Consider the following 121,896-nt stretch of genomic DNA (forward strand, 5'->3'; position numbering starts at 1 on the left):
TCTTCCCTCAGGCTAGGTATGTGCATTAGAGACCATAAAGGGCTTTTGGTGTTTGCAAAATCAGATTGGGTTCAAGCTATGGATATCGGCGAGGGCGAAGCATTAGCGATCTTAAGTGTACTCAGTCTAGGATCAACAAGAGGTCATTTACTAACCGATTGGTCCGATTTTGGGCTTTAACTAATGTATTCTGATCAGGTCTACTAGTGCAAGCCAACTTTTGACATCCTTAGGCTCAAGATACTCTCCAAGAGATTAGCAGTATCGACCGATTCATATCGGCATCAACAATTACCAATACCGACATGTATTGTTGGTTTCATTGAAAAAGGTGATGATTTTTTAATTGTTCATCGATTCATACCAATACGTATCGGTATCACCGGTAAACTAAAACCCTTGGTCTAGCTCGGTCCAAACCGGATTGGCAGGTCACAACATTGCATCGACAATGCCATAAAGCACACCTGATACCTCAACGCGAGCAAGTATTAATGCCTAACATAGGGAACCATGCTAAGGCCCGTTTGGTAACACTCTAGGAGAATACTTCTTCTGTTCTGTAGGAATACATATAGAATAGAAACGTGTTTGGTACATCAGGTACCTAAGGGTCTCTTTGGTATCACTTTTCATTTTCATTTTCTGACACATAAACATTTTTACTTGTGTTTGGTACAATTTATGGACCCTATTTCTATCTACAAAACATCAAAATAATTGAAAACACCCCCAAATGATAATGGACTCAAGAGTCCATTATGGATTATGGGCAAAAACCATTTTTTGTCATTTTTTCGGTGAACTTAAGTGGGAGGTGCTTGTAACGGTACTTTTTTAGGGTAAAATGGTAAAGTGGTCTTTATTTTAGAAAACCTACTTGTTACTTCCCTCATACCATAGCATTTTGCCTCTCTAAGCTCATTCCGCCTCTCTACTCACAAACCCTCTTCCTGCGGCTCTCTCCTTCTCGTGTTCCCTCATTTCCGTGATCTCACTACAACAAGCTCAACAAATCTGCCACTCCCTTCAGGTATCTCTCTCTCTCTCTCATTATCTGCTTCGGTTGTAGAAGGAAAAACTCACGGACGTCCCAAATGTTGTTTGTAACTGTTTTATTTTTTATATACTTTTTGTGTTTGTGCTCTCTCTCTCTCATTATTTCCTTCGGCTATAGAAGGGAAAACACAGTAAAATATGGTTAAAGTAAGATTATGCAAAACCCGCTCTGAACGTGTAGTTGTAGCCTTTAGAAACTATGGTAAGAACTATATAGGTAGCCTCACTGGGTAGTCTTTCACCTGTATCTCCTATAAAACTATGGGTGATGATGGTTGTACACTAGCACTCAATAAGAGGGTTATTATCAATTTTATTCGATCTATGGAGAGTGATTACCAACTTATAATTAGGAATGGACACTCTGCTTTTATGTCCCTTTCCTTATTGCAAGGACACAAAACTAGAGAACTAAGTGTGAACTTAGAAAGGGATTTTTGGAAAGGGGAAAAAGAAAATCTACGAGTTTACCTATTGTTTGAGATAGAATTAATATTATAATCTATGAGTTTCCCAGTTCAGTCCTTTACCTCTGCTTGGATCTATCTTGTTGTCAAACAAAATAAAACTCTATTCAGATGTTGCAAATTTGTTGAAAACTATAAATAGAGCCACACATTCACTTTGTTGCAAAACTGTTAAAATAGGCCAATTGCAAATCTAGGCCTGTAGTTTCAATAGCTTAGCAATTAGTGGTCATTCAGTCAGTTTATGCAGCTCAAGATGCTGGTCCTTTTTTCTGTAAATTTAATATGTGCTTGTTCTCCAAGACATGTACATGGCTGCAAATAAGAAATGCTTCTCTGTAAATTTGAGTTTTACTTGTAAGATTAGGTTGTTTTAGTTTTAGAGGATACTATGGTATTAATTATACATTTTGAGATAGGCTAATCTAATTAATCTGAATGTTATATAGATATCTGCAGAATTGGAAACACACCTGGAAATTAAATGCATAAGTTAGTGTCAAATGCTAATAAATCAGTTTGCATGAGTGGGCTTTTTAGTATTTGATGAAAAATATAAGTAAGCAATTCTGATATGCATGAGTGGGCATTTATTTATGTTGACTGGCTATACCTTCAAAGTTACAACTATAAAATGTGATAAAGTTCTCTAGTTTTCTTTTAAAGGTATTTTGATTTAATGGGCATGGAGTATTCATATATACCTTGAATGCTTAACTTATCTTGGCGTTATGAATGAACTTGTTGAATAAAGTTGGTTTTCACTAAACACTTGTTGTAGAGGACCTAGACTCACTTCTTTGTATAGGTCCAACATTTAATTTTTAATTCTCTATTTTATTAGAATCGGAATTTATTTCAGGTGGAACGTGGAAAGGGAGTTGAAGTAGGTATGATGGGTGATGCAAAGGGTCTAAGAGAGTCATATTGTTGGACTGATGAGAGGACCAAACTATTAATTGATATTGGTCTCGAATGTACGCACAAAGGGCAAAAGTTGAATACAAATTTCACGAAAGAAGGTTGGACTTGGATATTGGAAGAATATAACAAAAAATGTGGGAAGAAAGTAAACATGTTGCAACTCAAGAATAAATGGATGGTTTTAAAACAAATTTGGAATGCATGGATGTATTTGAAAAATAAGACAAGCTGGTGGGGGTGGAATATGGATATAAGAATTGTTGATCCACCTACTAAAGAGCATTGGGATGACTATGTAAAGGTAAACCCCTCATATAGAAAATTCAACTTTAATTTGCAGTTTAGAATCCATAATAATTTTGGATAATTATTTATATCAATAAAATTGCAGAAACATCCCCAAGGAAAGCACTTCAAGAATGCCCCCTTGCAATATGAAGAAGAACTACAAGAATTATTCCAAGGTTTTGTTGCTGATGGGGAAGGTACAATTTGCACCAGTGAAATTGAGCCACGACCAATAACACCAAAGGTGATATCTGCTTCCAATATATAGTGCAATAAACTTGGATCTCGATGACTAAAGTGATGATGACTTGTCGATTGAGTTGTCAGATATGAAGAAGAATAAGAAGCAGAAGAGAAGGAGTTCTGTGGGTTCATCTAAGAGATCAAAGATTAGTGATGATTCCAATATAGGAGAAGCTCTTAAGAGAGTGATTGTTCTAGAAGAGCATAGAAGAGCAGATATGGCTGCTCTGTTAGAGATGAAAAAAGTTGATATAAGTGAAGCAAAGATAGACACGACATTTGACAAAGCTGATCAGATTCTTGACTCTTTCGATGGGATTGAGGTTGGTAGTAACCACTATGTAGTGGGTTTGGAGGTGTTGGAGAGTCGAAACAAAAGACAAGCATTCATTTCGATGAATGAGGCAGCTTGCTTACCATGGCTTTTGAGGGCAATTGAGAGGAAAATGAGAGACGAGTCTGGGTCCTCTATTTGATATATGATAGATACTTCAACTGCCGATTGTGTTTGGACCCTTTTAAATATTTTGTAGCTTTTTTTTCTTGTGAGACTCTTAATGTGTATGGATGTATTTCATCAGCTATGTTTTAATTTTAGACTTATATGTGTGGATGTTTTTTATTTGCTATGTTTTAATTCTATACTTATGTATGTGTGGATGATTTTCATTTCATATTTTTAAAGGTAGACTTACATGTATGTAGTATGGAAGTACTTTGGTTTTAATAGAATGTGTGTGGGTTTTTCTTGTATCATTTTGAATTTTAAAAGTTGAATTTATATGTGATTAATATGAGTTATTATGTATGATCAGTTGCTATGGATATTGATGACGAAATAATATTTCTCAATGAGGGCTCATTGTTGCCACTTATCACTGGTTGTGTACATCACCATTTGAAGCATAAGAAGATAATTCATGACGACATTGATGACGACAATGATGATGAGATCAGTTCCTAAATTACAAAACAACCAATGCACACACGACAACTCACAGGACATGCCTAGATATTTGAAATGCTAAGCCAGGTGTAAGTACCGTGGTCCCTCGGGACGAGGGTTCCCCCTGGCCCTTATGGTATATGGCGACATAGGGTTTTGGGAGATGTATGGTGTGTGTGTACATGGCTATGGATAATATTGTCAATATATAATATTGATAAATAGGGGATTGGGATCATGCATTAAAGTATGCTAATGTAATGTGAAGTCGCCACCTAGGGTTAGGGCCTAGGACCCATTAAGTGTAGCTCTACCCGTGGTGAGCGGAATCGGGCTACGTGACTCCATATGGTCCGACCAAAGGTTCGGGTAAGGGGTTAGGTTACGAGTGTGGGAAGGTGTTAGGCACCCACCTCGTCCGGTCGAAACCGGTCTATCTGTGTTAGATGCTGCATAAGGACGAATGTTCTCTCTCTTTTATTACGAGGATGGGGCATATTATGAACTACATTTAGATGCTATGAATTGAACTAAAGCATAATAAACTACATTACATATATGAAAAATACGGACTAAAACGATGAAATATAAAAGGACTACATTGAATCAACAAAAATGCAGTAATTATACCTGTATGGTTGTATTCCCCTGGCTCAGGGGAGATAGACGAATGGACTGACGCCGATTCTTTCTCGGCAGAGTAACGACTCTTTCAAGTGATTTGGAGAGGGGTAAACAGGCAGAATAACGTCCGTAATAAAGGAGTTTTGATGGTTATCCGTGCACAGACGAGATAACAATGTCAAGGAGCAAAAACGCTCTATACTCAGAGGGACAATCGAAGGATCTGTCCACCATAAGAAAACTTCAAGCACTCACACTCTCGTGAGAGAAGGAGGAGAAATGAGGGTGAAAAGGGAGGAAAAGAGGCTAGGAATCACTTGGGGAGGGTCTCTCCATCCAAAATTCCTTGGGAAATGTGGGAGGGGACCCTCCTATTTATAGGGAGGGACCCCTTCTCTCTCCTGGCCGGATAAGTCCTCCACGACGCCGTGGGTGACGTCAGCAGGCTGATGTCACACCCCCTCATGGCACCGTAGAAATTCAGTACACATCCCCACGGTGTCGTGGGAAGGCGTTCACGGTGCCGTGGGAAGAGTCCATGGCGCGTGGGAGCGCAGTGCCATTTTCCCTTGTTTTTGGGCTTAAAATGGGCCTTTTTGTGTTCAGCATGGTTCTTGGTCTTATGGGTCAAGTATCTTGGGTCTAAAAAGAGGGAGAGTGCGTCGTCCATTGTCCATGTCCCGTTGTCATCATCGCCAATTAGGGGGTGATAAAAAATCAGTATCTACAGTTTGCCCCTTTTTGGCCGAGGCTTGTGCCAACAGCCGAAGGGTAAAGACAAAAGACCAACTAATTTTGTTACCAAGAGCATGTACTGCTGACGCTTTGCTCAAAGGCGGCAGAGTTGCTAAAAACAGGCGGTTAATCGCGATGAAATCTTTCGATAATCCTCAAAAGAAAAACTCGGAAGAACCAAATCTTTATCTTGTGAGCATTGCTCAAACAATTTTTTAGGGTGATAAGGTACCGCTCGACCAAAGACCTAGATAAGGCACCACTTGGCCCACAAGATCGAATATGAGGGACTCCACTGGGATAGAATTTTGAGGGTGATAAGGTACCACTCAACCGAAGATCTAAATAAGGCACCACTCGGCCCGAAGATCAAATTTGAGGGTGATAAGGTACCACTCAACCGAAAGTCAAACTTGGATGGTTATAAGGTGCCATTCAACCGAAACCATCAAGTTTGGAGGGTTATAAGGTACCACTCGACCGAAGATCTAGATAAGGCACCACTCGGCCCGAAGATCAAATTTGAGGGTGATAAAGCACCACTCAACCGAAAATCAAACTTGGATGGTTATAAGGTACCACTCGACCGAAACCATCAAGTTTGGAGGGTGATAAGGCACCACTCGACCGAAGATCTAGATAAGGCACCATTCGGCCTGAAGATCAAATTTGAGGGTGATAAGGCACCACTCAACCAAAAGTCAAACTTGGATGGTCATAAGGTGCCACTCGACCGAAACCATCAAGTTTGGAGGGTGATAAGGCACCATTCAACCAAAAGTCAAACTTGGATGGTTATAAGGTGCCACTCGACCGAAACCATCAAGTTTGGAGGGTGATAAGGCACCACTCGACCGAAAGTCAGTATTGAGGGATTTCACTGGGGATTTTTTTTTTATTTTTTTATTTATGTTCTTTTCTTCTTTCTTCTTCTTCTTTTTTTTTTCTTCTTTTTCTTTTTTCTTTTCTTCCCCCCGCCTTTTTTTTTTTTCTTTTTTCTTGGTCCACGGCGCCGTGTGGGGGTCCGCACGGCCCCATGTATGGGCGGCACCGTGCTTGCACGGCTCCATGGGCAAACCTCCATGGCGCCGTGGGCCGCTGTCCCACGGGACCGTGGAGAATTCCACGGCGCCGTGGGCGCGATGGAGAGTTTATAAATAGAGGGCTCCCTCCCTCATTTCTTCACTCTCATTTCTGGTGCGAAGCTCTGCTGTTTTTGTTTTTTTACTTCACTCCCTTTTTATTCACTCACATCATGTCTTTCCGCCGACGAGGACGCCAGTCTCACCGGGAGCCACTACTCGGTACTACTGCTCGCGATGCACGAGCTGCATGGTATCTTTCAGGGGTTACCTTAGCCGACACTGCCCGCCATGGTTGCCGCTCCATATGGGGCCAGGTCAGTACTCTTACTCTTTCCCTTTCAATTTATGCATTTTATTTATATTAGCTTCATACCTCCCCGCATAGATTCGAGGTAACGTCCCTAGATTCTGCCCCAAGCACCTAATGACACGCAAATCTAGGTAACGCCTCTAGATACCATCTTAGGCACCTAGTGGCACGCAAATCAAAGCGAGGTCATCAGACACTACCCTAAGTGTCTTTTGGCCTGCGAATCTAGGTCATGCCTCTAGATACCCTCGTAGGCACCTTAGTGGCACGTAAATCAAAGCGAGGCCATCAGACACTACCCTAAGTGTCTTTTGGCACACAAATTTAGGTAACGCCTCTAGATACCCTCCTACGTACCTTAGTGGCACGCAAATCAAAGCAAGGCCATCAAACATTACCCTAAGTGTCTTTTGGCACACAAATCTAGGTAACGCCTCTAGATACCCTCTTAGGCACCTAGTGGCACGCAAATCAAAGCGAGGCTATCAGACACTACCCTAAGTGTCTTTTGGCATACAAATCTAGGTAACGCCTCTAGATACCATCCTAGGCACCTAGTGGCACGCAAATCAAAGCGAGTCCATCAGACACTACCCTAAGTGTCTTTTGGCATGCAAATCTAGGTAACGCCTCTAGATACCTTCCTAGGCACCTAGTGGCATGCAAATCAAAGCGAGGCCATCAGACACTACCCTAAGTGTCTTTTGGCACGCAAACGCCTCTAGATACCCTCCTAGGTATCTAATGACCCGTAAATCAAAGCGAGGCCACCAGACACTACCCTAAGTGTCTTTTGGCATGCAAATCTAGGTAACGCCTCTAGATACCCTCCTACGCACCTAGTGGCACGCAAATCAAAGCAAAGCCATCGGACACTACCTTAAGTGTCTTTTGGCATGCAAATCTAGGTAACGCCTCTAGATACCATCTTAGGTACCTAGTGGCACGTAAATCAAAGCGAGGCCATCAGACACTACCCTAAGTATCTTTTGGCATGCAAATCTAGGTAACACCTCTAGAGACCCTCCTAGGAACTTAGTGGCACGTAAATCAAAGCGAGACCATCAGACACTATCCTAAGTGTCTTTTGGCACATAAATCTAGGTAATGCCTCTAGATACCCTCCTAGGCACCTAGTGGCACGCAAATTAAAGCAAAGCCATCAGACACTGCCCTAAGTGTCTTTTGGGATGCAAATCTATGTAACGCCTCTAGAATACCCTCCTAGGCACCTAGTGGCACGTAAATCAAAGCGAGGCCATCAGACACTACCCTAAGTGTCTTTTGGCACGTAAATCTAGGTAACGCCTCTAGATACCATCTTAGGCACCTAGTGGCATGCAAATCAAAGTGAGGCCATTAGACACTACCCTAAGTATCTTTTGGCACATAACTCGAGGTAATGCCCCCTTTTTACAGTCTCTCCCTCTCTCTCTCTCTCTCTCTCTCTCTTTTTTTTTTTTTACTATTTATTTAATTGTTGTCCTAATTATTTTGTCTAACCATTTGCCTTATTTTTCTTTGCAGGGCAGCCCCCTTCCTTCGCCCAAGAAGTATTGTGGGTTGGAGGCTGTTTTAGAGTGGTACCGCACACTCTGCCCGGTGGTACAGTCGCAGGTAGTTCGGACCGGGCTGGGACACATCGCCTCGTCTCTAGCTTGCGAGTTGGACAGTCCGACTGCGAGGGCTCTGATAGAGAGGTGGTGGCCGAGCACCCATACGTTTCACCTTCCCTTTGGTGAGGTGACGGTCACCCCCCTAGATTTCTACATGATTACGGGATTACCCTTTGGTGGGTTACCCGTGACACTGACTCCGGAGGAGAGGATTATAGCCTCGGCAGAGCCATCAGAGCGCCTAGAGTATTACAGGTAGCAATTGGGGATTGTCGTTACAGGGAGAGAGATCCCCGCGTCGGTCCTGAGGGGTACCTGGGATGAGAGGGTCGTTACAGACCAGTCACCGTCCGTCCTTTAGGATCAGCAGGCTCGATGCTTCCTCCTCTTCTTGCTGGCGGAGGTGATCTTTAGCGATATGACGGGTACGGTGATAGCCGATGCCGCATATGTTCGCTTCTTTGAGCACTTTGACGTGGCCGCGGGCTACGATTGGGGGGGCTCGGCGTACGCCTACTTCCTGGATATGTTAGACTATTTGGTTGTGGGGTCGCCGAACCTGATCGGATGCTGCTACGTCCTATGGGTTAGTTCTCTCAACTTTGCCTTTTTCTCTTTCCTTTTTTATTTTTATCTTATTCTTATTTATTTGAGCTCATTTATGATTGTCTATTACAGACGTGGAGCTATGAGATCCTTCGGTTCCGGGTCCCTACTTTCAGACCTGGGGATGACCCCGGAACCACCTTTCCTCGGACTACGCGATGGCGTAAGTCCCATTTGCTCAGGAGCGGTCGCCATAAGGACCTTGGGTCCATTTGCGGCCTCCTGAACGAGCTGCAGCCTATCGAGGTAAATTTAAAGTGGTTGTTTATCTTATTTTCTCTTTTCTTCTCTTTTTTTTTTTTTTTTTGCATTGATCTTGACTCTTACTTGACAGGTTTCTTTCCGTCCTTATTTGTGGGAGATGATTTTAGAGCTGGACATGTTTGACAGGGCCTCAACTCTCTCTACTCGCAGGGTCCTTTTTGAGGGCCCATGGGGGTTTGCCTTTTACTTGGGAGAGCGAGTATCCCTGCAGTGGTCTGAGGCTCGCTTGGTGCCCTGCCCTCCTCCTGCTCGGGTCCATTAGCCAGCCTTGATGGATCGGGCACTGGTGGGTTGGTGAGCCTGCGACTGGGCTGGTGCTAGCCGAGACGGACTATGCCGACTTCCTTCTCCGAGAGATAGTCTGCGTCCCTCACCCGCGAGGGACCTCAGGTAAGATCTTCTCCATTTTTCCCTCTTCTGCTCAGATTGTTAATCTAGCTTTTATTCTGATGTGTTTCTTTTCTTGACAGTTTCCAGGTCGCCCCATGATTCCAGGGGTCTATGGTGGTGGGAGCTCTTCTCGCACCTCCCGAGTAGGGGAGGTGGAGTCAGGCGTTGGGCCTTCTGGAGAGGTTCCAGCCATGCGGATTGCTGGTCCAGATGACCACATTCCAGGGTATCGTTCGTGGTTTATTCGCCACCACGAGCCTGGGATGGTTGAGGTCATCTTACCACCTCCTCGGGCTGCAGACACGGACCTAGGCCTCCCTCTTCCTTATGATGGGGTAAGCACATCCAACTTTCCTAACTTCATCCGTTATTTTTCAAATTCTTGACATCTTGGATGATTATCATGTTTAGGTGGATGCGAGTCGATACGCCGACATGAGGCGCATGATGACGAGCATGGTTGAGACGATCATCTCGCATGTGGACGCAAGCCATAGGATGGTAATGCTTCGTCTCTTTCCCCCCCCCCCCCCCTTTTCTTTTTTCTTTTTTTTTATTTCATTTTTTTATTATTATTATTTTTTTCTTGCTTTTATTTTGATTTTCCTCTCTCTCTCCCCTTTTTTTTTTTTAGAGGGTTGAGCTCGACCATTGTCGGAGAGAGATTGAGAGACTTAGGCTTGCAAATGATCAGCTGCAGTTCAACCTTACACGGGTTGAGGTCGAGAGAGATGCCCTGATAGAGTCCCAAAGCGGAGAGGGGGAAGGTTTGGATGTTGATGATTACTCCCCTGAGTCATGACCGTTCCTCTTTTTTTTTTTTTTTGTTCCTTTTTTTTTTATTTGGAAGTATTGTTACAACTATGTACATTTACTCTCCTTCCCCTCTTCTTTTTTGTTTATACATTTTGGTATGGATACTGGTGCAATTTTTATGTACACTTTTCTTCTTCCTTTTTTGTACACATAAACGTATTGTTTATGAATTCATTGGATACTTCTTTCTTTGCACATGAGACTCCATCCTTTTCCTTAGAAACACAAATTCCATTGGTAAATGGTTTCATTACATGAGAAAGGACAGACAAACAAGTAAAGATAGGAACATCAAATTGATATCACTTATTTGTAACATTTTTCGGATAATAGAATCACCACTTCTTGTGTCACATCTCTAGGGTTCTGAAATTCTCCATCTTAAGTTGTTCCTGCCTCGGAGATACTAAGGAAGGGATATAAAAACTGGTGTGAGTTAAACCCATGAATCTCACATAATTGTACCCTGATGTTTCTGATTTTTCTATCTTGGGCTTCATCCAAGGGCAGTTCCATTGGATTTCTTGGACATCTCTCTCCTCCAAATATTTCTTCCAGTCTTGGAGCTTGTGGAATTCTGACTTTTCCCTTTGTATTTGATAATGCATAGGGCGGAGGTGAGGACATGGAATTGGTGTGACCAATTTTAGTTTTTCCATCAACCACATTTGAAACACCACCGGAGATCCATGAAGGAAGTCTGTTCCGTATTTCTGAGACTGACTCATGGTATCAAACCCTTTGAATGTTTCTGCTAAAATGGTAGGAGCGATGTCGCATACTTCTTCAATTTGCCTAATCACTTCTGTAATTATTGGAGACATGCCTTTTCTCGGAGATGCTAACAAGTACCTCCCAATCATACAGAATAAGTACGCCCACTTTTTGCGTTGGATTTGTCTTTCTTCTTCAAATCCATTGTTGTTGAAAATCTTCACAACTTTCAACGCATCCACCTTGTCATAATTGAAAACTTGCTTAAACTCCTTATTCATGGCAAAGAAATCTCCCAAATTTTTGAAAAGCTGTTCTTTCTTCATAGTTGGGAGGAACAACTTTCCTCGAGGGGGTGACATCATGCAAGCCCGAAATTCTTCAATGGTCGGAGCCAGCCAGACTTTTTCGAAGCAAAACGCATGCAATTGGGGGGTCCAGCACTTCGACACTTCCCTTAGTAAATCATGATGGAGCTTGAAGCAACTGATCCTTCCCAATACTATCAGATGGTGATCCTCTAGAAGTGTAGGCTCATCCACATTCATCCGGATAGTCCACTGACGCAATTGTTTATCGAGTCCTTCTTTCTTTGGTCCCCTCATACTACCTGCATCAAGGATTGGGTTAGCATTTTGCGACACAGAATGAATAAATCCTTTGTTAATAACCAGCTCTAGATGACTTTACTCCTAAGCTAGGTCAAGGAATAGAAGGCCAAATGACGAGATTTACTCATATGTGCAAGGGATGCTGACTGGCGAAATTTATGGGAGGAAACCAATACAATACCCTCTCTCTTTTTATTTTTTATTTTTTTTGAGACCGTACCTGAATACATCGAGTTGCCTACGTATCCCTTCGAAGGAATCAGGTCGAACGAAGTTCAAATTGCTTCACATATCTTAGACAAAATACTTCTTTAGCTGGTCCATATTGACCAGACCCCGAAGATCTTCTTCGTCAAGATCAGAGAGTTGGACCGCCTGTCCTAGCAATATGGTATTGACTTTGTAGGGTCCACTCCAATTGGGTCGGAACTTTCCTCTTGGGTCGTGGATTGGAGCTCGCTGCTCTCTAAGGACCAAATCTCCTTCTTCAATGCTTCAAGTGCAGACACCCTTATTGAATGCCCTAGCCATTCTTTGCTGATATTTCTTGAGATTGTACATGGCCTTCATCCTTTTCTCATCCAGGAGATTGAGCTCTTCATATCTGGCCCTTACCCATTCCCCTTCTGTCAATTGACTATCGAGTAAGACTCGAAGAGAAGGGACCTGAATTTCTACCGGCAATATGGCTTCCATCCCATATACCAGAGAATATGGGGTAGCTCCGGTAGAGGTTCGGATGGATGTCCGATAAGCCCATAAGGCTAGTGGAAGTTTCTCCGCCCAGTCATTGTGTGTATCTGCCATCTTTTGCAATATGACCTTCATATTCTTGTTGGCTGCTTCTACTGCTCCATTAGTCTGTGGCCGGTAAGTAGTAGACTTATGCCTCTTAATGCCAAATTGGTTACAGAGTTTTTCCACTTTTCCCCTGAAATGCAACTGTTGCGGCACACCGTATCTGCAGATGAGATTCTCTTTTATGAACTTTGCCACCTTGGCAGAAGTTAGAACTACATAAGATTGAGCCTCTACCCATTTTGTGAAATAGTCGATGGCAACTAACACGAATCGATGTCCATTTGAAGCCTTTGGAGTTATTTTACCAACTACATCAATTCCCCAGGTAGAAAATGGCCAAGGGCCATTTAATGAGTGCAACTCTGTCGGAGGAATATGAATGATGTTGGCAAATATCTGGCATTTATGACATCGCCTTACTAAGGCAGCACACTCAGCTTCCATAGTGACCCAATAGTATCCCATCCTGAGAATTTTCTTAGCCAACATCCTTGCATTCATGTGTGGTCCACATATTCCTTGATGGATTTCTTCCATAATGATTTGAGTCTGATCCTCATCTACACATAATAGTTGGATACCATCATAAGACCTCTTATACAACAAGTTTCCTTGGAGGATGAATTGAATAGCATATTTTCGCAAATGCCTCTTCTTTCTTTCTGAAAACTCTTCAGGATATCTCCTTTCCTTGATCTAGTCGACCACTGGAGCATACCAAGGCCTTCCATCCTCGGTGAGTGTATTGACTGGTTCTCCATATGCTGGGCGGGTCCTTCTTTCTATTAGGAATGTCTGGATCTTGTCCCGAGTATCACATTCTACCATGGACGCCAAAGTGGCTAAAGCATCGGCAAACCGATTGCTATCCTTGGGTAGATACTCAAAAGAAACTTCCTTGAAGCATTGCGTCAGTTGTTCCAGATAAACTTGGTAGGGATTCAGCTTCTCATCCTTAGTCTTCCACTTTCCTTGTTTTTGACAGATCACAACAGAGGAATCTCCGTAAACTTTAATTTTGTCAACTCCTACAGACAAAGCCATTTCTAACCCAATAGCACAAGCTTCATACTCTGCTATGTTATTGGTACAACTAAATTCCAATCTAAAGGCCATCGGCAAGTAAAAATCCTCTGGAGTTATCAATAACACCCCTGCGCCAAATCCTTTTTGATTGGCGGCTCCATCAAAGTACAATTGCCACCCTCTAGTAGGTTCGGCTTCTATGGAGTGCAAATCTTCATCCGGGAAGAGGTCCTCTGTTGCTCGGGAATCATCCTGAGGGAAATCTTGCTAGATGGTCGAGATTGCTCGCCCTTTCACAGACTTTTGACTGACATAAGTTATGTCGAATTCTGATAATAGCAACAACCACCTAGCCATTCTCCCTGTCAGTGCTGGTTTCTCGAAGAGGTACTTAATTGGATCCATTCGAGAGATCAACCTGACGGGATGTGACACCATGTAGTGCCTCAAGCGCTTAGTTACCCAAATCAGAGATGTACATATCTTTTCTACTGGAGCATATCGAGTTTCATACTCGAGGAATTTCCTGCTTACATAGTAGATTGCATGCTATTCTCCATCCGCCTTGCCAACTTGGGCCATCATTGAGCCGACCGCTGTTTCTCCTACTGACAAATATAGGAGCAAAGGTTCTCCGAACACTGGAGGGACAAGTATAGGTGGAGAAAGTAGATACTCTTTGATTTTTATAAAGGCATCTTGGCATTTCTCGTTCCATTCTTTCGACTCTTTCTTCCTTAGGAGTTTGAAGATAGGTTCACAAGTGGATGTCAACCGAGATATGAATCTGCTGATGTACTGGATGCGGTCCAAAAACCCTCGTACCTCTTTTTCTGTCCGGGGTGATGGCATTTCCATGATGGCTTTTATCTTATCAGGGTCCACTTCTATCCCTCTTTCGCTGACAAGAAATCCCAGTAATTTTCCTGCTTTGGCCCCAAACACACACTTCTGAGGGTTCAGCCTTAGCTTGTATTCTTTGATTCTTTCAAAAAACTTTCTGAGAGCTGTAAAATGGCCTTGTCGGTCAATAGATTTGACTATCATATCATCGACATAGACCTCTACTTCTTTGTGTATCATGTCGTGTAGGATAGCCGTGGCCGCTCTTTGATATGTTGCCCCAACATTTTTCAACCCAGAAGGCATTACTTTGTAACAAAATGTGCCCCAGGGTGTGGTGAAGGCAGTTTTCTCCCTGTCTTTCGGGCACATACTAATTTGGTTATATCCTGAGAAACCATCCATGAAGGACAGTAGAGCATGGCTTGCAGTGTTGTCTACCAAAATGTGAATGTGGGGTAATGAAAAATCATCCTTCGGGCTAACCCTGTTTAGGTCACGGAAATCCACACACATTCTGACCTTCCCATCTTTCTTAGGGACTGGGACAATATTGGATAACCATTGAGGGTACTGGGTTACTTAGAGGAATCCTGCATTCCACTGTTTGATGACTTCTTCCCTGATCTTCTCACTCCATTTCGGCCGCATCCTTTTTAACTTCTGCTTGACTGGGCGAGCCTCCGGATATGTTGGTAGTTCATGTTGCACAATCTTTGGATCGATGCCGGGCATATCCTTGTAGGACCAGGCAAAGACTTCCTCAAATTCCTTGAGGAGAGAGATCATTTGGGATGTTTCATCATTATTGAGAGAAGTGCTAATTTTGATCATTCGAGGGCATTGATTGGTCCCTATATTTACGGGGTGGGTGTCCTCTCGGACGGGTTGAGCTCTTCTTTGTTCTAATTGTTCGAACAGATTACGATGTTCTAAGACATTATCATCATCAGAAGAATAGGAGGAAGAAGAAGAAACATACTCAGAATCAGCAATTTCATTCATGATAAGGGGAAGAGTACAGATGACTCAATGGATCGGACATTTCCACCGGACTCGAGAGACAGACTTAGACAGGACTATGCTAGAGCTGGTTACAACTTCAGACTTATTGATATGAAAATCTTCCAGCATTCTTGCCCAATTTGCTATGGATCCTTGGAGATGTTGTATGAGAAGATGTGGTGCCGGCCCTTCTTCCTCTTCTTCAATGATCACCGCCACTTCGAACAGCTCGCCGATCCCATGATCTCCTTGAGCTTCTTTCTTGCTGGCTTGATCCAATTCCATGGCTATCCAGTCCACTTCATTTTCGAAGAATATTTCGAGGCCTGGCAGACGTTTGCCCTGCTCTTGATCGAACCATGGTTCTTGATTTCCACAGTAAGGGAAGTCTTCTCCCTCTTTCACGAAGTATCCATTTAGAGTCTTGAAGTATGGCTCACCCTTTGCCGCACTATTCTTCTGTCCGGTGGCTTTCTTCCTTGGGTTCTTCAGGTTAAACCCTAATCCACAACGGTTGGCATTGGCTGGTATCTCCGGGAATGCCGGTACCCCCTGTTGGTTCCTTCCCAATCCTAATCCAGGGAAATATTTCATCTTTTTCATAATCTTTACAGAGGCCTCGCTCCACATTGTCAGGAATTTTCCTAGACTCTGGTCTTCTTCACTTGCAGAGGTAGTACAAATGTGGTCGATTTCAAACCCACCTAGCTGCACTTCCTGCGAGGATGAACCGCCTACTTCAATGTTGGCCAAAGTGTGTACCATTTCTGGGTCTCCAAAGATGGTAATTACTTTTTGGTCATATATGAACTTCAGCTTTTGATGAAGACTTGATGCTAGGGCTCCCGTTGAATGCAGTCATGGTCTTCCAAGCAACATATTGAAGGATGCTTGAATGTCGATGACTTGGAAGTCTATGGTAAAGCAGGCTGGTCCAATCTTGACACTGGTGGTAAGAATCCCAATTACCTCCCTTCTGGAATTGTCGTATGCCCTGATGGTTTGACTGGACGACTTCATCTTGTCTAAAGATAAACCCATGCATCTGGTTGCTTTGAGGGGCATTACATTGAGGGCGGACCCATTGTCTATCAGAACCTGGGGGACCTGATTCTTGTTACATTCCACCGTAATGTAAAGCACCCGGTTGTGATTCTTTCCTCCCGGGGGTAAATCCTCTTTTGAGAAAAAGAGTGATTGAATGGCATAAGTGGCCCCTACTATGTGAGATAATTCGTCAGGCCCCATTTCTATGGGCACTTGAACCTTGGTAAGAGCTTTCAAAACAGCTTCTCGGTGGGTTGGAGACGCCATTAACAATCCCCAGATTGAGATATTAGCTTGGGCTTTCTTCAATTGGTCTAGTACTCTGTTTTCTGGCTCAACAACCGCCGTTGATTGGCTAGACCGATATTTTTCCACTGTCAACTCTTTATTCTTGAAGTTTCGGCCACTCCTGGTTTCTGCCACATTTGACTCTCTTTCTTTGATAACCAATCGGACTGGGCAAAAGTCTCCATCTTCTTCGTCACTATCAGTGATGATAAGAGGACCATTGGGACAAATTTGGGTTTTACTTTCTTCACCAGATAGGGCCATAATAGACTTCCGGGCTTGATTTAGGATTCCTGACAGGGTTTCTTACTTTTTAGCAACTTGCTGGACTGTATGGGATTCTTCTGGTATCAATTGGCCAATGGCATGAAAGGCTTCCGAAGCCACTTGGTACATCTTTCTTGCTTCCGCCAATGACTTATAGAAGTTACGATTCTTCTTTTCTCCTTGAGAACTTTCGGACCTCTCTTCCGGGCTTGAAATAACTGGATGGATATTCCCTGTTGGGTCATTTATTGTTCCTCCCTCATTGACATGACACATATAGAAATCGTCATGTGCTCTTGCCCACACATGGTATTCTCTATTACCCTGATATGGAGACGGGGGAGGAGTCCCACATAGGTCTTGTGCCAGAGCTAAAGTTAGCTTTACACAGTTTTCCAAATGACGAATTGCTTGAGGGAGCGCCCACTGTTCTCTAACAGGTTCCAGCTGTTGAAGCTCCTCCTGGTACTTATCATCCAAGACCACCGTTCTTATGAGCATTTCCTGGATTTTATCCATGTCCCGGTGGATCTTGTTCACCTGAAACGATAAGTCCCATGGCGCAGGTCCGCAAATGTTCTCATACTTCTCCAGACGTGTCCTTGGTTGCCAAGGTTCCTCATCCTCCGTTTCTTCTTCTCCTTCGGACACTTCATCATTGGATTCCTCTGATGCAGATTCTTGCTCACTTTCCTCTTCTTCAGATGATTGTTCTTCTTCTAACGGCTCTTCCCCTTCCTCATCGATGTCCATAGGAAAGATACCTTTGGTGGGGTCAATCTGAAATTCCCCGAGGCTAATATCATTGATCCATGCGTCCCATGTTTCACTTCTTCGGGGTAGATCCGGATAGGAGAATGAATTTGAATACAAGACCAGGTCTTCTGGAGGAGTTCCGAATAGATCACATGCCAAAGCATTGACTAACCAAGTCATGTTTTTCAGCTCATGGAGGGTTCGAGCGAGTACATCGCTCTCATTTGGCATCACCAAGCTCTCACAACATGCTGCGAAGTTACTACACACCAGGTCTGGAAATAGAGAAGTAGCCTTGTACATGATCTCTTGAGTATTGGTGGAAACATCGAGTATATCTGCGACCTAGTAGAAGGCGCTCGTGCTCCAATGCTCAAAATCTTCTCTGGACACCGTCCAATCGCCTCCGGGGACCTCTGGAGATGATATCTCCTCATCAGCTCTGCTTTCCTCCTCATCTGATGATATGGGTTGAATAAGGCTGGTAGGATCATTATTATCATTGCTTCCGATGTTATTTACCCAATCCATCGCTTCTACTCCTTCGTCCTCCATCGTTGGACTTTGCTCGGCATATTCTATCCATCCCTCGTGGATTTCTCCGTCGTCTTCCTCATCTAAGCTATTGTCAGTATCCCCCCTTATATGGACAAGAGAGACTTCTTTGGTCAGAGCTTGTTCAATAGCTAGTGCTGAGACTGCTTTAAGGAGCTGAGGTGTGACTCTGGTGATTTTAGTCCCTTCTTCTTCTTCAGGAACCAGGTGACATATTTCGGATGATGAGAAACCATACTTGTATAATGGTGTCATTGTCTCGAGACCCTCTAATCCATACTCCCAGAAGTCCAACTTTCGAAGCCGATTGATGGATGCTATACCTCTGCCTTGGTCACATGGTTGCCTGCCTGTTCGGATATTCCCGTCACAGTTGGTTCGGGCGCAGTAAATGCAAACCTGCATCCTTTTCGCCGTGCTTGCCGTGGATCGCTCATCTCTTCCTAAATACCACGGGATGGGCTGGATCAATGTAGTAGGATCTTGGAATGGTGTCTCTTCCTGCAACATGTTTACTGACCCTGTAGATGATTTTGGGGAATAGGTCCCCTTCACCAGTGGTTGTGAGATTTTTCATGCAGGTATCTGGTTTTCTACCCATGTGGCACCTTCTGACTTTGGATGATAGAAAGGGGAATCGGGTCAATCCACTTCCTGAGACACCTCTTGTCGAATCTGTGGCTCTTTTTCCTCCTTAAGTTTCTTGGTCAACATTGCTATATAGACGTGTGCCTTCATTAGCTTCCTCTTCCCGACTGGATGAATCAAAGTGGTAGGATCTGCTTGCTCGGCATCCTCTTGAAGCATGTTTACTCCATGGTTAGGCAGAGGATTGGTGGTGACATTTGGCGGCTGCTTCTTCTGAAGTTCAATTTTGCCCTCGTCAATCAAGTCCTGGATCGCATGCTTAAGAGCTAGGCATCTATCCGTATGATGGCCTTGTTGGTCGTGGTAATGACAGTACAGATTGGGCTTATACCAGGTAGGTAGATTGTTCAAATCCACAGGCCTAGGAGGAACTGAATTGATCATTCCCTGCTTCTTGAGCTTGGTGAATAACAACGAGGGTGTCATTCCTTCAAAGTTGAAATTCGTCCTAGATGCTTCAGATTCAGTTTGGATCATAAGAGGGGTGGATCCTGTGGCTACCACCTGGACTTCTGCCGCCTGGTTGCTTGTCCCTACAGTATTTCCTCCTTTGGCTCTTGGGCTTTTCCTTGCCGAATAGCCTCCTGATGTCTCACGGGTCATACCCTGATTCTGCCTTTCTTTAAAGATCTTATCTTCAATCTCTTTCCCAATCGTCATAAGAGCATCAAATGTCTTGATATGTTGGTAGTATATCTTCTCACGGTACTCCCCGTACAGATTTTCTAACAATATCTCGACCTGCTCCTCCTCAGTAGGACGGTTCCACATTTTTGCGGCCTTCTCCCTGAACCGCATGATGTAGTTTGAGAACTCTTCACTTGGTTCTTGCCTCAAGGTTTCCAATTCTCTTCGAGTAATATCCATCTTGGTGTTGTACGGATATTGCTTAGTGAAGGCTTTAACCACAAAGGCCCATGACTGGGTTTGAGTGTGATCAAGCTGGGTTAACCACCTCAAAGCAGTCCGGCCAAAGAATACAAGAACGCCTGTCCCATTTGGTTTTCAGAAAGTCCCCATGATCTGGCAATGGTGGCAAAAATCTTGAGATGAGCCCTAGGATCTCCTGATCCGTCGAACTTATCCAGTTTCCACTTGAAATCTTCGGGGATTTTCCCTTCGGGAAAGAACACCAGGTCTTCTTCATCTTTTTCTTTGACTTTGCCCTTGACAACCACTTCCAACTCGGCTACTTTTTCTCTCATTTTCTTCTCCCTTTCAGTCTCAGGAGGGTCCATAGGGTGGCTATCTTCCCCTTCTTCTACTGGTATGATGATTGGAGTCTTGAGGGTTGCGGGGTTGGTTTTCTGGACTTCTTGCTCTGCTGGTCCAGCTATGGATCCGCCCCTAGATAGTTCATTGACCGACTGAACTAGTTGTGCCATGAGTTGTCGCATTTCGGCCATGTCTACTTGCAGCCTATCCACTCGATCTTCGACGTGACTTTCAGACAAGTGATCCTCCGGAGGATTCATGTTACTCACAAGTGATATCTCAGAAGATGAATTAGAAGAATGAGAAGGAATCAGGGATCTTGAGGAGAATGGCGGGCTGGCTCGAGTCAACCTTTCACCGTGTCGGATCCAGATGGATTAGGACGGAATCGTGCTTCTACGAAAGAAAGAAGAATACCTAGTTTAGACCCTAAGAAGGCTAAAAAAGAATTTTATTTTATTTTATTTTTGTCATTTTTTCCTTTTGAGTTTTTTATGATTTTTTTGGTATTTAATAACATTTGTTTCATATTATTTTATTATTTTGTTCAACTCAAGTAATCGGAGTGGTCATCAGAGTTTCAGCAGACTCCTTCTGAGACCAGACTTCGAATGCCATCATTGCCCAAACATTTTCGAACACACAAAAAAAACGAACAAAAGAAAAATCTTAGTTACCGGGTTATTGATGATTATGTCTGGAGTCAAAATGAGATGCCCTCTTTTTTTTTCGAGGAACATGTAAGGTTCCATTATATGGAAGTGGACTTCCATTTTTCTTTGAGGGACCATCGTGGTACTATGGAATTCCTTATCTTTGGTGGCATTTCATATCAAAACCAGGTTAATCGCCAAATGACCCTAAACTCGGTCTTTCTTACAACTAACAAAGGTTAGTTTGTGTCGTACTCTGATCATATGTGGTCTATTTTCCTACATGATGCATGTAATGGGTCAGCTTCCATAGGACAGAACAAGGCCACCCTTGACAGAACCGATATACCTATCGCTTGTGGTTGCAAATTGTAGGCACGTGGTTCTTTTGATATACCTGGAGAATAGGTCACACAAACTCAGAGTAATCGAGCTAGTGCCTTTTTTGAGTGGCAAAGCACTCCACAGCACACTAGTGAATACCCTCGCTGGTGATTCTAAACTCGTACAAGAATATCAAGGGTCAGTAGCCACGCGAATTACCCATGACTACTCATGGGATCCAACGACTAACTACGAGGGTAAGAGGGGTTCCCATGTAGTGTATGTGTGCAAGAAAGTGGTACAGGAAGCGGCTATCATCCGATCTCAGAGTACTTAATATGACGTGCCTCACCTCCCCGAGGGTAAAGGCACGACAAGGAGTACCCTCGCCGTTTGATTTCACTTCGAGCACTATGCATGATGCGGTTAGTACACACAAGGGTTAGCCAGACAAACATATTATGGTATTTATTTATTATTATTATTTTTTTTATTTTGTACATTTTTTTTATTATATTCTTTTATTATAATTTTTTTCTTTTTTTTTTTTATAAAAGTTTAGAGAGAACATTCTGTCATTTATTGATAGCACCTATTTAGAGAGTTTGACCTCGAGTGGACATTGGTCCACCAAGTCCCCAGTGAAGTCGCCACTGTAAGTACCGTGGTCCCTCGAGACGAGGGTTTCCCCCGGCCCTTATGGTATATGGCGACATAGGGTTTTGGGAGATGTATGGTGTGTGTGTACATGGATATGGATAATATTGTCAATGTATAATATTGATAAATAGGGGATTGGGATCATGCATTAAAGTATGCTAATGTAATGTGAAGTCGCCACCTAGGGTTAGGGCCTAGGACCCATTAAGTGTAGCCCTACTCGTGGTGAGCGGAATCGGGCTACGTGACTCCATATGGTCCGACCAAAGGTTCGGGTAAGGGGTCAGGTTATGAGTGTGGGAAGGTGTTAGGCACCCACCTCGTCCGGCCGAAACCGGTCTCTCTGTGTTAGATGCTACATAAGGACGAATGTTTTCTCTCTTTTATTACGGGGATGGGGGATATTATGAACTACATTTAGATGCTATGAATTGAACTAAGCATAATAAACTACATTACATATATGAAAAATACGGACTAAAATGATGAAATATAAAAGGACTACATTGAATCAACAAAAATGCAGTAATTATACCTGTATGGTTGTATTCCCCTGGCTCAGGGGAGATAGACGAATGGACTGACGCCGATTCTTTCTCGGCAGAGTAACAAATCTTTCAAGTGATTTGGAGAGGGATAAATAGACAGAATAATGTCTGTAATAAAGGAGTTTTGATGGTTATTCGTGCACAGACGGGATAACAATGCCAAGGAGCAAAAACGCTCTATACTCAGAGGGACAATCGAAGGATCTGTCCGCCACAAGAAAACTTCAAGCACTCATACTCTTGTGAGAGAAGGAGGAGAAATAAGGGTGAAAAGGGAGGAAAAGAGGCTAGGAATCACTTGGGGAGGGTCTCTCCACCCAAAATTCCTTGGGAAATGTGGGAGGGGACCCTCCTATTTATAAGGAGGGACCCCTTCTCTCTCCTGCCCGGATAAGTCCTCCACGGCGCCATGGGTGACGTCAGCAGGCTGATGTCACACCCCCTCATGGCGCCGTGGAAATCCGGTACACATCCCCACGGTGCCGTGGGAGTGCCGTGCCATTTTTCCTTATTTTTGGGCTTAAAATGGGCCTTTTTGTGTTCAGCATGGTTCTTGGTCTTATGGGTCAGGTATCTTGGGTCTAAAAAGAGGGAGAGTGCGTCGTCCATCGTCCATGTCCCATTGTCATCATCGCCAATTAGGGGGTGACAAAAAATCAGTGTCTACACCAGGATAAACATCCTAAAAGGTTTTGAAGACTATTCCGTAAGTCTAGAGAGCATTTCACTAGGTTGGTAAGTGCATCAAAAGAGAGAGGTTTAATGCCTAACACAAATAACACCATAGTGGAGGAACAACTGTCAATGGCAATATTTGTTATGGCTCACACTGTAAGAAATGATGTCATCCAGGAATCCTTTCAACATTCAGGTAAAACAGTAAGCCGTCACTTCCATAATGTATTGGCAGCACTACGAACATTTTCTAGAGAATTGGTACAACTATCATCATTTGAGGAAACACCACCCCAAATCAAATCCAATCGAAAGTATTATCCATTTTTAGCAAATTACATTGGAGCAATAGATGGAACACACATAAGTGACATTTCATAATTTTTTATTGTGTAGTTGTGATTAAGATATTTAGAATTCTGGGTGATTCGTTAAAATTTTAATTGTTAATCGTATTTTGTAGGAAAATACTATCTTGTTGATTCTAGATACACACATACAACTAGCTATATGGCTCCTATCAAGAATGTTCGATATCATCAACAAGATTTTGAGCGTAGACGACCAAAAGAAGTAGATGAGCTATTTAATTTTACACATTCGTCATTAAGAACCGTTATTGAGAGATCATTTGGCATCTTGAAGAAGCGCTTCCCTATTTTAAAGATGATGCCACCATATAAGTTCAAAACACAAGTTTTGATAGTGATTGCTCATGTAGCTATACACAACTTTATTGGAAAGCAAACAACATCAGATTGGCTTTTTGAAAAAGCAAAGAGGGAAGATTTTGATGATGAAGATAGTGACGATGATGACGTCTTGGACATTGCAAATGTAGACACACAACAACAACAATGGGAAGCATATCAGAAACATATTACAAATCAGTTCAAGGAAGCCTATGAGGATTGAAGATGAGCAGATTGTCTATTGCGTTATTTATTTTTCTTATAACTATTTGGTATGGTTTGTTAAATATTATAATTGATAGACTTGTATTTTTAATTTTTCATGCACTTTTCGGTATGACTTTATTAAAAACTATTATGGCTGGAATGTTTTAGACAATTGTTTGCTCAATTTAACAATCCGTGGGACCTGCTTTGTGTACTTTGGAGTAGGTCCCAATCTATGGTTTGTGTTCATTTCATTAGAAAAATGCTATAGATGGACCTCTTCTAAAAAAAATAATATATATCTGGGAAAGAGATTGCTACAATGCCCTTGTAAAGATTGCTAACATCTCTCTCACCCCATAAACCCTTCTAAAGATGCCATGGTTACTCATTTTATAGGTTTTTTTTAAACCCTTCAATCTTCTTCACACTAGAGTGGAGTAGAGTGGAGTACGTGAAGAGCACTCTTGCACCGCCTTGTGGGTTTAATTGTTGAAAGAGGGTAGAGCAGAAATTGGGAAGAGAGAGAGGCAGAAGGTAAATGAAAGAAATGGCAAAACCGTGAAAGAGAGATTTTAGAGTTGATTTGGGAAACATGATAGGTTATGAGAGAATTTCTTCACCCATTTATTAAAAAATGTAATAAAAGTTATTTACACAAGGCAGTTACCAAACTGATTTTTTCGTTCTATAATTTATTATGTTTACTAGTTCCCAAACAGTTTTTCATTTTTTATCACAATCGATTTTAATAATAATTTTTTATAGAGTAAATTACATGCACCCCCAGATGTTTGTAACAATATCAAACCACCCCCCTTAGTTTTAATATTTCAAAAAACACCCTAATGACTCACGGTGTTAGTAAACTGTTAGTTTCGTAAGTAAAAAGACTATTGTACCCTTTTAATTGAGTATTTGAAATCCCCATTTTACCCTTAGTCTACTTCTTCTCTTCAAAACCCCCCAAAAAAGAGTTAGGGTTTTGAGGAGAGTTGCAGGTTCGGCGGTTTGAAGAGGACAACCCAAGCACGGTGGAGTTCCTCTGGCCCTAGCACCCTCCGACGAAGGTAAGTTCAGGTGAACTTACCCAAATCCTCTCTCTCTCTCTCTCTCTCTCTCTCTCTTCTTATTACTTCTGAGCATCCCAATCGGCCATGTCCGAATGCATTAGATGCAATAAACATACTGCTATGTTTTCCATAATCCCAAATGGCCATGTCCGAATGCATTTTAGGGCTTAACCATATTATTGTGTTTTCCATAATCCCAATCGGCCATGCCCAAATGCATTAGATGCATTATGCTATGTTTTCCCAAATCCCAAATGGCCATGTCCGAATGGTCTTAATGTCAATGGCTTAACCATATTACTGTGTTTTCCATAATCCCAATCGGCCATGCCCAAATGCATTAGATGCATTATGCTGTGTTTTCCCAAATCCCAATTGGCCATGTCCGAATGGTCTTTATGTCAATTTTTCATGTGAGCCTTTTGAAATTTAGCTTATTGAAGACAGAACTAATGTAGGAGCAGAGCATGTATTCATACTAAATAGAATTTTCTAAATATGGTTTCAAAGAGTAGTCTGGCTGATCAAACTGAGTTATCCAGAAACAATCACTTGCTAGTTTCGCTGATCAAACAAGTTTGTTCTTGCAGGTAAAAATGATGTCAACATCGAGTGTGAATGAGAGCAACCAAGGTTCAACATTGTATTTGAACATACAATGTAGATGTCAACGAAGGGCATTAGTGAGGATACCAGAGTCTGCACAAAATAAGAACAAGTTGTACTACTGCTGCAAAGATGCACCTAATGGATGTGGATTCTTCAAATGGTGTGACGCAATAAATGGACCACCACCACCACCACCAGTATTGGCCACACCTAGAGACCATCCACATGAGGTTGTAGGTGAAAGAAGTCTAAAAGATAGACAGAGTGGGGAAGAGATGCGTGGTGTGAAGGAAGGATTGAAGGAATTGGAGAACTCTATTGGAATACTGAAGCTTGTAGTAACAGCTTTGGTTGTGTTGGTCTTTGTGCTATTTGTTAACAAATAGAGTTAGGAAAGCAAGTTTGTGGTGTCTTTGTACCGTTGTTTGTTGTTTAAACTGACAAAATTAAGTTGTAAGGTTTGTACTTTTAATTTGAATGTGACTAAAATGTTGTACTATTGAAATGGTTTTAATTCTTTTAGATTGCGTATATGAACATTTATTTTCAAACGGACAGCATTTCGGCATATATATGACTATAGTACAAACCTGTATAGAGTATCTAATTCCACATGAATATTCTAAGTGTTCAAATGGACAGCATTTACTCATGTGTAAGACAATATTATAGACCTGTATTATACTACCATCATCAACCACATTAATTACCATCAACACAATACAAATTACTTGTTCAAATTCAAACCCATCATGCCTCAACATCTACACAAATAATAGAGTCATAATTCAAACCATTGGTCCTATAAACATCCACACAAATATTACTTGTCATAATTCAAACCCATCAAATACATTCATTGTTTCAAATCCTAAACACCCTCTCAACACCCTCTCAATACCCTCTGAATTCCTAACCAGCTACATCTCTGCACCCATCTCCTCAGCTGCCCATCTTTCTAGCTGTTGCCCTTTGTTCATTCCTGCGTGCATGCTTCTTAGTCAATTTGGCCACAGTCCTTTCCTGTATACTCTCTTGTGACATAGCTTTAGATGTCTGTGACCTGGTAATTCTTTGAGAGTTGTAGGTACTATCTTGGCTTTCATTTACCTTCTTTCTCTACATATGCAAGACATACAACATAAGAAAGAGAGAGTAAGTAATGCATTTCCATGAAACAGTTAAGAAATTACTGAATTAGGCATATAGGTTATATACCTTCATACCACCTCCCTGACTGGTAGAAGTTCCAGTGCCCTTGACTAGAGCTAACTGGCATTTCCTCTTGTTGTGACCTGATTGCTTGCAGTTGCTGCATATCATAGGCTTTGATCTCATATTGGTCACCTCATCACCATCCTTCTTCCTAGTTGTATGTGGTCTTCCTGGTCTCTTCTTAAGAATTGGAGGTTGTACTAGCTTGGTAGGATCAGTTGGTTTCAATTTAGATAGATCAAGAAGTGGCTGGATCATCCCACTATATACATCCATATATGTCTTCACACTGTAGAATGCATGACAATATTGTTCTATTTTTCCATTCAAGAAAGTGATAGCTGTTGTTGCATGTTTACATGGCAGCCCAGTAGAATTCCATATTCTACAGGTACAAGTGTGAGCTACCAAATTAACCACAAACCGACCTTGAAACATATCTTGCACCTCAAAGGTATGTGGACTAGATGGATGAACAATGCATTCCCTTGCCTTTTGTTGCACCATGTCCAACTTTCTCTTCAGATTTGTTGTGACTATACCATTTATGTCATAACCACAGCCTTTCTCATACATTCTATACAATCTCTTCATCATCTTCACTCCTAGTTGGTCAACTAAGGTAAGAATAGACATATGCCTTAAGTCTGCTATCCATTGGTTGAAAGATTCAGACAAGTTATTAGTGACATGGTCACTCTTTGCTCTATCATCAAATGCATGCATTGCCCACATGCTTAAGGGATTCTTAATCAACCACTGATAGGCTTCATTGTTAAGCTCTCTAATCAAATTCATCTCTCTCTCAAACTGGATGGCAGTATAGGCTCTTGATGCTGACAAAAAATACTGCTTCAAAACTGGACCAGGAAAAAGTTTTCTGAATTTTGATATAGATGTTTGCTGCAACATCTCTGATAAGCATATGGGAAGATCATACCAATTGCATCAGATAGTCCCTACACAACATAATCAAATTGTCAATATTACCAAAATATAAATGCTTGTTGACAAATAAACGACATATACAAATAATAGAGTACCTTCTGTTTGTCTGACATGAAAGTCAGAGATTGATCATGACTAGCATTTCCAAGTCCCTCATGTAAACATTCAAGGAAAAAGAGCCAACTGTCTTTGCATTCTACTTCTACTATTCCAAATGCAATGGGGAACAAGGCATTATTCCCATAAACAGATATGGCTGACAGTAGCACACCGCCATACTTTCCCTTGAGATGACATCCATCAATACCAATGAATGGTCTGCATCCCTTCTTGAAACCTTCAGTGCATGCATGAAATGATACAAACAACCTTTTAAACACTAGAGGTTGTGACATGTCTTGCCTATCATTATAACGTAGCATGACTATACTACCAGGCATGTTCTTCAAGACCAAATCAGCATACTCAGGTAACAGTGCATATGACTGTGCAAAGTTACCTTGATTAATTTCTACAGCAATGTTGCGTGCCCTGTACATCTTCATATAAGAGACTTGAATTCCTGTTGAACCCAAAACTGCCTTAATTGTCTTCACATTTATGTTTGGATCAGTCTTAACCTGATTTGCAAATTTTCGTGCTATCCATTTTGATGTAACACTCTTGTGTTCTGTTCTCTTGATGCATGTATGTGTTGGAATATAAGACTTTATCATAAAAGTCTTGTCAGCAGTGTTGGTCATTGAAACACGGGAAGCATACACTCTCCAAGTACATCCAATTGCTTTACATACAACACTGACTTTATAGCTTTCATTTTTCACAACAACCTCTCAAATCCCTCTTGAATCACAAAGTTCTGTAGGACAGATCTGAAGTGATACACATCTTTAAAAATTTGTCATTTTTCCAAAGTTACTCTCCTAGAGTCATTAGAAACAGCATCTTCAAATTCACTGGGAAATATATCATCAAAACTCTTCTCACTATTTCTATCACTCTTGTTTTCAAGATCAACTGCATCATCTTCACTATTATCCATTTCAGTTTCATCATCACTTGGCTTATCATCATCACCACTTTGGTTTCTCCAATCTTCATCACTACTGGATGGACCTGAGGATGGACCTGAACTATGCACAGGTTCCTCTGATTGTGCAACACTCCGGCTAACTGCTCTCAAATCATTAGGAGTTGATCTCAATCTACTACTACTTGCCCGTTGCACATCAGAAGTCTTCTTCCAACCCTTAGTGATGGCTAAACCTGTACTTGTAGCTTTTCCACTGAAGACTATAACATTGGCATTGACACTAGCTTTACCTCTACTAGATGCAATAGCACTTCCAGTAGATCCACTACCACTGCTATTAGCACTAGTGGATACCCGACAAACAGCACCACCCCTTCTAGCACTCTGCTTTGGCCTTCTTGGTACAACTCTAGTTTGACTCCTCTCAAGCCGTGTACCATCAACTGTGTCCTCAACTAAATTTTCTCTATAAACAATCCCATTAGGGAAGTTGTTGACTGTATACTTGTCCATTGGACCAGGGCTAGTTTCAAGATCATATACATACAAATTTATACCATCCCTCCCAGTCAACTCAAACAATTCATACATAGCACAGTCATCTGTCACCACTTTGACCACTCCATCAGGCATTTCACATCTGACTTTGAAGGTTACATTATAGCCTACAGGTACATGGTTAATGACTGAATTATAGATGTCAAAAATCATGTCCAAGTACCCATACATGTCTAGGTCAACATATTTTCTGAACACTTTATTCTCCCAATGAAATACAATAGCACACCTTACATTCATGATTTGAGAGCAGCTGAAAAAGGTCATAATGATACAAGAAATTAATATACATAAGCTCTTTTTCCATATCATAAGCTTAGACATAATCAAACTCATGAGATATTGGGCAAGAGATTATTAGACATGAAAAGCAACTATAAGGTTTCAATTACCATGGGCTGTGAAAACAAAACTATCCTTTTAATAGGACAATTGTACTTTGTTAATGTTAAATACAAGGAGAGCATAATAAGAAAATGACTTGCAATTCACTTGGGTAGTTTTTTTTTTTTCTTATGAAGTGCTCCTGCTGTTTTAATTTTAATGATCTTTTTCTCAGGCTTTCTCAGATGCATGGAATAAATCATGTTCTACACCAAAATTTGTTTTCTTGGTATCTCAAGGAAGGATTTATCTAATTAATGCAAGTAGGTTTACCATCTACAGTTCTACACCTTCATTTCATGCTTCCCATGAGTGGGGAAATTATATCACAGAGTGACTGATTATATAGAGCAAGCAAAGAGAAAAACATAATAACCATACAATGTTGACCTCAATAGCACAGACACAGCAAAGAGCACAGATCCTGCACTGCAGCAGAACAACTACAAAATTGTGCAACACCTGAAGTGAGCCTCCTCACCCCACTCCCCTGGGGAAGGATGTCTTTGAAGTCAGAGACTAGAAATGGTTTGACACAATAGATCTCATTGATTTACACCATGAACACAAGGATGCAGTGTAATTTCTAATTGGGCATGCTATATCAAATTATATCACAGAGTGACTGATTATATAGAGCAAGCAGAACCAAAATAGAACAGAGATGGGGAGTGATGTGTAGAATCTTTGGGAAATTAGCAATCAAAATGGCACATACAACACGGTTTGGGGATGGATTTATACAAAGACATTTGAAACTCATTTCTCTGGCTGATTGACTCACAAAATGAACTCCTCTTTCAACAGTAAATGGCGACAATAAGACTAATTGAATCAAGAAATGAACTTTGCACTATAATATATGTGTATAAATCAAAACGAATTACAACATCAAATCTATTGTCAAGAATTAATCTAAACTAAATCTAATTAGATAAACCCTAGCATAAATCTAACAACAAATTTAGATTTTGATTACATTATACAGAACATGACAAATTAGTAATGGATTGAAAGGGGAAAAGTTACTTGAGTAAATGGGCAAATGTCCTCGAAGATTGCCGCAAAGAAGATGGATTTGCTAGAGAGAGCAGTGCACGGTTTGGGGATTTATACAGCTTCGATTTTCTCTCTACAATAGCATTAGCAGTAGCAACTGCAAGCTACTGACGATGATTTCACGGAGCAATAGCAGCTTCGGCGATGAATGGAAGCAACAACAACAGCTCCGACGATGAATTGCCCTCTTCGTAGTTCTCTGGAGAAGAAGAAGAAAGGGATAAGTTTAGAAGATGGGAGAAGGGTTAGAGGGCTTACCCTTATGTCTCATAAGGGTAAAATTGTCCATGGGAAAATTTTAAGGGTAAAATAGGATTTTAAAAATGTTTAACTGCAACTAACGTTTTAGAGCTGACGATAGGGGCTTAATTGTAAGTTGTCTAAATTCCAGGTGGGTGCACATAATAGGGTTAACTATTTGAGGTGGTTTGATATTGTTACAAACATCTGGGGGTGCATGTAATTTTCTCTTTTTTATAAATAGATCAAAATGAAAATAAAATGTGATACCAAAGATGCCCTAACGAAACAACGTGAGAAGAATATAATCGGAAAACACATTTTTGGTGTCTTCTCTTCTTCAACCCATTCGAAAGAACATAAGGGCTAATAGAGGGATTCAAAAGCCAGTTGCTCCCGATAAAAACTCACACTCGGCCAAAGAGCCCACACTGGTGTCTCTCTCACGCCCTTCTCTCTAGCACGACTCCTCTGCAACTGGACTCCATTGCAAGGCTTTTCAAGGTTGTAGTTGTGGTGGACTCCATCCTACGAATCTACAGGTAGCACCGTAACCATTGCTCGTCACCCTCCCTTCAACTTTCTTCTCTCTGTTATATTTTTCCATTCACGCAAGATTTCTACAAGCGGTCGTTACTCATACTTACAGGGAACCGTTACTGCTCCCTTTCCCTGTTCCTCCCTCACTCACTTCTCCCATGGTTTCATTGGAGCGGCAGAGTTGCAGACGCTTTCCTCTAGTTCTATGTTGAGCCAACTCGCAAAAAGCTACGGTCATTCCACTGCTTACTAGGTTCGATACCTTAACTATACAGTTTATAGAGCTCTGGAAACCCTGAGAAACGAAAGCCAATCGACAGTAAGATCGGGGCAAGCTCTGTGAACTTCCTAAGGGAGGACGCGAACTCAAGTTTCGAAGGCGATTGTTTGTGAAGTGCATTCGGAATGAATGACGACGAAGAAATCCATAGAGAAGATCTCCAGAAGTTAGAGGCCGATTCCCCTCTTAATATGGAAGACGATGACCTGGGTAAGTACTTCTGTCCAATTGCTTATACTGGACTATTATTATCTTTTGTATGTTTCAAGTTTCAACAAGGGAAAGGAACTAATATTTTGTTTTTCTCCTTATGATGACGACCTTGTATACATATGCCCTGTTTGTGTTTAATAAAAAAGAAGATGCAAATACAGTAGAGACAGCCGATTGTGAAGCACTGGGAAAAGAAGGCTCGAAAGTGGTGGTTAAGACATCTTACGATGTAAAACTGAGAGAGCTTTTGCGGAATATACACTCAGTCGAAGCTAAGATATACTCAGAAGCTTCAAAAGAATTCATGAGGCTACTAAGAAGCGATTCAGGTGGTGAAATGCTTCATCAATATGTTCAGGCTTCGCCTTTATTCTCAGAGCTCATGGAGGCTTGGAAACTTCGACAGGGGAAACCTGGTATGATGTTTGTTCAGTCATTAATATCAGTCATTTTGGATCACCCTGATGGAAAATATAAGTCCGATGATATCGGAAGAATCACTATAAGCCGGAGATTGGACAAGTTTGCTCGTTCAATTATTGAAACCAAGCTGGAAGATATTTACACAGAGCTTAACAGCAAGGAAGCAAAACGTCAAAATGCAGCATTGTTGTTAATGGCTGCAGTTGTTAGGCGTGGTGTGGGTTTAGCTTCTGAGGTTGCTAGGAGTTTTGATTTTAAGCTTCCCGGGTTTCCTAAGCTCTCGGAATATCAACAGAACAAAGTTGGGAAGAAGGGAAAGCATTCAACAAGACGTTCATTTATTGAATTTTCAATGTCATTTCTGGAGGTTGGGAATCCAAGGCTTTTAAGGTGGATCTTACAGCAGAAGGACATGTATTCGGGTGTTCTACGTGGTCTTGGCAGCGATGATGATGACACTGTAGTTTATGTGCTCTCAACATTGCGAGATAGAGTTCTCACCCTACAGTCCTTGGTGCCCCCAGGTCTTCGGAGCGTTCTCTTTGGAAGTGTTACTCTGGATCAATTAATTATAATTTCAGGGAATCAGCTTGGTGGGCCTGCTGCTGATATTGCACACAAGGTTCTAGTTATGGTTTGCACAGATCCTTGTAACGGTTTGATGCCTGTTTCGAAGGTGGGTACAAATCCATTAAAGGGTAATCTTAAGAGACTATTGGATGTCATGAAGAAGCTAAAAGCAACCGAGATCACTTGTCACAGAGAGTTACTTCTGGGTATTGTTACTGGTAGCCCATTATTGGGTTCTGCATACATGGATGAATTCCCATATAGTCTTGAACCTCGCGCATCGCCTACATGGTCAGTTTCCTATTTAGAACAGTTCCTGCCATTTGTCACTATTTTCTTCTCTCTTAATGTGAATTTATTTTGTTAATCACTTGCAGGTTTGCTGCCGTATCCTTGGCAGCTGACCTGGTTTCCTCAGCAATCACTAGTCATCCTTTTAGTTCCCTTTCTTCCCAGTCCCAAGATCCGCCTTTTCTAGACAGTTTGGAGGTACAATCTATGTTGAAATGTATAGTTCCCCGTGCATTCAGTCGCATGGTTATCAACAGGGGCTTACTTCACTCCGATGCTGTGGTGAAGCATGGATCTTTAAGGCTTCTTCTGGAAGCGCTGAAGTCATTGGCTAGGTTACTTGCTGCCATAGACTGTGCTTCTAGTAACCGAACATTGCAGAGGTGGTTATCTCTCAAGCAAGAAATTCAGGATGAAGCTAGAGCTTTGCTGCCTGATCCTCAAGTGCTGTTGAAGTTGCTTTCTTCCTTGAGTTCTAGCCGCTCCAAAGCTTCGAAGACAAGCTTAAAGAGAGCAAGAAAATCTGAAGACTTGCCTGATGTTTATCATAGGGATGAAGTGAAGAAATTGAAATCTGATATGGTAGATGGGGATTTTGATATCCTTATAAGTGGGATAAGCACCGAATCTGAGACTGCTTTACAGGGTGAGACTGAAAAAATCACAGGTTCCTATACTGTGGAGGAGTTGGACCATGAAATGGATTACATGAAGGTTATATTTGGAATATGGGGTTTAAATGGGTGCTCAATTATTGGGGATGAACTGAATGATGTTGACGTATACTTCCACTCAAAATTGCTTGATGCATTGACATTATATCTTGTAAGTTTCACTTCATTAAGTTTTTTCAATTGGTAAAACCACGATCCATCATAGTTCTGCTTTTAATGGATCAACCTCAGTATCATCTTCCATCTTGTAATCTGTAAACTTACAAGGAGCAATAACCTTGGGATAATTGGTTGTTTATGTGATGCTTTGGCATGGCAAATTCTTCTTTTAATCAACAGTTGGGTAGATTTATAGTAAAGAAGGGCTTATAGCACGGTAAATTTAATCACTTAATGATGACTGGTTTCTAAATTATGAGGATTTGATAAGTAAGATGTTGATTTGAAAATCAATCTATCAATATTATTTGACCAATTTAATTTGGAAATATAAAAACTTGATGACTATTTATTCACATGACATCGCAACTGTAGGCTTACCATTCGGTGCAAAACTGAAAGCTTTTTGGGTTGCAGTGAGGAGTATGTTTAGTGTAATGCGGTTTGGGCATTTATATAAAGTAGATGAAAATTATTCACTCAAAAAAAAAAGTTGGATGAAAATACAGAAAAATATGGAAAGATATGACAAAAGCGTCCATATCATATGGTTATGATGAAAAATGTGCATATTCTCCTCCATAACTTTGAACTCAAGATGGAAAATAGATAATTGTGCACCCCAGAGAAAATGTATTTATGTGTTTACACATGAGTTTACTGTATTACTGTATTCACTACAACTGTAGAATCAAACCTGCTCCTATCTATCCCAAAAACTTGTTTGGAATCCAAGAGAAGTTGATATGGAATGGCCCTGCTCTAGGAGAGTATAACTTTGCATCCTTGTATTATGTGGGAACCACAAAGGCATCATGTTGATGCACTTTATGGGCTAGACTTTAGTCTAGACCTTGTGGACTGTAATCTTGTTGCCTGCTGGTCATTGTTTGCATCCTGTGGATTGTGGAATGGAAGAATTAGGTGACTTCAATGGTATTTTCCAACCCTTAGTCTATTGTAGATAACATCATGTTGATGTTATTGCAGTTTGCTCTTACTTGTAAAGACTTGTTTTGAAAAGTAAATTTCGGAAAAATGGGGGGAATGAAGGCGGGATTGGATCCCGAGGAAAATTATCTGTTGGCTTTTTTGGATTTTTGTTTTTAAACATATTGGTTCATTACAATATAGGCAAATTAAAGGGTGATCTCAATATAGGAGGGATGCATTTCTTTTGCGGCAACCTTTGTCTGGGTCTGTGCCTATTCTTTAGTGGCTTTTGTGTTTCCATTTCTGATTGTGTTTTCATGAGTACTTGTGGACTGTGGTTCAGAGCAGGGTTTGCACTTTAGCATAGCCTAGAAAACATAAACAGAAAACGAAGCTTTAAGACACGAGACTGTGTCCTTTGCACTTCTTTTGTCTTATTGAATAAATATGGGAATTTGGGAAAGCCACGAGTATATGACCCGTTGGCACTGAAGCCGCATACTCGAAAGTGAATAGCTAGATCGAGCTGACCTAATACCTTAATGATTATCTTCTGCTAGCCTGCCTTACTCTATAGGGGCGCTTGCTAGATGATGTTCCTTGTCTTACTCCTCCTACTCAAGTCCAACTACTGATTCAACTGTTCCTCTCATTCATTCATAGGCTCCTCCCATTCATGAGTTCATTCAGTTCCTCAAGCAAGTCAGTTCGTTTAGTTCCTCATACAGACTCAGAAGTTTAAGATGTGAATCTCTTGTTTAGATGCCTTTGTTTATGGTGCCCATCAGTACAGGCCTTCAGATCCTACTGGTGCTTTTTGATTCAAATCTTTTGTGATATGCAGCTTGGATCAGTACAGGGGGGATGGAAACATTGGCACACAAAATACTGCAGAAAATATTGATCCCTTTCAATTGTATGGCTTTTGGTTGGGAAACCTCGAGCAAGAATAGACGTATGTGATATACTGATATCTACCAAAAGAGATGGAGTACTGTTATATCTTTGTTTTTTTTTTGGTGTGTGTGTGTCTGTCTTATTTGTGAATCTTTGAAATAGTTGACCTTTTGTTCATCCATTGTGAGTATGCTGTTAAAGCCTATTGTCACTTTCTTCAATTGTTTGGTCTAGATAGGGTGATTCCCAAAGACATAGTTGCTCTAATATGCCTCTGGCTTTGTTCCCCATTTGCCAAAAAGGGGAAAATTTTCTTTGGAGGATTGTCCTTTTTGCTACTTTTTGGGTTTTTAAGGGAGTAGAAAATTACATTTATTCTTAGGATTGTCTCAGTCCTGTTGGGGAATCCAAAGCCCGCCCAGATCCCGGCTCGGGTGCGGAGCGAGGCGCGCTGGCTGGTGTACAATAAGGAAATAAAGTTGCACCTTCCCTCACAAGGCGTCTTTTGGGGGATTGGCAAGCGCTTGATCCGACAATTGGTATCAGAGCAGATGGTCGCGAGTTCGAGTCTCCCCGCGTGTGACATACTGCGGAGCAGACTGTACTTGCGAGTGGTCCCTGAGCGTGCGTTGGGGGGGATTGTTGGGGAATCCAACATCCGCCCAGATCCCGGCTCGGGCACGGAGTGATGCGCGCTGGCTGGTGTGCAATAAGGAAATAAAGTTGCATCTTCCCTCACAAGGCGTCTTTTGGGGGATTGACAAGCGCTTGATCCGACAAGTTCTCTCTAGGAGGTTGAAAGCATGATGTTTGTGAGACTGACCCATTGCGCTTCTTAGCTGGAGCTTCTTTGAGGTATTTCAGTCTGTTTTTGTTGTTTGGGAGTGGTGGACTATCATCTTCCCCCTTTATGACCAGATTAATCCCCCTGTTATCCTCTGCATGGTTCTTTGAGTTCAATCTTGATTGTAGTTGAATGGGAATTCAGTATCATTAGGAATGGAGTGTTTTTAAAAGCAACGCTACTTTGCTGATGTGGGATTCTGTTAACAAGGCTCGATATAGTTATTGGTGTTGTTAAGTAACACCGTCTATCAATAAGTTGATAAATTCTAATGTCCAAGGAAGTAAGAAACCATGAAACCCAGAACTCAGTACACTTCAATCAAACTGACTCAAAGGCTTCAATATGTGTTAGCAGAACAATTAGGATTGAATGCTTGAATGATCTGAGTGATTAATGTAGTCCTATATAGGCAAGGCCTAATAGGAGCCAGGTAAGATCAGAGTTCTGAAACTGTTTGCTAATTAGGCAGATTTGGGGCTGTTTAGGGTAAAACTAGGGTTAGGTTTAGGAATTTGGGTAAGGATTGTATATGGTTTTATTATGCAGGTTTAGGGGGTTATTATGGTATAAAGAAAATAGGATTTGGATAGGTTTAGAAATCCTGCAAATTTAGGGTTAGGGTTAGGGTTTTGGTTTTAGGTTCTAGGCTGTAAACTAGGGTTTAGAGTGGGGTTTTGAGGCTGGGTTTCTGGTCAAGTGTAGCTGGCAGTGGGAGAATGGTTCAATCAGAATTTAGAGGTGTTCTGATGGTTAAATAGGTATGGACAGAATTTAGAATGTTCTTAGGGTTTTTGGGTTTTGTGGGAGATGAGGGGAATTAGGGTTTAGATGGTCAGATTGGGTTCAAAGTTGGATCAAGTGTAGGAGGGAGAGGGAGAGATGTCTGCTGAAAGTTTGGGACAGATCTGATGGCTGGAATGTGGTTGCTTGAATTTCAAGCTATGGATTGAATGGGTGGAAGTTGTAGGTTTAATGAGGCTAGGGTTTGATGGATGGAGGAGGGTTTGGATGTGGTCTAATGAAGGGAATGCTGGGCAGATTGTGAAGGCTAGGGTTGGAGGATTAGAAGAAGAAGGTAATTGCAGTATTAAATAAACTACTTATTTGAATAACATTGATCTCCAACAGTAGCAGATTGAAGAAGAGCTAAGCGAGGACCTCCCGATCTACAAGATGCAAGGAGTCACTGGGGATTCCAGTCCTTCAATCCTTGATATGACTCACAAGGGGGGGTCTTGATATGACTCACAAGACTGGATCTCATAGGAGAGAATAGTAGCAACAAAGGCAGCAAGCATAAAGCTGAGTTTTTATTAATCAAAATTCGTATTCAATGCTGGCCTCCCTTACAAACTTATATAGAAGACTCAAAAATAGACTTAGACACTAAAAAGGAAAGGCCTAATTCTATCCTTAACCTATTAGCTAGCTTAAACTGACTAGGAAACTAAAATAGACTCAAAATAGAGTTCTAATCCAAACAAACTAAACAACTAAAAGAAAAACTAATAAAATCACTTAAATTGAACCATTGGTTGAACCGGTTTAATTTAAAACACCAAATAAAAAGCTAAGTATGGAAATAAAACTAAGTATGGGAGCTAATCCCGTATCCAACCTATTTACCTATATTTTAGGGCCATAAAAGTGGCCTATTACATTAGAAACTCATGGGATCAAAGGCCTAACATGTATGTAACCTAACCCTAGACTTATTTCCAATGAAACAAGCCCTATTTGGTGATGAATCTGCATCGGTGATCAATCAAGCTCTTTATTTATAATAAGTGAATGAAGTTACATAGGATAGAATTGCCCCTACTCTAGCCGTCGGCAATACATAAAAAAGTAAACCCCAAAGTCCAGAATACCCCCACGACATTCTGGTATACATTATTCAACACTCCCCCTCAAGTTGGAGCATAGATGTCAAACATGCCCAACTTGACTTAAGCAGGATGAAACAATTTTCCAGACAGTCGCTTAGTGAAAATATCAGCTAGCTGATCAGCAGACTTTACAAAAGGAACACAAATCAGTCCTTCCAACTTCTCCTTGATAAAACGCCTGTCCACCTCAACCTTATTGGTACGATCATGCTATACTGGATTATGGGCAATGCTGATGGCAGCCTTGTTGTCACAATACAACATCATAGGGAGACGAATAGGAACACCAAGGTCTTGTAATAAACCCTTGAGCCATAGTAACTCACAGATACCTTGTGCCATAGCACGAAATTTTGCTTTAGCACTAGAACGAGCTACCGCATTCTGCTTCTTATTGCGCTGAGTGACAAAATTCCCACCTACAAAAGTACAGTACCTAGAGATAGACTTTCGGTCAGGAGAACCAGCCAGATCAACACCGGTATAGGCCTCTATCCGTAGGTGATAATGAGGAGACAGGAGAATGCCTTTTCTTGGAGCTGACTTCAAGTAGTGAAGAATATGAAAAACAACCTCCATATGAGAAGAGTAGAGATCATGCATAAATTGGCTCACAATGCTCATTGCTATAGCAATGTTAGGGTGTGTATGTGAGAGATAAATCAACTTCCCTACCAATCTTTGGTACTGGTCATTATCAACAGGTTCACACTCCTTTTCTTTAAGACGGTCATTAGCATCCATAGGAGTATCTGAAGGGTGACACCCGAACAAACCCGTTTCTGACAACAAATCCAGGATATACTTCCTTTGGGAGAGAAAGATGCCCTTAGAAGACCTAGCAACTTCGATTCCAAGGAAGCACCTTAATTTTCCTAGATCCTTAAATTCAAACTCCTGTCCAAGAAAATTCTTTAGACGATTGATCTCATCACCATCATTTCCGGTTACCACAATATCATCAACATAGACTATGAGAACTGTGATTTTTTCACCAACCCTTTTTATAAACAGAGTGTGATAAGCATTACTCTGTTTATAGCCTACAGAAATCATAGCCTTGTGAAACCTGCCAAACTATGCTCAAGGTAATTGCTTCAGCCCATAAAGTGCACACTTCATTTTACACACTTTGCCTTGGGTTTTGTCACAAGAGAACCCTGGTGGAATATCTATATATACATTCTCATCAAGTCCTCCATTGAGAAATGCATTCTTTATATCTAGTTGTTGCAGATCCCATCGCAGATTAACGGCACAAGATAACAAAACTCTAACAGTGTTCAACTCTGCAACTGGTGCAAAGGTCTCTTGATAATCAATCCCATATGTTTGAGTGGACCCCTTGGCCACTAGTCGTGTCTTATATCTATCCACAGTGCCATCCACCTTCAGTTTCACCACAACACCTACTTACATCCAACCGGTCTTTTCCCTTGTGGAAGAACCACAAGTTCCCCTGTATCATTTTTCTTTCAGGCTTTCATTTCTTCCATCATTGTTGCCTTCCACTTTCCATTTGTTAAAGCTTCCTACCAATTTCGAGGAATATGAACAAAAGAAATAGAAGAAACAAATGCACGAAAAGATAGAGAAAGGGAGTCATAAGAGACAACATGAGATATGGGATGCTGAGTACAAGGCCTAACACCTTTACAAACAATAATAGGTAACTCGAGAGAAGAAGTCTTACCGGGTGGAGAAGTAGGCTTTGGATCCGGGTTTGGCAATTGGATGGGTATTGGTGCTGTAGTGGATTGAAGCTGCTTATTTCTGGTACGATTCTTTGCATAAACCTTCATAGTAGAATCATCAATCCTCCTTTGAAATTCACTAATGGTTTTCTGAACTGAAGTGAGCTCCCCCTGAATTGGAATTTCATCATTACCATTATCTGTAGTCTCCCCCTATATAGGATCCCCTCCCCCTGAGGTTGAGGGAGGCACAGGAGCAGATTCATCATGCACATACTGAAGTAGAGGCTCGATCTTCAACTCTTCAAGAAGGGGAGAACTCCAAAAAACCGCAGAAGAGCGGGGCAGCAACTATCGATTGAAACACCTGTTTTAGATCATTAGTTGAAGTGGTATGAATATGATAGAGGACGGCATCTAGATCGTTCGATCATCTCATTAGTGCTGCCCTTTGTGGAGAGAGAGAGCTTGAATGATCTGAGTAATCAGTCAAGCTCTTTATTTATAATAAGTGAATGAAGTTACATAGGACAGAATTGCCCCTACTCTAGCCGTCGGCAGTACATAAAAAGTAAACCCAAAAGTCCAGAATACCCCCACGGCATTCTGGTATACATTATTCAACAATATGAAATAGGATCACAAACAAAATCAATCATAATATGCTGTAAACTGATAAGTTTTTGCTCTCCAATATATCAACATTCTAAGGTTATTCTACCCCATAAATAAATGTACTCCTACCCAAGCTTTAAGTTTCATAGAGACCTTTTCATTGACAGGATCTCTAATGGTCATGGATTTAGGTCCCCCCCACCCCTACTGGCTGACTAAGATAGTTGAAGCTCAAATACAAGGCATCCCATGTTCCCAGCCCCTTTATATAGATTTGAACCACTTTGAAAACTAGAAACTCTGTCTACAGTTGAAAATAGAAAATTGATAGCTAGTTGACATGCTCCAAGTGTTATTCTTATGCTGATATGGGGGAACTTATGGCTCAAGACCAATTTCGGTCACTTCTCAGAAGGCTGGCGTGATCTTTTTTCTGGAACAATAAGATCTTGAATGCTTCGAGTCACATGCAGATGAACTACTTCTTTGTCTGAAGAGGATGGTCCTGCATCATTCAGTAATTTTGTTAACTGTCCTAGTGGGTGAGGGGAGATCCTTGTATGGATGAGTTCTTTTCTCTTTCTTATGGCCATGATTTTCATCTCATTAGAGCTTTTAGTCATCTTCTGGTGGAGGGTGACTCTACTGATATTATTGGTTGGATGCATCAGTTTGATTGGGTTTCTTGGAAATGTCCCCATTTTATCGGGAGGCATCAATTCATGGCATCCTCCATAAGCTCCTTATTATAGTGAAAGCCTAGTTGATGAACTTTCTAGCACATGTGCTAGCCAGAAGGGATGTTTAGGTCTTTTATCATTTTTGGGTAGTCAATTTCTTCATGTATTTCTTTTTTCTGGTTGAAATTGCTTCTTGTTATGTTTAGCTGGTTGTATTCTCTTCTTAATAAATTTCTTTCCTCTATTCCCCCCGTGCTTAAAGAGGTCCTATTGTTTCATATTTCTGACAATGTTAGCTTGTGAACTATTTTTTTTTTTTTTTGGGGGGGGGGGGAGGGGAGGTGTGGTGGTTATATTTTGCAATACCTTGGCAACAAATTGTTGTATTATTTTATATTTGTACTAGTTATATTTTCTTAATAGTGACCATTTCATCGTCTTGCAGCGAACTATGCCTATTGCACTGGAGAGATCGTTTGATTTCTTTAAGCTTCTTCCCGGTGATCCATTAGGTTTATCAATTATCCTGCAGCAATCCTTACTCCAGCTCTTAGTAGAACACATTGGGTGGTCCCCTGGGAATGAGGTATCCACAAGTATGCCTGAATTGATGTACAGGCATCTACATCAATTCATCAACCTGTTGATGTTTGCACCGATCAAAGGCATAAAGGATCAGGCATTTGTCCTGGCCCGGGAAGCGATGTTAAGCACTGGTGCTTTTGATAGAACCAAAAGGGAGATTGATGCATGGTTCCTATTTTTACCAGGTTACAGTAGAAATACATCTTCTTGGGGAACTCAGGAGGTTGAAGTTTTTCGAGACATGTCTGCAGTTGTTGTCTCATTCCTATGTGATGCTGTATCTACCATTGGAAATAACTTTTATAAGTATTTGGATCTTATGCGGTCTCTTATCACCAATTCAAAAGGCTTTGAAGGTAATTACTAGTTCACAAAGTCGTATTCATTTTTATTGTACTTATGTAGTTTTAGCTACTAGAATTTGGTTTCTGTTTCAATTCCTATTTGCAGGCATACATGTCATTCTAGCAGAACAGAGGTTGTCTATCTCATGCTTTATTTGTGGGTCAATTAGGCCCTTCAAGTTTTAGCTGTCTAATCTATAGCCAAAACTTTGGTGAAGCATGTTGAAATGTGTACGGGTACTGGTTGGAGTATGTTGATCTCTAACATGGCTTGATTAATATATGATTAGGTGACTGGAAGTGGTTCCATATTTCGGATACTTAGGAAGTTCCTTTTGGGCTGATATTTTGGCTATTCTCCATCTGAGAGATGGGTCACTGATTAAATGACCAGGTTTGGTGTGAGGCATAACTGGGCTAAGACAAAATCTAGGGAGCATGCTCTGTAATTTTAAAATGAATCTTTAATAGACACATTGTGTATATGCGAGTAACCACAGAAAATGATAACATGCGCATGGAAACAGTCAAGATAAATAACCATAACCAGAATTCTCATAATCCTTCAGTTAATTTTGTTAGAAGTCGAGAATGTAGCTCTCGGTATTAAGTGAGGGTATTTTGGACCTTTTGGTCCTCGCTTTGTATTTTGGTTGCCCTATCATATATATCAGAAATAGGGGAGAATAATACGATTGATCATTCTCCCCAAAAGCTTGCAGTTTAGTCATTTCTTCTTCCTTTTCTCTCTTTTCTTCATCTAATTCGCTGATATTTACATGGTATCAGAGCTAGGCTCTTAAGAATCAATTTAATTCCTTAAGACCTACTCTACCACTCTCGTTTATCATAAGAGTTGTGATCTGAAGTTTCTCCAGGTTAGAAGTTCTTCGTGGATTTGGTTTGAAGGGGCTGCAGCACCCTATGCTGTGATTTTTGGAGGATGTTTGAGACTAGTTCATGAATATATAAGAAGAACTAGGTCTCAATTTCGTGGATTTTTATCGATTCAGGGTTATTGTTTGAAGTTTGATTAAGAGGAGCATTCAGTTTCAGGTTTTGGTGTTGGCAGATTTTTTTTTTTGTTGAAATCTTTCCCTGGATTGATCTCTGTTGAAACTCGTTTTTTGGCTTGTTGAAGACCTGATTATTTCTGTTGAAGTTCGATTTTTGAAGCTGCATTTTTGCTTGATCGAGATGGGTGAACCAAGTGAAGAGTCAAAAGGGGTTGTTGCTGAAGTTGTCTCGGGCTCTTCCAAGTCTACTACAGAGAAGAAATTGGAAGGGGTGAATAACTTTCAGCAGTGGAAGAAAATTGTTTGGGTTGTTTTGACGGGTCGTGGCCAACAGAAACACCTTACAAAGGCTAAACCTGACGATGATGAAGCATGGGAAATTGTCGATGCTCGTATGCCGGGGCAGCTGCTGAATAGTATGGATTCATAGATTGTTGACTTAGTGACTCACATAGATACTGTGAAGGAGCTGTGGGAATACTTACATGTTCTGTATTCTGGACAGAATAATTTATCCCGCATTTATGAACTATCACAGGAGTTCTATCGTGTTGATAGGAAGGGTCGTCCATTGACCCAATATTTTGCCGAGTATAAACGGATGTTTGAAGAGTTGAATGCATTGCTGCCCATCAGTTCTGATGTGAAACAGATGCAAGACCAGCGGGAACAGCTCGCAGTTATGGGATTTTTGGGAGGACTGGGTCAGGAGTATGACTCAGTACGCTCTACCATTCTTAGAGGTGATCGGGTTATCTCTCTTGCTGACACCTTTTCTCGTGTTCTTTGTGTTTCTCGTGATAGTTCACATGAATCACCATCTATTACTGGTAGGAGTTCAGCCCTTGTTGCATCTAGCCAAGGGAGAGGTAATGGTGGCCGTGGTGGGGGCACTGGTGGCCGTGGTGGTGGAAGAGGTAGTAGTGGTAGTAATGGTGGTGAAAATTCTGGTTCTATGAAGACCTGTAACCATATTGGTCGACTAGGACATAAACCATTGTGGTCGACCAGGACATATCCAACGCTTTTGTTTGAAACTTCATGGTAAACCACCACAACCACAGTATGCAAATTCAGCAACTAGTATAGACTCTTTTGTTCCATCTTCTGAAGGTAAGGTGGTGAGATTGTCGAATGAGGATTATGCTCGGTTCACTCAGTTTCAGATTTCTCAGCCCTCTGCATCCTCCACAACTACTTTTGCCCAGACAGGTAATGCCACTGCGTGTTTCTCCTCTTCTCGCCCCTGGGTCATTGATTTGGGTGCATATGATCATATGTCTGGTGTGTCAGGTAAATTTTCCTCCTTTCAGTCTACTAAATCTAGTGTTACTTTGGCTGATAGTTCCTGTGGCAAAGTCACTGGCACTGGTAGTGTTTGTCCCACTAAATCTGTCTCTGTCTTCTGTCCTTTGTTTACCTGACTTCCTGTGTAACTTGCTTTCTGTTAGTAAAATTACTAAAGCCTATAATTGTTCAGTAACGTTCTTTCCCGATTCTTGTGTCTTTCAGGATCTTACGAAGAAGAAGATGCTTGGTAGGGGACGTGAGAAAGGGGGCTGTACCTTCTTGAAGACTCTCCTTCAGTGGCTTGCTCTAGTGTTCTGTCTCCACACCAAGTCCATTGCCGGTTGGGTCATCCGTCTTTACAGTGCTTACAGAAGTTAGATTCTCGTTTTCGTTCTCTTTCTAGTCTAGAGTGTGAGTCATGTCAGTTTGGAAAGCTCTACCGTGTGAGTTATTCCCCTAGAGTCAATAAACGGTCTGCGAACCCTTTTTGTTTAGTGCATTCTGACTTATGGGGACCTTGCCCTGTTACTTCTAAGTTGGGATTTAAATATTTTGTTACCTTTGTTGATGACTATTCTAGAGTCACCTGGGTTTATCTAATGAAGCATCGTTCTGAATTATTTGTGTTAGAGATTAAGAATAAGGGTTTGTGCTAATACTGAGACAAGTTTAGTAGGGGTATTCTGGGGTTTTCTCCTCTTTGTATTAGCTCTGCCCTATTATTTATTCATATTGGTAAAGAGGGGAGAACAATTCATTCGAAGGAGGCTGTTGCCGAGGTTATCTCGGGTTCTTCCAAGTCTATCACAGAGAAGAAATTGGAGGGTGTTAGTAATTTCCAGCAATGGAAGAAAATTGTCTCGGTGGTTCTCACTGGTCGTGGGCAACAAAAACATTTTACCAAAGACAAACCAGAGGATGATGAGGCTTGGGAAATTGTTGATGCATGTATTCTGAGCCAGATGCTGAACAATATGGCTTCCCAGATCGTTGATTTAGTGACCCACATAGATACTGTAAAGGAGTTGTGGGATTATTTACATATTTTGTATTCTGGACTGAATAATTTGTCTAGTATTTATGAACTATCATAGGAGTTCTATCATGCAGACAGGAAGGGTCGTCCATTGACCCAATATTTTGCTGATTATAAGAGGATGTTTGAAGAGTTAAATGCACTGCTGCCTATCAATTCTGATGTGAAACAAATGTAGGAACAGCGGGAACAACTAGCTGTTATGGGGTTTTTAGGTGGTCTGGGTCAGGAATATGACTCCGTACGGTCTACCATCCTTGCAGGAGATAGAGTTGCCTCCCTTGTTGAAACTTTTTCTCGTTTTCTGCATGTTTCTCGTGATAGTTCCCATGAACCAACACCTGGTAATGGTGAGAGTTCAGCTCTTGTTGCATCTAACCAGGGGAGAGGCAATGGTGGCCGGGGTGGGGGCCGCGGTGGTGGCATTGGTGGCCGGGGTGGTGGAAGAGGCAATAGTGGTGGTAATGGTGGTGGTCAGAGTGGTGAAATTTCTGGTCTTGTAAAGACCTGTAATCATTGTGGCCCCCCAGGACATATCCAACGTTTTTGTTGGAAGCTTCATGGTAAACCCCCGCAGCAACAATATGCCAATTCAACAACTAATACCGGGTCGTCTGTTCCATCTTCTGAGGGTAAGGTGGTGAGGTTTTCAGGTGAAGATTATGCTCGGTTCACTCAGTTTTAGATATCTTAGCCTTCTACATCCTCCACTGCTATTTTTGCCCAGACAGGTAATGCCATTGCGTGTTTCTCCTCTTCTCGCACTTGGATCATTGATTCGGGTGCATTTGATCATATGTCTGGTGTGTCAGGTAATTTTTCTTCCTTTCAGTCTACTGAATCCACTGTTACCTTGGCTGATGGTTCTTTTGCCAAAGTAACTGGCAATGACACTGTTTGTCCCACTAATTCTTTGTCCTTATCTTCTGTTCTTCATTTACTTAACTTTCTATGTAACTTACTTTCTGTCGGTAGACTTACTAAAGCCTATAATTGTTCCGTGACATTCTTTCCTGATTCTTGTGTTTTTCAGGATCTTACGACGAAGAAGATGCTTGGTAGGGGAGGTGAGAAAGGGGGGCTGTATCTTCTTGACGAGTCTCCTTTCGTTGCTTGCTCCAATGTTCAGTCTCCACACCAGGTTCATTCTCGGCTAGGCCATCCATCGTTGTAAAGTTTACAGAAGTTGGATCCTCGCTTTCATTCTCTTTCTAGTTTAGAGTGTGAGTCGTGTCAGTTTGGAAAGCTCCATCGTGTGAGTTATTCCCCTAGAATCAATAAACGGTTTGTGAACCCTTTTTCTTTAGTGCATTCTGATGTATGGGGACCTTGTCTTATAACTTCTAAGTTGGGATTTGAATATTTTGTTGTCTTTGTTGATGACTATTCTAGAATCACTTGGATTTATTTAATGAAACATCGTTCTGAGTTATTTTGCATTTTTTGTACCTTTGTTAATGAAATTCAGAATCGGTTCAATACCCATGTTTGTGTTTTGCGTAGTGATAATGCACTCGAGTATTTTTTCAGCACCTTTTAATTCCTTTATGGCTGCCGTGGTATGTTGCATCAATCTTCCTGTCCAACTACACCCCAACAAAATGTTGTGGCTGAACGGAAGAATCGACATCTTATGGTGGTGACTCGCTCCATCTTTTTTGAAATGAAAGTCCCTAAAATATTTTGGGTTGATGCTGTTTTGACTGCCTGTTTTCTTATCAATCGTATGCCATCTTCTGTGTTACTAGGGGGGATTCCTCATTCTCTTTTATTTCCGTCTGAACCGCTTTTTGTTTTACCACCTCGTGTTTTTGGCTCGCCCGCCACCCCGTTTTCAATGTTGATTAGTTGAGATTGAAAGAGCCCTCCATGTTGGATGAGGCGGCTGAACCTGAGGTTGAGTTGGAGATCGACAACCTCATTCCTGATCGACAGCCGGTGTTAACCGAAGACCGGCCAAACTAAAGAGAGCCCGAAGAAGAGGGACTGTGTTTGCTTTACTCATGATCATCGTCCAGGGCTGTCCAAGTTGGATCCCAAAGCCATTAAGTGTATTTTCTTGGGACATTCACGGACTCAAAAAGGTTATCGGTGTTATTCTCCTGTTCTCCAAAAACATTTTGTCACTGCCGATGTTTCCTTTTTTGAGTCCACCTCCTATTGTGGTGATTCTTTTCCATTTTTTGAGTCTTTTGTTCCCTCTGAGTTGGATGATGAGATACCTTTGTATGTGGTTCAGCGTTCTGTTTCACAGGTTCCCACGACTGTGGTTTCATCACCACCTCCCCCCACCTCCACCTGTTCGGCCAGCACGTCTTCCGGTTCGGTTCACTTTTATTCGTCGTCCTCATGTTGATGCAGCACCCCCGGCCTCTACTGCTCCTCCGACACCCACTTTGTCTACCGATCCAACTCCTCAGTTAAGTAGTCCTATTTCAGATCTGGATATTCCCATTGCCCATCGTAAGGGTGTTCGTAGCTGTACTCAACATCCTTTGTCTCATTTTGTGTCTTATGCTTGTTTGTTTGCTAACTTCTCTTCTTGTCTCTCTACTATTGAGTCTTATCCTACTCCTAAATCTGTTTCAAAGGCATTAGCCCATTCTGGCTGGAGGACAACTATGGAGGAGGAATTGTCGGCTTTGGCTAAAAACCATACCTGGGATTTGGTGCCTTTACCTGCAGGTGCGAAGGCCGTTGGTTGTCGGTGGGTGTATGTTGTGAAGGTGAATCCGGATGGCTCCTTGGCTCGTTTGAAGGCACGGTTGGTTGCAAAGGGTTATACCCAGGTTTATGGGGTTGACTATCTTGATACATTTTCGCCGGTTGCCAAGCATGCCTCTGTTCGTCTCTTGATTTCTCTTGCGGCTTCATATCACTGGCCTTTTTTCAGTTGGATGTGAAGAATGCATTTCTTCATGGAGATCTCCATGAGGAGGTTTAGATGTAGCAACCTCTAGGGTTTGTTGCTTAGGGGGAGTCTAGTTTGGTTTGCAAACTCAAGAAATCGTTGTATGGTCTGAAGCAATCTCCTAAAGCTTGGTTTGGGAAGTTTTCTGATGTGGTTTTGGAGTTTGGACTGACTCGGTGTGGTAGTAATCATTCAATCATTCAGTTTTCTACCGACATAGCAAGGCTGGCAGGATATTTTTGGTGGTATATGTTGATGATATAGTCATCACTGGTGATGATGCTGAAGGTATTAAGCAGCTGAAAATACACTTGCAACATAAATTTCAGACCAAGGATCTTGGTAGGTTGATGTATTTCCTTGGAGTTGAGGTTGCTCAGTCTAGCAAAGGTATTTCTCTTTCCCAGAGAAAGTATGTTCTCGACCTGCTTACAGAAACAGGTATGCTTGGATCTAAACCTTTGGATACTCCAATGGATCCGAATCTAAAGTTAACAGGTGACAGTGGTGATGCTCTTGATGATCCGGAAAAATATCGAAGACTTGTTGGTAAATTGATCTATCTCACTGTGACTCGACCGGACATTGCCTTCCCGGTTAGTGTAGTGAGTCAGTTTCTGTCCTCTCCCAGGACGTCGCCTTGGGATGTTGTGGTTCGGATTTTGAGACACCTCAAGAGGGGCCCTGGCCGTGGTCTACTCTATACTAACCATGGTCATGGGCGTATTCAGGGGTTTTGTGATGCTGATTAGGCCGGTTTCCCTGTGGATAGGAGATTTACTACTGGGTATTGTGTCTTTGTGGGAGGAAATTTGGTGTCTTGGAAGAGTAAGAAACAACCAGTGGTAGCCAGATCTAGTCCAGAATCGTAGTATCGGGCCATGACCTAGGTTACTTGTGAATTGATGTGGATGAAGCAGTTGTTGGCTGAGTTGAAGTTTGTGGACAAGACACCTATATAGTTGTGGTGTGATAATCAAGCTACTATCTACATTGCCTCCAACCCTGTGTTCCATGAAAGAATGAAACACATAGAGGTTGATTGTCATTTTGTTCGGGAAAAACTACAAGGTCTTATTGCCCCATAACATGTTCGTACAGGAGAGGAACTTGCTGATGTTTTTACTAAGTCTTTGGGGAGTGTGCGAATTGATTATATTTGTAACAAGCTGGGCATGATTAATATATATGCTCCAGCTTGAGGGGGAGTGTAAGAGATCAAGAATAAGGGTCTCGGTATTAGCGCCTAGCAAGGTTCAATATCTCGCGAAATTTCGGCGATATTTTGCCAAATTTCGTATGTCTCTCACGATATTTCGTTGATATTTTGAAAAAGTCACTAAAAGTGTCACGTGCAATATTTCGAATATTTCGGAAATTTCAATGAAATTTCGGTCATCTCGTTTCTGAAATTTTGGAAATCTCTGTCATTTTTGGCATTTTACACCCACAGAAAAATACCATATTTCGACGAAATTTCGGTATCTCGGAAATTTTGGTCAGACCGAAACACCGAAACGAAACGAGATTTAGTACCATGGCGCCTAGTGCTAATACCGAGACAAGTTTAGTAGGGGTATTTTGGGGCTTTCTCCTCTTTGTATTAGCTCTGCCCTATTATTTATTCATATTGGTAAAGAGGGGAGAACAATTCATTCGATTGTTTTCCCCAAAGGATTTCAGTCCATCGGCTTCTTCATCTTCCCTCTCTTCTCCCTTCTTTCTCTTCTCTTCTTCTAATCCATTATTATTTACAATTTGTAATCTTTTGTACTTTTGTTAATGAAATTCAGGCTCAATTCAATACCAATATTCGTGATTTGCGTAGTGTTAATGCACTAGAGTAATTTTCAGCAAGGATTTAAGTCTCGGTATCGGGTATCGTATCGGTCAGGCGATTTTAAGAGACGTATCGTATCGTATCGTATCGGAGATACGTATCGATCGGTGCAGAAACGCATGAAAATGATCAAAATACACATGAAAATACACTTTTGGACACAAAAAACAATATAAACAAGCAATTTGTGTCATATATCATGCATATATACTAAGAATTGTGAATAATCAATAACCAGACAAGTGCAGCACTTTGAAATTGTTATAAAAGATTAAATGATGAAATTCTTTACATATAGAGTCACTTTATTGCCATGAAGAATGTCGGGGTAGATCAAAGTCATGTCGTAAGGGTCTTTAACAATAGGAGCGACTAGGATGATGTTGTGTCTTGTCCGAACATAAGCACAATCATCGAGCCCGGTCAAAATATCGATGGTAGTGACTCTCCCACTCATAGTAGAATCGTGTGTCCGCTCCTGGAGTGGCTAATGTCACGACAAAGACTAGGTTGTTGTGCTTGTGCTTGATTCTCTCCGTATCCATAACTTCCATACCCTACAGAAGCCCCATGTCCATAGCCTGAAGAAGAACCTGATGCATAATGTCCATGGCCTGATGAAGCACCAGCATAATCAGAACTAATGCTAAGTGACTCCATGCCACTCATAAGCATATCACTATCATATGGATTGTGGGAGCGCTTGGCAGACTTGCCTTTATGCGGCTTCCGCGAGTAAGTCTTATGGCCAGCAAGCTCAGCACCATGATCCATATCTTGGGTAGTATGTGTGTATCCTGCCTCACATGTGAACTGAACCCCAGCACGATGTTGTGAAGCCTCATGGCCACCACCACTACCTCCAGCACCACCACTACCTCCAGCACCATGGCCACCACCACCACCACTACCATCATCATCATCGTCATCATCATCATCATCATCATCATCATCATCATCAGCAGCAGCAGCAACAGAACCACCACCACCATCACCATCACCATCACCATCGTCGTCTTCATCCTCATCATCAACATGTTGTTGAGTTCCTCCATACGGATGATCTGACCTCGTCCTCCTGACTAAACCTTCTTCAGAGCTACTTTCATTTTCTTCAACATTAGGACAAGGATCTTGTGATGGTGGCTGTGTTGCATCCTCATCCATCTGTTGAATGATGCTCTCTATCACTAGATCAGGTTTGGTTGTCTGGCGATCCTCACTTAATTGATCCATCACCAATACCTTATCGGTATCTTCTATCCATGCTCTAACTGGATCTTCATCGTCAAGTAGGTAGTTGATGTCGATTGGGTTGACATCTACATCATCTCCTTCTCTTTCCAGCTCTAAATATTTAAGCTTCAACTTCATGTTGTAATGGACATACACTAGCTTCTCCAACTTTGAATAATCGAGACGATTCCGGGGTTTGGTGTGTATCAACCCGAATGTACTCGATTACGTTCGCAGCCACTAGAGGATGCCGTCGGGATAATACTCGAATTGCAATTCGGGTTAAGTGTGGAGCACTAGTACCCCATAATTGAGCCACCAATCATTGCACAATAATAAATGAAATATTAAAAGACAAAACCTTAAAACAAATTTTAAATGATATAATAAATTAGGTAAACCTAACTTACTGGGCGTTGTGTGCTCCTAGCATGGATAGCCATTCTATCAAAGAAACCACGAGTGGCCTCCCGAAAATACTTAGCCTAGAGAGGTATTAAAAAAAAATATATATTAGTTCCACTTCCACCAATCACTCTATTCTTGGTTTCAATCATTTATACAACTAATTTAGTTCTAACCTCATCCATGGCAAGTGTGGCCTTCGCTACATCCGGCTCCATTCATTCACAACATTCCTTAGGGCACGCAATAGATCCGATCTACACCCTATATCATTGGAGTATTGGATATCCGGATTCAAATAATATACTGCACATGGTTTGTAATGGATGGTTAGAAACCTAGAAATTCTAATAATAAATAAATAAATAGTAACTTACTAACTACTAAGTGTTTAAAATGAAACCAAAGTCATATACTTATAAGATTACCTGCCCAATGAACATCTTGAACCAACATATTTTCCCATCGATCGGATATAATCTTCAAATACTTCTTGTTTGATGTTGGATTATTCTCATGTATTTTTCTCTTCACACATCCCATGGCATCTACCATTTTACCCATGGTCTGCTCTTTATCCCCATCAACCTCTCAAAGCAGACAAAAGAGTGGCATCATAACATTATAAAGTCGGCCCATTGCAGCCCAAAAATTTGAGGAGGTAACAAGGTCTTGAACAAATCTCCCAATTTCAGACCTTGCATAATTGCTAGTCAACCACTCAGTAGAGGTGAACATCTGTAGCAGCCCATGCTTTCGGGAAATGAGGCTATCAATTGCAATGTAATTTATTGCAAATCTTGTTGTTGCAGGCCTCACTAAATCCCCTTGTGTATAACTCCTCATCAATGCCAAAACCCAACTATGGTTGTAAATAAAGTTGGTGATTTTCCTTGCATTACGACCCAACTTTTGGACCTTGGGCAATTCTCCTATGTCCTTAAACATCAAATCTATGCAATGAGCTGCACATGGTGTCCAAAATAAATGTTGCCTCTTTAACATAAGCAACTGACCAGCTTTCTTGAAATTTGCTGCATTGTCAGTTACTACTTGGACAACATTTTCTTCTCCTATGTCCTCCACAACTTCATCCATTAACTTGTACAAGTAGTTGGCATCTTTGATTTCACTAGATGCATTGACCGACTTGTGGAAGATCGTCCTTCCATCACAATAGATAAGAAAATTGATGATGGATAATCTTGTTGGTCCACTCCATCCATCACACATGATGGTCACTCCATATAGTGGCCACTTCTCCTTGAACCTCTCTACATACTCATGCACCTCTTGGACAATATCATCCAAGTAAGGACCAGCAATCTCATGAGGTGTGGGTGGCTTAACATTTTTCCCACATCGCTGAATCTCCTTTACCATGACCTTGAAGTGGGGATCTTTGGCCTTATGTGGTGGAATCATAGAACTGTGGAACCATCTGGAGATTGCTCTGCCTATCCTTTTTACTAAGTGTTTTGGGTTGAAAGCTTTCTTCAATCCTCTGTTGGCTAGCATCCCTTGCTCTATAGACATTAGGATCCATGTCTCGATATCCGGGCTCTTCTTTCTCTTACCCTTACCACTCTTTGTAAACCGGTCAAACATCCCCTTCACACTTGGTTGCTCTACTAAGGCCAACAGCTGCTTACCCTTACTTAGAGATGGACGACAAGATGAGCCAACACCAATATCTCAGGGCCCTGGCTGGGTCGAGTTGATTGACTTCTAATCAATTGCTCAGCTCTCCATTGTTGCTCTTTTGCTTCATGTCTTGATTGTTTCATCGCCAATGCCAACTCTGGGTCCTCCTCTGCTTCCATATCCGATCCTTCATAATCTTCAAAATCTTCCATCAAATTTTTCACCAATGCATCAACATCATCATGTGCTTGCTTGGATTTTTTTTGGAATCTCTAAGGTGTTTTTGCATTGCCCTGCTTAACTCTACAGGGCACTGTGTACACTTGGAAACATTTCCATATCCTCCTGCCATGTGCTCTTTTTGCCGAGTTACCCCACCTCCAAGATGTTGGGTGTCACAGAAATTGCACTGTGTATGCAATCTATTATTGTTTATTTTGGTACAATAAGACCACCCAATGTCTTGTTGTCGCGGCATCGTCCTAAATACCAAACAAAAGTAGATAACTATATAAGATATATATTAAACAATATTCAAATCCACACATCAATAATTTATTATTTATACAACTATACAAGTATAGACACACATTATGATGCATGTCATGCGTTGCATCATCTTCTTTTATTTACTACCTAGCAAAGTTGCCATAAACAATATTTAAACATTTTTATATTTTTTACAACTAGTTACACATTATTTAATTTTTTAAATAATTAAAAAAAATGACATAATGTATTACATATATGAATCTAAGTCTTTGATTCTATTTCAGCCAATTATACATTTTATCAAACTATAATGAAAGAGTATAGATGGAAAAATCAGATTTTTTACATTTTTTTAAGTATTTTATAAATTCAGAAAATACCCAAAAAAAAAAAATAATACAGATTTTAGGGTAAATGTATAATCTTCTTGGGATGTCATACATCTATACATAATGTACTCCATATATTATAAACATTACCATTTGTTTTAAAGTTAAGAAGAAAAAAAAATAAAATTTCATTTTAAAGAAGGAATTTTCGGTTTTGGGTAAAAATGGTCAAAGAAACATGGATTTGAAACCAAATCTTTGTAAATGCATACAAAGAATGCAATTTCTATGTTTGTTTAACATATTCTCTTTGATTCATACCAAAAAACATATCAATAATCAAAGATTAAAGCAAAAGATTCAAGTTTTTTTCAAAAAACTTACCTAACCCTTCAAGAACAGCTTTTGAATTCGAATGTAGGCTGTTAGATCCACCAAATGATGTGATTTCAGCTCCTCTAAGTTCGTTTTTGGCAAAGAATTGAAAGCCCTCAAGAAATCTTACCCAAAAAGCAAGTTTAAATGTGTTTTTAGAAGGGTTTCTCAAAGCTGGGAAGACCTTTTTTCCGCCTGGACTGCTAGAAATCGAGTTTTGGGTGAAAATGATGAAATGGCCATGTGTTTTTTAAGTTAACGATACATACCGAGACGTATCGAGTCGTCTCGATATGTATCGGTATGTATCGGTCGATACATATCGATACATATCGAGGCGATCGATACGCTCTCGATACATATCGTTTTTAAATATAATAAAATAATTTTTAAAAAACTCTGCGATCGTACGATATCGATCGTATCGATCGTATCGGATGCGTCTCGGTCGATACGTCTTGATACGATCGAGACATTTACATTTAAAAAAAAAAAAAGATACGTCTCGGCCTGTATCGTATCGACCACGACCGATACCGAGACGTATCGGCCGAGACGATACGATACGCACCGAGACTTAAATCCTTGATTTTCAGCACCTTTTTATTCTTTTATGGCTGACCATGGTATGTTACACCAGTCTTCGTGTTCAGCCACACCCCAACAGAATGGTGTGGCTGAACGGAATAATAGACATTTAATGGAGGTGACCCGTTCCATCCTTTTTGAAATGAAAGTGCCCAAGATATTTTGGGTTGATGCTGTTTTGACTGCTTGTTTCCTTATAAATCGTATGCCATCTTCTGTGTTACAAGGGGGGATTCCTCATTCTCTTTTATTTTCCGCTGAACCGCTTTTTGTTTTACCCCCCCGTATTTTTGTCTGTGTTTGCTTTATTCGTGATCATCATCCCAGTTTGTCCAAGTTAGATCCCAAAGCAATTAAGTGTATTTTCTTGGGTTAGTCGCGGACTCAAAAAGGTTATCAGTGTTATTCCCCTATTCTTCAAAAATATTTTGTCACTGCTGATGTTTCCTTTTTTGAGTCCACCTGCTATAGTGATAGTTCTTTTGTTCCCTCTGAGTTGGACGATGATATTCCCTTGTATGTAGTTCAGCGGTCTATCTCACAGGTTCCAAAGGCTGCAGTTTCATCATCACCACCTCCACCTCCACCTCCACCTCCACCTGTTCGGCCAGCACCTCCTCCGGTTCGGTTCACTTTTGTTCGTCGTCCTCATGTTGATGCAGCACCCCCGGCCTCTACTGCTCCTTCAGCACCTACTTTGTCTACGAATCCAGCTCCTCAGTTAAGTGTTCCTCCTTCTGATATGGACATTCCTATTGCTCATCGTAAGAGTGTTCGTAGTTGTACTAAACATCCTTTGTCTCACTTTTTTTCTTATGCTGGTTTGTTTGCTAACTTTTCTTCTTGTATCTCTACTATTTAGTCTTATCCTACCCCTAAGTTTGTTTCAGAGGCATTGTCCCATTCTGGCTGGGACAGCTATGGAGGAAGAATTATTTGCTTTGGCTGAAAATCGTACTTGGGATTTGGTGCCTTTACCTGCTGGTGCAAAGGCCGTTGGTTGTCGGTGAGTGTATATTGTGAAGGTGGATCCGGATGGTTCCTTGGCCCGTTTGAAGGCTCGGTTGGTCGCCAAGGGTTATACCCAGGTCTATGGGGTTGATTATTTTGGTACTTTTTCCCCGGTTGCTAAGCTTGCCTCTGTTCGTCTCTTGATTTCTCTTGCTGCTTCTCATCACTGGCCACTTTTTCAGTTGGATGTGAAGAATGCGTTTCTTCATGGTGATCTCCATGAGGAAGTATATATGGAGCAACCTCCTGGGTTTGTTGCTCAAGGGGAGTCTGGTTTGGTTTGCGAACTCACAAAGTTGTATGGTTTGAAGCAATCTCCTAGAGCCTGGTTTAGGAGATTTTCTAATGTGGTCTTGGAGTTTGGACTGACTCGGTGTGGCAATGATCATTCGGTGTTCTATCGACATAGAAAAGTTGGAAGGTTATTTTTGGTGGTATATGTAGATGATATCGTCATCACTGGTGATGATGTTGAAGGTATTAAGCAGCTGAAAGTACATTTACAGCATAAATTTCAGACCAAGGACCTTGGCAAGTTGAAGTATTTCCTTGGGGTCGAGGTTGCTCAATCTAGCAAAGGTAGTTCTCTCTCCCAGAGAAAGTATGTCCTTGACCTACTTACAGAAACAGGCATGCTCGGGTCTAAACCTTTGGATACTCCAATGGACCCAAATTTGAAGTTGACAGGTGACAATAGCGATGTTCTTGTTGACGCGGAAAAATATCGAAGACTTGTTGGTAAATTGAATTATCTCACTGTGACTCGACCAGACATTGCCTTTCTAGTCAGTGTAGTGAGTCAGTTTCTATCCTTTCCAAGGACGTCACATTGGGATGCTGTGATTCGGATTTTGAGGTACCTGAAGAAGGCTTCAGACCGTGGTCTACTCTACACTGATCATGGTCATGGACGAGTTGAGGGGTTTTGTGATGCTGATTGGGTTGGGTCGCCGGTGGATAGGAGGTCTACTACTGGATATTGTGTTTTTGTGGGAGGAAACTTGGTGTCTTGGAAGAATAAGAAACAACCAATAGTAGCCAGATCGAGTGTAGAGTCCGAGTAATCGAGCTATGGCCCAAGTTACTTATGAATTGATGTGGATGAAGCAGTTGTTGGCTGAATTGAAGTTTGTAGACAAATCTCCTGCACAGTTATGGAGTGACAACCAAGCTGCTATCCATATTGCTTCCAACCTTGTGTTCCATTAAAGGACAAAACACATAGAGGTTGATTGTCATTTTGTTCGAGAAAAACTACAAGAAGGTCTTATTGCTCCACAACATGTTCATACTGGAGAGCAACTTGCTGATGTTTTTACTAAGTCTTTGGGAGGTGTGAGAATTGATTATATTTGTAACAAGCTGGGCATGATTAACATTTATGCTCTAGCTTGAGGGGGAGTGTTAGAAGTCGAGAATGTAGCTCTCGTTATTAGAGTCCTCTCTTTGTATTTTGGTTGCCCTATCCTATATACCAGAAATAGGGGAGAATAATACGATTGATCATTCTCCCGAAAAGCTTGCAGTTCAGTCTTTTCTTCTTCCTTTTCTCTCTTTTCTTCATCTAATTCACTGATATTTACCCATTTAAAATATGATATCAATACTGCAAATACCATCGTTGATTGGTATCTACATAATACTGCTATATTCGAACAGGATCAGAGTCTCATTGTCCAAGGCCTTCTCACCATGACTGAATCACACAGCACTCATGAAGAAACTTCAACTTTTATTCATCATAAATCATTTGTGAGCCATGGATGAGAGAGTTATGAACCTTCCCTCTCCCCCCCTGCCAGCCCTCCTCCGCCTTTGCCCTCACCGCCACCCCTCCTTGACCCCCCGGTAACCCCTCTACTGTCATTTCCCCCTCACCCCCACCTTCCATTGCTACGTCTCCAATCCCCCCCCTCTGCCTCCTGGTCCTCCCTTCTACGTCAGACGACTCCTTTTCAGATTGATACTTCCCTCCACTATTCAAAACCCCTCACTGAAAATGGCATTCCTTTCGCCCTCTGTCCCACGTCCATTCTCTCCCCTGAACTCCCGAAATGCTCCTCCTGCCTTGTGGGTCATTTCTTGGGTGCCCGACCTTCTTTCTCCATAGTCTAGGCCTCCCTCACCAAGCAATGGAAAGCAGCTGGGATGCTTGATTTCCATCTCCTCGACTCTGGTGTGTTCCTATTCAAGTTTTTCTCTGAAGAAGCCAAGACTCACGCGTTGGATGGTGCCCCTTGGATGGTGGGAACCAAACCAATTTTTCTTCGTTAGTGGCAGCCTCATCTCCTTCTCCACAAGGTCGACTTCAACACCATCCCCTTGTGGGTTACTCTCCTTGGTTTACCCCTCCACTACTGGACCACTGAGAGCCTCAGCCATATTGATCTGTCCTGGACCTTCCTCTTCGCACGGACCTGCGCACTCTCAAACAACATAGGCTTTCGTATGCGAGACTCTGTGTTGACATCTCGGTAGACTCCCCTCCCCCTTCATCCATCTCTATCAAAGAAGAAGATGGCTTCTGGTTTGAACAGCCTGTGCGATACGAATGGCTACCCCCTCATTGTCAGCAATGCAAATCTTTTGGTCACTCAAACACTACATGCCCTGCATTTGCAACAACTGCTCTCAGAGACAAACAACCTACCACGCAGGACGATCATCTTCCTGCTGCGACTTCCTCTCTCAACGAAGTCTCCGCCTCCGATGCCTTACCCATCGAAGATCCTTCTCCTTCAGTGCATCGTGGCAGAACTCCCAAGAGAAACCGGCGTCAGCGTCTTCGCCGGCTCAACCGTCGTCCTCGAAGTTCCACCGCCATCGTCGCCGTCAATGTCGCTGCTATTTTTGGAAATACAACTGTCCCAAGCATCGAGACTTCCCAGGCTCTCGCCCTACAACCCTTGCAGATGCCAGTCTCCTCGATCATCGAGCAAGTTGACAAATTGGCCATCAATGAGCCTCCTGCTTTGCCTCTCTGCATCTGCGCAAACACAGTGATGTACCAGGCCACAGATTTCCCCTCTGAGCTTGGAAGAGCCTCTGCCTCTTCACCTACCACCTCTAGGACGCTGTGCAGCTCCCCTTCTGAGATTTGTCAAGTTGTCGATTTCGTAGTCGAACCCCTGCTACAGGACTGCTCCCCTTGCCATTCTCGCGAAATCACCTCCTACACTACGCAGACTCAGACTGCTTCAGCCCCTCTTTTGAATACTCCCCACCTTTTGTCCTCTCGTCCCTGTAACCCTGCTTTTCCCCTTTTACCCCCCACTTACCCCTCCTTTTTACCATCTTTACCCCCTCTTCCCCTTTTACCCTCCACCTCTCCGTCCTTTTTACACCCTCTACCCCCTCTACTCCCTACCCCCAACACGTCACCACCCTTTAACGACTTTAACTTTTCTACCTCCCTTTCTGCCGTTCCATTTGGGCCCACACCCTTAGCCTCTACCCCCCTTCTCCTTTTCGGCCCACCAACGAGGCCCATTATCCCCAACCCAACTCCGAGACCCATTACCCCCCTTCCACCAAATCCTTGCCCCTGGCCCATCTCCCCCTTTTCTCTCGGCCCAGCATCACTGCTTTGTCCTTAACCCCTACCTCAACCCAACCCACCCCTCCTCTTGACCCTTTACCCCCAGCCTAAGCCCAATCCTTCTTTTCCTATAACCTGCCCATCTATACTCCCCCTGCTTACCTCTACCACAAACTCTTCCCCAACCCCCTGTCCCATTCTCTCACCAGGTCCATCTCCTTCTCCTCTCTCTCGGACAACCCCCCCTCCCCCCTTACCCCCCTTCCCCCCTTACCCCCCTTACTCCCCTCCCCCCCCTTGATCCCCCTCCCCTCCCCCCCGCAGGCCACTCCTTCACTGCCCGGCTCTTGTCTTCTCTCGTCGTCGCTATCCCAGCACACCTCCGGTGCGCACCCGGCCATTCCCCTCTTAGTTCCCATGTCTGCTGGATTCCTTTGGAATGTCAGGGGTCTTAATTCCCTGGCTAAACATTAGGATATCAGGTCCTTTATCAAGTCCACCCATTCCTGGTTTTGTGCTCTTCTTGAAACTCGTGTCCAACAAGATCATGCTTCCCGCATTGCTGCCTTTATTACCCCTTCCTGGTCTCTTCTCTCCAACTACAACCATTCCCCGCTTGGTCGGATTTGGTTCCTTTGGGATCCGTCCAAAATCTTCACCTCTCTCCTCCACTCCTCTTCCCAATTCCTCCACCTTAGCCTCTCTATCCCTAACTCCCCTATCTCCTTCCTTTTGACGGTCATCAATGCCAGTAACCTTGCTACCGAGCGTGTGTCTCCTTGGCACGACCTCTCCCTCCTCAAGCCCTCTTTGGACTCCGTCCCTTGGGGCTTAGGTGGAGACTTCAATGTGGTTTGCTCCCAAGTTGAGAAACTTGGTGGTAGACCCATCGATTCTCCCTCCGTCCTTGCTTTTAATGAGTGCTTAGAAGATCTTGGCCTTGATGACCTTCGGTGGACTGGTTCGCCCCTCACCTGGAACAACCGCTGCTTTGGTCCCGACCGCATTGCTTGCAAGCTTGATCGCTTCATTTCTAATGAGGCTTGGCTCTCTTCCTTCCCCCACTCTCTAGCCAATTTCCTTCTTCAAGGCCTGTCTGATCACTGTCCCTGCCATATCCAAATCCACTCCTACACTTCTATTGGCCCCAAGCCTTTCAAATTTTTTGACATGTGGACTTCCCACCATCTCTTCCTTCCCACCGTCCTCAAGGCTTGGCGCACCCCGGTCTCCTCTCCTTCCCTTCCCCTCATTCCTCTCTCTAGGAAACTCCAAAATACCAAAGGTGCCCTGAAAAGGTGGAATCTCTCCACCTTTGGTAACATCAATTCCAGGCTTTCCTCTTGCAAGTCTAATCTCTCTTCCATACAACTTAGACTTCAATCTAACCCTCTCAACCCTTCTCTTGCCTCCGAGGAAAAGTCCCTCTATGAGGAATTGTATTCCCTTTCATCCCTTGAGGAAAGCTTCCTACGACAAAAGGCTCGCATTAAGTGGCTTGAGTTGGGAGACTCTAACTCTGCTTATTTCCACAGATCTCTGAAAGCCCGCCTCAATTCTAACTCCATCACCCTTCTTCACTCCTCTGATGGGTCCCCCCTCACTTCGGTCCACGACATTAAATCTGCCTCCATCTCTTTCTTTGCCAATCGTTTCAATCCCCCCCCTCTCTCTGCCCCCTCCATTCCCCTGGATCTCATCAACAAATTCCTCACCCCCCAGGCCGCGGACTCCCTCATTAGCATTACCTCGGATGATGAGATCTCCAAGGCTATCCGCTCCCATAAGTCCAACAAAGCCCTTGGTCCTGATGGCTTCAGTATGGGTTTCTTCCTCCACTGTTGGGACTCCATCAAAGGAGACCTTTCCAAAGCCATCCGCAGCTTCTTCTACAAGCCTAGCCAGCTAGCCCAGGTCAATCAGACTTTCATCTGCCTCATCCCCAAAAAGAGGGGGCCACCTCCCTCGTGGATTTCAAGCCCATTTCCCTCTGCAACCTCATTTATAAATTCATTGCCAAAATACTGGCCAACAGAATCAAGGCGGTTATCCCCACTCTTGTTAGCCCGAACCAATCCGCCTTCATTGCTGGCCACAACATTGCAGACTACATCATTCTCTGCTCTGAGGTAGTGCGGGGTTTTGACCGCATATCTCATTCTCCGGCCGCCCTCATGAAGATTGACCTCCACAAAGCTTTTGACTCCGTTCGTTGGGACTTCATCTGTGGAGTGCTATCTCAAATGGGCTTCCCCCCTGCCTTTGTTTGTTGGATTCTTGCTTGTATCTCTTCTCCCTTCTTCTCCGTGCTAGTCAATGGTTCCCCTGCTGGCTTCTTCCACTCCAAAGTAGGTATTCGTCAAGGCTGTCCTCTCTCCCCCTTCCTCTTCTCCATCGCTTTGGAAGTCCTTTCCCGTAGCCTCCAATCCAAAACGGACCTCCATCTCATCTCTCCCATCCCTAAATGCAAGCATATCAATCTGGCCCATCTCGCTTTTGCTGATGATCTTCTCCAAAGCTTCTCACTCTTCTATCTCTGCTATCATGGATTCCCTTCATCTCTTTGAATCCCTCTCTGGTCTCTGCATTAATCTCCTTAAATCTAAAATCTTCCTCTCTGGTATTCCCGATTCAAAAAAGGATTCCCTCCTTCACCTGACTGGCTTCACCCTTGGCTCCCTTCCAGTCAAGTACCTTGGTCTTCCCCTCATTCCGGCCTGGCTCTCTATGCATCATTGCGCTCCTATGCTGGACAATATCCGCAAGCGTCTCCAGCTTTGGAAAAGCAAACTCCTTTCCTATGCCGGCCGCCTTGTTTGTATTCGCTCTGTTCTCCAAGCTACTTACATCTACTGGTGTGGGATCTTTGCCCATCCAAAAGCCACGTCTCGAGAGATGGAGCGCCTCTTCTGCGCCTTTCTCTGGAAAGGGGTCGATACCTCCAGATTTCTTCACCCTCTAACTTGGAAGTCCATCTGCCTTCCCAAATCTGAGGGAGGTCTTGGGATTCGCCGCATCAAAGACTCCAACACTGCTGGGATCCTCAAGTTGATTTGGAAAATCTCATCCCGTCAGGATTCCATCTGGGTCAACTGGGTCTATTCCCACCTTCTCAAGTCTGACTCCTTATGGACTGTCCCCACCCCCTCTGATGCCTCCTGGATTTGGAGAAAGATCCTCGCCCTCCGTCCCCTGGCCCTTTGTGGAATCTCTACCTCCATTGCTCGAGGCTCTTCCACCTCCCTCTGGCTTGACCCTTGGCACCCTCTTGGTATCCTGTACTGCATCCTCGGTCCCAGGTCCATCTACTCCTCTGGTTTCCCAAAAAATGCCCCCCTTTCCACTCTCATTTCCTCTGGATCCTGATCCCCCCCCTCTTCTCAATCCCTCTATTGTTGATCGGATCTGGCCTGCTCTCCCCCCCCTTCCCCCCTCCCCCCCCCCTTCTGATGACAAACTTCTGTGGTTGCCCTCTCCCAATGGCCGCTTCACCTCCTTCTCTGCTTGGAACTTCGTTAGCCACTCCGCCCCCATTATCCCTTGGCACAACCTTGTCTGGTTCAAAGGCCACATTCCCCGCTATAGCCTCACCACCTGGAGAGCCCTCCGCCTTTGCCTCCCAAACCCAAGCCTTCCTTATTCACCTTCACATCCATGTTTCCCCTACCAGCTCCCTTTGCTGGAACGGTCTCGAAGACATCCCCCACCTCTTCTTTGACTGCCCTTTCACCTCTACCATCTGGAAAAAAGCCCTATCATCCATTTGGCACCGTAGCAGAAGACCCCTCCCTTTCGACAGAGAATGGCCTTGGGTGGCTCAGTCCTTCTCAGGGACCTCAATCTGCGACTTCATTGGCAAGCTAATCTTTGGAGCTGCTGTTCACGACATTTGGATGGAGCGTAACATTAGGAGATGGCCTTCCAACTCTCGATCCTTTAATCTGATTTGGAAAGCCATCTCCTTTGATGTCTCTTCCAAGCTCAGCCATATCCCTCTTCGTGCTATCAAAGACACCCCTAGAAATAGGCACATTGCAGTTTTTTGGGGTCTTGATCTGACCTCCCTTTTTATTGCCACCTCTGCGTAGGTCGGCTTTGTTTCCCCCCTCCCCCCTCTTCCCTTGTATATTCCTTTCTCTCGTTTCCCTGCCCCCCCTGGGGTATGGTAATACATATTTATTCACCCAAAAAAAATACTGCTATATTTAGTAAAAACCAAAGGGTCTACCCAGTGCATGAGGCTCCTGCAACTGCAGGGTCTGGAGAGGGTCATAATGTACACAGCCTTACCCCTGCTTCGTAGAGAGACTGTTTCCAGAGACTTGAACCAGTGACCACTTGGTCACAATGGAGCAAACTAACCGTTGCACCAAGGTCCACCCTGATATATTTAGTCAAAAGTACAAATAGAAGAAAAATTCTTTTCCTAAATTTATGCTATTTGCCAAATAATAATTAAAAAATGGCAATTTAGGGTATCCATTCAAGTTATATAAGTTGATTAGTTTTAATAACTCATAGATTTGTAGTCCTTGTTTTCTTAGTAAGTAAATTAAATTTATCACAAAACCGGGAGTGGATTGCAATAAATGTGAAGGGGTAGCTCCTTTTTGGATAAGTAAAGAAGAAGAAAAGGAGGGTTGGGTTCCCATAAAATATGCAAAAGTTGTGAAAAGAATACATCCACCAAGGCAAACAAACAAGATACTTGTAAGCCTCAAGAAGCATTCCTAGTGTCTATATGCACCACCCCTCCTCCAGCCGCCCCAAAAAAAAAAAAAAAAAAAAAAAAGAGAAAAAAATCTAGTACCAGTAGCTTATTACTACCTTACACACCATAGTTGTCATGGTGCCAAGGTGGGCCATGGCGGTTTTCAGGTGTCTAGGCACCACAAACCACCATAATCTACAATGTGCTGACAGTTTGAACTCAGAAAAATGATTGCCTTTAAAGTTTAAAAATGGGGGAGGGGGTTGAGATTAAGAGCCCATGCATAACACTAACCATCGTTGATGATGTTCCATAGAATGTCTCCTTGGTTCTCTATGGATTAGAGGTTGGGAAGCTTCAATAGGAACACCCAAGAAATTTCATATTCGGCAATGAGATCCTGATATATTCCTTAAAATGAGTGTAATTAATAAGGGTATCTTTATCTGATTCTCTGTCTTCCTTGGGAGGCAGACATGAAAGAAAAAGACAGTACTAGTGATGCCAATATTTTACATGTCAGCAGGCAGATGCGGATGTTGTAGGAGGCTCCTATCTGAAATGAAAAAGTTGACTGGCTTGGTCTCGGCTTTCATTTCCTGAATATTGTTTCTGCTGGTGAATTAGTACTAGGTCCTCAATTGGAGATGGTTGGGGTTTAAACAGCTCTTCTCTCTTCTGTGAGGAGAAGCTATAATGTTGGATGGTCATGGGAACATAATGGATGATTCACTCTGAGTTACGTCTGGGTGGGAAACTGCCTACCTTGTTGCTCTCAAGGTATGGCTGGATAAACAAAAGGACTCTTATGTCCTCAATCTCAGGAGGCTTCTTTGCATGGCATAGGACAACTATAGTCTATAGATCTAAATAAAGCGTTGCACTCAGCTGTAGGCAACTAGGCATTTTGAATTGAAGTTCCAACTTCAAAGTTCGTTGCCACTTGGTATTGATTTTGGTGGGTGTTTTTTGGGTCTCAGATTCCACATGGAGTTGGATCCAAGTGCACCAGTGATCATAGAACTAATGCATGCGAGGATTTGAAGCAGAGAAACAGATAAGCAATGAGTTTTGTATTTCGTCTTGGGATTTAGTGAAGTAGCATGGTGGACCTGATTAGGGCATTTCTTGAAGTCAACATATCCTTTCTTTGAGCTAACTGGGGTTTGATCAGGCCTGTAAATTGGGCCCACTTGATATCATTGATCCAAGAGCAAGGTAGTCAAAGTTAAGTTGATAAGGCCTGTATAATTAAGTTCTGGGGATCAGAGATTCTGGTAGAATTTGGATGTGCTAGATCTCCAAGAGTAGGAATTTTTTACACGTGTCCTCCACTCCTTCCCTTGGACTTGGATAGTCTTTTGATTCTTGAACAGCTGGAGGAGAGGACTTAAATTGGCCCCAGATGTTATATTTTCTACAAGGGGGAAAGGAAGTCCACTTGTTCTTGAAATGTGATATGACATATGCTTTATGGACTACTTGGCATATTTTGGTAGGGCTGAGCTGCACCTTAAAGTTGAAAATTTATTTGATTAAATGTCCGAGCTTCCAGTCATATTTGAAGGGTTTCAGCAGTGTGGATCTTGGTACCTTATGCTATTTCATGATGACTGTGGGAAGAGAGATAAATGACTACAACAACAACAACACCAAACTAAATCTTATCCCATCTAAATGGGGTCGGCTACATGGATCCTTGCAAATCAAAGCAAGAGAAAAAAGAAATGAAGACATGGGAGATGAGAAGTGCGAAAAAGAGAAATGAAAGTAAGAGGAAAGAGGCCCAGCCCAAGAAGTCAGGGAATCTCAGCTATATGGGGTTGGCAACATGGATCTTTGCCCTCCAATAGGCTCTATCCGAGGTCATACTTGGTACAAGACCCAGACTATGCATGTCATTCCTCACAACATCTCCTATGGTCATTTTAGGCCTGGCCCTAGCTCTTGTAGCTCCTTCGATCAGTCAGATAACTCCTCCGTACAAGGGCATCCTCATGCCTCTGTTGAACATGGCCATACCACCTCAAATGACATTCTCGGAGCTTGTCATTGATCTGGGCAACTCCCAAATCAGCTCTAATACGTTCATTCCTTACTTTATCCTTCATAGTTTTGCCGTACATCCATCTTAACTTCCTCATCTCTGCTACACATGGCTTCTCTATATGACACTTCTTAACTACCCAACATTCCTCCCCATATATCATAGCTGGTCAAACAACAGTTCTATAGAACTTTCCTTTAAGCTTTAAAGGAATACGTCGGTCACACAGTACTCCGGTCGCACCTCTCCACTTCATCCATCCCAGTTGAATTCTCCGTAAAACATCATCTATGTTGCCTTCTTTATTTATGGTTGACCCCAGATATCTAAAATAGTCACTTTGCGGTGTCAAGAGAGATAGATGACTCTTCCTCACAAATTTATTATTGGCTCATGCTGTGTATTTTATATTGGAATGGACATGTTTAACTAAAGAATTTGGAGGCATGAGTAGGGAAGATCTTTGCAGCAACTGGTGCCTACCTTAGGCAGTTAATTACCTTATCTTCTGTATTTTTGGTATGAAAGGTAGGAAGTTGTAGAAGTCCCCTTATATATCTTTATTATATTAATGAAAATCTCTTTGATTGCTGATCAGAAGTGGAAAAGAAAAAAGGGAGGGGGGAGGGGGGAGGGGGGAGGGGAGGAGTCGTAAGAAGATTCTTCACCTAAGTCCATCTCTAATCTGTGACCATTTCCCTTTTGGTATCCCCTAACTCCCAAAAAAGACTCATTTGAATTCTCACAAAATAATTTAGGGAAAAACTATGGATCAACCCTACTTCAGGATGATGCTGGCAATTCTGATGGTTGGATAGATAGGTCAAGGTCCGCATTGGCCACATGTCAAATTTTAGCCTGAAATTCTATCATTTACTCTTCCACATAATGGCATACTTCCTCAATGTACGTCCACACACCCTATCATAGTTCCGTGCACCCTCTTCCTAGTCCTTGGTTTTTTAATGATTTGTTTTGCCACCTGCAACTTGGATTGGCTGAAAGTTGCCATGTGGTCAGGGGACCTTAGGTCAACCTGTTTACAAAATTTGGGCCCCATTGGAGCTCCAACTTGACAGATATTTGATGCCAGGTGAAGTTTTGTAAACACCCTCTCATCTGTGTCCTATGGCATGACCCAATAATTTATAACCTTGATAAGATTCTTGAGGTCTAACAAGAAATATTTTAGTCAGTGGGGTGATAGAAGTAGGTTTAATTATGTTATTTTGGCCCCTAAAGAAATGTAGTTCCTCTTCCATGCTACCAGCTTCTTTGAGAAATTCTTCATAAGCTTATTACTTCACTCAATGATCCTAGCATTGCCACCCAGGGGCATTTCTAGATACTTGAGAGGTCATATAGTGTAGTATTGTAATTTTTTTGGGTGAAAAATGTAGTACTGTAATTGAATGATTAAAACAGTACCAAAATTGGATATTTTCTCGGAGAATAAAAACTCAGATTAGGGAGAAATCACATAGCAAGAAATCAGATGGCTAGAATGATCCCAAACACCAATTGAGTTCAACAAACAATGGAAAGAACAGTTCCTGAACTTCTGAAATCAATCGGATGGTCAGATCAGCAGTTATGAGTGAGTCCTAGTAGCAATAGGGCTGGGGCTATTATGGTCAGAAATCAGAATCTAAGAACAATATCAAGTAATCAATTAAATACTGATAACATGTCTGAAATATGTATCAAATCAATGCATAATCAAAGCGGAAGTTTCAGATTTGATATCAGTGAATCTGGTCACAAAACAGTACTAGATTCAACACAGTGGCAGAACAGGAAAACTCTAATAATTCGAAATCAGGTCAGAATATGCTTAAATTCAAATTGAGTTCTTGGATGAGAGTATGGATCATTAGGTCAAATAGTTGAAACGGTTCTAACGGTTGGATTGCTTAATCTCAAAAAACATGTAACATATAATCTTCTTGAAGCAAAGGTTCTAGTTGCAGGAAAATAGAAGAATACTTGTTAATGGATGAAGAAGATGGTGGAATAATGAAAACGAAAGAAAATATCACTCGCGCTTCACACCGCAAGGTGGTTCAATTGGATCAAACACTAACCTACCTTGATCGCACATAAGGGGTTTAGTGATCAATCACAAGGGATCTTCAATTGCGAAGAAGAGCAGCAAAACAACAACTTTATTTATGAAATTCGTTTTCATTGATGGTCTCCCTTATAAACTTATATAGAAGACTCAAAATTAGACTCCTACACTAAAAAGGGAAGGGCTAACCCAATCCTTAACTAATAAGGTAACCTAAATTGTCTAAGAAAGTGATTTAATAAAGGAAACAGACTCAAAACAGGATTGGACTTATCGAATCCTAATTCAGCCGAACTAAAACACTTAGTAACAATTACTTGCAACTTAAATTGAACCACATTGAACCGGTTCAATTAAACTAACCCAAAACAACTTAAAAATAAGCTAAATCCTAATAAAAGCAATCCCGAATGCAGCCTTAATATCCATTGTTAAGGCCCATTAAAGTGGCCTATTACATTCAAAACCCATGGGATCAAAGGCCCAACATGTATAGAACGCAACCCAAGGCATTTTTCCACTAAAATAATCCCACTTTTGTTTATTTATCTGCATCATCATATCTCCTATTGATTTCCAAGAATAAGTTCAAAGAGAGCAGTTTCCTCTTAAATCTAGATAAATACATGCCAAACTTCTTTTTACATTGGTTCACCTGCAGTATTTGGTCCTTTTAGAGCATTTTAATAGGCGTTGAGATTTTTTTATTCTTTTTTTTGGGGGATAGAGAAGCACTGAAGATTCTTGATGACGTTAATGCGTTATCTTGTGCCTCGTGGAAAATAGTGATGTCACCAGTAAATTGCTGCTGGGCTATTTTCACCTTCCCTTCCAAACTGACACTAATCAAAGTAAGGTTATCTGATATGCTTAGGTGTCACTAAGGTTTATCTCCCAGTACTATGCATGGGAAAGGAGAAAGAGTTTCTGCGTATCTAATGCCCTTTTTCTATTTGAAAGATATGGTGAACCATTTGTTATTTTTAACAAAATATTATTATTGATTTGAGAAAATAAAATAAATGTTGAACTAGTCAAATCACCTGGAAAAAAAGGGTGGCTGTCCTATATTTTTTCTTTTTTGGTCTTTAAGGCGGATTGTTTTTAATAGTTAGCAAAATGTGTTATATTTCTGCAAATAATGTGAGAGAGAAGAAGTCCGAAACAAAGATGAATTTGCCTGAACTTGGATGCTTAAAGGAATTTCAGCTCAGATCTATAAGATATAAAGAAAAGGATAAAAAATGGATAAAAAAGTCACAACTGACATGGGAGGACTTGAAAAATGATACATAGACAGAATGAGAACCAGGGTTCAGAAGGGGTGTTTGGAAAGATGAACAAGCAAATTCTGCATTTAGAGAGGTTTTAAAAGTTTGGTTACCATTAATTTTTTTTGTTATTGTTCAAAATAAAACTGGTATCATATCGCATATTACTTGGTAAAGTTTTTTAAATGTTACAGGTTAAGGAAATGGTGATATTCTCTTCATCTAATTGAACCTTGATTTGACTGCCATGTATGGAAAATTTGACCTGCTTGGCTAGTAGGTCCAAGAAACCACTTTTAAAATTTCATTAACATTATCTATAAATGTAACAGAGACAGTGGTTAGTGAAATTCATCAACCGTGATGCTACTTTATACCGAAATACAATGCAAGAAGGTAAGTGCCGTCACTTGAATAAAGTAGAGCAGTAAAACATTCCATAGTTCACTGCATTTTCACAAGGGCTAGGTGTTTTCTTTTTAATTATCTTTCTCTAGCTATTTGAGATTGTGTATATGGATTTCAATATACGTGTATTTTTTCATCTGATTGGAAAAATGTAACTGTACAAGGGTTTTTCATCTGACGTATTTGGGGGTTGGCACTAAAAAAGGGTATAACTCTAAATTCCATGGTTTTTAAAGAGTGATGTTTTGGATAATGTGATCTGCTGGTGATATCTGTCAGCAATTCTTTAGGACCTACAAAGTTGACATTTCAGCTTATGGTATTTTGGCCAATCATTTTGTTTGGGTTAATTGGTGGTTTTATTCATAATTCTCAGAACATACTTCAAGAGCTTAATTCATTATCTTCCCTACTTTTTAGCATAAGTATGAAATGTATGATCTATATTTTGATCTCCACCATTCTCCCTGCAGATATTTCTCCTGATTTCAGTCCCCTCGTCATCTGTGTCTTACAGAAGTGCCTAAGGTTGCTGGATGCTGACTCTAAAACGTTCAAGTTATCTGAGAAAACAATGATTTCAATATATGTGTGCAATACCTTAACTTTTCTCTTACAAACCCAGGTAAGCATGTCATATACCTTCTTTAGTGGCCCTCTCTTGGTACATAATGTGATTTAGAAACTGAATTTTGCCAGGTGGAGGGAGGATTGTTATCTGCAGTGATTGAATTGGTTTTAACTGAAAGATTTGAGGGTTCTGTCTCAATCGATGGTGATTCAAGGAAATTTCCTTGTGAGTGGAGGCCGTTGAAGAAATTATTTCTCTTGGCACAGAGTATCTCACGTAAACAAGCTTGTAATAACATGTGTTCAGTAGGTCAAAAAACAATGGATACAGGTGGTGGTTCTTTGGTCAAAACACTTGCTGAAGTGAAAAAGATCATAAAAAGTGCTAGTGGTGAGGGATTAGTTGAAGTAGCAATAGCTTTTTCTGCGTCCATAATTTGTGCAACACCTGATGAGATAGTTGAGAATTTTCCTTCAGTTTTAACTGTTTCGCAGCACCTTCTTGGAGCACCTCTGTCGTTCCTATTGACTAAAGTTTTCCTTGAATCACACCTTATTGTGGATGTTGCTAAGTTGTGGCCACATATATTCTCTTCTGGTTTGGCAATGGTTGGGGCAACGAGGAATGGTGGCTCCAATAATGTCACACACTCCTCATGTGCTGGAGAACTACTTTGTAGCCTGGACTTTGATTCAATGGAGTCTATTTCAGTGGCATTCAGTTTCTTTCTGAAGCAGGCATCTTTCTATGCATTATTTCCAGCAATTGTAACCATTGGCAGTTCTTATTTGTCAGATCCAACCAAAAAACTTGACATGCTTCTTGCTAAACTATGTGAAGGATCAGTTGATGATTCCATTGCGTCATTGCGCCTTATACTGTTCTGGGTCTATCAGATACAATCATCCTTCAGAACTGAATCATCAGGTGAATTGGAACAGCTCTTCGAAACTTGCTTTATTCTCATAAAAAATGTATTGAAACGACTTTTGGCTGTGAAACCTGATATAGATAGTTCAACGGCTTGTTCGAGTCCTATTATTGCTCCATATATTTCTGAAGTAGTTGAAACCATTTTCCATCATCCTGTTGTGGTGACATCCTTGGCAAGACCATTCTGTTATACTGAGGAACTTGCAAGTGGAAGCATTGGGGACAGTTTAGAGGATTTTCTTAGTTTTTCAAAACAGAGGATTCATCCCATGGACCATCACATTTTGGATGTCTTAACAACTGTTTCTGACTACCTTTCTTCATGCAATGGCCAGAATTTTGTGCCTGAAGTCCATGACACTTTCAAGAAATGCGTTGGTAAGGCTTTTGAAGTGTTGTTTCAGAGGTTGTTTCTAGGATTTATGGAAAAGTTTGATCTGTGTGTTAGTACTAAAACTTTGATGCAGCTTGCCCCAACCTTCTACATATTTCATGCCCTGAGTCATTTCATATCCCCTTTTCAGTCATTGGAACTTGTGGAGTGGATATTCAGTAAAGCTGATTGGGATGACCCATCAGTTGGGGAATCTTTCAAGGTTTCAGCCCTCTCTGTTGGAATATATATTGCTGCTTGTGCCTTTGACATGCTATCCAGTTGCTTGTACCAACCAAACACAAAGGTGATAACATCCCATTGGTTTTGGGATGTAGAGGGAAGAAATTTTGATGTTACTCTTCTTGAGAAAATTTACTGTAGGGTTGTGGAATTTGCCACCTCTATCAGATTAGATTGTGCAGATTTATGTTTGTTAAAAGCTGTAAATGCTGTGTATAGACAGAAGCACATGCAACCTCACACTTCTATGCTGCCATTAACTATGGAATTGTCGAGGGTGGTTACAAGCAGTCCTTTATCACTGCTCTCTCATTGCATTCATAAGACAAGCAAAACCAGAGCAAAATTATTGGTTCTACTCACTGAAGTAAGCCCTGTGCATTTATCCCACTTTGGTCAGATATTTTTTGGTATTCTGAGCAAAAATTTGTCAGTAGCAGGCTGTGCAGCCGAAACGTGCTGCAGCTCTGCTCTTTCAGATGAGGAATTTCTGATGCTCTTACCTACTGTTTTGTCATACTTGAACTCTAGCCTCTTAAAATTTGGGAAGCAGCACTTCAAACAGTTTGAAAGTGTAATATCATTTTATTCAAGAATTCTCTTGGCCGGTTTCTTGAATTGGAAATGCTATGTGTCTCAGCACATTTTCATTGAAGAATATGGTGAATTGTTACCTTCCTCTGCCGAAGAGCTTCTTAATCTTGTAAATGGAAGTCTACTTGGGAAAACAATTCTTATGTTGCAGTACTACTACTCTTTTAATAGGGATTCAATGAGGATTAATTCTAGTTATCTGCATTCTGGTCCTCATGATGATTTACTAGATTGTGATACTAGTGAGATCAATTTATGTTCCCTTAACCAATTATTGAACTTAATAAATAGAATTGTTGCAAAGATATCTTTTTCAAGGGTACTGTTATTTCCTGAGGACAATGTAATTCAGTCTTTGCCAACAAAAGCAGATGGGGATCTAAAGGAGTTGACTTTGGGAAGAGTATCTAAGAAAGAAGACAGGCAGAGACTAAGGTTTCTGAACATTTTGGTGAATACTTGGCATAGGATTGTCAGGATCACCAACAATTGTGAAACCTCAAATGGTACTGAGAGTTTACAGTTGGTAAAATTCTTAGAAGCTTTTGTTTTGAGAAGCATATTTCAATTCACTGAGAAGATGCAGAGCACTCTTATCCAATTGCATTCTCTTCCCTTTTTAGAACAGTTCACCAGATTATGTCTTCTTCATAGGTTTGAGGATCCTGCAACTATGAATGTGCTTTGTGGTGTTCTTACTTTGCTATCTGGAGGGAAATTTCCATGTGCTATGGCTTTTGAGTTGTTGCTTGCACATTCTCAATTTGTCCCTACTATCCTTTGGAGTGACTTAACCTCTGATTTTTCTGGCCTTTCATCTTCTGGAACTTTGTTGAGACCTATATCTAGCATTCTGAAATCATTCTTCTTTCCTTATAAAAGTGGAGCAGATGGCAAGAGTGATGGTGTTGGCACATCTGCTTCATACCAGAAAAAGTTGGCAGTAATTAAGCTACTCCGAGTTTTGTATCATCTGAAGGCTCATCAAGATAGTATTGATTCTGGAAATGATTTTGGCATGAAGTCCAGAGAACTGCTTTCTTTGCTTTTATCTTGTTACAGGGCCACTCTCAGTGAAGTTGACTTGGAAATAGTCAATCTCATGAATGAAATTGAATCTATTGAAGGATCAGATCGTGGAAGCATCGCTGAAATGGATTACTTGTGGGGAAGTTCTGCTTTAAAAATTAGAAGCGAACAGACTCTCGAAAAAATTCTCTCAACAAATAGTGTTATTGATTGTGAGACTGTTGAAGAACGGCGCCGAAGGCGATTTAGGGAGAACCTCCCAATTGACTCTAAATTATGTGTAAAGACAGTTCTATATTTTCCCTTTGATAGGATTGCATGTAGTGGACCTTCAGACGTGGAGAAGTTTCGACAGGATAATCTCATGGATACGCTTGAGGTAGTTTTTACTTTTAAGCTTCTAAAGTCCATAACTCCCTTTTCCATCGATGTATCATAATGTTTCATTGGTTTTTGCATAATATTTCCTTTAGTGCATTTCACATAAGTTAAACTGTTGATGATATTGTGACAGATGCCATCCACAAGTGTTGAGAGGATACTGCGATATGATCCTGTTTTTATCTTGCGCTTCTCAATCCATGCTCTGTCAATGGGATACATTGAACCTATGGAGTTTGCAGCTCTAGGCTTGCTGGGGATAGCATTTGTTAGCATAACTTCTCCTGATGAAGGGATGAGGAAATTGGGTTATGAGGTCCTTGGAAGATTCAAGAGTGCTTTGGAGGTAAGGCTGTCTTTCATCGCACATGTTGGTTATAGAATTTTGATGGATATGTGATGTTGTACTCTTTGATATATTTGCTGTTGTTTTCTTTGTTATTGGTTTCTCCATGGTGAAAGTATGGTGGTTAAGAGAAATTACTCAGATTGAATCAGGATGGTTGATATTCTCTGTTAATAACTTTTGCAAGACTTTATGTTATTGTGCTTGACTTGGAATAGCTGGGAACCGAAAGTGTGATTCTCTTGAGATTGCGAATCCCCTCTTTAAGTAAAAACCTTATCAAACTAAAACTGGAATGCAATTTAATTTTTTTTGGAAACTGTAATGAATTATGTAGGATTAAAGTGGTCACTACCATACATATCTTGATAGTTACAATTAACCTTTAAAATTAAAAAATTTCTTTGATGATACCAACGTCAATAAGCAAGATCAGGGAGGATGTGCTTAAGCAATACAGAAATAAGGCCCCTAGTTTGGATGGTTTCTCTGGTTTTTAACAGGTTGGGATATTCTAATTAGATTTAGTCATTATGTTTGGGGAATTCTTTTAAAGACAACTCATAGACGAGCATGAATACAAAATTTACTGTCCATATTCCAAGAAGCATGAACCCTTATTAAAAATTATGTTTAATTAGTTGGGCTATAAGTATATACAGAATGGCTTTTGCACTGGTCAATCATTTCTACTTGTGGAATTCTGGCAAAGAGATGTGATTTCATGCAAAGAGAAGTTCTGGATTTCATGGGCTGCAGCCTAGATTTGGCGATCTGATGGGTTTCTAGAAGCCTAAAGGTTTAGGATCAGAAAATCAGTAATAAACCAGAACCGCAGTGGAGAATTAATGGCCAGAATCAAAGAAAATTCAATAAAACAAGATCTATCAGAACAACTTCAGAATGCAATGGGTTACTTTATTCTATTAGGAGAACAGTAACAGAAATTGAAACCAATCCAGTGGTCAGATTCCAAGTTGCAGAAGAATCCCACTTGAAGAGAACTCTCAAGCAGGGTTTAAAGTATCGGTGCGTATCGTACCGTATTGGCTGATACGTCTCGGTATCGGTCGGTGTCAATATGATACATACCGATACGTATCTATTTTTTAAAAAAAAAGCAATGTATCGACTGTATCGATATGTATCGACAGCCGATACGTACTGTTTTCAATTTTTATTATTTTTTAAAATGTATCGGCACGTATCGATGTATCGGTCGATACATACCGATACGTACTGATACATATCGATACGTATCGATACACATGCCTTTTTTCATATTTTACACCAAACACAAACCAGAACCCCCACCAACCCTCCGCGTCACGAACTAAATCTCAACTTTTTCTCCCTTCGGGTCACGCCACAAAATATGTCGGGTCGGGTCGGATCTACATTGCACTGGAATCCTTGGAATACAATACATACTCAACACTTGAAGGGAAAAGGTAGTTTTTTTTCAAAAAACTTGATCTTTTGCTTCAAATCTTGCATTTTAGTTCTTTTTCTTTTTCTATGATTCAAGGAGAATAGGTTCAACTAACTATTAGATGCATGCTTTGTATACATTTGCAAAGTTTTGAACTCAAATCCACCGTTTTTCACCCAAAACCGAAAATGGCTTCCTTAAGGGTCAGTACACAACATCATCCTAGTTGCTCTTATTCTTGAAGACCCTTACGGACATGAATTTAATCCACCCCAACATTCTTTATGGCAATAGAGTGACTCTGCATGTAAGAAATCTCATCTTTTATAACAATTTAGAAGTGCCGCACTTGTCTGGTTATACATTATTCACAAATCTTAGTGTATATGCATGATATATGACATATATTGCTTGTTTATATTGTTTTTTGTGTCCAAAAATGTATTTCCATGTGTAGTTTGATCATTTTTATGCGTTTCTGCACTGATCGATACGTATCTCCGATACAATACGATACGATACGATATGATACGTCTCTTAAAATCACCCGACCGATACGATATCCGATACCGATACTTTAAACCTTGCTCTCAAGAACTAGGAACTGGTATCAGTGAACTTGGACTGATCTTGGAACAATAACAGAATTTGATCAAACCAGAAAAACAGAACTCAGGTGCAATAGTTGATGATTTAGTGAAGGACATGGCCCAAAACAGTATCCATTTGATAGTATTAGCAGATTCAAGAATTCAGGAATCCTTATAATATAGGACTTTTATGAACAAATATCAACTATCAAGAACAGATTTTGAAACCATGCATTAACTCAGAGTATCATCCTATTACAAGATATATAATCAGATTTGAAATCAGACACACGTTGATGCAGTTGTTTCCTTTATCTCAGATACGATCGTTGGGCCTGCTTGCACCTTAGATCCATAATTTGGATTTTCAGATTGCATTATTTGGTATCAGGACCGAACCTGGCCGTGGATACCTTTGTTTTCAAGACCAAAGTTCGTTTGCCCAACAGAAAAAACTGCTATTTACTTAAATGATGGGCTGAGTGACAATTTTATATTGCAGTCTGTGGTGGAGATGTTGTCAAAGGTCATCATTGAATCTGAAGATGATTTCTTTGTTGAATTCTCAATTTCCCAATTGTGATTAAGATGTATTTGTTTCTTCCACACACATCATTAAAGAGGGTCGAGAGGGGTTGGAAGCATGAAGGGGCGTCGTTGATCCCGACAGAAATTGTTGCACCTTACAACCTTTTCGCATGTGACAGACATTTATTCTTCAAGGATTGATTGATAAAGTATGCTTAAAGTTGAAGTTGGCAACACCAACAGTGCAGCCACAGGAAGAGCCAAAAAGATCAACACAAGAAGAGGACTGCTCTGATATGGGACAGTAAGTAATGGTTAAGGGGGATGAGAATATGCGTACTCTGCTGCAGTGATGGATGTTCTACATGTTGAGTTTGTTATCCCCCATATATTTCAAGATGAGGATACACTGTTAACTTTTCTTCTTCCGAACTTGATTTGTAATACTTGTGTGGAGCACGAGAGATTCTCCTGAGCTATTCTATTTCTTCCCTTCTGCAAAACTCAAGGGCAAGTTTTTCTCAACACTGGGGGAATTGATACGGTTGCATTAGGCATTAATTCTGTATGATGGTCTATATTCAAGCTTTGGAGGCCTATAAGGTGCTTGTGGCAGTCCAATGGCTGAAATTAACCTTTGGGTAGTTATATTATAGGTTGGGATTTTTATTGTCTTGGGTTTCACTATAACGGGCCTCATTTACAAGCCCATAAAGTGGGGATAAAGTTAGTACGTTTGAGTCAGATTAGAATAATCAATAGCTAGATAGAGTCCTGTTTTGGGTGAGTGATGCAGATTCATCATCAAATAGGGTTTGTTTGCTTAGGAATAAGTCTAGGGTTGGGTTATATACATGTTGGGACTTTGATCCCATGGGTTTTCTATGTAATAGGCCACTTTTATGGGCCTAAAATAGTAAAATATGGGTAATTAGGTTGCATACGGGATTCCCTACTTGGTTTTATTTTTATGTAATTAGTTGTCATGTGATCACTTAAGTGATCATGTGACTTGGTTAAGTGGTCATTTGACTATGTAAGTTGGGCTGGATTAGGACTCTCTAAGTCCAGCCATGTTTTGATTCTATTTCCTTTGTTATTTCACTTTCGTAGTCAGTTTAGGTTACCTAATAGGTTAAGGATTGGGTTAGGCCTTTCTTTTTTAGTGTAGGAGTCTATTTTTGAGTCTTTTATATAAGGTCGTAAGGGGGGGGGGAATTGATCCAGTCAACACCTTGGGGTGTGAAGCCCGGGCGGTTCTAGTGAAGTTTTTCTTCAAGTTCAAGTTCAAGACTCAATTTTTATTCAAGTTCTACATTCAAACAAGCTACTGCCAGGATAATTCAGCAACTCCAGTGAGTTTGAAACATTCCCCATCCCCAACAATTCTTCTTCTAATCCTCACATCCTAACCCTAGCTATCCCCCATTTTAATTTTGACTTTTACTACACCAACCATCGAACCAGACCTGTCTACTCATCCATGAAACCCCAAATTCAGACCACATACTCCTCCATCATCAACCTCCACTCGAACCTAAGCCCAGCCACCATCTCCCATTAAAACCATAACATCCCACCTTCTCAAACCAAAACCAAAAACCCTAATTTCTGCCCAGCCCAAACCAACCGTCGGAATGGTCTACAAATCTGACCGATTATCCCTCATACCCTCCTAAGAAAACCATTCAAGTTTGGTTAACTTCTGTCCAGCCAAACCCTAGAAATCCATCTTTTCCTCTTTTCTAAAAACCCAAAACCCTAACCCTAACTTGCTGCCTATTCAAGTTTACATACTTCCCTCCATCAAAACATCTCAGGACCTTCACTGATAAACTCCCCTACATTAACTTGACATAGCGCACACATCAAACCCTAACCCTAATTTCACCAAAAACCCTATTTTGACCTAGCCAATTCACCTGTTCACAACAGATCCTGGTTGATTGGCTCCTAGTGGTCTCCTACCAATCTAGAACTACCCATCAAAAACCCTATTTTTGACCTAGCCGATTCAAATGTTCATATCAGATCCTGGTTATTGGCTTGTAGTTGGTATCCTACCAATCTAGAACTATATTAGTTAGATTATATTAGAATTTTAGAAGGTCTTTATATATGTAATACACCCCCATCAATTAGAGATGATTTGAATAAAAATGATTTTTTTTGAGGGTTTGGTGCTGGTGAGCAGTGCATACAGAATCGGTATCCCAAGCCTTATTTCTTTTTCTTATCTTCCACCCAAGAAGATCAACCTCATCTCTTTTCCCTCCCCTTCCATTGATCTGATCTTTCCCCTTAACAACGGAGTTGCTTCCTTTATTTCAGATCTGGTTACAGATTTGATCATTGGGCCTGCTTGCATCAGAGATACATAATCTGGATTTTCAGATTGCACAATTCAGTGAGAATTTAGAGTTAATGATTAACCTGGTTGCAGGTTTTGAACCATGAAGAATAAGATATGACTAAGCATCCCACCTAGCCTCAACTGGAATTCCACCAGCCATTATTGGCATCTCACCAATAGATTTCCGCATCTCACAGAATAAAAGAAGACAAAGCCAATCTCAAATAGCAGTAAAATCGTGGGAGGAGTATGTACTCCTTCCCCATTATTTATAGCTACTGTTGGGAGATAACATACTGGCTATAGGACTGTCTAACAGTTAATAAGAATAAACTCCTTAACAGATGGTGATATAATTCCAGAATCAAACTAACACTAAGACTCCGGAATGGTAAGCTAATAAAGTAAGTCCTATTTGGACTGTAACACTTAATTAAATAAATAAAACATATTTCAAACTGAACTGGAACTTATAAATCCTATTCCAGTTCTTACAACAATAAGAATTAAAAGGATGATGATCACCCACGATTGGATGGACAGAAAGCAGAAATACAGCTGAGTGAAAGGCTGAGTTAACTCTGTAACTGTTAGAGTTTGTGTAGTAAGAATATTTTAGGAACTAGTTTGTTAACTAGTTGCCTTATATTGTACTTTCCCTTTTTTACCTTTTACCTCCTTAGGGAGGTGTGTGTAATTTCTTTCATATTATTAATGAAGTAATATAGGTGTGGAGTAGAAACTCTCCAACACGTAACATTTCACCAAATTCACTCTTCTCACTTTCTTTGTCTTCTCCTTCTCCTCCTCCTCCTCTCATCTTCTTTCTCATCTTCATCTCCAAAATTCCAACTTGGTATCATGGTTTGAGAGTCGTATTCCATTTTTTTGTTCCCTTCTTCCCCTCTTTGGAATCCTACGGCACAAAGGATTCCAAAGAAGAGATGACTATGTGAATCGATTGAAGAGGCATGAAGTAGGATGTGATTGAAGCCTACATGAAGACCTCATGAAGTAGTATGAGCTCTCTTGAAGCTTAAATCATCACCAACAGCAACAAGGAGTTACCGCCGGCCTTTGGGTGTTATTACTCCTTATCCCTCTCTTGGAAGGTATTGGAGCTGGAGTATGTACCCTAGGAATCGCCTAGAAGTCCTCTAAGTGGGCTATGTGGCCTCCCTTGTTGAAGACAAGAGCTGTGTTAACACAACTCTTTTTCAGGTGGACTGCCAGGTATAGCCTGTTTCGATTTTTTCCTCCTTTTTTTGCATTTGGAATGCAATGTCTGATGACTTTCAGTTGTGAATGGATGTGGAATGCCCTATATGGATTCTTGAGTTGTTATAAGATGTTGTTACCCTTCGGAGGGTTTGTTTGAGTGAAGTTCTTCACATTTGGAGCTTGTGTTTCCTTGCTGGAATTTTTGTTTTCAAAGTTAGGTTGTGTATTTGGGTTGAGTGTGATCTCCTCATTTGATTTGGATATTGTGTTTTTTTTGAAGTTGGACTACTTGGTGTTAATGAGGAATGTTGTTTCGGCTTCTCTAGTGGTGTGTGATGTAACTATACTTTCAAGAATGTCATGGTGTTGAATTTCTTTGAGATGTTTGCCTTGTTTGGTTGCTGGACTATGTTCACCAGTGTTTGAAAACCTTTTTGGGTTAAGGTATTAACCCCATCTTGTAAGTGTGTTTCTTCAACCTTTCTAGATCTGTGAATCGACATAGGTTGTTTAGAGAAGTCTTACCTGAGAACTGTCTTTGTTTGGGTAGAGTGTGTACTCCCCATTGGGTTTGGGTATCATCCCCACTTTTTTGTATATTCGCACGTTATTATGTCAGCTATTGGAGGAAGGGGCTAGGTTCCACCCAAGGAAATGACAGGGATTGATTCAGCTGTGACCACTGTGGGAAATCTGGATACACTAGAGAGAGATGTTGGATACTTTATGGCTGTCCCCCTGGTATGCAAGGCTGCAAGAGAGGGGGAACCAGAACATGCACTCTGATGACTGAGGTTGGACCTATGGGATCTCCATATGGACTACAGACAGAGACCAGATCTCTTACTCAGGATGATATTGCAGCATTTCGCAGGGTTTTGTCATATTTGGATAGCTCTACTTTTGCACCTGCAGTGCCAGACTCTTCAGCTTCCACTTTACAGGCCTCTACATCGGCTCCTTCCACTACCTCTACGTGGGTCACTGACTCCGGAGCCATTGACCATATGACAGACATATCTCAGTGTTATGACTCTTACTCCCTGTTTTGGTAAAGAAAATATTAGGGTTGTTGATGGTTCCCTTTCTTCTATTTCTAGTAACGGTAGTGTCCGTGTCACTTCTTCTATCTCCCTTGATTCTGTTCTTCATGTTCCTCAGTTTAACACTAACCTCTTATCTGTGAGCCACCTAACCAAATCCTTGAATTGTTGTGTCACTTTTTTTCCATATCATTATGTTTTTTAGGATTTGGTGACAAAGAGGATTATTGGCAGTGGATGGGAGGAAAGGGGAATCTACCTTCTTAATCCAGGATCATCAACCCTACCTACTGCTCAGTCCTACGCATGTGGGCGTAGTGACAATAGTACCGTTGACTCTGTGATGTTGTGGTATCAACGTTTGGGTCACCCTTCCTTCAGTGTTATGAGACAACAATTGCCACATTTGTTTTCTTACACTCCCCCTTCCTATGTATTTTAGTGTGAACCATGTCTATTTGCTAAACATTATCGTTGTTCTTATCCTTACAATGGCAATAGCTCCACAATTCTTTTCCATATTGTGCATACTGATGCTTGGGGACCTTCTCTCACTACATTGTTGTTTGGTTACCGTTATTTCGTTTCATTTGTTGATGATTATTCTCGGTCCACTTGGACCTTTTTGATGAAGCATAAAAGTGATGTCTATGACGCCTTTAAAAATTTCTATCAGATTGTTCTTACTCAGTTTGAAACTAAAATATAAAAATTGTTCTTTCTGATAAAGGAGGGGAGTACATGTATGGTGACCTCCAAAACTTTTTCATTGATAATGGCATTATCCATCAGGTAGCTTGTGTTGACACACTCCAACAGAATGGGGTAGATGAGGAAAAATCGCCATTTACTGTAGGTCACTAGGAGTCTTTTATGGGGCATGCATGTTTCGAAAATGTTTTGGTCCGAAGCTCTTCTCACTGCTGCTTTTTTAATCGACCACATGCCTGCTAAACTTCTTGACTCCAAATCCCCTTTGGAAACATTGTCTCCCCAAACTTCTGCTTTCTCTCTTCCTCCCAAGGTATTTGGGTGTGTCTGTTATGTCCATGTCAATTTTTTTTATTAGGACTAAGCTTGACCCCAAGGCATTGAAATGCATTTTCCTTGGATATTCCTCCTCTACCAAGGGGTATAAGTGCTACCATCCCTCTTCCTGAAGGCGACTTCTCTCCAAAGATTTCACCTTCTTTGACTCTATACCTTTCTTAACTCCTTCTCATCAGCATCCTCTTCAGGGGGAGCATAGTGGGAATAAAGAGGCTGTTGATATCCTTTTCCTCCCACCTTTGCCTAATTCTCCATTTCTGTTTGATATTGGGAAACACAAAGAAGGGGCCATAGTTGTCACGACGGTTAGGCGACCTAAGGTGGTGGAGAGGGGCAAAATTCAAGGCGACACCAACTAGGCGAATAAGGCGTCCAAGGCGCCCAAGTCGACCAAGGCGCCTGGACACCTAGGCGGCGCCTTATGATCATTGAGGTGTTGATGCTAGCAATGAAAAAGAGTTTGTTGTGTACAAAAGAGATGAATGCTTGAAGGGAAAGGGAAAGAAGACCTGCAAAGAGTCCTCCTTGGATCCAGATCCTGAGCTTCATCCTCCTCAGTCAGGTGACATCCTTTCTCTTCCTTCTGATTTAGACCTACCTATTGCTGTTAGAAGTGGGAAGGGAGCTTGCACTAATCCTATTACCCAGTTTGTTTCCTATGATGCTCTCTCTCCTATAGGTCTTGCTTTTATTGTTGCCATCTCCTTTGTTTCCATTCCCAAGAATGTCATTGAGGCTATGTCTAACCCAAAGTGGAAGCAAGCTATGTCTGAGGAAATGATACAACAACAACAACAACAACAACAACAACAACTCCGCCTTATCCCAACTAAATGGGGTCGACTACATGGATCCTTTCCAAACAAAGTAGGGAAAACTGAGGTCCTCACAGAGGGAAAGGCAAGTAAGAGAAATGAAGAATAAATAAATAAAAATAAAAAGAAGACATGAGATAAGAAAAGTTAGAAATGAAAAATGAAAGTTGAAAGTAAAGAGGAAATAGGATAGCCCAGGCAGTCAGGAAAATCTCAGCTATATGTTGTCAACAACGTGGATCCTTGTCCTCCAATAAGCTCTATCTAAGGTCATACTTGACACAAGACCCAGACTATGCATGCCATTCTTCACAACCTCACCTATGGTCATTTTAGGCCTGCCCCTAGCTCTTTAGCTCCTTCAATTGGAATCAAACCACTCATCTTTATAGGGGCATCCCCAGGCCTCCGTTGTACATGGCCAAATCATCTCAGACGACATTCTCGGAGCTTGTCACTGATCGGGGCAACTGCTACATCAGCTCTAATGCCTTCGTTCCTCACTTTATCATTCATAGTTTTGCCGCACATCCATCGTAACATCCTTATCTCTGCGACACATAGCTTCGATATATGACACTTCTTAACTGCCCAACATTTTGCCCCATACATCATAGCAGGTCGGGCAACAGTCCTTTAGAACTTTCCTTTAAGCCTTAAAGGAATGTGTCGATAACATAGTACTCCGGTCGCACCTCTCCACTTCATCCATCCCACTTTGATTCTTTTTGAAACATCATCATCTATATCACCTTCTTTGTGTATGATAGACCCCAAATATCTACAATAGTCACTTGGCGGTATCTCTCTCTCAATTTTCACCATGCCAACATCCATCATAGTGTGACTAAAGTTACACATCATATACTCCATCTTTGATCTACTAATCTTAAAGCCCTTTGATTCCAAGGTCGATCTCCACATCTCTAACCTAGCGTTAATCCCTGTTTTTGTCTCATCCACCAAAACGATATCATCGGCGAAGAGCATACACCAGGGTACCTCATCTTGGATGTTCTTGGTTAATTCATCAATGATAAGCGCAAACAAATAAGGGCTTAGGGCCGATCCTTGATGTAACCCAACCGTAATTGGGAATTCCTTGCCCTAGCCTCCCATAGATCTCACACTAGTCACCATATCCTAGTACACATCTTTTATTGCATCTATATATTTACTCGACACCCCTCTCTTCGCAAGCACATACTGGATTAAATCTCTGGGGACTCTATCATAGGCTTTCTCCAGGTCAATAAAGACTATATGGAGGTCCTTCTTACTAGCTCTACATCTTTCCATGAGCCTCCTCAATAGGTAGATAGCTTCAGTCGTGGATCTACTTGGCATAAAACCAAATTGATTCTTCGAGATATCAGTCTCTTTTCTCAGTTGGGCTTCAATAACTTTCTCCCAAAGTTTCATAGTATGGCTCATTAGTTTTATGCTGCTATAGTTATTGTAGCTCTGGACATCACCCTTATTTTTGTAGACCGAGACTATAATGCTTCTCCTCCAATCGTCTGACATCTTCCTTGTGATCATGATTTTGTTAAATAACTTGGATAACCAATATACCCCACAAACTCCTAGGGCCTTCCACACTTCTATTGGGATCTCATCCGGGCTTGGTGGCTTGCCTATTTTCATCTTTCTTAAGGCTTCTTTAACTTCCGCCACACCAACCTTTCATACATATCTATGATGTGTGGTGTTTTGATGGATACTGCAGTTAATCATATCAGACATATTCGTACTATCTTCATTTAGAAGTTCACAAATATACTCATCCCATCTCCTCACAATGTCCTCATCTCTACTCTTCCATCCTCCCCTTTTATGCATCTCACCTGGTCAAAGTCTCTATTCTCCCTTTCTCTCATTTTAGCTATTTTATAAATAGCTTTCCCCCCTTCCTTCGTGTTGAAATTAATACAGAGCTCCTCATATTTCCTTGCCCTAACCAATCCTACCATCTTCTAGCCTTGTTTTTGGCCTTATTATACCTTTTTTTATCTTTTGTTTCCTTAGTCCGTTGCCATATCTTAGACCTCTCTTTCTTGGTCTTAATGGTTGCTTGGACCTCCTCATCCCACCACCAAGTCTCCCTAGGGGCCTGACGCCTACCCTTGGCTTCCCCTAGAACTTCTTTGGCAACTCTCTTAATACAAGTCATCATCTCGTTCCACATCACATTGGTGTCTCCTTTGAAGCCCCACTTTCCTTGTTTTACCATATTTTCAGTAAATGTGCCTAGGGACTCCCCTTTTAGTCTCCACCATCATATCTTAGGGTATATAGGTTCCCTCCTCCTACGCTTCTGTGCACTGAGGAATTGATAGCTCTTGAAAAATAAAATGCTTTCCTCCATTGGCCACTGTATCAGTTGGATGTGAGAAATGCTTTCCTCTGTGGTGACTTACAGTAGGAAGTGTACATGTAGCCCCCTTTCGGCTTCAAGTTCCCTTCAGTTGGAGGGAAGGTGTGTCTCCTCAAGAAAGCTTTATATGGTCTAAAACAGTCTCCAAAAGCTTGGTTTGAGAGGTTCAAGCAGGCTATTCTGAAGAATGGGTATTCCCAGAGTCAAGTTGATCACACCTTATTTACCCGGTGAGGTAATGGTACTATTACAACCCTTATTGTCTATGTTGATGAGATTGTAGTGACTGGGGATGATAGAGCTAAGTTAGCTAGGCTTAAGACCTACCTGGGTCAACAATTTGAAATTAAAGATTTGGGTCCCTTGAAGTATTTCTTAAGAATTGAAGTATCAAAGTCCAAAAGAGGAATCAACATATGTGAAAGGAAGTTTGTTTTTGATTTGTTGAAAGAGATAGGGATGTTGGGTTGCGAACCCGTAAGTTCTCCTATTGAGCAGAATCATATACTTTGAGAAGATGGTGGTCCCTCTCTTGTTGATGCAGGGAAGTACTAGAGGCTAGTGGGGAAGCTCATCTATCTGTCTATGACTCGCCCAGATATTTCATATGCTGTGGAAGTGATGAGTCAGTTTATGCATGCTCCCAAGAGTGGGCATTTGGATGCTGTATACTGCATTCTCAGATGCTTGAAGTCCTCTCCAGGGAAAGGACTATTGTATGCGAGGCACAATCACTTGAGAGTCGAAGGTTTCACAAATGCTGATTGGGCTGGATCCATCTCAGCCAGAAGGTCTACATCTTGCTATTGCACATTTGTGGGTGATAATTTGGTCACATGGAGAAGCAAAAAAAGCTTGTTGTAGACTTGTAGCTAGATCCAGTGCAAAGGTAGAGTTTAAGGCAATGGTTTATGGCGTTTGTGAGCTCATATGGTTGAGATGATTGGTTCAGGAGTTGGGGTTTGATACTGAAGAACCTATGTGGCTCTGCTGTGATAATAAGGCTGCTATAAGCATTGCTCACAATCCTGTGCAACACGATAGAACAAAGTGGACCGGCACTTCATCAAGGAGAAAATAGACTCTGACTGCATTTGCATCCCTTTTGTGAAGACTGGTGATCAATTGGCGGACATCTTCACCAAGGACTTACTTCTCTTCAGTTTGGTACTCTATTATGCAAGCTGGGAATGCATGGCATTCATTCTCCAGATTGTGGGGGAGTGTTAGAGTTTGTGTAGTAAGGGTATTTTAGGAATTAGTTTGTTAACTAGTTGCCTTATATTGTAATTTCCCTTTTTTACTGAGGTGTGTGTAATTTCTTTCATATTATTAATGAAGTAATATAGGTGTGGAGGAGACAACTCTCCAACACACAATATTCCACCGAACTCACTCCTCTCTTTCTTTGTCTTCTCCTTCTCTCATCTTCTTCCTTCTTTTCATCTTCATCTCCTAAATTCCAAGTTCCAACTGTAACAGCAAGGATGAGTCTTTCATATTATTAATGAAGTAATATAGGTGTGGAGGAGAAAACTCTCCAACACACTACATTCCACCGAACTCACTCTTCTCCTTCTTCTCTCATCTTCATCTCCTAAATTCCAACTGTAACAGCAAGGATGAGTCATTGAGTTATTACTGAATCATATTCTTCATAAGGAATTCAAATTCTTTGAATATTTTGAATATTAGTTTGTTCTGACGGGGATTTCAGTAGACCTTGACTCTGTGTAAGATATGAACTTTTTATGCTGCAGCCAGTGTTGTTAAACTGGGATGGTCCTAGTTGATGGTCTGGCTTGTTGACCATGGGCATGCCTACCCTGGTGGGCAAAAGAACTTGGCGAGTAAACTTTGACTGGACTTGGGAGCATAGTTTTCAAAACCGGACCTGACCAGGTGTTCTAACTGGGTTTGCCAGAACCAGCCTCATTGCAGTTTGGACAAAGTGCCTAAAACTGGAATCTTCCCCTCCAAAAAGAATCTCATATGTTTTTTCACTTGTTTGTCACAAAGGATAGAATCATGGACACTGAAAACCACTTAAATTGGATCAATTTAATTGAGCATTGTTGTGAGCTGACAAGTTGGGTGTATTTGTTGATTAGATAGCAGCTGAAAATGTTGTGTCTTGTACAGAGGAAAAAAATTACATTGTTAAAATCTATTATTGCAAATTTTGTGATACTATTATATCTTCTTGTTCTTTGTCAACACCCCCCCCCCCCAACAAAAAAAGGAAGAGTTCAATGAAGAGGTATCTTTGTGCAGTTTTGTAAAAGGGAAAATCATTGGAAAAAAGCTGCAATTGGTATTGTTTCTATTAGGATTTTATTCCTAAATAAGACCCTGTTGTTTATCACTTATTTTCTCCCTTCTGTCGCTCATAGCTACTCATATATGACAACCGTTTTTTCATTTCCTGATTATACATGATTTTGTAAGAAATCGCATGGCTGTTTCTTTAACCTTGACTCTTTGTTGCAGAACTGCAGAAACAGGAAGGAGGGATTACGGCTTCAGCTTCTATTGACATATTTGCAAAATGGAATAGAAGATCCATGGCAAAAAATTCCTTCACTGATAGGCATTTTTGCGGCTGAGGCATCTTTCATATTGTTGGATCCTTCACATGAACATTACGTTACTATGAGTAAACTTTTGATGAGATCACCTAGGGTGAACTTGAAGGTATCTATGTTACCTAATTGAAACAAGTTTCTGACTTCAAGTTTTTAGCGTTTTGTAGACCCCTGAACCAATAGTTCATTCATTCATTATTTTTCTGATGTTCAGTTTAAACTGGGAAGGAGTCAACCATGAAATTATTATATTTCATGTCCTTGGTTGTCCTGTATAGGAGTTGTCTCCACTCTCCATTATTAACATCTTTTTTTTTTTTTTTAAATTTGCAGTCTATACCTTTATTTCATACTTTCTTTGGTAGTAGCTCGGTTAATTTCAAAGGAGACAGATTGTGGCTTCTTCGGTTATCATATGCAGGGTTGAATTTAGATGATGATGCTCAAATATTTAAGAGGAAATGCATTATTGAGAATTTGATGGGATTTTACGCTTCTTCTCTCTCAGATTATGAGTCAAGAATACTAATTCTTCAGGTAATGTGAAGTTCACTTTGTGATATTTGTTTGCTGTAAATTATGGTCTATGTGCAATGCATGTTTTGTTTCGACTTTATGGTTTATGTGCCAAACTAGAACACTGGTTACTTGATAGAATTTTAGCTTCATTAAGCCATTCTTGTGAAATTCAAGTGTTCTCTGTCATATCATTACATGATATTTTGAGAGAATCTACTGGCTCCTATTCGTTGCCATCATAGTTGTCAAGGCGTTGCCTAGGTGGCAAAGCACTCGTGGATGCTCAAGTCGTCACTGAAAAAAAGAGAGTGAAGTAAGAAAATGAGGAAGAGGAAGCAGAGGACGAGAAGGGAATGGAGGTGGAGGAAGAAGAAGAAAGAGATAGGGAATGGAGGTGGAGGAAGGAAGGAAGGAAGGAAGAGAAGAAAGAGATAGGGGGAGGAGGAAGTAGCGGTGGGAGAAAGAGGTTAGTATGGGACTGTATGGCAATGTTTCTGCTCCAAAATAGTATTTCCGAGTCAGATAAATGATGCATGGTAAAACGGGAAAAGAAGTATTTCTGCCACTGAAAAAAGAACAGAAACATGTATGGACTGCATATTAACAGATGCATTTCTTCTGTTTATACCGAATGACATAAAATGCCATCCTACATATATTTTCATTACTTATATGTTTGAGAACACTATTTTAACAACATAAGCAAGTTTGCCCAATGTGTCAGCCGGACATGTGTCAACTACATCAAAGTTCATTGAAGTCGAGTTCAATTGTTCTAATACTGATAAAGTTCTCAAACTTCAAATTCCCCCAAAAGAAAAAAGTTCTTACACATCAATTTATTCTCGTACAAATAGGTAAATAACAGCAATAGTTATGATCAGAAGCCATATCAATATGAATGTCGTGCAATCAAACACCAGATAGTGGGGCGAGTTGTCCCTAAGTGGAGGATAACAAACTGCATGCTGAAGGGCACTATCACGAAGTCGATGATCCGGAACCAGATATGCTCTAGTAGCCAAACCTGTAAGGAAGTCAGAAAGACGATGTGGGTCCATGAACTAAAGAAAAGAAGATAAATGCACCTGCAGTAGAGATGGTGATGCAGATCTGAAGACCTACATCCGTAGGAAGAAGTCCAAATAGCTTGCAGTTTTAGTTCCTGTTAGAATAATTACCGTGGGAGTATTTTGAGCAGGGATAGAGTTGTAATTAGGATTGTGGCACTGTTCACTGAACAGTATCTTGAACAGTGACGGTGAATAGTGTTGGGTCAATTCTGTAATTTTTCTCTCCGTTCTTCTATTATAAATAAAGGGGCTTGGATGTTCATTAACACATCCAAGCATTGAGCTCTATTCTTGCCTGTTAACATGGCATTAGAGCAGGTTTGAGTGTGGGTTCAAATCCCTCTTCTTTTTCTCCCATCTTTCTCTTTCTCCTCCCTTTTTTTGTCTCTGGTTTCTTCCATTATTACAGGGCAGCACTAATGAGGTGATCCATGGATCTAGTTGCTGCCCTTCAATACCTCATTCATTGATGACCTAATTCAAGATCGACAGCAGCTGTGCCACTTCCTACCTGCTATTTTTGAACCTTCACCTTGGGGACTACTTCCTTCTCTATCAGTGAGGATCAATTCTCTTTTTTCTTAGAAGATCAAGAGCAGCAGGGATTTCTTGGACAAGCTACTATTTTTCAGCCTCTTCCCTTCATCAATATCAGCCTAATTTTTAGGTTTTTTTTCAAAACCCTGACAAGATCGATTTAGGGTTTTTGGGCTTCTGTTGCTGCTGATTTTTGGAGTAGTGTTTCACCTTCAACTAAGGAGCACTCGATCTGTTTCTTGGCCACATCAGCTTTGTTTTTTTTGGTTCTCTTTCACCTGGACAGCTTCTTGCGATTCGGGTTTTCTCCCAAAACCCTGACAGGATCAATCTCATTCCCCTCTCATCATCTGCAGCCACTTTTTGGAGGAGTGTCTCCTATTACCAGCAAGAGCACTCGATCCTTGTTTGCGCTGGTTCCCACGGTTGAGTGTGAAGATCTTGTTATTTTTTGGATTGGTTCTCTTCTATTGTGCCCTAATGTCTGACAACACTTTTACTATTACTTCTGGCCTTGATGGACAGCCACGACAAGAGTATCTTCCTTTTGCTTCCTCCATCAAATTTGATGGAATTAATTAGGGAAAATTACATGATTAGCTACTTTTGGGTTTTCATTTACAAAACTGTCCACCCTATGTTTTAGTTAACAAAAATAGACAAAAACAAGTTAAGGTTTACAAAACTGGACAAAATAGTGTCTCTCCCTCCACACTTACTTTTTTAGACATTTTTACCCCTGTCATTGCCTTCTCGCCCAGGCATCCTCTATTCCCTGCAACCCTACCCTTGTCCCGGCCATTGCCATTCTCTGCTACCCCAAGTAACAGAGGAAAAAAAATGAGATTTTTTCATAGGGGAACTGCCGAGGAAGGAAGGAGAGTCACTATATTGTCTAGTTTTGTAAAACTAAACTTGTTTTTGTCTATTTTTGTTAACTCAAACATAGGGTGGATATTTTTGTAAATGAAAACCCAAAAGTAGCTAATCATGTAATTTTCCCAATTAATTACCTGATGTGGTCCAGGTCTACATATCTCACTATTGCTGGCAGTGGTCTTATTGGACATATCACTGGCACTGCTGAGAAACCATCTACTGCTGGTCCTCTTCAGGATCGATGGGTCTCCGATGACTCTCAAGTCATGTCTTTTTTACTTTACTCCATGCAACTAGATCTGGCCAATGGTTATTTGCTACTCGAAACTGCTGCTCAGATTTAGATGGCTGCGAAGGAAACTTATGGAAAGGTTGGAAACGATGCCCAGGTTTATGATCTCTGCAAGAAGATTCATGACACTACTCAAAAGAACTTTCCATCTCTAAGTATTATGCTGTCCTTTGTAGTCTATAGCAACATCTGGACCATTACTCAGATTATCAGCCCACTAATGCAACTGATATTGCTGCATATCGCAAGCATGTTTACAAGATTCGAGTTTATGACTTCCTGGCTGGTTTAAATGTTGAATATGACCAGATTCGAGTTCAGGTTTTGGGCAGGGTTTCATTCCCTAACTTGGAGCAGTCCTATGCTTTAGTTCTTTCTGAAGAAAATCGTAGGGCAGCCATGCTACATACTCCAATCACTAACCGATCTGCTCTACAGACTGCTGCCGCTGCTGCTCCTATTGCTCCTAGTAATTCTTCCAAAGGGATTGTGAGATGTGAACACTGCAATAAACCCTATCACACCAAAGCCACTTGCTGGAAGCTTCACGGTAAACCAATTGATTTTGAGGCCAAGCGTGCTGCTCGTGGGAATTTGAAAAACAAAGCCAATCATACCGAGATGGTTCCCATGGCTCCTTCTACTGACACTGGTCTCTCCTAGGTTGAACTTTAGGCATTCCGTCGTATGTTACAGGCTTCTGCTACATCTACTACATCAACTCCTGCCGATCAATCTGCCACTTCAGGTTCCCATTTTGTCCACTCAGGTAGTTCGTTTGCTGGTCATTGTGCATCATTAGTCTTCACCCCTTGGATCATAGACTCTGGTGCCACTGATCACATGATCGAATCCTCTAGCCTCTTTTATCACTATTCACCCACTTCTGGGAAAAACAAAGTTTGGGTGGCTGATGGTTCTCTCTCCTTTGTCTTTGGGAAAGGCTCTATAAGTTGCTCTCCGTCTATCTCTTTATCCTTTGTTTTACATAAACCTAATTTTATTACTAACCTTCTGTCCATTAGTAGTCTTACTCGTGACTTGAACTGTAAAGTGACTTTTTTTTCCTTCCTACTGTGTTTTTCAGGATCTGGCAGCTGGGGCGACGATTGGATGGGGTAAAGTGCATGGTGGATTGTATTTGCTTGATGATGGTCGTACTCCTTCATCACCACCATTATCTCCCCTTCATCAAACTTCATTGGTCTCTTCTGAACTTCAACAATGGCATAATCAATTAGGTCACCCCCCCTTTTAGGAATTTTATCTCATTTATTTCCAGCATTAGTTAAACAATGCAATAAGGATGACCTTTTTTGTGAGGCTTGTGTTCTGGCCAAATAGACTCGTTCAACTTATTCTATTTTTAATAAAAGAAGTCTTTCCCTTTTTAATTTGGTTCATACTGATGTGTGGGGTCTAGTCGAAAATCTTCTATTTCTGGCCATCGTTGGCTTGTTTCCTTTATTGATTGCCACTCTAGGAGTACCTGGGTGTATTTGATACATAATAAAAGTGATGTTTTTTCATGTTTTCAGCATTTTCATAAATTCGTTCAGACCCAATATAATGCCATTCTCAAAATTTTGAGGAGTGACAATAGCAAAGAATATATGGAAGGTCAGTTCCAAAACTACCTTGTTGCCCATGGGATCCTCCACCAAACCAGTTGTGTGGATACCCCTACCCAAAATGGAGTGGCTGAAAGAAAAAATCGCCACCTCTTAGAGGTGGCTTGGGCACTTATGTTTGCTTGTAATGTTCCTCCCCAATATTGGGGGGATGCTGTTCAACATACCATATTAACAGGCTGCCTACCCAAGTCCTTGATTCCTGTACCCCTGCTGCCCTTTTAAATGGCTCCTCAACCTTTATAGTTCAACCTAAAGTTTTTGGCTGTGTTTGTTATGCTAGGGATACTCGGTCCCCTAGTAAACTTGAACCCCGTGGCCTTTGGTGCATTTTCTTGCGCTATTCTCCCTCCCAGAAGGGTTATAAATGTTACCATCCACCCACCCATCGTACCATAGTAAGTTTGGATGTCATTTTCCATGAAATCCTTTCCTATTATCCTACTACACCTATTCAGGGGGAGAATTCCAGTGAAGAGGTGTTGACTCTTGGGGCCCCTCTCCCTCTTGAGGCTCCCATGTATTACCAGCCTGAACCCACTCTTATCCTTCACATACCATCTAATGAAGAGGATTCCACACAGGGGGAGACCTCGGATACTGGTAATGACACAATTCCTGTTCAGAGGGAGCTTACTCCAGTCCAGAAAACCATTGGAGAGTTTGACTCAAATCTCAAAACATATCAGAGAGGATGTTCCAAATACAAGCAACTTCCATCCACTACAGCCCCAATACCCATTCAGTTGCTGACTCAGGATCCGGATCATCCTCCCACTCCACGTAAAACCCCTTCTCCTGAGTTACCTATTGCTCGTCGCAAAGGTACTAGGACTTGTGCAGTAAATCTGGGATGGGATTTACAATAGTTGGATGAGTAGATTGCCTTCTTCCATGGAGAGCTTGAAGAGGAGGTATCTATGGACATTCCACCTGGGTTCTCATGTGACAAAACCAGCGGCAAGGTATGTAAGTTGAAGCGTGCTTCATATGGGCTAAAGCAATCACCTCGTGCCTGGTTTGGAAGATTTCATAAGGCTATGGTTTCTGTGGGATATAAGCAGAGTAATGCTGACCATACTCTGTTTATCAAAAGGAATGGTGATAAGGTGGATGATATTGTGGTGACAGGGAATGATGGTGATGAGATCAACAAATTGAAGACTTTCCTTGGCCGTGAATTTGAAACAAAGGATTTGGGAAAGCTGAAGTACTTTCTAGGGATAAAGGTTGCACGATCTTCAAAGGGCATCTTTCTTTCTCAAAGGAAGTATATCCTATATCTATTATCTGAGACCAGGATGTTAGGGTGTCACCCTGATGATACACCTATGGTGGTTACTACAAGACTCAAGGAAAAAGAGGGTGTACCGGTTGACAAAGGTCGTACCAGCGACTGGTAGGGAAACTTATTTACCTCTCTTACACACGGCTAGACATAGCCATTGTCGTGAGTTTGGTAAGTCAGTTCATGCGTGATCCTTATTCCTCTCATATGGATGTTGTTCTTCGTATTCTTCGTTATTTGAAGTCAACCCTGGGAAAAGGGATTCTCTTATCTCCTCATGGCCATCTACGAGTTGAAGCGTATACTGATGCTGATTGGGCTGGATCTTCTGATAGAAAGTCCATATTTGGTTAGTGCTCCTTTGCAGGTGGAAATTTTGTCACTTGGCGTAGCAAGAAATAGAATGTGGTAGCAAGGTCCAGTGCTGAAGCAAAATTTCATGCTATGGCACAAGGCATTTGTGAGCTGTTATGGCTTAGAGATTTATCACAAGATCTTGGTGTTCCTGTCTGTCTCCCTATGATGTTGTATTATGACAACAAGGCTGCCATTAGCATTGCTCACAATCCGGTTCAGCATGATCGTACCAAGCATGTAGAGGTTTATAGGCATTTCATCAAAGAGAAGCTGGAAGAAGGACTGATCTGTGTTCCTTTTGTGAAGTCTCTGATCAACTGGCTGATGTGTTCACTAAAGGGTTGAGTGGGAAAGTCTTTCATCCTATTTTAGTCAAGCTGGGCATGTTTGATATTTATGCTCCAACTTGAGGGGAGTGTTAGGATAATAATCGTGGGAAGTATTTTGAGCAAGGGTAAAATTGTAATTAGGGCTCTGACACTGTTCACATTAACAGTGATGGTGAACAGTGTTGGGTCAATTCTGTAATTTTTCTCTCCCTCTTCTATTATAAATAAAGGGGCTTGGATGTTCATTAACACATCCAAGCATTGAGCTCTATTCTTTCCTGTTAACAGTTCCCATAGTTTTTTTTTTTATGTCTTTTGTTTTAAATTGAACCGGGTCCAAGTTTGTCTAACTTTGGTTCAATTTAAGTGACTTAATTTATTTCCTTTTTTTTTTTTAATTACTTTTTTACTTATGGTAAGTTGGGTCCACTCCTCTCCACGCATAAGAGAGGAAGTGTTTTGTTAGGCTAAGCTCGGCAAGGTGGACTTTTAGTCCCCTAGTGTGATTAAGAGAACTTGGCCTTCAGGCCTTTAAATAAAGAAAATTGTGGAGGCTCTTTTTACCTCACACGAAATTTTGAAAGCAAAAACAAAGCTGCAGCTCTGCAACTTGTCTTCCTCACGAAGAAGAATCTTGTGTTTGATTAACGTTTGAAGGAATTGGTGTTTGATCCAATTGACACCTTGCGGTGGGAAGCCCAGGTGGTTCATGTTGATTGTTCTTTACGTCTTCTACTGCTGTTCTACTGCCCTAGAAATCTGATATCAAAGGTTTACCATCAACATGCAAGTCTGAAACAGAAAACTTGCAATTATTCTTCTTTCCTTCTAGAAGATCATATACATGGTGATTTTCACAGGATTTCTGCCCAGCCCTATCCAGCCGTTGGAATGCATTCAAATTTTGATCGAATGTTCAACAACCCTAATCATGAATTCTATTCAAGTTTGAGGGCATTCTGACCAGCCGATTGTCTGAAATTACACTTTTACAGTTTTACCCCTCTATCCTATCTCTACTAGGAAACCTCCATAACTCTAGATTAGCCATAACTTTGAGCATATAATCCCCTCTACCCTACCCACACTTGACCATAGGTATCGAGGCGGGATGGTTTAGAGGGTCAAAAATCAAGGTGACACAGCCATGGTGGCAAGGCTCCCAAGGCGATCAAGGAGCCTGGACGCCAGGCGATGCGTTGATAACTATGCACTCAACCTAAATATTAAGCCTATTCAACCACCTGATTTCCTGTTATTATAAACCCTACCAATCTGAACCTATCCTTTGGTAAAGATTCTGTTTTGGTTTATAGTTTGAGCAATTCAAATCTAGGACTACATTAATAGGTATCAAAGCATGACACATGATGGTTCACCAAGGTTACCAGCTCTACCTGACCCTATGGCTATAGTGATTGAGATGTTTCAGCGTTTCTCTACTGAACAGAGGGCTATATCAGAAGAATTAAGGGCTGAACAGAGAGCTATCAATGATAGGTCACAGCCTAGGCGTCCAGGAGCCTTTCTCTCGTCTTAATTTCTGGTGTTGCCTTGGTCGCCTTGTTGGTGCTGACTTGGTTTTTAACCCCCTCGATTGCCTTGGTTCGTCTAGGCGCCTTAACAACTATGTCGTCCAGTCACTTCGGTTAAGGGCAGTAATGTACCACCTGAAGAGGATAGATATCAGGTACAATCTCAGGTGCATCACACTATCCGAAGGTATATAGAAGATAGAGAATCTCTTAGAGCTCCTATGGTTCGGCCTACATTCGAAGAACATGTGAGATCGTATTTTAATGCTGAAACTTAATGTAGCTCTAGATAGGAGAAGGATCCTACTAGAGGCCAAGCAATAGGATCAAAAGGGGGCTGCTGGTTCGAATGGGCAGAATTAGGGTTAGGTTTATGAGAATGAGGTTAAATCTTATATGATTTTAATAGGCAGGTCTAGGAGAAGCTAATAGTGTAGGTTTGAACAAAATTTCAAATTTCAGAAAATTAGGGTTAGGGTTTCGGGTTTTGGTTTTAGGATTTAGGGTGAAATTAGGGTTTAAACTTGGAATTAGGGCAAGGGACTAAGGTCGAGTTCTGTACTGGTAGGGAATACCACTCGGCTAGGGTATGAAGTCCAAGTGATGGCTGGAAGTGTTAGTTCTGAAAATTCTAGGGTTCTAGGATTAATGGAGGTTAATGGGGAATTAGGGTTTGGGTGGCTGGATGGGGCTGAGATGAATATCGAGTGGAGGGGAAGTGTTTGGGATGCTAGGATTTGAATATGAAAGTAGTCTAATGGTTAGATCTTGCTGGGTAGGGTTTTTCGAAAATTACCTTTTATGTAATCTTCTAGAAAATAAGGAGAAATTGCAGGTCTTCAATGGCAGCAGCAGTAGCAGCTTGAATAATGGAGAAGGATAGAACCACCTTCAATGGAGATCCTCCCAGCCGTCACGACGTAAGGAGTCGTAGGAGATCCACCTACCCTTTCCACCTTGATAGAACCACAAGGATGAACACTCTCAAGGAGCAGCAGTAGCAACAAAGGCAGCAACCACGATTTTTTTTTTTAATTCATCAAACTGTGGGGGAGCCTTCCACGATTTAATATTTATAATAAAAGGCTAATAGCCAAATCCTAATACAATCTAAACACTTCCCTCACTTAAATCGTGAAAGGGAATGACTACAATTAAAAGCTAATAACTTAAAACAATAAAAAAACCTAATTGTCCTTATTAACTTAAAATAAAAGACAATTAAATCACTTAAATTGAACCAATTGGATACAACTAATTTGAACTGGTTCAATTAAAAAACATAAAAATAAACTAAGTATTGGGCTAATCCCGTATGCAACCTATGTACCCCTAGTTTAGGCCCATTAAAGTGGTCTATTACATAGAAAACCCTTGGGATCAAAGGCCCAACATATATGAATCCCAACCCTAGAATTATTTCTAAAGAAATAAAGCCCATTTCGATGATGAATCTGCATCACTCCTCATTGACGCTTTGATGATACACAAAAGGTCAAGCTCGACTTGAAGGAATATGATGGCAGACATGATCCACATGTATTTTGTGATTGGTTGGCAGCTTTAGATGATTATTTTGATTGGTATGATTTTATTAGAATCTAGGAAGATGAAACTAGCTCGCACTAAGCTAGTGGGATCAGCCTGTGAATGGTGAAGAACTATTGAAAGGAATCTTGAAGATGAAGGTAGAGCACCCATTAATTGGGAAGAGATGAAAGAATGGAGTAGCTGAGAGAAAAAATCGCCATTTGTTTGAAGTCACTAGGAGTCTCCTATTTGGCTTGCATGTCCTGAAGACCTTTTGGTCTGATGCTCTTCTTATTGTTGCTTTTTTAATCAACCGCATGCCTACTAAACTTCTTGGCTCCAAATCCCCTTTGGAAACATTGCCTCCTCTGGCTTCTGCTTTCTCTCTTCCTCCCAAGGTGTTTGGGTGTGTCTGCCACGTCCATCTGCTAGGACTAAGCTTGACCCCAGGGCACTCAAATGCCTTTTCCTTGGATATTCCTCCTCTACCAAGAGGTATAAGTGCTACAATCAAGGTTTAAAATTTCGTTTCGTTTCGGTGTTTCGGTCTGACCAAAATTTTCGATATGTCGAAATTTCGTCGAAATATGGTATTTTTTCAGTGGATGTAAAATGCCAAAATGACCGAAATTTCCGAAATGAGATGACCGAAATTATCGAGATTTCAGAAACGAGATGACCAAAATTTCCGAAATTTTCGAAATATTGTATTTTTTCAATTCGATGTTGCATTTCGTTTCGACTCGACCGAGATGCTCGAAATTCTTGAAATTTCGACCGAGACGAAATGAGTTTTTGTACTATGGCTACAATACCTCTTCCCGAAGACTTCTCTCCAAAGATATCACCTTCTTTGAATCTATACCTTTCTTTACTCTTCATCAGCATCCTCTTTAGGGGGAGAATAGTGGGAATGAAAAGGCTGCTGATATAATCCCTTTTTTCCCACCTTTGCCTTCTCCATTTTTTGTTTGATATTGGGAAACACAAAGAAGGGGCTGTTGTTGATATTGGTGATCAATCAGGTGTTGGTTTTGGCAATAAGGAGTTAATTGTGTACAAAAGAAAGGGAAGGAAGAAGAAGACCTGCCAAGAGTCCTCTTTGGATCCACAGCCTAAGCTCCACTTTTCTTAGTCAAGTAATACTCCTCTTCCCTCTGAGCTAGATCTTCCCATTGCTATTTGAAAGGGAAAGCCAGTTTGTACTAATCACATAGCCCAGTTTGTCTCCTATAATGCTCTATCTTCACAAGTGTTGCTTTTACTGCTACCCTTTCCTCCATTTCCATTCCCAAGAATGTCACTGAGGGCCTGAGGCTGTGTCTGACCCCAAGTGGAAGCAAGCCATGTCTGAGGAAATGCTGACACTTGAAAAGAATTGCACTTGGAAACTGGTTGATCTTCCCAGGGGGAGAGTTCTAGTTGGATGCAGATGGGTCTACATAGTCAAGTACTGATTAGATGGTATAGTTGAGAGATACAAGGCCAGGTTGGTGGCCAAAGGATACAGTCAGGTGTATGGGATTGATTATTAGGAGACATTTGCTTATGTGGGTATACACAACTCAAAAAGAGTTCTCTTATCATTGGCGGCTAATAAAGATTCGCCATTGTATCAGTTGGATGTAAAGAATGCTTTCCTCCATGATGATCTAGAAGAGGAAGTGTACATGTAAACTCCACCTGGCTTCAAGTTTCCCTCAGCTGAAGTGAAAGTGTGTCGCCTCAAGAAGGCACTATATGGTTTCAAATAGTCCCCAAAGGCTTGGTTTGAGAGGTTTAGACAGACCATTTTGAAGAATGGGTATTCCCAGAGCCAAGCTGACCATACTTTATTTACCCTGCGAGGTAATGGTACCATCGCAACCCTTATTGTTTATGTTGATGACATTGTGGTGATGAGAGACGACATGGCTGAGATGGCTAGACTAAAGACCTACTTGGCCAAAAGAGAGATTAAAGATCTTGGACCCTTGAAGTATTTCTTGGGGATTGAAGTATCAAGATCTAAATAGGGAATCAATATATGTCAAAGGAAGTTTGTTCTGGACTTGTTGAAAGAAACAAGGATGTTGGGTTGCAAACTAGCACGTTGTCCTATTGAGCAGAACCACAAGCTAGGAGAAGATTGTGGCCCTTCTCTTGTTGATGCCGGAAAATACCATAGGTTGGTAGGGAAGCTGATCTATCTCTCTTTGACTAGCCAAGATATCACCTTTGCAGTTAGGATGGTGAGTCAGTTTATGCATGTCCCCAAGAGTGGGCACCTTGGATATTGTGTATCGTATCCTTAGGTACTTGAAGTCCACCCAAGGAAAAGGACTATTATATGCCAAGCACAACCATCTGAGGATAGAGGGATACACTGATACAGTGGGCTGATTCAGTTTCTGACAGACGGTCTACATCAGGATATTGTACATTTGTGGAAGGTAAACTGGTCACATGGAGAAGCGAAAAACAACCTGTTGTGGCCCAATCCAGTGCAGAGGCAGAGTCCAGGGCTATGGTTCATAGAGTGTGTGAACTCCTATGGTTGGGAAGGCTGGTCCAAGAGCTGGGATTTGATACTGAGGCACCTATGAGACTCTATTGTGATAACAAGGCCGCCATAAGTATAGCACACAACCTTGTGCAACATGACAGGACAAAACACATTGAAGTGGACCGACATTTCATCATGGAGAGGATTGACTCTGGATACATTTGTATTCCTTTTGTTAAGATATGCGATCAATTAGCTGACATCTTTACCCAGGGGCTCATCCCTCATCAGTTTAGTGCCTTTTTGTATGACATTTTTTCTCTAGCTTGAGGGAGAGTGTTAGAGTTTATGTAATAAGGGTAGTTTGGGCACTAGTTTAGTATCTTGTTGTCTTATGTTATAATTTTACTTTTTACTTTATTACTTTTACCTCCCTAGGGAGGTGTTTGTAATTCTCACTTCATGTTAGTAAATCAAATAGGGAGAGGAATCTTCTCTCTCCAACATTCGGTTGCACATCAGCTTCTCTCTTCTTCTCCTCTCTTCTCTTCCCCTCATCTTCTCTTCTTCTCTTCTCACCTCCTACCTTCTCCTCTTCTCTCTTGAATCGATCCTTCCACCATTTGCAACTATTTTCTCCTTAACCTTCTTAATATCTTGATTCTTGACATTGTCAATGCTTTTTGTGCCGCCTGTCTGAAGCCTGGAAGGGTTGTATTAGGTTGGCAGCCAGCAGAAAGTCTTCAGCCATACCATTTGCAATGAATCTTGAAATTCATTCTATTGACCTTTAGGTGGAATGCCAGAGGCAGGATTTGTTTAGCACTGTAGCTGACCCAAATAATTGTGATCTATGTAACAAGTACATGGGAACCTGTTGGTGTCTGACATGGCAACCGTAAAACTTGGCAACTGTGCGCATCTTATTTGTTTCATTCTTATAGGCAATCACTTGGGTATGACTATATATGTTTCCAGTTCATGCCACTACCCCCGCTTTCCTTTGCACATTATTTTCTTCATTTTGTAGATTAAGAAGATCCGAAATGTCTGGTAGTATGGACATGCATGTATGTGTCCAACAAGTGTCTGTAGCCAAATGGAAAGTACTTGTGCCCTTGTTACTTAAGTTGGGATAATGCTTAGGGGAGTTGTATTGAGTTTATTCTAATGAGAGTAGATATTAACTTGAGTTTGCGGAACTTACATTGAAATGACATAGCAATTCAACTATGTTTATGTCATGAGGCTTTTATGGACATACGTTAGGATTAAGAGTTGCATCATTCTCGGTGTACTCTTTAATTCTTGAATGTATGACTTAATTTTGTTCTTTTAAGCTTTCAGAGTTACTGCAACATTATTTCTTTGAGCATGTTCTCATTGAACTAAAGACATTGGTTGGGTTTTTGTTGCAGATAGTGAAGAAGTCTATTAAATCGCAAGTGCTAGTTCGTTATCTAGTTGAATATTGTGGTTTAATTTCATGGTTATCATCTGTTGTCTCATTCAGTATTGAGACGTTATATGGAGATCCGGAAAATCATCTTGTAACACAGTTGACAATGGTTCTAGAGGTAATCACAGTATCACACATGCCTATTCCATTACTTTTTTAAAATTTTTTTTTTTTTATTTTGTTGCTTTCAAGCTCATAAACATTATGGCCTACATTTTAGTGGTGTGTATTTAAAAAAAAAAAAAACAAAGAAAAGAAAAGAAAGAAGCCATAAGTTCTTCAATATTAATGCTCTAGCTTTTTGCCTGGTCCTAGGAGATCCGAAAGGATGATTCAATCAGCGGAAAATGCCGTGCAGTAAAATGAATTAAGAAAAATTGGGAAATTTTATTTTTTTGCATACATCAACAACCTTTTCTAAGAAAAAAATTTGTTTTCTTTTGCAATCACAACAAATGATGTGTTGGATTGGATGCTAATATGAATGATTGTGTGTTGCAATTTTAATCCTTCTTTGATGTCATTCAGAGCCAAAGCATTAACAATGGAACCTTTTAAGTCCTAAATAGTTCTTACCTTTGTGGCCTTCTTATCACTGACCCTTTGATCTAGAAGTCCATTTAATGGGGTTGTTGATGGCTGCCAAGTGCACCATCTCATCTTTGCAGATCAGTTTTGTGGTGGAGCTGTCCCAACTACAAAAGATCCCCATTACCTCTTTCATGCCAAATTTTGGTTTAAAAATTATTTATATCTAGATCAAATTTTTTGAATAGTCCAAGTGACATGGCTTTCCTTCATTCATGATTTATGTTTAAGATTGCAATCTTCCTTCCGCTTAAAAATAAAATACCTTACTGTGAAAAGCTGCTTCAGAACCACCATGTTTTGATTTAATATATCAGTCATTTCTACCTTTTTTTTGGAGGGGTGGGGGGGGGGGGGGGGCGCATATATCATTTCAGACACTGGTATTGTATGGCTTAGCTTATGCAACTATTTTTAAGTCAGACTTCTATTAGATGCCCTTTGCTTATATGATTATCGTTAAAATTTTGAATTAGTTGAACACTAAATAAATACAAAAGCAGTGATTTTAGTTAAACATATTATTTCATCTGGTACACTGCAACATTCAACTTCCTATAGTATCAGGTGATACATATCACTGTCTGGTCTATGCAATATTTCCTTTTTCTTCTCCCCTCTTCTGAATACTTCTATCCTTGGTTCCATAAATTTTTTATTTTGCACAAATTATTAAATTTGATTTTTTTTTGAATTATGGTTTCACACATGATCTGGAGTTCTGGACTATACCCATTTGAGCACTGACCTCCTATTGCAAGTCACCAGGCTATGTGAACTTAGGAAGTAGCAGCTTAGTACCCCAGGACTCCCACACAAAATACCTTTGTTCTGAAATGGTTCAATCACTTTGTAAAGTGCATCACTTGTGGCAAATGTTTGTCCAGCTGCATATTCCAGATTATTATTGTTTTGCGCTTGTCACGTGGACAATTAGGTGATTACATGAAACTCTTCTTTCCACTAATTTCTCTTTATGTGCTACATTGAATTCAGGTAACTGTGGGCATTATTTCTTTTAGAAATGTGACCGAGTGGCTGCAAAAGTATGGCCTTGAGCAACTATGTGAATTGTCATTTGATCTGCAGAAACTCTTAGCAGCTGGCATAAAGTTGATTAAGCAGAATGTTGCTTTGGTTAATTCAATTTTACAGTTACTGGTATCAACATTCAGGATTTCTCAAAAAAGAAAAATGTACCAACCACATATTACTTTATCATTTGAGGGCTTATTTCAACTATTTCTAGCCATTGATGATGGATTCAATAACATGGAATCTGGCCTCACGGCTGGGCTTGGACTAAGAGCCATACTTATGAGCACACCACCAATTTTCACATTTCAGAAGGTATATCTCTCTGACTATGTTTGTGTGTGTGTGTGTGTGTTTGAGAGTTTGATAGCTGCCATATTCTCAAGGTGGATCTTATATAATTTTTTTTAACAGAAAAGCATATTACATAACTGGGGTAAAGGTGTTGCAGACCTTGTAAAATGATCAACGAGTGCATAAATTAAGGCAACTTTCATCACTCGGTGCTTTCCTAAATTTATTTAATAACTAAACTTTGTGGCATAAAACTTTGAATATAATAGACAGTCTCGTTTACATCTTGAATAATTCAAACTGTCAGCAACATAACATAGCAAAACCTTGAGAACAACTGCCTAGTGCAGTTGGTAGAAGGGAGAAGCGTAAAAGCGCACCCTACCAAGGTATTTTTATCTGCTCCATTTCCTGCCCGCTCCATTTCCCCAAGTTCCTCTAATAGAGGGGGTGGACCCCACCCGGGCATTATGTTCGGGCAGGGGTAGGGTGGTCATTTCCGCCCCTCCTCTATTAGAGGAACTTGGGGAAATGGAGCTGCCCAGGAAATGGAGCAGATAAAGGTTTTGCCTACCAAGAGGTCTTGAGTTCAAGACTTATGGTTCTCATCCTTCCTCCCAATAAAGGTATATCAAAACCTTCTTTCCAACCATAGAACATAGTTAAAAAACTCTGCGAAATCTCGCCAAAATTTTTCGGTGATTTCAACATGGCTGAGATTAAATGCCACAGGAATCAGGGATTCAACACTGTTTCGGTTTGGTAAATGCCCAATATGTAGATGAGACATTTACAGAGCAGCTGTGGAGGACTTCGAGCGTTTCTTCCGACACACTATGACCTGAGGGTGTTCACTTTGTATTCACTGTTCCATGAGTGGGCTCGATCCTCCACGTCATAGTTCGTGGTATTAGCCATTAGGATGGCCTGAGGGGGTTCAGTTTGTACTCATGTATCACCATACAATATTGTATTGTTGGGACTTGGGACTTGGGTCTCTATGAGTTTATGTTACATGTACTTTGTACTATATCATAATTAATCAATATTATGTTTCTTCATTCATGCTGCATAATTTACTTGTTTACTTGCATTTTTTGTCTTCTAGTACTAAAACAATGTCTGGAATAAAATAGTTCAGCTTGGAACAAATAAATCCAAAAAAAATTAGAGCTGTATGGATTGACAAAGACCTCATGAAATGGACAGGAACTAAAAACGAGGCAATTTTACACAATGTATACAATAGGGTTCAGCGTATATTTCCAACCAAGGGTGCAAATCCAAACCACTAAGTTATTTCACTTTTCTTGCAATATAAAGGTTTACATGAAATGATAGGCTCATGAAATATCTCAATTGTTGTCACCCACTTTGCAGCTCTCAGCATGACTGTGTTAAAACACATCTTCCAGTCCTTGGGCCATTTCCAAAGGAATGTGCACAAACACTAAGCGTGTTTCCTCTCTCACTCTCTCTCTCGGGGGGTTGAATTGATATGTGAATCTGCTTTGCATGCATCAAAATAAGGGCACATGCATTGTAGACCAGTTATTTTATTGTACTATCACAGCCCTTAGATCTTGCATGTGCATAAGAAAGGTTGTGTAGTGCCTCGTGAATGTTGGAGTTGGAATTACAGTGTTAGGGGTGTAGTGTTACTTTGAACATCTGAAAATTTTGGATTCAAAGGTTCATTCCAAAATTGTACTTAGTATTAAACAGTTGAGATACATTGTGACTTTTATCAGTCCATAGACCTGTAGAAGGTAGCTAGAAGTGTCACCCATTTTAGAATCTGATGGATGTCAGACTTCAATTCACCATACATTTTAAAGAATCCATGCATATGGTGGTAACAAGGGTTGACATATCGAAATAAGGGTTCAGGTGATATAGACCAGATGTTTTATAATACCAATGCAACCCTTTGAATATGCTGTGAGTGTTTACACATTCTTATGTGTATAAACTCTCTTCAAATGAGAAAAGGGTGAGTTGAGAAGGTAACTTACTGATGTTTCTGTACAGTTTCATTTATCTTGTGTGCGAATTGTGTCTCCATGAGATTTACTCTTTTAATGTAATCTCACAGGATAGAGAAAAATTCTCAAAGCTTGTTATTTGGGCGATTTGTGCTACTCTACGGTCATCCTCCACGCAGACGGTGCTACTTGAAGAATCTAAGCCCAAAATCACAATTTTCTCAGAGAAGGAACAATGTGAAGACTCTCTAATGTCAAAGCTTTTACGCTGGATTACGGCTTCAGTAATTCTAGGAAGAGTTTCAACCAAGTCTTGTCTTGCAAAGACTATTTCTTCACAAATATCAAATGTAGAGACCCTACAGTCCCTGTTGGACCACATCAAGAAAGGTAACGGTGAATCTAGAGAAAGCAGTTATGGTAATGACAAGGCATTGGCTGCTATGATTTTGTACCTCCTGCAGCTACTTGGATCAAACTGCAGAGTCCTTCCTTCAGTCATCTCAGCACTTTGTCTCTTGCTCCTTTCTGATGCCTCTACTTCTACAGGTACATCATTTGGTTGTTTAATTGGTAACTTTTATGTAAAGTTTCACTATAACTATTAATAGGAAACAGTTCATAACAAGATAATTTTCACAGAAATGATTCTTAGTTTTCCCATTTACCAACAATTTCTTCAGATAATCTATATTAAATAATTAGTTTCTTGGAAAAGCCTTTTCCCAGACGATAGATTTTTTTTTTGTTAAGATATTCTCAACCTACTTGCCCGCTATGCTGTGAAGTGAAAAAAACTCCTTGTCATCCTTTTCCTGCACAAAACTTCTGATTTTCATGTGGGGGTATTTGTATCTGTGCACAAAAAAACATTCTGCTCTTGTTTAGAAGAAGTTTGAGACTTGTTTGATTGATGATTGCCAAGGGATCCATCTCATTTGTTTTGTTTTCCAAGTGAAGTACCATGGTTGATGACCTTGACTGAATAGCATGTAGTTAGCACTATATTTTGTTCCTTGCATTACTCAATAATGCAATGTTTTATAACTAGGAAAGAAGTGTATAATCTCCTTGGTTTTGTACCATGACCCATCTGGTAAAGAGGATTTTTGTTCATTAGCCATGCCACATGGGCAGGTTTTGAATTGGGAAAAGCTCAATGTCATGTCATGTATCAAGCCCCTAGCCTGCTCTTAAACTTATTTTCTAGGCATACTTTACAGTAATTGTGGTGGTTTTAAATGATAGCAGTTCTATATAACCCAATTCTTCATTGTTAGTGGAATCATTGTGTGCATGTCATTAAGTGGGTTGATTAAGTTTAGGCTTGTTGAATGCTTGTTTGGCTGATACAACCTGAATCTGTCATTCATTTGAGTTGCCTGAAAAGTAGGTTTTTCCCAGAGGCTTTTTGGGTATCTTCTGATATGGGTATGCAGTGACAAGCTACTTACAGGCATTGGTACTATGAGCATTTATTTGATGTCATGTGATAAGTCACGAAGATAGAAGAATGTGCCTGATGTGTTCTAATGCTCCTTATCTCCTAACAATTATGAACCAAGTGATTGATTTTCTTAATGCATTTTATTTTATATACGATAATCAAATTTGTGCGCATCTTTGAATAAAGTTGAATGGTGAAAAAGGATCCCTTTATCTAACCCATTTAGTTGGGATAAGGCGTAGTTGAGTTGTGCTCAACATGCACTTTCTCTCCATGCATTTGACAAATACATACGGTTTTAGTGCATTTAAATATGTTTTGGTGTGGTTTCTACTAATGGGGATATGCTACATGATTTAGCTGTTCTTGTTTATCAGAAACAATAAGGAGCACTGTAAATAAGTACCCTACTGAGGTTAAGCCTTTATATCTAACGTTCTTAGGCTTTGTTTCCTTTCCTGGGCATCTTGTTTTAAATATTCTTTGTGGGTTTGTCATTTTATGTGGTGGATAGCTGGTTGATTTTTTACTCTGATTGTTGTTTCTTCCTGTACCTGGAATTGTCTAACTTACCTACAAAATATGAACAAAGGAGAAGGGCTGCATTCCTATCAAAATTGACTTGTATTTTTTATATTTGGATCAGAAACAGAGCTGTTAGTTGTTGATCATCACAGCCTTTTGGCATCCCTATGTTCCAAGATTCGTTGCCCTGCTGAAGCTAAACCTTCTTGGAGATGGTAAGCTTATTATTTCCTTGTTATTTTTATATTAAATTTCTTATCTACTGTTAAAACATCACTCCATAGAAACAACCCCCCAAACCACAAAAAAAAGAGAGGCAGAAAACAATATAGACGTTTTGTTGACCAGCAGTCTGATATTATACATTTTTCAAATGGGTTCATAATTATTTGGAACATCACAGACACAGCTTTAAATTTAGGATTATTTAATTATTTTTAAGAGTTCTGCTTTGACGCTTTAGAAATTAGATCTAGCCCCTGTTTTTATTCCACCAGCAGTGCTATTCCATTGTCAAGTATCTATCCTTTGTAGAAGAGAATTGAACCCTTTAAATAATCAACTAATCTGGCTAACTGTTATCTGTACTACATATCCATTATCTTGGACAGGTCATTTTACCAACCATGGAAGGACCTCTCATCAGAATTAACTGACTTACAGAAGTTGGAGGAACACCATGCCTGTCAGGCTCTTCTAGTGATTTTTTCGAATGCTCTTGGAGTGAGATCATTAGACTTGCCGATTTTATCCTATGAAGATGTGGAGAATTCAGGTTTATTTTTGTGGGAAAGAAGCATGCTTAATACTGAGTGATGATCCAGGAAAATTTTCTGCATTTAGATTTCCAGCAGACTTGATTTCATTCATATGTCTGGATTCCCTGGTTCTTCATTCATATTTTTGGTGGTGTTGTATATTTTTGTATTCCTTGTATCTTTGATTATGATATAAGATGAAAATATCAAGAGTCATCTACTGTGGATCCTGCCCATTTACTTAAGGATCCCAAGGGATTTTGCCCTTTTTAAAATTTTTTTTATCATGGTACAATGTAAATTATGTAGTCCTTGTATCATTGATCGAATATGAGATGAAAACGAAAGTGATCGAGAATTTTTTGATTTGAATTCTGCCCATTTACTTTGCAGAATTAGAGTGGTGACATGAAGGTTATAGAAAGAAGAACGATTGTACATAATGCAGGTGGTTTTTGTATTCAGATTGGGTTGTTGGCAAAGATCACTAGGTGCGGGGTGGGGAGGGGGGGGGGGGGGGGAGGGGAGGAACTACGAGCAATCAACCCTCTTTTGTTGTAATTTCCCTTCCAAGGGATTCAAGTAACCCTATGTGTTCCAAGCTAGGTTGGAATTGGACCGACTCTGTACCGGTCCAAGCTTTTGATGCAGGGTAACTACAGGACAGCAGGATGCAGCATCTTAGGGTTAGTTTTTAAAAGAAATCTGTGTGTTAAGACACAAATTTAAGAGTTAAGACACCAAGTAAAGGGGTGGGAAAAGAAAATGGGAGTCTGGTTAATCTTCATCTAAGTGGGGAGGAATCTCACTTCAGTTACACCATTAAGCCGACATGCGGATTCTACTCATTCTCTCTCTTGCCCCCTCCCCCGCGCGCTCTCTCTCTCTCCTGGTTTATCAATTATGTTCCATTTATTAGAAGATTTTACCTTTTTTAAAACTCCCAACACTCGAAGAATTTTCACTTCACATTTAAATGGATGACTAAAAACAAGATCATTGAACCAACCCATCAATTGGTCTAGATAAAGCTAACCGAAAAACCCAACAGGTATTTCGGGTGATAGAGGTAGTGGAGTTGGTGGTGATGCGGCAACGATAACGGAAACAGTGGTGGTGGAGGCAACGGTGGATGGACGTAGATGGGAGTGGCATTAGAGGGGTAAACTTGGACGTAGATGGGGCGGAGTGGCAGGAAAGAGAGGGTGTTGCGGGTGATAGTGGCAGTGAAGTTGATGGTGATGCGGCGACGATAGCGGCAATAGTGGTGGGGGAGGCAACGGTTGGTGGCGTTTGAGGGTTAAACTTGAAAAAATATCAATTTGGGATAGGTCTAAACTCACAAGATATCTCAAACGATAGTTTTAAAACTTGAGGCACCCTAAACGTATTTTTATCAAACTCAGAGCACCTCAGGTGTAATTTATCCTAAAAAATTGAAAGGAAAAATAAAAAAATAAGTAAAACATAATTGATAAACCATGAGAGAAAAAGAGAGAGGGATACTTGGTTAAAGTTATAGGAGAGAGAATGAGTGAAATCCACATATCGACCTAAGGGGGTGCTGATGAAGCATTCTCTTGCTTCATTAACGTGAAGATTCACGGGACTCGAAAAGGGGGAGGGGAGAAAGACAGAAACCCTCTCTGTATTGGCATCATTCTGGGTTACAGATATGCGACTTAGATCTTGATTCTTCCCTCGCTTGCCAAATCTGGTTTTTAGGAATTAGTATCGTATATGGTATCGGTCTTGGCCGATATTGGTTTGATACCAATTTGAATCGCATCGTATCGGTCTAGAACGTACATGTTTACCTCTGTTTTTTTATTTATTTTAAAAACATTTTTTAACCTATCCTTAATCTACTCATCCACCAATACAGGATTGCCTCCAAATCGGTATCGTTCTCCACCAATATCGATCCCATTCGGGCGATTCCTCTGATCCACTACCAATCCCAAACACCATGAATCAAATACGAAATGACATTTCAAGGGGGGGGGGGGGAGGAGTGGTTACAAAATGTTAATTGGAGAAGTTTTTGTAGTTCAGCAAGTTTAAGAGAGAGTTCTCGAGACACAAATATCTGCATGTAGTAATTTGAATTATTAAGCATAACATTAGCATTTTGAGCTTGCACTGACTAGGTCTCTCCATTGAGCTCTATCTTATTCTCACCCTTTTTGTTGTAATCCTATCCCATAATTCAAAGGGATACATACAGTTGTTATATTTTATTTTATTTCTTATTAAATTTCCATATACTAATTAACCCTTACCTTGCAGCTAGCCGCTTTGGGTATGTGGTTCTATTTTTTTACTTTTATTTAATTCATGTATACTAGCCCTTGTGTTATAGCCAACTGGTTCGGTTATGTGGCTCCTTATCGCAGCTCTATATAACTTATTTTAATTTCATGTATTTTATTTGTGAATTTTATATATTTAGTTTTAGTCAAGTAATAGGAAGATCGGTTTAATTGGGTGGACTGGGGTGCTTAACACCTTCCCTGTATCGTAACATTGACCCGTACTCAGACTAATAGTTTGACCATTCCCCATTGAAATTGTTATGAAGTCAGAGTTTTGGAGAGAGAGGGAGAGATAAGAGATGTGAGGGGAGTTCATGTAGAGTGTTTGAGAAGATTATATCTTGAGATCTACAATACTCTTATAAATATGAATCCTTCGGTCCTGATAAATCCCAAGTATGTTTTTCCTTCATTTACATAAGAATAAGTATCTATAAGATATAAGCAATGAATGCGGACTTGTTGGAATTGCAAAGAAGAAACTATATAGGTTCATTGAAGATAATGGACCTATTTCTTTCATATTATAAAGCTTGCAAATAAAAACATTTAGAGAGAGAAGTCCAACAATATATCAGAAATGAAGAATCACATTGTGTTGTTTGAATCTGGGATGAATCACTAATGCAAAATCAGTAATATTACAAAATTCTAAAAAAAGGTAAAATGTGTTTCTCTTCATTATTTGACATGAACAAGTAGTAGAATAGTTATATCCAACACTATTTCCTTTTCTGAGTCGTGAGAATACTATCAATGAACTTGAAATCATATTCTAGAACCATAAGTATTCTACAACTAATTGAAAAGGTAAAATAAGAAAAGTGGAGCCTCTAACAAAAATTACTTAATTACGTCAATGTGTGACATACAACACTCATTTCAGTAATATGGTTGACCTTGACAATGATTTAGCTTTTGAGATGCAGAATCCCCTTTCACGTCAATGACCATTTTCATACAAGAAGTCTTAGATTTACCTGGAATTGTAGCTATTTCAGAAAGGCCTTTGGGGCATTAAGAAGAACAATATCTTCACCAGACCTCCAGTTCGAACCACTGTTATTTTCTTTCTTGACCTCGGTCGGCACTATCCGTTGACCCTGCTGACAATTATGTATTCATAATTTACAATCATTTGTCCAATGGTTTTCGTTGATTCCGTTGATCCTAGGTTGCCACTGAGAGGGGGGTGAATCAGTGTTCTTCACAAATTCTTCAAAAATAATCCCCAACCCTGAGTTGATGTTGATGGAGAAGACTTCAAGAAAACTTGATTGGCTTGGGCAATCCTATAATTACCAATCCCACAGTACACATGCACCTCCACCTTGCAACTACTGTGTGGCCAGGTCTACCAGACAGTGCACCCCATTCTATAGATCAAACACACTCCAATATATGCAATGGAAAGTAAAGTAGACAAGACACCCAATTTACGTGGTTCGGTCAAACTGTTTACGTCCACAGAGCAATATCCTACTCAAGGTTTCATATATTGTTCAATACGCTACTCAAATTTTTTGATTGCAACAACAACCTAAGAACTCCAATCCCTGCTTCAATCTGAGGTGCAACTCAGACAAGGGCAACAACCCCAAATCCTAGACAAACCCCAACTTGTTAGGTTCACATTATAAAATAATAAAATCAAATTACAAGACCTTTCCCCAATATATGAACACACCAGGGTTTTTCAACATATATGCAATCCTAGATCACAAACCAAGACTTGTAAAATAAGGAATAACTATATCCTATGTATTCTAGAAATCAATCTGCAGAGGAGGGTCTCAGAGAATCGAATCGCACATCCCAATGTTCTCCGCAGCTTCACAAACATGCCTTGAATGGTTTTTTGTGTATATCTCGTTCTCCCCATCTTTTCTACTTCTAAAATTTCTTCCAATAGCTTCCTATCGAAAAAATACACAACTTAAAAAAATTCGTCGAAAAAGCCTTTAAAATGAGGGAGATATGGCTAGTTAACGTTTGGCCATCAAAACCCTGATCCAGAGGGGGGGGGGGAGGGTTCAGAACTTTTTCAGAAGCGAACATGGGGTCTATTCAATAATCGAAAGAACTCTGATTAAGCGAGGCAACAATGAACCAAGGGTTGCTGTACACGACCAATGAGATCACGAGCGTGAGCATCTCTTCCGCCATGATCTGTGTTCTTAAGTACACCTTCATAGAACCACTTAAAATGGAATATTCTCATCTGGGCCGTCCATAACTGATATGGTATGTGCTTGAAACACTGAAACTCCATCTTTCTAGCCAACCAGAGCTCATGAAACATTCATTTCATACCCAAATCGACCTAAACAAATTGGAAAAGGACATTTGTAACCATAAAAACGTGATTACATAACCTGTTTTAAAAAATAAACAACAAAATACTCCTCAAATTCATTCAAAGACATTCAACCTATTCTCAATTGGCTCCATTTTCGCGCAATGACATAAAAAAACTCTCTAACTTCTTCATTTGACATTGAAACGACGTGAAACCAATTGCACTATAACCATGATTCGACAAAATATCTTGTGAAGAGTGCTTTGATCATTTCTTCCATTTAGAGTTCCTAAGATAGCTTCAAAGTGTACCCCACTGTGCAATCCTATGAAATCACAACTTTTGATGGATGTACGAGGACTTCACTTGCTGCTTCGGGGCTTAGCCAAACACTGCTTAGGGACCCAATATACTGCCAAAAGTCATACTCCATGATTGGATGCCACTAACCCTGTCAAAAATCAAATTGCCATTGACACTGTGTAGAAGTCTGTTTGATCATTCCAGCACTGCCAAATCACCAGTAGTTATTGCCACAACACCACTATAACCAAATATGTTTCCATCAATGATAACAACACTCCATTTGACCAATAATCTCCCCCTTTGGAATTGTTGGCAACTCACTGCACAAAGTCATTCTGATTGTGTTATGCACTTCTCTTCCCCTTTGATAATAAGTACAAAGGATACCGACGCTCCCCCTACACGGAAGCTTACTCTCCTTGCACATGTACCACCGGAGGAATATTCAATCAACATGAATATCATTCCTCCACACACAGCTACATACCTCATCACTGACACCTCATAAACTTTGCTCTTTCCTCTGACCTCTTCCCACTGTACAACCAAAGATTGCCACATGCCCAACTTGACATGCCATGTAGTAGAAAACAATACGAGTTGTCTTTCTCTATGTCGAGAATGTTGGTGCTTCTTTTTTAACCCAAATAAAATATTGGGAAGAAGAATGTTGTTTAGTCGCGTGGCCCTACACCAACTTAGGGTCCAACGATGAGATGCGTAGGGGCATCGATAAGGAGATTTTTCATTTTGTAGGGGGTGGTGCAGTCATTTCAGGGGATTTGTGTTTGGGTACCGACTACACGCGACTAGACATTGTTCTTTTTCCTTAAATATTTTATGGTATGAGGGTATCCCGGACAAATGTGGGAGGAAATTTGCATGCCACACCAATAATATTCTTAAAAAAGAAATATTTTTTCAAACCCTAAACGATTTGGGGAAGATGAGTTGCATATTTTTTTTTTATTTTTTTTCCAAGGACATTTTTGTTAGTTCACCCCTTATTTTTAACGTTGTTAGTCCTACACTAACGGAATGGGGACAAGTGTTAACTTTTAAGAACCTCAGGGGGGCACGTAGAATTTTCTAAACCTAAAGGGTGTTTTTGTAATTAGGTGATACCTCATGGGAGGTATGTGAAAAAACCCTTATTTTAAATCTCCAATACCATTGGGTACCATCATGTGTTGGTAGTATTTCCCAAATTTTCAAATCGCAATTTCAGGGCCAACTAGATAAGCTTATTTGGTCGGCTCATGTGATTCTACGTTGTAAGATAATGTGGCAATTTCAGTTGTTAGATAGAAAGAACAACATTTAGATTGATCATATCTTGAATTCCGGTCTGAAATTTAATCTCAAACTTAGTCCTTTTTTATATCACTTGGTCAATTTTGAGCTTTATCTTGTCACTATATCAATTTCAACTGGATTAAATCTTGATAAGTTAGCATAGAATCTGGGGATTAACTTATCTACAATCTTTTTGTCCCATCTGATATTTCATTTGCCAAAATATTTAGGACAACTAATAAGCATATCTGATCTAGTACCAATACCTCTACCTTCAAAACCATGAAGTATCTGTTGTATTGGGCGATCTGATACCAATATCTCTACCTCAAACCATGATTGGGATGCCTAGATTAATTTTAAAAAAAATCAAACTTGCTTGTAAAGAAAGGGAAAAACCCCATAAAGGTATACCTAAGAAATTTTAATCATAAGGATTTACATTTTATTCTTTTTTCGGTAAACAAATAATTAAATTTTATTCACTACAACTTACACTATCATGTGCTAATAGTAATTGTTGTTTATTACAATTATGTGTACATTATGGGTCATTGAGCCAAGCCCAAATTTATATATCTTACGAGGTAGAGATGAAAATGAGTTGTCTTTTTTTGTGTCCAGATTATTGGTGCTTCTTTTTGCCTAAATAAAATATTGGGAACGAGAATGTTACCCGATTCGCATGGCCTTGCACCAGCACAGGGGCCAATGAGGAGATGCACATGTGCATCGATTAGGGAGTTTCATTTTATAGGGAGGTGGGGCAGTTATTTCAGGGGGTCTGTGTCTAGGTGCATGCTGCACGCGACTGTAGACACCCCATTTTGTCATCCCAGAGTGGTCCAGACAATGATGAGTTCGGAATTCTTTAAAATATGAAGTGATCATTTAGTTATATTCCCATTTGCCTTGGGCAGTGTTCTTAGTTCATGTGATTGTATAAGTGGTTAAATTTGATAAAATGATTTCTCAAAATAATGGTAAATAAATTTGATATATTAGACAAACCAAGACCAAGACCAAGACCAACCTCAGAGATCAAGACCCTAACTGGCTTAGGCATAAACCTCGGGCGAAACCCTCCTTTTTCTATCATTTAGTGCCAGGTTCATAGTTGCCAAAAACAACGCTAGCTGCTAACGAAACGACGTCATTTTCACTTTAAAGGATGTCATTCACTATGCAAATGACGCTGTTTTTTCTTCACTATATGTTGTTCAGAACTCACCTTATGTTGTTTTGACGACCTTTCAGGGATCCCATTAATCTCAGTGCAAGATTCAACTTGATTTCGTGTTTTGCGACCTTAGCTCCCCCTAGACATGTTTCAGTGTGAGATTCGACTTGGTTTTGTATGTCACTAGAAATGTTGATTATAGGAAATAAATATAATTACACATCGTGTAAGTGTATGGAAAAGAATCTAGTATGAAACTCACATGTGTTACTGCCTGTAATATAATGATGAGATTTGTACCCATCACCAGTTGGCCCTTTGACCTGAGAGATCATTATCTTTGTAATTTACGGGTTTTGGTATACCAAAAGGTTGAAATCTTTTGGATTACATATCAGTGTGTTGGATGCTTGATGACACATCGTGAATAAAAGAGATGCTCAACATGGAATCCACTACCATTGATTGGGGAGTATCAAGTAGAGAGAATGTCTATGATCGATCGGACAATAATATGGATCCAGTGACGTATTTTTTAAATTACTTATAAAATTATTTTTATATTATCAAATATATTATTATATTATTTAAATGATGTTTCATCATGTTTTTTGTGTCCAATCATGATCGCAGAATCTTTGAGAAAGACATGTACAATGAATTGAGGTTTGACAGTATGTAATTATATGCCTTATAGTTCATTATGAGATATTGTTTAGTGGAAAGTCCTATGTGTAATGCCTTATACTTGAAAGACCCTAATTATGGTGCATGCGTACATGTACAGGATTTGGGAAGGATGAAAAAATGGAGGTTTTGATCTAGGTATGTATGTGGAAAGGCATTCTTATCTTTTGTTAGTTTTTATATTTAAAATACATAAATATTTTTATATTTGTATTGCAAAATCCGGCCATTCAACTGTTGTTCTATGCTGATGGATTGGAAGATCAGCAAAAAATGGTAAGGCCTAAACCAGACTACAAAATGAGAGAGATCTGGGAAAGAGAAAGTTTTGAAATCATTCGGTTGGTTTTACTCAAAATGATCTCTAAAGGTTACAAATGAGTTCAGATTCAATCGGATAAGCAAAACATAATCTCCTATTTACAACGGGGAATTCACTCTTCAACTTTATATATTAGGTCTATCTTGGAGGATATCCAATTCTTATCTTCCAACTTTACAACAACCATAACCTTATCCCAACTAAATGGGGTCGGCTACATGGATCCGAAGAGGCCATGATAGTAAGAGAAAATAGCAGCAGTAGAAGGAAGTAAAAAGGTTAAAAAGGGGTTAAATAAAATAAAATAAATAAAATTACTAAAGAAAAAAATCTAAGCAATAGTTAAAGCAACATCCCATGAACATCCTCCTACGAGGGGTCGGCTACACGGATCCTTGTCTTCCAAACAACTCTATCTGCGATCATACTAGGATCGAACCCTCCCATATGCATATTCGTTCTTACCACTTCTCCAATAGTCATTAGGCCTGCCCCTACCTCTTTTAGCTCCTTCAAATTGAATCTAGTCACTCTTCCTTACTCGTGCATCCATGGGTCTCCTTTGGACATTTCTTATCTTCCAACTCTGTTACTTGTAATTTCACATTTATTCCCATGGAGATTAACAGTTTGGTTGACTTCGGCCAAGAGGGCTCGGTCAGTGACGTGTACAATTGTTTGCCCCAATTCTGATCCATGGATTAGAAAGATGTGTTTGTGTGTAATTCACATTAATCAACAATAAGATACTATCTTCTAACCAAATACATAAAAAGAAAAAAAGAAAAGGAAATAATTATGTAAAAATCTTGGACTTTTGTGGGTTAACAAGGCGGTATCATCAATTCATGGTTACAAATGCAGCACACACTAAGAACACTACCTGATTGTGTGGTCAACGTGATTCTTGCGCCTAACACACAAAAATGCGTGAAAAGTATCACACTGCCCAGATGAAAAGATGGAAATTCCACCCAGGGCAATGCATGCGATCTCATTGACCAACCAGAATGCAGACTCTAGAGGCCCAGACAACGATCTTTTTCCCAATCAAGTATATTTTTCCAAAGCATTGAACAACAATGTAGAAACTTTTTACAAAAAAATTACGGCTTCTGATTTTCAGGGATCATGATCCTCTTCTCCCGTTATTATAAAAAAAAAAAATCCTCTTCTGCCGCCTAGCCATGCAACCAACGTGCAGCCTCACACAGGCAGGGGCGAAATGATTATCCTACACCACACAGGCAGGCTGCTCAGGCAGTGGGTACGACAGTCATTTCGCCCCTACTTGTGTGAGGTTGCACGCCGGCCGCAAGGGTAGGCGGCAGCAAAGGATCCAAATTGGATTTTCAGGGCCTTTTAACTTTTCTGAAAATTGAAACCCCACCCCAAGTCCCCAACATAACCGAAGGAAAACAGATATTTCTGCAACAAGTCTATATAAAGAACAACCGACCAATAACCCTGGTTCCCTTCTTGTCCTGCAAACCCAACTCTCCCTTCCCCATTTCCCCTTCCTTGATACTATTCCATTCTCATTAGAGAATAAGCAGAGAGAGAGAGAAAGAAACACAAAGGAAATGGAGTTCTCAAACTTCCAATCGTCTCCCTGGCATTTCTTCTTCAGTGCTCCTCTCCTCTTTCCCTCATATTTCACGCAGGAAAATTACGTCCATTGGACCGAAACACCGGAGTCTCACATTTATTCGGCCGATCTTCCAGGTAATTTTTCTCTCTTTCCATTTTCAGGCACAATTTCAATCTGGGATTTTGTTTGTGCTCTTCTTCTTCGCCTTTTGAATTGTAAAATCTATTAAAACTCTCTCTTAAAAACTCTTTATATGTTGATGATGATGATGATGATGAGGGTTCACACACAGGTGTGAAGAAGGAAGAAATTAGAGTGGAAGTGGAGGATTCAATATACCTAATAATCAGAACGCAGGCGGTGGACGGAGAGGCAGAGCCGGCGAGGAGCTTCATGAGAAAATTCAAGCTTCCTGGTATGATTGACGTTAATGGAATCTCCGCTGGCTACGAAGATGGGGTTTTGAGGGTTACCGTTCCCAGATCTTTCGTCAACAGGCGGGTCCGTATCGATCCTGCAAATCTGCCGGAGCGCTATGAAGTTCTTGCACCAGCGGCCTAAAAGGGAGGGGGGGGGGGGGGGAAGATCAATTTTTCAAAATTTGTTTTGATTCTTGTGGAATGTGAGAATTAGGAGCGAATGAATAGGCAGTTTAGTAGTTTGTTTATGATTATTAAGCTTCTCCTCCTCCTCCTTCTCCTCCTGATTCCTGTACAATATTACCAAATAAAGTTTCTGAAAGTCTAAATGGGTGTTTAGATGAGATTGTAATGGATTCAGTTTCTGACCTCTGGAACTGTAAGGTAGGGTGCCAAATTCAAATCGAATCTGTTTATTGAAAAAAATCGAGTCGTTTAAATTGAAACTATGAAACTGTTTAATAAATGATTCAATTATTATTTTAAAATGGAGATTATTCAAGTAGAACCATGAATCGAATTATTTAATATTCTTAATCGAACCATTTAATACTCTTAAATGTACATAAATGTATCTAAATTAAACAAAAGTCATTTACCGATATGTAATTTTTTATAATTAATGGGATTGCAATTCTAAGAATTGACCTATGGAATTGATGTAGAATTGATTCTAGACCAAATGTGTCCAAAGAATCTAACAAGAGTGTGAAGTGATTGAGTGGTTGAAGGGGATCCGAATCTGATGGAGACAATGGGATGAGACGAAAGTTGTGGAAGCGAAATGGCCCATTTGGCCATTTATACTCCCCCCCCCCAAGTCCCTCTCAGGTTGCGTCTTGGTGGTTGCAATCATTTATTATCCCATTAATTTAAGGGAGAAGTAAATTAATTAAGGGTCGGCGTTCTTTGTGGGCGAGTGTGGTCTGTATGTGTGGGGGTCAATGAAAACATGCGTGTTGGCATCATGGGGATGAGATTTTTGCATTTCATGAGGGTGGGACGATCATTTCATCCTCACGTGGACAATACACTCTCTGAGAGAGAACTTTTCTCCATTAATTAGTATGTATTAATGTTTGGTAAAGAGCTTACAACTAATGCACCTTAAATATCAGAAAAAGTGGCAAAACTTCGGCCCAAAGCATAGGTGGTTATTAGTTAGGGTTTCCTTTTGCACATGAGGCGGCCACGCTAATCGTCAATCAATACATTTATTTACTTTGCCGTATAAAAAACATTATACGGAGAGGCTTTTAGATGCCTCAGTGCGGAAGAGTGATTCGATTCTGATTGAAATTTCCAAAAGAGTTAAGGGTAAGCTTAAATTGACCCTAGGAGAAGTGAGAAAAGAGAAACTTAGTTTAGGTTTTGCTCCAAGTATGTCGTCGACGAGCTGTTTGGAGGGAAAGGATCATGTTGCTGACCCTAGTTACTATGTATAAAACTGATTTATTGTTATTGTTGCATTTTTTTTTTCCTATATCTTTTTATCTTATCTTTGTTAGGATCCATGTAGCTGATCCTATTTAGTTGGGATAAGGATGATTTTATTTGAAAATTTAGGAAGAGGGGTTTCTCAGTAAGAGGC

The 121,896-nt window shown here is 40.7% G+C and overlaps 4 protein-coding genes and 2 long non-coding RNA genes across 10 annotated transcripts; 3 read left to right on the forward strand and 3 right to left on the reverse strand.

The window, feature by feature from the left end:
• The first annotated feature begins 2,376 nt into the window (after nucleotides 1-2,376).
• On the forward strand, nucleotides 2,377-3,024 carry LOC122643926 (L10-interacting MYB domain-containing protein-like). The gene is made up of 2 exons (XM_043837503.1): nucleotides 2,377-2,751; nucleotides 2,842-3,024. Exons 1-2 carry the CDS (start codon nucleotides 2,419-2,421, stop codon nucleotides 3,004-3,006), a joined length of 498 nt encoding a protein of 165 aa, XP_043693438.1. The 5' UTR covers nucleotides 2,377-2,418; the 3' UTR covers nucleotides 3,007-3,024.
• A 23,508-nt stretch (nucleotides 3,025-26,532) lies between these two features.
• LOC122643584 lies at nucleotides 26,533-28,496 on the reverse strand. Its single transcript, XM_043837198.1, has 4 exons — nucleotides 27,849-28,496; nucleotides 27,746-27,764; nucleotides 26,809-27,641; nucleotides 26,533-26,709 (listed from the first exon to the last, which is right to left on the reverse strand). Exons 1-4 carry the CDS (start codon nucleotides 28,494-28,496, stop codon nucleotides 26,533-26,535), a joined length of 1,677 nt encoding a protein of 558 aa, XP_043693133.1.
• Nucleotides 28,497-31,847: 3,351 nt separating this feature from the next.
• Nucleotides 31,848-110,021, forward strand: LOC122641755. 5 transcript variants are annotated; one of them, XM_043835042.1, is made up of 14 exons: nucleotides 31,848-32,057; nucleotides 32,204-33,344; nucleotides 33,431-34,169; nucleotides 42,178-42,673; nucleotides 71,354-71,505; nucleotides 71,580-75,002; nucleotides 75,135-75,350; nucleotides 89,250-89,453; nucleotides 89,678-89,881; nucleotides 103,218-103,376; nucleotides 104,843-105,196; nucleotides 107,271-107,709; nucleotides 109,254-109,347; nucleotides 109,744-110,021. In XM_043835042.1, the coding sequence occupies exons 1-14, from the start codon at nucleotides 31,973-31,975 to the stop codon at nucleotides 109,946-109,948; spliced, it is 7,911 nt and encodes a 2,636-aa protein (XP_043690977.1). In that variant the 5' UTR covers nucleotides 31,848-31,972; the 3' UTR covers nucleotides 109,949-110,021. The 5 variants fall into 5 exon arrangements, with proteins under 5 accessions (XP_043690977.1, XP_043690978.1, XP_043690979.1 ...); XM_043835043.1 differs by having other exon boundaries at nucleotides 75,138-75,350; XM_043835044.1 differs by having other exon boundaries at nucleotides 32,207-33,344.
• Nucleotides 66,814-88,412, reverse strand: LOC122641756. The gene is made up of 3 exons (XR_006329956.1): nucleotides 88,402-88,412; nucleotides 86,659-86,666; nucleotides 66,814-67,039 (listed from the first exon to the last, which is right to left on the reverse strand). It is a non-coding gene; the product is annotated as an uncharacterized LOC122641756 (long non-coding RNA).
• On the reverse strand, nucleotides 102,223-102,430 carry LOC122641757. The gene is made up of 2 exons (XR_006329957.1): nucleotides 102,386-102,430; nucleotides 102,223-102,331 (listed from the first exon to the last, which is right to left on the reverse strand). It is a non-coding gene; the product is annotated as an uncharacterized LOC122641757 (long non-coding RNA).
• Nucleotides 110,022-119,853: 9,832 nt separating the features above from the next.
• LOC122641919 (15.4 kDa class V heat shock protein) lies at nucleotides 119,854-120,453 on the forward strand. Its single transcript, XM_043835254.1, has 2 exons — nucleotides 119,854-120,020; nucleotides 120,179-120,453. The coding sequence occupies exons 1-2, from the start codon at nucleotides 119,879-119,881 to the stop codon at nucleotides 120,445-120,447; spliced, it is 411 nt and encodes a 136-aa protein (XP_043691189.1). The 5' UTR covers nucleotides 119,854-119,878; the 3' UTR covers nucleotides 120,448-120,453.
• Nucleotides 120,454-121,896: the final 1,443 nt, after the last annotated feature.

Source organism: Telopea speciosissima, chromosome 10, assembly GCF_018873765.1.
Source record: "Telopea speciosissima isolate NSW1024214 ecotype Mountain lineage chromosome 10, Tspe_v1, whole genome shotgun sequence".
NCBI lineage: Eukaryota > Viridiplantae > Streptophyta > Magnoliopsida > Proteales > Proteaceae > Telopea > Telopea speciosissima.

Coding starts and splice junctions, on each gene's coding strand:
- LOC122643584 (XM_043837198.1), bottom strand. CDS start 28,496: ATGACCAACACTGCTGACAAGACTTTTATGATAAAGTCTTATATTCCA. Junction 26,710..26,808: donor GTCAGGGAGGTGGTATGAAG/GTATATAACCTA, acceptor TTGCATATGTAG/AGAAAGAAGGTAAATGAAAG.
- LOC122643926 (XM_043837503.1), top strand. CDS start 2,419: ATGATGGGTGATGCAAAGGGTCTAAGAGAGTCATATTGTTGGACTGAT. Junction 2,752..2,841: donor ATTGGGATGACTATGTAAAG/GTAAACCCCTCA, acceptor ATAAAATTGCAG/AAACATCCCCAAGGAAAGCA.
- LOC122641919 (XM_043835254.1), top strand. CDS start 119,879: ATGGAGTTCTCAAACTTCCAATCGTCTCCCTGGCATTTCTTCTTCAGT. Junction 120,021..120,178: donor TTATTCGGCCGATCTTCCAG/GTAATTTTTCTC, acceptor GTTCACACACAG/GTGTGAAGAAGGAAGAAATT.
- LOC122641755 (XM_043835042.1), top strand. CDS start 31,973: ATGAATGACGACGAAGAAATCCATAGAGAAGATCTCCAGAAGTTAGAG. Junction 34,170..42,177: donor ATGCATTGACATTATATCTT/GTAAGTTTCACT, acceptor ATCGTCTTGCAG/CGAACTATGCCTATTGCACT. Junction 107,710..109,253: donor TGATGCCTCTACTTCTACAG/GTACATCATTTG, acceptor TATTTGGATCAG/AAACAGAGCTGTTAGTTGTT.